The sequence below is a fragment of the Schistocerca serialis genome, chromosome 2 (genome assembly GCF_023864345.2).
Source record: "Schistocerca serialis cubense isolate TAMUIC-IGC-003099 chromosome 2, iqSchSeri2.2, whole genome shotgun sequence".
In the NCBI taxonomy this organism is placed as follows: domain Eukaryota; kingdom Metazoa; phylum Arthropoda; class Insecta; order Orthoptera; family Acrididae; genus Schistocerca; species Schistocerca serialis.
In genome coordinates, this window is record NC_064639.1 from 647,967,474 (window position 1) to 648,111,652 (window position 144,179).

The 144,179-nt window shown below is 42.1% G+C and overlaps 1 protein-coding gene across 1 annotated transcript; it reads right to left on the reverse strand.

Annotated features, from left to right (window-relative positions):
- Positions 1-13,748: 13,748 nt before the first annotated feature.
- Positions 13,749-93,402, reverse strand: LOC126455657 (juvenile hormone esterase-like). The gene is made up of 10 exons (XM_050091424.1): positions 93,245-93,402; positions 62,605-62,742; positions 56,215-56,374; positions 50,328-50,513; positions 49,451-49,647; positions 39,458-39,626; positions 30,820-30,992; positions 25,722-25,875; positions 17,237-17,372; positions 13,749-14,112 (listed from the first exon to the last, which is right to left on the reverse strand). The coding sequence occupies exons 1-10, from the start codon at positions 93,392-93,394 to the stop codon at positions 13,884-13,886; spliced, it is 1,692 nt and encodes a 563-aa protein (XP_049947381.1). The 5' UTR covers positions 93,395-93,402; the 3' UTR covers positions 13,749-13,883.
- Positions 93,403-144,179: the final 50,777 nt, after the last annotated feature.

Genomic DNA, 144,179 nt, shown 5'->3' on the forward strand with positions numbered 1-144,179 from the left:
GGCAGTTTATTCTGCCCGATAGATGAAACATCGATTCGCTGGGACGCAATTGCTGCAGTAACTGCAACTTGTAAAGTTTCATAAGAAGGCGTCCTTTCAAAACAAGCCACACGCGTCTTGTGGACTTCCGAGGGCTCTGGGTGAACTCATATCCGATAAACTTGACATTTTCATCAGACGTGCGTGGCCGACCAGTGCTCTTCCCTTTGCGTATGCAACTAACTTCCAAGGATTTTGTATGCCAGTCATCACTCTCTCTGTGCAGAGGCGGCTTCTTGCTGAATCGACGGTGGCATGAGCGTAGCACTTGGACAATCGATTGACTTTGCGCAAATTCCTACACACGAAATGATTTCTCTTGCTATATAGTTGCCATGTTGCTACAAACAAACAACAGTGCAGCTGTGCCAAAACTTTGAACCTTCCTCTGGCCAGAGACATTCGCAGTGTGTTTTTATCTTTTGTAGTTTGTAACAAACAATTTAAATCTGTTCTATCTTTTTGAATCAACTGGTGTATGAAGCCATGCTGTCTCCATACAGTACAGCACATAAGCGAGTAGGGCTCCTGGATATCAAATGGAAATCAGTACATCTAATTTAGCATATAACAATATTTTTCAGCCAAGATCACGTGTTGCGATATTTTTTTTATTTTATTTCCAAAATAACTGGTTTCGACAGTCTAACTGTTATCTTTCGATCTACTTTGTACCAGGAGGAAACATTGCTACAATCCGCATAGCTGTACAACCAGTAACCGTGGTAAGACAACATAATAACTAGGTATCACAATATTTTCTACATACCTCCGGGAAATAATATTACTGGGCATGAATCACACAAACATAACGAGAGCACACTCCACTTATAAAACAAAGGTGCCATATTGGCTTGTCAAATACATAAAATTGTGGAAATAAAAAGTCCATAGCACCAGCAGCGTGCCCTGGAGTGGGGGTGAGTCCGTCAGAATAGCCTTTGTGGCTACTGTACATGAGATCCGCAGACGGAGGCTATATTTTGTCGAAACCGATCACTAGGGAAAGAAAATGAAATACAAATATTGTAATACGCGAACTTCACTGCCAAATACTCTTATTTACCAAATATAAGGTCGCTCCCAGCAACATTTGAAATATAATTTAGTATAATGGGCGATCAAAAAATTTCCATTCGAAGACCACGTTCAGAACTGGTATGCCAATCAGACGAAGTCGCCGTGAGCATTGAGGCAATCATCCCAACGATTCAGCGGACTGAAGATACCCGTTTGGTAAAACAACGTGTCCTTCTACGTGAAGAAGTGCGTAACTGCCTTCTGCACGTCCTCATCAGAAAGGAATCGCCGAAGTTTCAGGGACTTTTTAAGGGACCAAAGGCGTGATAATTGTGTGGGGAGGGATCAGAACTCTAGAGTGGATGCTCGAGTGCACGTTTGGGTTGCCGTAACTATTGAATTACGACATTTGCGGTATGGGGACGTGAGTTATTATGAAGCGGCTATTATGAAGCAGTTATTATGAAGCTGCAGCACCCCTTGGCGCACACTCCACAACGGTGGTTTTAGACACCCATGGTGACCTGTAAACATTCTTCATTCCCCAACAAATTTCTTTCGGTGTTTGTGCTTTGACAGCCAAGAAAAAGAAAGAGCACGTTGCTCCTGTTTGAACGCACTTGATCGTAACGTCGCCATAGTTCGTTGCCGCTTTTACAGCACGCATGTCGAGAAGACACGAATTCCTCTCCTTAGTCGATGCTTATATACCCGGATAGGAGTCGGTCTACGTTGTATATACGCTGCAGCACGCCTTAAAACGAAATCTTTTTGATCACCCCTTATAATAAGGAACGTAAACCACTGAACCAGTAGTAATCGAACCAAGAACCTCTAGCTGAGCACTAAGTGACGTTTCGTTATAAGACATATGGCAGCTGTTTTTGAAGTTTCTAAATCACTAGGAAGTGACCCTAGATCTGTAATGATAAGTATTAAACATTGGACCGATAGGAATTGATCCAAGAACCTTCTCGTCAGTATAAAACGCCTTGCATCACTGGACCAACAGGAATCGAACATAGAACCAGCAAATCAGCAGTATATCGTAGGTCACTGGAGCAACACGGCGTACCAAATGACTGGAACAAGCGCAGCTTATCTCCTTTCTGAAGGAAGGTCGCAGGACAGAAGCGTATAACTAAAAGCCTATAGCAGTGACATCAGTCTGTTACAGGACTATGGAACACGTCCTACGTGACCTTTTTGGGGAATGAAAATCTTCTGCATGGGGAACAACGTGGATTGTACTAACAGAACTCTACTGAAACAGGTCACTCTATTCGTCTGTAAGATACAGAACGCCAATAGTAACGGCGCCCAGTTTCACACCATTTTGCTCATCTTCCGAAGATATTGAATTGTTACTTCATAATGCATACGTTCTCACTCACAGGATTTGTGGTAAAGGGTCAACAGCATTTATTCAAGAAAAATTGCTACAGTAGGTTTCGACTGGGATAGCAGAGCCTGAGAAAAACATGGGTAAGCTATAGGAAAAGAGGGGTACTATACAGAATGCACGACAATATGTACGAGAACCAAGAGGGAACAATAAGAGTGTAAAAACCAAGAACAAAGTGCTCGGATTAAAAAGAGTGTAAGAGAGCAAAGTAGTTATTCAGCCTTTCTGTTCAAGCTACACATCGAAGAAGCAGTGACGGAAATACAATAATGGTTCAAGAGAGGGATGAAAATTCAAGGTGAAAGGGTATCAGTGATAATATACGCTAATGACATTGCTGTCCTCGGAGAAAATGAAGAAGCATTACCTGATGTGCTGAATGGAACAACCAGTTTAATGAATACAGAATATGGACCGAGAGCAAATCGAAGAAAGACGAAAGTAATGAGAAGTAGAAGAAATGAAACAGCGAGGAACTTAACACGAGACGAAGTTAAGGAATTCGGTTTGCTGGGCAGCAAAATAACCGATGATGGACGCAGCAAGAAGGTATATCACGGCTAAAACGGCAAAAATAAAAATTTATCAAATTTTCCTCAACATTAAACGGTTGCGGTCCTACCGTTTCGAAGCAGCATGCCTATATAAAAGTGGCGTTCAAAAAGTGATGCAACACATTTTTCTTTTCAGCACCTTCGGTTCCAAAAATGAGGAACTGGATGTGGGACATCTTGGAAAATTCCCACTTCAGTTGATATGGTTTCATGAAGTTCCGATAGGGTTCGGCTCTGGTACGTAGGCTTAAAAATGGCGTCTGCAACGGAGATGCGTTCCTAACAGAGACCTTTCACTGAGTTTCTTTTGGCTAGAAAACAGAGCATCGCAAATATTCATAAGCGCTTGCAGAATGTCTAGGGAGACAATGACCAAAAGCACCCTGAGTCGTTGGGCGAGACCTCTGTCATCATCGCAGCAGGGTCGCGCAAACCCGTCAGATCTTCCGTGTGCCGGCCGGCCGCAGACAGTTGTGACAGACAGTTGTGACAGTTGTTCGTCGCCATAAAAAAGCGAACGAACTTCGTCTGCTCCATGACAACGAAAGGCCTTTCACAAGTGTTCGAGCCCGAGAGGAGTCCACAAATGTTCATTGCACTGTTCTTTTTCATCCCTCGTACAGCCCGGATCTCACACCATCCGACCTACATCGGTTTGTCCCAACGGAAATGCTCTCCGCGGGAAGCAGTGCGTGGATCATGGGGAGCTTATTCATGCAGTAAGACTTCGGCTCCGATTGACCATTGGAGAGGAACCATATGGGCATATGGGCCTTCCTAGTAAGGTGGCGTAAGGTCGACGCATTGAACGGAGATAATGTTGAAAAGTAGGGTTTTGTAAGCAGAAGAGTGGGGAATAATATAGTGTATTAGATTCCTGAATAAAACCAACCTGTTTTCAGGAAAAGAAAATGTGTTGCATGACTTATTGAAAGCCCTCGTATGAGAAAGATCGCCTCATTGGTGCACTGTAATGTTTTGGTACACACTCCACGTGCAAACACGCCTATTATTGCCGGCTTCCCTTTCCGTGTGAACTGTCACGGCCCGTGTGACGTCACTTCTGCAACTTACAAGGGAACCTCCCCATCGCACCCCCCTCAGATTTGGTTATAAGTTGGCACAGTGGATAGGCCTTGAAAAACTGAACACAGATCAGTCGAGAAAACAGGAAGAATTTGTGTGTAACTTTGAAAAAATAATCAAAATATACAAACTGAGTAGTCCATGTGCGAGATAAGCAACTTTTTGAATAATGCGAGCTCAGTAGCGCCGTGGTCCCGTGGTTAGCGTGAGCAACTGCGGATCGAGAGGTCTTTAGTTCAAGTCTTCCATCAACTGAAAATTTTTATTTTCAGGCAATTATCAGAGTTCAGGCACTCAAACATAATCAACTTCGCTCTCCAAAATTCCAGGACATGTTCAGATTTCCTTGGACATATACAGGTCTACACACGGAAAAATTTGAAAACGTTAAAAACATATGTTTTGAGAGAGCACAGAGGAAACTGTGCGACTGTGAAACTGTTGCATTCATTTGTTGCAGTTTATGTGACACACTCTTATGTTTTCATCACTTTTTTGGGAGTGATTATCACATCCACAAGAAAACCTAAATCGGGCAAGGTAGAAGAGTCTTTTTACCCATTCGCCAAGTGTGCAAGTTAGGTGGGTCCACAACGTATTTCTGTCATGTGACGCACATGCAGTCGCCAGTGTCGTATGGAATATATTAAGACGTGTTTTACTGGATCAAAAGTTTTCGGTCCCATTGCAGAGGCACGTCCATTCGTCTACTAATCGCACGGTTTTGCGGTGCAGTCGCAAAACACAGACACTAAACTTGTTACAGTGAACAGAGACGTCAATGAACGAACGGACAGATCATAACTTTGCAAAAATAAAGAAAGTAAAATTTTCGCTAGAGTGAAGACTTGAACCAAGGACCTCTCGCTCCACAGCTGCTCACGCTGACCACGGGACCACGGTAACCGTGCGCTTACATCCTCCTTTATATTGCCTATGTTGCCGATGGACTACTCAGTTTGTATATTTTGCTTATTTTTTCATAGTTCCACACAACTTCTTCCTGTTTTCTCGATTGATCTGTGTTCAGTTTTTCAAGGCTATCCACTGTGCCAAATTATAACTAAATCTGAGGGGGGTGCGATGGGGAGGTTCCCTTGTTAGTGTGGTTCACGGAACCATATGCGCTGAGCTGCTGCTGTTGCCACCTGTACACGCTCCTACCTACACTTCGAACCACGAACGTGGCGGTTTAAGCACGTCGAGGCGCAGACGAGGACTGCATTGCTGACGATTCCAAGGGATAGTTGTGGTACGCGCACGCGCGTGCTTTCCGCTTGAAGTAAGATTATATCCTGCAAGTTCTTTGCTTATGCGGAATGTATCATTTATCACCAACAGCGTTGAAAACTCGCAACAAATGGCACAGAACTTCACTAAACAATTCGCTACAATCACGTTTAATGCTCACATTAGCTACGGCATTCAGAGCAGAGCGCCCACAATACTACTAAATGCTGATTGGCTGTCGGAGGATGCGTGACGTACTGTATGTGCGCAGAAGCCTAAATTCGACCGCCATCGTTTGTGACGCCAACTATAGCAAAGTTTTTATTGCCTGGAACTAGGGGCAGCATACAACAGACTTCTAAATTTACGAATAAATGGAAGTGACGTTATGATCTTGTGACCATTAGTCCCCAACATCCTGGATCTTTGGAGTATATAAGGAGGCCTGTAAACAGGAACTGATCAGTAATCAGCAGTAGCGCAAAGTGTTAGTATGTCTTGCGCCAAACTACTAAACATCCATCTTCAATTAGGGAGGAACAAGAGACTAGCCAAAGAACATATGCGATTGCAGTCTTCTAGGGTTATCAGTCGAGTGGTGGCGTCGTCTTGTCGCAACGTTTCAATGAGTTTCGTACCCATCATCTTCTGGCGAAGTGTCAAGTGGTGTTGGAGAAACGTAATTTTTTTATCGATAAACCATTGTGTGTTCAGAGCTCGTCGGTCTTGTAAACTTGGTCACGATGATAATATTTGTGTCTTTGTGCGTGGTAAGGATGTTGATATGAAATGTAAAATTGTTGGCGGCATGACTGTATATAATAGTATGTAATAAAGTATTGTACCTACATTGGTCCTTTGGTATAGACCTGTATCCTTTATAAAAACTCTACACATTGATCTTGCCAAAAGCCGAGAAGCCATTCTTCTTAGTGTTTTAGCTCTCCGGGGCACCCTGGGATGCTCTCTGGAGCCCCCTGGGATGCTCTCAGTGTAGCATACCGTTAGTGGCTAAAAATAGAATGGCTGCACGGCAGATGTCGCACCCAAGTGGTGGCGCGCCTAGAGCTCCTGAGCGCGCCACCGAGATAAGCGCACTCCGCTCTGCTCGAAATTTTTGTAAGTCCGTGACCGTGGTTACACGTCGGCTATAAACAGCGTGTTTCTGGTAGCTGGCTCAGAAGATGATGGGTACGAAACTCATTGAAACGTTGCGACAAGACGACGTCACCACTCGGCTGATAACCGGAGAAGAATTCTTCAGTTAGCCAAAGAAAGTTTCATTGTAAGATTGTTACTGGAGTACCTGGTTACTCCTTTTAATGATACTGGTAACAAAAATTACATCGACAGTGGCATATTCCTTAGCAATCAGATTTTAGTTGTCTCTACACTTATTACGTAACTGTTTGTAGACAACATATTCTGTATAAAGTCTGTTATCAACGGAACTACCATGAACAGTAGGATAATGGATAATCTATAATGTTGAAGAAGGAAGTTTGCAGAGCATTTGACAATTATCTAAGTGGCAAATTCTTCAAGTTCGTCTCTGTAAGACACAATGTAGGGGCGAAACTGCCATTTCTCCTACACGGGGATGGCATTGTGTCAGCGAGAGAAATATTACAAAAAACTGGTCAGGAAGCACTGTAAACCATTTCGAGAAAATACAGAAATCCTGTGGCTGTACCATATAAAGTGTAATTGGCCGATGTGACAATAGATGCCCTAATCCATCAATTGCTTCGAACATTTTAAGAGCTTGGTGTAGACTACCATTAAATTTTGGACTTGGATATAACGCAATATTTTGCTGGGATTTCAGACAAAATGCGGATGTGTGACTGCGTAACATTGAACCACGACTTCTACCTCGAAGAAGACTACCATGAAAAAGATAACGTTATTGTAAACAACGATAAGACAACAGGAATAGACTTTTGAAAATGGACAAGATACAATTGGAGAATAAAGACATATAACAGATTTATGTGTCAAATTATAATCCAAAGAGTGAACAAAGATATTAGTAAACATATCAACTTCATAAAGTGCCATAATATGGGTCTTTGAGAAACTTTTACATCTCCCTTGGCTACAACTGGAAATTTGTTGTAAGATCCTACGGAACCTAACTGCTGAGGTCTTAAGCGTCTAAGCTCACGCACTTCTTAACCTAACTTAAACTAACTTACGCTAAGGACAACACACACACCCATGCCCGAGGGAGGACTCGAACCTCCAACGGGGGAAGCCGCGTGAACCTTTGGCTAAAGAACACGGTATTACCCGGCTGGAAGTTACTAGAGAATGGATGTGTATTCGAAGTTCTGCAAGGCTGTCGAAGTGTATTAAACGCCAGCCACAGTAATTATTGTGTGCTCCACTGCACTATCCGTGCATTGCTTCTATGAAGCGTTAAACAACATATAACTTACAGCACAGTTGCTTTGTGGTGTTTGGCAGAGCTATGCAGTTCGTCTACCGGGCGATAGGTTGACTGGTGTGCAAGTAAACCCTCCAGGCACTCAAGGCCGAGAAAGGTTTATGGACTATGTTTTGTCCGCCCATTGCTTTTATTACTTGTCTGTAACCTATGTGCAAATTATTAACGCAGACTCCAACGAAGACAGTATCAGTGCTATATTAAAACTAGAGAAACATGCTTTTCTCAGTCTAGGAAAGTGTTTACAACACAGTCACATATAGATATTGCTGAATTAAAATATTTTCTCGAAATAATATTATTCCACAGTTCTACAGAAAAAGAATCAACTTACTGAACACATTTAGACCATTTCCTGTTAAATAAAATTCTCCCGTAAGTTAGTATGTTATATGTTCAAAATAGAAAACAGGGGTGGAAGAGATCGAAGTCTAAAACGAAAACTGTAGTACATGACGAAAGCAACTGCCACATAGCAGGAATATACACAATCTTTCGGAAAAGTCGAAGCAAATGCAGATGTGTAAATGAGGTTTGCATGTTACTTTAACTCAAGTATATGGAAATACCGTACAACGAGCGGGGAATACAAAGTATTGGTATTTACTTTAAATAGCAATGGAAAGTGGTCCATGTCAGAGTAATCACAGAAATCAGTGGATCCATGGGCGTTTACTGTATTTATAGACCCCCATTTGCATTTAGACCCGCTTAAAAAGGATGGTGACATTGTACCTAAATGAGATGGAGTGGACAACGTGCACCTGTCAACAGAGCAGCCATTGGCGTAGTTTAAAAATGTTCGTAAAACAACATTTACCTGTAATTTGGTTGAAAAAATTGCAAAACTGAAGCTTAATGCAAAAATTCTACAAGAATGTGCAGCGCAAGAGTTGCCAACGTAATTCTAAGATGTTGTTTACTGTTAAAACATTGTAATGCAGAAAATAAAATGAAAATTAAAGTTCACAAATGCTCTAGGATAGAAGAATTGTAGGAAGGAACAGAGCTAATTGTTTAAGCCATGAAATAAATAATTTACAGTTAAAGAAATTAGAGATATATAAGATCCAAACTCTACCTTCTGCTTATCGATCACATTTCATATCTGTACAAGGCTACATTCAAGACAAGGGCCCGCATCTCGTGGTCGTGCGGTAGCGTTCTCGCTTCCCACGCCCGGGTTCCCGGGTTCGATTCCCGGCGGGGTCATGGATTTTCTCTGCCTCGTGATGGCTGGGTGTTGTGTGGTGTCCTTAGGTTAGTTAGGTTTAAGTAGTTCTAAGTTCTAGGGGACTTATGACCACAGCAGTTGAGTCCCATAGTGCTCAGAGCCATTTGAGCCATTTTTCAAGACAAGGAAATATTTATTAATATTTAAATTCATAATCGATATTTAAAAAAAAATTATCTCTTTGAGAAGCACATTTCTTGCTATTGCCACTCAGCATTTTATGTCCTCTATGCCTCAGTCGCCCAAATAGCCAAAGTCATAAACAACTTTTAGTTTTTGTAATCTAGTTCACTAAGCATCTCCTAATTTTACCCACTTACAACCCATTACCATTGTTTTACTTTTGGTGATATCCAACATGTAAACTCGTCTCAAGGTACTCCTTCTTCTTCGTGTACTTCTCTGGTACAGCGATCGGCTGAAATAAATGGGAAGCTACGACCATAATTTTTCCAGAGAGCAAGCAGCTCTGCTGTAAGGTTAAGTGGTGATGGTGTCCTCTTGTATTAAATATTCTGGAGATAAAATAGTCCCCATTCAGATCTCGGTGGAAGGGGGGGGGGGGTGTTCACTACTGAGGAGGATGTCGCCATCAAGGGAAACAAATGTTAGATCCCTTAATTGGTCTGGTAGATTAGAAAATTTAGAATGATAAATGGATAAGTTGAAGTTATATCTAGAGGGAATTAGTAAACTTCGGTGGCTAGAGGAACAGTAGTTCTGGTCAGATGAATACAGGCTTATAAATGCAAAGTCACATGGGAGTAATACAGGAGTGAGCTTAATAATAAATAAGAAAATAGGAATACGAGTAAGCTAATATGAACAGCATACTGAACGCTTTATCGTAGCCAAAATAAAGACGAAGGACCTACCTACCACAGTACTGAAAGATTGTATACCAACTAGCTCCGCAGGTAATGTAGAGATTGACGAAATGTACGATACGATAAAAGGAATTATTCCGATAGTAAACGTAGACGAAAACTTAATAGTGATGGGGATGGGGTGTGGGGGTGGGGGGACTTCGGGGACAGGAATTCAATAGTATGGAAAAGAGGTGAAGGAAATATAGTAGGTGAATACGGACTCGGTAAAAGGAATGAAAGAGGAAGCAGCCTGGTAGAATTTTGGACAGAGCATAATCTAATCATCGCTAAATCTTGGTATCATCGCTAAATCTTGGTTTGAGAACCACAAAAGATGAGACCTGGAGAGACCTAAAGGTTTCAGATTGATTTATAATGGTAAGGCAGAGATTTGGGAACCAGCTTTTAAGTTGTAAGACTTTTCAGGGTTACATGTGGATTCTGACCATAGTTCATTGGTTATGAACTGTAGATTAAAACTGAATAAATTGCAAAAAATGTAAGAAATTACGGCGATGGGACGTGGATAAGTTGAAAGAACCAGCAAATGAAGCTGGCTAAATGCAATACAAATGTTTGAAAAACGAGAACCATAAGAAATGGAAAATGGCTAAGTCGGAATGACTAGACGACAACTGTAAGGACATGTAATCATATCTTACTAGGTAAAAATAGATACCGTTGCTGCTGGTAAACCTGTAAGGGTATAAGGCCGTGGTCAAGCCGCAATGTCATCTGGCCGTGAAGGTTTTCATTCTGTCGAAAATAGATACCACCTATAGGAAAATGAAAGACACTTTTGGAGAAAAGAGAAGCAGGTGTAAGAATGTCAGGAGTCCAATTGGAAAACTAGTCCTAAGGAAAGAAGGGAAAGCTGAGAGGGGGGAAGGAGTATATATACGGTTCATACGAGGGAGATAAATTTGAAGGTATATAAATTTGAAGGTATATAAGTGGAAGAGAACTTAGATGAAGATTAAATGGGAGATATAATGCTGCGAGAAGAATTCGACAGAACACTGAAAGACTTAAGTCGAAACAAGGTCCCTGGTGTAGACGACATTCCATCACAACTACTGATAGTAAAGCCAGCCATGACAAAACTCTTGCCTCTGGTGTGCAAGATGTATGAATAAGGCAAAATACCATCAAACTTCAAGAAAAATGTAATATTCCAATTTAAAAGAAAGCATTTGCTGACAGCTGTGAAAATTACCGAACTACCTGTTTAATAAGTAATGGCTGCGGAATACTGACATGAATTTGTTGCAGAAGAGTGGAAAACTGTTAGAAGCCGTCCTCGGGGAAGATCAGTTTGGATTTCGGAGAAATGTAGGAACACGCGAGGTAATACTGACCCTACGGCTTATCTTAGAAGAGAGGTTAAGGAACGGGAAAGCTACGGTTATAGCAATTGTAGACTTCTGACAAACTTGACTGGAATACTCTCTTTGAAATTCTCAAGGGAGCAGTAATAAAATACAGGGAGTGAAATGCTATTTACAATTTATATAGAAATCGGACGATAGTCAGAATAGAGGGGCATAAAAGGGAAGCAGTAGTTGAGAAAGGAGTGAGAGAGGGTAGTAGCCTATCCCCGATGTTATTCAGTCTGTACACTGAGCAAGCTGTAAAGGAAAACGAAGAAAAATATGGAGAAGGAACTAAAGTTCAGGGAGAAGAAAGAAAAGGTTTGGGATTTACCAGTGACTTCGTAATTTTGTTAGAGACAGCAAGAGCCATAGAAGGAACTGAACGGAATGGACAATATGTCTTGAAAGAACAACAATCAACAATACCAACACACGGATGACGGAATGAGTCCAATTAAATTTGGTGATGCTGAGGAAGCTAGGTTAGGAAACGAGACACTTAAAGTTGCCGATGAGTATTCCTATCTTGGCAGAAAAATAGCTTGATGGCCGAGCTAGAGACTATACAAAATTTATAATGGCAATGGCAAGAAAAGCGTTTCTGAAGAGGAGAAATTTATTAACAACGAATATAAAGTTAATTAGTAGGAAGCCTTCTGAAGGTATTTCTCTGGAATGTAGCCGTATATTCAAGTGAAACATGGAAGATAAACCGTTTGGACATGAAATGAATAGGCACTTCCGAAATATGGCGTTACGGAAGAATGCTGAAGATTGGATGGCTAGATCAAGCAACTAATGAGGAGGTACTGAATATAATTGGGGAGATAAGAAATTTGTGGCTTAACTTGACTAGAAGAAGGCATCGTTTGAAAGGACGAATACTGATACATCAAGAAAGCACCAATTTAGTATTTCAAGGAAGTTCGGCGGGTGGGCGGGGGGGGGGGGGGGGGAGAGAGGGGGGGGGGCGGAACTTGTAGAGGAAGGAGGGAGACAGAAAGATGAAGCAGAAGAATGTAGGTTGCAGTAGTTATTCGTAAATGATGAGGCTGACACAGGACTGAGTAGCACGGAGAGCTGCATCAAGAAAGGTTTTGGACTGAATATTGCAGCAACAACAACAACAACCTCCACGTTCGGCAAATGTTTCTGCTAAACTCTGCTGTGCTGTAGACAGTCGACTGTGGATTGACCTGTCTAGTAATATCAAGTCAGTAAGGTGTATGTTGGAGATACTATATAATTTGGAAAGAGGCACAGATGTAGTGGCAGAACTGCGGCATTGAGGACGGTTCGTGAGACGTACCACGAGAGATTATTGGATTAAGAGTATTGTTCGCAAAGGGCAAGGTTTCGCGTTTCTGTATACAACACAAATATCAGTACAAAGATTCTGTCCTGTGGCTAAGACATTCTTTTCTTCCAAGAACGCTAATCCAGAATGGCATGCAGGAGACCTGGTGAGAAGCTGAAGATAGGTATATCAGTCATAATGGCAGCTGCCATGGGGGTCGTGAGTCGAACCTAAATAGTTCAATCTGTTAGCGGCACAATCCATGCAATGCTCTAAGACCGCGTCCCAGGCTAAGTTTCACGGCAGCATATAGTGAGATGAAGAGAGAAAGATTGATTTTGGGAGTAGATAAGTTACACTTTTATTCAGTTTTAATAAAAGAAGTAATGACTTATTTCTTGAAATAATGGTGGCGTTCATATTACTCTTAACTGACTTCTTAAGTACACAATAATGTGTACTTTCAACCTCGTTGTCCGAAGTCTTAGTTTCTTACCTTCTTTCCTCCTGTTTTTCCTTGTCCTTTTTTCTGTTTCTCTTCCTTCTTGTCTTCTTTGTAAGTTTTGCTATTTTTCCAGTTTTATAAAATAAATATTACCCTTTAGGTTGCAATTGCAGTGTAAACAGGTTACTCAGTCCCACATATTTTCTTTAATTGGCACATAAAATACCAAGCTTTGCATTGTAAGCCCCAAGGTGTAATTAGATGTAAGAGAATGTCTGAATATATTTGTTTCCAGCCCTAAGAAGTGGATAAGTAAAGAAATGGAATCCAGAAATTCAACGATAAATGCTGTCTCCATTTGTCCAGGATCTTCTGTAGTCTCATATGTATTATGCTAGTAGTTACTCACCAATGTACCCATAAAAGATTTCAGTAGCGTAAACTCCTTCCTAAAATTGTATATAAGTTCTTAAATTTCTCTGTTTACAGAGAAAATTCTTCCTTTTTCCACCATTCTGTGAGTGAATGAGAAACAGTGAGTGCTTGCCATACCTCTGCGACCCTTGCGGAAATCATACCAAGACACAAATCTTAATTTTAAATCACCTTCACAGTGTCTGAAGAGATGCAAATGTTATGTCACTTATGTATTGGATTAACGATATAAGGCACTTAGGATGGATTGGAGCTATTGAAACATCCGAAGATTGTGCTTTCCGTTCTATTTTCGTCCTTTCACCATTAGGACAAGTTATCATGAGAATGTGCACAGGAAAAAATGTTATGAGCCTATAAAGTTTGTGAACGTGAATAAACTTCGGCTACATGAAGAAAATACAGTACTACAATGGTGATACCCGCTCTAAACTATCAGGCCTACTCTTAAAATATTGTGGCGTTTTTAATTTTCGTGTACAACTCTTGGTGTAAGACTGGCGATGTGGTGACTGAGGATCCGTATATCTTATCCCAGAAAAGCATCCGGTCCTTCATTAGGTCCTTCTTCACTCTCAGGCCGTCATTGGCGATGTCCAAGTAGCTGCGGTCCTCACTGCTGAAGGGAGGCCACGTCACGGCGAAGAGCGGATCGTGATGGTCGGGTGTGGGACTCCTGCAGAAAAATTACACAATCAGTTTGGGACTTAAGCGTTTGTCATTACCATCCTCCAGTCTCGACGAATTTCTGGGTTACAAAGACAGTTTTCATCATTTGACGTTTCGATCCACCGTAGATTGCTAAATTATTTATTCAACACGACCTTTACTACATCATGTAATATAGTATATTACAGGTCAGTTTCGGACAGTGGGCAATGTACAGTGTAATTGTGTCGGTAAGGTGTGAATCGTGTTTAAAAATTTCAAGTGGCATCAGGCCGAAACTGGCTATAACTTAATGTATTGCATGATGCACTACACCTTGTGTGACGAATTTGACACCCAAGGTGATATTTAGAATTGTTTTATGATTTAGAAATTACATCGAGTCTCTGTACCCAACAATGATGCAACAAAATAACAACATAGCTGGCACAGAAACGTTTTTATCGAGATTTTGAAAAGAAAATATTGCTTCGTAGCAACTGTGATATTATAATCAGCATAGCTATCCATTAAAAGAACGTGATGCAATTCATTGCGAAGAAACCTCAATAATAAGCGCTGTATTTCGTACGGATGTGACCATTTAACAATAATAATTGAATGATGTTTCCGCCATTTGATTGTGCAAACTTTTTAATTTCATATAACTATCATGATTTCGGCCTTGAGCCATTAGAAAACTTAACTAAACTCTGTCCAAACAGGCCTTGGAAGGCCCAACCGTACCGACCGGCCACCGTGTCATCCTCAGCCCACACTGGATCCAGATATGGTGGTGGTGGTGGTGGTTAGTGTTTAACGTCCCGTCGACAACGAGGTCATTAGAGACGGAGCGCAAGCTCGGGTTAGGGAAGGATTGGGAAGGAAATCGACCGTGCCCTATCAAAGGAACCATCCCAGCATTTGCCTGAAACGATTTAGGGAAATCACGGAAAACCTAAATCAGGATGGCCGGAGACGGGATTGAACCGTCGTCCTCCCGAATCCAGATATGGAGGAGCATGTGGTCAGCATACCGCTAATCCGACCGTATGTCAGTTTACGAGACCGGAGCCGCTACTTCTCAGTCATGTAGCCTCTCAGTTTGCGCCACAAGGGCTGAGTGCACTACCTGCTTGCCAACAGCGCCCGGCAGACAGGATGGTCACCCATCCAAGTGCTAGCCCAGCCAGACAGCGATTAACTTGGGTGATCTGTGGGGAACCGGTTTCACCGCTGCGGCCAGGCCGTTGGCTCCCTTGAGCCAATATCAAGTACGAAAGCGTTGGGTATAATTCTTCAAGAAGTGAAGTCATCGTCTAGTTCTACTGAACTGCGTGCCCAGCTTGTAGATAAGTGCAAAATCACGCGGAGACACCCGGTTAAATAGAACTGAACGATGACTTCACGTATCACAGAATTATAGCCAGCATTGCTGTACCTGATAATGGTTCAATGCCGAAATCTTGATATTAATATAAAACAAAAACCTTTGTACAGTCAAATGGCGAAAATATCATTGAAACGTTACTACATTACTGTGGCTCAAAAATATTAAATGATTATTTAAGAATAAATTTTTGAAACTGTGAGTTGACGATTTAAATAAAGTCACGGTATGAAATTAATGCCTCTGACTGGGGAAATGTAATGTCAGACTGGATCTCCACTCCTCATATATACAGGCTTTATATGATTCACTTTTAACGATTAGACTTTCAGAGAATGCTCCAGACCTGAAAAAATTTGATTGCCAGTGATATTCTAGCTCATTACTTCGTAACAAACAAACGTAGGTTCTTCATTACGCATTAGGACCGCCAGAAGGAACAGATGTGATGTAGGGCCATAGAACATGCCAGCCAGTGGATATACATCAAACGAATTAAATCCACTAGTATCAATGAGGTTTAAATCAATTACGAGTAAATGCAATGACTTTCATTTCAGTGGTTGTAATTAAATTAACGCATATCCCTAAGGCAGAACAATGTGACATTCACCTTGTTATCCGTTCCTCTGGCTGTACTGTTGTTAGAACATAAGATTCGGAAGTAGTAGTAATAGGCGGAAATATCAGCGACAGTGAAAGTTTGAGTCATGTCTGGAGACGTGCTCAGACCGTGTAATGGTTAAAGGCGAAGCCACACGAAGGACAGAAAATCTACTTTTGTGTCATAGGCTGGCCTCAACTTTCATTACATTGTCGATTCAGCATTTCCGACCGGTTTTTTCTGATATTTCTTTTACTTCATCTGCGTCATTTACACGCTTCATTGAGTGTAACGCAACTGACTTTGCATGAAAGATACAGCAAAAATGAAAGAAAATTTCAATAGTATGGAAATAACGACCACTTGCTCAAGAATAGTAATGGGACAGTGATATTAAAGAAGGAAAACGCGGAATGGAAATTTGTGCTGTTCACATTGCAACATTCCGCAAGAGGAGGTACGGAAACACATACAGAAGAAGAATTCTGCAGATGAATCATTCTTTTTGGAGTCATAAATTGATTCGGAATTACATACAAAGTCACTTAGTAATACCGTTATTCATAGAAATAGGTAGTATTTAAATTATTACTACTGAAACGAAACAATTAGAAAGATTTTAAATATTTCATTACCACAGTACATTAAAAATTTAGATTACAGGCAAGCTTAATACAAGAAGAACCATATTTTAGAACATTTGTCGCAAGGGAGGAATCTGAAACACACACATTTGTTTCGTTGCCTCACTGTACACGGCCCTCATATCGCGTCGTGAGAGACGTCATTGGGTTCATAGCATTATCTGTGTTCATCCTTTTTCCGTTGTGCAATCAATTGCTGAGACACCTCGTTTAGTGCGCAAGTAGCTCTCAGCACTTAAGTACCAGTTTTGTTGCTACATTTCAACTGTTTATATTGTTTACAGGAATGTGAGATACAACTCTTTTGTTCGGAAGTGGATAGTACCTTATTACTTACTGCAGCACAGCATGATATTTGTAAATAATTACACATAAGGCTTGACATTTCTGAAGACACAAAAAAGATTCACAAAGAGTTGTATGAATCTATTAATGAAGTGGCATCTACTGATCTTCGCGCCATTTGTTCGCGCAAGCGTTTATTAACTTGTGGTGGATATGTCCGCGTACTTACCCTGTTTTAGCGAAGTTTGTCCATAATCGGGTCAGTCGTGCGATGGTCTTCGCCTCGACAGAATCTGATGTTATCTCGTCTTCCTTACCGGCCTCAGAAGTGAACAGGTACGGTAATTCATCTGCGTGGGCAACGCCTGCGTCAGACAGTGAACATGTTACCTCGATAAATTAGTGAATAGTACCAATAAGTAAAATTTTCCATTTCAGTGTTACAAAATAGCCATTCATGATTAAATGGAGACTGTAACTGAACACAAGCATCCTGCGTGCAACTGACCACTGTACAAAGCTGCCCCGATTATAAAATTGCATCTCGTTGTGTCTCCAGTGTTACAGAACATAATTGTCGGAAACCTACCGTAGAAATTTTTTGTTTGGTATGCTCAAATTACAAATTTCGAAACAGTTTGTTGGATTATGGTTCATTTATCATAAAATGGTCAATGTCGACTTTCAGCTTCTATGAGTAAATAATCTTATTTAAATTGGTTTTGCAAACATAAGGTACAGTATGTACTTACAAGGGAGTGTTGAAAAGTAATACTGCTGAATTTTTAATGTGAAAACTATTAAAACTCTTTAAATAAAAAAAAACAGTATTATCATTCCTGATCTTTATTCTCCATGCTTACATATATTTGGAACACTCTGCCGGCCGGTGTGGCCGAGCGGTTCTAGGCGCTTTAGCCTGGAACCGCACGACCGCTGTGGTCGCAGGTTCGAATCCTGCCTCGGTCATGGATGTGTGTGATGTCCTTAGGTTAATCAGGTTTAAGTAGTTCTACGTTCTAGGGGACTGATGACCTCAGATGTTAAGTCCGATAGTGCTCAGAGCCATTTTGAACCATTGGAGCACCTTGCCGCTAGAGAACTCCTAATGGTAGAGTGTAACAAGGAGCTGTGCCTCCGTGTGACAAACAGCGATCTGTGAGTTTTGAATTTGAAAAGGCCGTCCACACATGGAGCACCATCTCCTTCAGCGTTACAATGCCAGATTACACACGATCGCTGCGACATCTGCAACAATCCGACGCTATCAACCACACACGTGACTTGTCCCAATCAGATTATGAAACGTCCCCTTTGAACAATTATACACGACTGGGCTTAACCCGACACACAATATTTTTAGCGCAACGCTACGTGCTGTTCACATCCAGCTGCCCAATACTACAATTGCGAGTATTACAACAATGCAAAGCAGCCACAGACTGCACACAGCACAGCCAGTGATTCTCACACAGAGCGCTACGTGGCGTTACCAATAAGAAAACCTAAACAGCCTACTTACAAGATCTTCATCTGTTTCCGCAACTTAAAGTACACCATCGAGGACTTCACTTTGATAGTGATGAAACGGTGCGAGGAGAGGTGAGGTTGTGGCTCCATCAAGAAAGTAATACATTTTACAGTGACGCTATCAACAAACTGGTCTCTCGTTGAGAGATATGTGTTCGTCGGCAGGGTGACTATACTGAGAAATAAATATATAGACGTGAGGAATAAAGGTGCAGAAGGGAAATACTATTTCTTTTATTTAAAAAGATCTGAGAGTTTTCACAACATAAATTCAGAGGTATTACTTTTCAGAACGCCCTTCAGCGTGGTCTGTGTAAGACGTTAATTCAACCAAGAACTGCACCCGAGACCCTCCTTAAGCATAGTTTCTCAAGCTTCTCCAATTCCGTGCAACCTTTTCATTCAGTAGTGTAAACTTGAAACCCCATCAGGCAGCCTACATGCAGCATCGGATATGCACCTCTTGTAGTGTTTTACGCGCTTTTTAGTTTTCAGCCGTAGTTGTTCTTATTGACTCTGCATGCCTCTTAACGTCATTTCTCTACATCATTTAGCTCACCCCTGATTTTTTTTCTTTCTTGGAATACATCAGAGGACTCCTCTGATGGACCTAGCATCCAGTCAAATTGTTTAATGTCCAATTTAACGCCTTTTCATTATCATTACGACCTTAATTAACTCACTTAGTCTCATGTACTTCTTATCCTCTCCCCTAGTGATTCGTTTCAGTCTGGAACGGCGTGACCGCTACGGTCGCAAGCTCGAATCCTGCCTCGGGCATGGATGTGTGTGATGTTCTTAGGTTAGTTAGGTTTAAGTAGTTCTAAGTTCTAGGGGACTGATGACCTCACATGTTAAGTCCCATAGTGCTCAGAGCCATTTGAACCCTGGTGATTCTCAGCATACATACATCCGTTCCTCAGTCAGCAGACTCCACATTTGAATGGTCTCACATGACGTAACAAGTCAATGAAACGTCCCTTACTTGCTGACCTCTGATACTAGCTCACCACTGAAAATGTCAGTCAACCCCTTAAAAGAGCACACTGGTTGCCTGGACCGCTGTGGGTATTGTCGAACTGGTACGAGGCTCATGTGTGACCCACCACTGCTGACGGAAGTCATCTTAGTGAAGTGGCATCCAACGATCTTCCTACAAAAACATCACTACCTGAAGTTTTCTGCACTGTCCTAACTGCATTGCAAAGTTGCAAAGTGACTGCATCTGTCAGTATGGATACACCGTTTTGCGTCCATGCATCCACACTTCAGTACCTAACCTTCTACCCAACGGAAAGTAAACATTAATGGCTTGCTTGAGCTATATATACTTGGAGGTACTAACCAACCTAGAAACAGGCTACTCATAACAGCTGTAACTATTTTTCTGCTTATGAAGTAACTACTGACTTAATGTTGTTCAGTACGCTTTCCTCAGTCATCAACAGAAATGCCTCTGCTTGTACCCATAACACGTAGTGTGGGCCATTCCGTTAATGAAGACAGTCGACGTATACGAATCCCTAAATAACAAAAAGGAGCTATCGTGTTTGAATGTGCCCCTGACCACAGCGTCAACCATATTGCCTGATTCGTTGATATATAAACGCATACCATCCAACGAATTATAGAAATTAGTTTTCATTTACTGCCGTGTCACACAGCGTGAACTATGATACTGAAAAGTACCCTAACTGACAAAGACTGCGGAAGACTGCAACGCCTTTTCTATGACAGTCATTTTAAAATCGGACAGGAATTGGAGTTGTCGTTGAACGTAGGTCAGTTCAAGCAACTTCCGAGTGAACATTGCGAACTTAAATGTAGGCAATTGATATAAGGAGTCTGGTACATCGCGAAAGGGCCATTGATTGCAGCGGCATAAATAGTTCCACGAATTCAGCGGGCCAAAATACAAAACTACATAGCAACTGAATGGAGGAGTGTAATGTGGTCCGACGATTAGCGATTTAGCTTGTTATCAATCGATACATAAGCCAAGTGCACCAGTGGCCTAATGTGTCGCGTAACACGCAGTGTGTGCAAACTGTAGTTCGAGCCGGAGGTGACTCTGCGGTTCTAAGGGTTTATTTTTCATGCCATGATTTGGATCCACACAAATGGTTCAAATGGCTCTAAGCACTATGGGACTTAACATCTGAGGTCATCAGGCGCCTAGACTAAGAACTACTTTAACCTAACTAACTTAAGGGCATCACACACATCCATGCCCGAGGCAGGATTCGAACCTGCGACCGTAGCAGCAGCGTGGTTCCGGACTGAAGCTCCTAGAACCGCTCGGCCACCACGGCCGGTGTATCCATTCATTCAGGCTGTCCTGAACATGAATCGAGATGTACACTGATCAGCCAGGCGATAGCAGCATTACCTGAAGAGGAATGGCTGCTAGTCAGACACACACGGTGCTTGTGACATCAGTGAGCATGCTGCCCGTATGTAGATAGGGGAAGGCGTGCAATCTATCTGACTTTGACCATGGCAAATTGTGATGGCCTGGTGGCTCGTCACGAGCATTTCTGAAGCTGCACGACTTATCGGGATTTCGGTAAGTGCTGCGGTGAGTGCCTTAAACACGTGGCGGAACCAAGGTGAAACCACGTCCTGACATATTGAGATTCAATGGCTACTCCTGGCTACAGATGTCGGACGTTGAAGGCTGGTCAGGAGGGTAAAACAAGATCGGCAGCGAACTGTGGTGGAACTAATACCCGGCTTTAATGCTGGGCAGAACACAAGTGTGTCTGAACACACAGTGCACCGAAAACTCCTAACGATGGCCCTCTGCAGCCAAAGTTATGTGCATGTGCCATTGCTAATACCACGGTATCGGCAACTGCGACTGAAATGGCTACCTGACTATCAACATTGGACCTTGGCACTGTGGCAGACCGTTGCATGGTCTGATGAATTCCGATACCTTCTTCATCACGCCGACGGGAGGGCGCGAATTCGTCGTCTTCTAAGGGAGCTGCTTGAAAGCTGTACTACGGGACGGAGACAAGCTGGCGGCTTCTCCGTTACGCCCTGCAGAACCCTCAGTCAGATATCCATGGGTCCAGTGGAGCTCGTGCAAGATACCATGACGGCCTAGGAGTATCTTATACTGGTTGCAGACAACGTACACTCCTTCATGAAGATCATGTTTCCCGACAGCAGCCGGTCTTTCCAACAGGATAATGTGCCATGTTACAGGGCCAGGAGTGTGACGGAGCTCCGTTGATGTGCTGGCCCCGCAGCTCGCCAGTTTTGAACCCGATGGATCACTAAACGTCACTGAACGTTCCCCGGAATTTACGGGAATTAGGTGACTTGTGAGTGCGGATTTGGTTCCAGCTCCCTCCAGCGATCTACCAAGGTCTCATTGCTTCCATAATATGACCTATCGCCACCATTATCCCTGGTAAAGTTAGACTCAGTGGATTCCGAGAACATTTGTTTTGAATTTTTATGCGTATCTCCTACAACTATAACATTAGTAACATTTCAGCAAAGCAAGCCTATCGCAGCGGCAGCTTGCAGTATACGTACAAATTCTATCTATGCACTATTTCTGCAAACTAATCGTAAAGAAAATCATTAAATACTATATGTTACGCAGAGTTATTCTAATAATTATTTTCAGTGTAGTAATTTCATTAGGTGCGCGGGATTAGCCGTGCGCTCTGGAGCGCTACAGTCATGGACTGTGCGGCTGGTCCCGGCGGAGGTTCGAGTGCTCCCTCGGGCATGGGTATGTGTGTTTGTCCTTAGGCTAATTAGTTTAAGTAGTGTGTAAGCTTAGGGACTGATGATCTTAGCAGTTAAGTCCCATAAGATTTCACACACGTTTGTACATTTTGAGTAATTTCTTTAATAAATCAATCATTACCGATCACTTTCTTCAAATGCGTTTTCCTTTCCAAATATTTGTACAGCTCTAAGGAGTTCACAACGATGGACGAGATATTAGCAGCTGCGTGGGCGATTCCAGATATGGATGAAAGAACTGATACCTAATTTTGACTTCAGTTATGTAACTGATACCGATGAAACCGGCTGCCAGTAGCAACCGATGCACATTAGATCTCTTGCAGAACAAGGAGCGAAAACCGTCCCTGCGCAGAAAAAGGATTTCAACAAATTTAGCTATTCGCTCATAGCAGAGCTTACTGTAGCTGCATCAGGAATGACACTGCCTGACGTTCTTCCACTTAAGCTAGAACCATCCAAAAAATTTGTCTCATTGTTCAAACAGAGTTTCCGAGTTGACTCATAAATTGAAAGAATGTAACTGTCAGCTGCACGGATTCGGGGAACTTCACGAAAGTGCTGTACGAAGATTTTTTGAAGTCTATCATTCCACTGTACGTGAGAAAACAAAAATTTCCTCACTGTGGTGATTCGTGGAAGGACAGATAGATTAGGGTGACATCTTTGTACACGACAGAAAATCGTACACTCCCACTGTAAAAATTATCCTATCCAAATGTATTCCACATGGTCAAATATGCGAATTTTGTAGGCAATTTTAAATTTTCACGAGAAGTATTCAAAATTGCCAAAGACTAATAGAAAAATAGCTCCGGGGGAGGTGTCCATAAAAAATACATACTTTAATTCTGCATCAATTTTGTGTATCCGATTTCACAGGACTGATCAAATACGCGTGGTTCGTATCGAATTTGATCTAATATAGAGCAATCGTTTTCGAATTCAGGCGAACTATCTTACCGATATCGCTTCTGAAAAACCAGTGTGTCGGCAGGGCAGTAGCTCTCATTAATTGTGCTTGACGTTCTACGAATTTGTGTATCGGTTGTTTCAGCGAAAAACAGCATCGGGAATTATGTTCTAGCAGAGCAAGCTGTGCAAGAGATGACCAGCAAGACGATTCTTGAGTCTATTCTGTAACAAATGGAAAACATATTTGAATAAAGTTTGCAATAATGACTAATTTTTTAGGGAAATGACTTTTTTTGAATAATTAGGATGACGTATACAATTTAGTTATATTCCGTACGATGAAACTGAATAAAGGTTCACAGGCAGGATATGAATCCGTGCCGCCAGAATGGTAGCCGTGAATCTTAGCCTCTGCGCTACGATCGACTGGTCGAAACACGACTATCGTTACAGGTACAGGAGACACAAACATAAGGCTCGTGAAAGTTCACGACTGGCACTTCTTGTGCTTTCCTTGTCAGCCACCGTATGGCATCTTTACAAGACACACATATATATGAGGGTCATGAAAGCTCATGACAGGCATTTCTGGTGGGTCCCTTGTCAGCCACCTTATGGCATCTCGACTCGCACGCTACATCACCCAAAAGTAAATAACTCAGGAATTTTGTACATCTACGGGATTTAATAATAAATGAGTGGCTCTATTTGGATATAACATACTCGAAGAAACTTTTGGACTCTATGTCTCTGAGAAATGAGGCCAGAGGCGCCTTACCACGGGTCGCACGGGTCCCTCCGTCAGAGGTTCCAGTCCTCTCTCAGGTATGCGTGTGTGTGTTGTCTTTAGTTTAAGTTAGATTAAGTAGTGTGTAAGCCTAGGGAACGATGACCTCAGCAGTTTGGTCATATGGGAACTTACCACCACCACTGATAAAGCTAGAGGCAGTGTTAGACGGCACCAGTGCTATATCTTACGCATCAAATTTTTGTTCTATGCTTTTAATTATTTGAGTAACGTCCATCATAAATGGCACGAATTATATTATGACAACATTGCGTCCAGCTCTGACTGACCCCCATGTTGCGGTTACCCGAAGAGCGGTCATATCAGGTTGGCTGTAAAATGTTTTCGACATCTACGTATATACTGCGCCATTCGGTGCGTGTCTACGTAGTCTACTGAAGTAACTTTTCTCCATTCCTTTAGCAGAAGCCACGGGGGATGGAAGATGGCCGTCTTTGTGAGCCTAACTTACTCTAGTTTTAGCTCTGGGGTCACTGCGAGAGATGACAGTATAGCACTTCGTTCGTGAAACGGACACGCAAAAACATGTCCCGTCCTCTCTTTGAAAAATTATAGTTTCAATATCAAAAGTAATCGTTCAGTCAAATATATTAATTTCAAACTGCCAGAGCAGCTAGTCACCCAACAAAATCGTCCTCCACTTATACTATCGACATATGAAGAGCGACATTGATAGCACATCTATATGAGCAAACGGTAAAGTTACGGTAAGGGCGGTAGTTCTGCGGCGAAATCCGTAGACGTTTAAAAAAGGGCGAAACGCTCAGCTGGGATTATGCCGTTCTTGAAGTGAGTGACCAGCTGCGGTAAAGCAATGGGCCTTAACTAGGGTCTCTCTGGAATGTACGTGTGCGCTCCTTTGTATTGGTTCATTCAGATCTAGACCATCCATTCCCCACAGCTATATGGTAAAGTAAAAACAATGAATATGGTTCTCGTAGTCGACCGACGTATTCTTTCCTAAACTCCGTACCAAACTTTTGGTACTTGTGTTTCAATAACAAATTTACGTTACTAGTGTGTTCTGTAACGATGCTAGCGAGAAGTTGCCTTATTCCTTGCAAGATTTCTGCCAATAAATCGGTGTTTAGGTTCACACTACCGACAGTATTGTCTATGAGAGGGTTCCCCTTGAAGTTATTCGTAATTATATTTCCTGCATATTTAATTGAATTTACAGCCTTTAGATTTGTATGACTTATCGTGTAACAACAACAAGTAGTTGCCCATGGTAATCAATCTGGCGCCGCATCGACGTAGTCAGGTAGCACGTGAAAAGCAGGATGGCTGCGCGAGGCATAAAATAGTGGTGTGTCATGCGGCAGGCACGATATGTTCGTCCTCAAATTCAGTGATATCTTGCGTCTTGCTTACTCTGCGCTCTACAAATGCGGAAATGGCACTTAGGACGGACGGCCGGTACTGCAGTCACGTGACAGAAGGGACTGTTCCATAAACCACGGCGAAAGGTGTGTTCACTCTGTTTCTCCGAAAATACTGCTAGTTCAACTGCTCACGAGCGTACATCTTTCAGAAGTTTCAAAAATTTTCCGATTGTGATACTGCTGTTGTAGCTAATAACGACCACTGTTGAGTAACAAATTCTTAATGTCTTGGAAATAAAATGGCATTTATACTTATTCTGTATGTTAGTTAAGATCATTGCAAGTTTTAGGAGTGACACAGTACTTACCTGTGACGTTTTCCGCAACTACCATTTTTCTGGCTCGGTTGAGTGTTGTTACGACATCGAAGTGGTAGAAGTATACGGGCTGAGCGGCAGGTACAGACGAGTGAATTCTGGCTGCTGTCCATGCTGGGTATCCAAACATCAGATCTCCTCGAAGCTGTAGAAAATGAAATTTCTCGTGTAGGTGTTTTCTACTGTCGTATTCCATCAGTTCTCTAGAAACAAGTAAACTTAGCAATATTTGAAGGAAAGAAGATAGGCTAGAGTATAGTGTACCGTCGGCAGCAAGGGCATTATAAAAGAGGGACTAGCTTGGACAAAGACTGTTTGGAATACAGTCAGCACCTTGTGAAGTGGACAGTATTGGTATTCAATGGGAGAGATCAAAGTAAACCAGTAGAAACGTAAGCTGAAAGGACAAATTGTTAGTGAGCATATTTCCCGGTTTGGAACGCTGTAGATGGTGTGGAGACCGTACCATGTGCCCATGTGACAGCTTACGAACATCACGTTATTGATGTGGTGTGTAAGTGCTGTTTATTTGCATGGGGTAGAGGAGTGACAGAATGGCAGAAACGAGCTATCGTGTTCGGACGTGCCCATGGTAACACTTCTCAAAGTAATACTTTGTTGGTTCATCAGCATGGACTGTCTAACGTGTCTACCACTGGCAGCTAAGTAGGGGTGGCGTGACGACAGCTGGCGTAATGAGGTTCGTAACGGATCCGGTTTAGTGACGATTACCAATTCTGCTCACTGATAATGTCTTTCAGACTGACAGCAGCTGATGCTGCCAGTGATTGTAGGTCCAACTGAACCATTTTCTAACAAACATTATGAAAAGAACTCCATATATTGTACATGAATAGGGCGTCTCACAAAAGGCTTACAGAGGCACACGAAGCAGCGCGTCTTCAGTGGACCAAACAAAACAGAAATTAGGCAGTCCCCGACTGGTTTCAATTTGTGTGGTAGGACGAGTCTCGATCAGGCCTCTTCAATGGATTCAGAGCGTCAAGTGCACTGACTGATCCAAGAGGCTTTTCGCACGTCGATTCTAGAGGATAGTGCGAACATGAACCTCGATGTTTACTGCAACATTCCCGGTGAACAAATGTTGTTGCCTCTTCTACATCCTCATGATCAATGTGCAGTGGAGATTTTCGTCTTCTAAAATGACATCAGGCCGTGTTCACAGGGCTGCACGGAAACGTTCCTGGTATTACAAAAAAACCTAGGCGCCCTACCGCACTTTGATTGTGTAGGACGGCAAGATTTTGACACATGAATCATTTTGATACTTGCTATTTAATTTTCTTAGTATGGGATATCATTTTAGATGGGCTTACCGAAATATTAATCATTTATTAGTTGATACTTGGTAGCATAAGATCGTTGAGATATCATCTTACAAGCACCACCAGCAGTGCTTTTTAGCACTGAGGAATGCACGAGGAATGGGTGTCGCCTGCTGCAGAGACTGTCGCCAAGGTATACTCCCGGCACGAGACACAGCAACGCATCTGGTTGGCTGCATTGTAGATAGAGGAGGGGCCACACGTTGTTTTAGGAGATACTATCGAACTGAGTATGAGCTAAAGCCGGCTGACTGACAGCTTCGTGACTCACAGAGAGGGAGGTATTCGGTTTGTAATTGGCGTAGTGATTGGCCGCAAATAGATTTCAAATGGCTGAAATGGCTCTAAGCACTATGGGACTTAACATCTGAGGTCATCAGTCTCCTAGACTTAGAACTACTTAAACCTAACTAACCTAAGGACATCACACACATCCATGCTGGAGGCAGGATTCGAACCTGCTACCATAGCAGCTGCGCGGTTCTGGACTGAAGGGCCTAGAACCGCTCGTCCACAGCGGCTGGCTAAGGAGAGTTCACGCTAATGAGGTGATGTTTGCTGTAAAGTGGGCACTGATTCAGCGAAAAGACTCTGGCAGGTGTCGATAGGACATACCAGCTACACAGCGTTTTGGGAAACTGCTGGCAGGGCGTTAGTGTACTGACTCACGTTTTGATACGAAAGTGCTACTTTCACCACTAGGAACGTCATCATTCGTTGCTCCGTGGACAGAGAAACGAACCTTTACTTCTTTGTGAAGACAGTCATTACGAAGTGCTTCACTGCGACCGCACATTTGAATCAAATCTCTGCTCCTGGCTTATGTGCAAGCGTAATTCTTCACTCGTGTCTGGCATTCTACTTAACCTAGGAGCCTATGACGCATCCTCTGTGCAGTCAGAATTTTTGGCTACGCAACGCACTTCTTCTGCAAGACCGCGGGAAACACCGAGCAAATCGACTCCGCAGAATTGCTCTTCCCACTACTGAAATCGGTATACGCACCATCGCTCGACAGATAGGGAATATTTAACTGTAAATGTGTTAAGTTCCACTTCTTTGACCGCAAGGCTCTCTACTGTCAGTGTCAGTCGGGATGGAGGATTTCGTAACTTCGATTCTAACGACTATTGTGTTTTTGTCTTGAAAACGAGACCAAGACCTTGACTGAAGCCTTCGATGCTTTGCCCGTCTCACATTGAGGTTAACCCGTAGGAGCTAACGTTCTATGTCTATACTGGTTCAATCTGCATAATTTTCTTTCAGAGTTGTTTTTATACTAAATATCAACACCAAGTGGTTCCGCTTTCCATAGTATTTCACACTCCAACTACCGATCCTGATTAAGTTAGGGTGGAGTATTGTGACAACTTGGGGATCGAATCCTCATGTTGTTTCCGGTTGTAGACTATCAGTGGCAGGGCTAATTTAATAGAGTTTTTAGGCGAGACCACTCCTTTGGGAATACGACATTGTCAGCCATCACCCACACCATGCCATTGGGGGTAGCAATGGAACGGGACATAAAATAGGCCTGGGACTATTTGGAAGGTGGGGCGAAGCGTAGAAAGCAGCATCTCCAGAATTTATGTTATTGTGTGGGATCTAATCATCAACGAGTCGATTCAGCTTTCAATAGCAGACCTGAAGAAACTTGTGAATCTTCTTCCTCGCCGAATCAAGGCCGCTATCAAGGGGTGATAATGCACAGTATTAGCGTGGAGTCTCCTAGGGGTGACAACTGTTTTACCTCCTATGCTTCGTAAAGGGGCAGTTGCGTGTAAACTGATAGGGACAGCATAATTTTAATCCATTGTGCTTACTTGAAAACGGAATGAGGAAGAATTGATGCACAGATCTACTGCCTACGAGACTAGCGTCTTAAATACTGCGCTGCGTCACTCGATATGTTCGAGTTGGTTTGTTTCTTTACATAAAGAGATGCATATGCGGTGATTTCACTATATGAGAGTTGTCGAATAACACCGCAACAGCGGAAACCAACTACTGTTTTTAGCACACCACTTTTAGACCCACTTTTAATCGTACAACCAAACACTAGAGACTTTTGCGGAAAGCGTGTAGAAGGAGTAAAACAGCACATCACAGTTACATCATCGTAGTGTTTATGCGAAGTTACGCCTATTTCCTGAACTGGTCAGTGGAAAGCAGCCGAAGATATGGTCAAATGACGTGAAAGTGGTATGAATTATGACAATAATAGACAACACATTCATATTTAGAATGCCATGTTCGCGCAGTGCACCTTCACTTTGTCAGAGGAATATGTGCAGTCTGCCTTCTGGCCTTGGACTAAATATGTTTTGATTATTTATGAGCATTTTTTTACTGTTGCCTATCTAATACACAGTCTTCAATACGTATCAGAGATCTCCGTGAAATCCAGTGTACAGTAGAAGCGATATGTTTCTATCTGGCCGCCAGATTCACATCTTCCTCGATTTCCCTCTGTCACTTCAGGAGAGTTGTAGGCGGTTCCATTGTACATGGCCACGACTGATAGCCTTCTACAGCCTTCTGTAATTGAGCAAGTGCCCCAAATTGAAAAGAGTTTCACGTCCTTGACATGTATAACTGAAGCGAACCGTTCTACTTTGCCTGTTGAGTTCATATGTGACAGCTTGTGGTTGTTGGAACAACAGTTACAGTAAGTACCAGGTCGTCAATAGCTTTTGAGCTGAGTTGACAAACGTATCTAATCTGGTTTTGTGTAGACGATATCCACCATGTAGCTGCTATTGTGATTATATCTACATTCTATCATTTATCAACAGCAGCGATTGTGAAACATCACATAGGTTCAACAACATGCTTTCATTTTAAACCAAATGAACAGTGGTAGCAAAAGAAATTATTCCTGTTTACAGACGTTATTTATTTCTACTACGTTTAAAATATGAATGACTCTGGAACAAAATGAACGCAAACTTCATTTGTTTCAACCGTTGTAGAGGTCATTTCTTATCGAAGAATATCCAGGAGTATGTGAAAAGTATAAGTATCTCGCAGCTACTATAAAATATTTACCAATAAGAGACAAAACTGAAGTTACAGGCCACGTATTGGAAGATTCTGAATGATCTTAATAGCATCAAGTCATAAGTTCAGATATACCAGATTAATAGCTGCCAAGAACGAAGACTCCGCGGAAAAGAATTCAAAAGATTATGCACCAAATATGCTCTAGATAGTACGAGTAGTTCCAAATTATACTTTCATCATTCCACATACAGAGGAAACTTGGTTGTGCCACGGGTATCGTATATATACTGGGCTTTCTATTTGTATTGAGTCACTTACTCGATGAAAATTGTATAATGTCGAATACATTTTATGTGAAAACGCTACTCACAAGAATAATTACAAAAACTGAAAGAAAGAAAATAACAAAAAAGTCTGCTTAAATGGGTCCACACACATGTTCGGCTACCTTGCTCCTTGTAGCTGCCATGTGAACTGACCGCTAAAAATACAATTGCAGGTAAGCTGTCCACAAAGGTAACTGAAAGAAGAAAAAAATACGTCACCTAAGTGCGCAATACAAAGTGATGCACATGTCTTCATGTATTTGGTCTGAACTACGATGTTTCTACGGATTCCAATTTTCTTGTGCATTTTTATGACTTCGATTTTTAAGGACGCTATGCCTCACTAAGTAAGAAGTTCAGTGTCGGTTTTCGCTTGCACGAAACGGAGAGCGGTAACTCTGTATAAATACTTACGTCTCCGTAGAGCTCGATAGTAGATCCATCTAGGCGCTTGTCACCGAAATACAAGCGCCTGATTTCTCTAGCTGTTGTCACACGGTCGTCTTTCTTCACAGGCAGGTTGCAGGGGAGAGCTTTGTGGAAGTTTGTGTTGATTTCACGCATCGCAGATTCGTTGTTGCTGATTGCTGCGGACAAAAATGAACATTAAAATTATTTCCTTTCTCGAAAACGCAGACTCAGCTTGATATTTCTGTAGTATATATAAAATTCATTTTGATGCGGCAACTCCTTTCCTTGAGTGTTTTAAAGGAAAAGCTGACGTTGCCAGCTTCAGTTGGTAATACTAATTGTAAACGCTGTGCCCTCTCTAGGAATGTGTAACTATGAGAAAGTATTGGAGCAAAATTACGGCTCAGGCGGGAAGATGCTACACTATTTGTATCTGATATATACTGTTACATTAACGTGACCACGTTTAAAAGCCTGAAAAACTATCTTTTGCAGCCCAGACCACCGACAGACTCATAGGAAGAGAGTGAATGGAGATCTGGAAGATATCGATAGGAATCTGTAGCCATACCGTCCTCAGCACCGTGGGCAGCTGCGGTAGGTTTCTCGGTTGAGGATCCACCTCACGAACAGCCCAGTAGAGGTGGTCCCGTAGGTTCTCGATTGGATTTATACCCAGAGAGTTTGGTCTCCAGGGGAATACGATAAACTCATCCTGGTGTAAGCTATGTGACGCCGGTAGGCGACTTGCTGGCAGATGCCGTCGTGCCAAGGATGAATAAGCTACATTTAGTCGTGGACATGGTCCACAAGGATAGGTACATACTTGTGTTGGTCAGGTAGAAATTTTATACATCGACCACGGCCTCTCAGCCCGGAAGTTTCAACTGAAGAGAATACCGGCCGAGAAAGCCTATATTGTACGAGTGACATTAAAGTTCTGGCGTTTAGACTGAAAGAAAGAATAAAAAATAAAAACTTAAGAGCGCTACTACTAAGGAGAAAACGCTGTCTTCCTCCCGTCCAATAACGAACCAGGACATTACCTCGTTCTCCCAGATTTTCTCATTCCCATATATGCATTTCTTTCATGTTATCTACTAACTTCATACCCTATTATTTCTCGCAGTTCCTCAGAACATCTCATTTCCTTATTTATTACTCCTCCAGCATTTCTACCATCATCTCTGTTACTTAGACGTTACTCCACTTTGCAAGGGTGTTCTTTGACGGAAAATATATTCAGCAATTTTTAAGAAGGCTTGTCAATCCTGTTGATCATCATTATAAATATGATTATTTTACTATAAATATGAATACTGTTATCTACAGATCGTGGATAACGTATCAGGAATGTGTACAGTAAACAAACCCTGAAAGTATCTTGGAGAGCCCTATATGCAGAAATAAATGAGGAGCGCCGGAACAAAACCCGATAGATCCACTTCCAGAATAAAGAGATCATCCACGGAATGGCACCATAACATTCCTCAGACCATTGTTGCAGGGTATTTTCTATCAGACTTTGCACGCCATAACGCCAACGGCCTTGTTTCCGATGGCTCACAAAACCTGATTCACCTGAAAAGCGCACCACTCGTCACTCAGCGGAAGTCCAGTTATGGTATTTGCGTGCAAATTCCTGTCTTCGTCGGTGATTAACCGCAGTTAGTAAGGGTGCATGAACCACGTACCTGCTACATAGGCCCATACACAGTAACGTTCGCCGAACGTCGTTGAGCAGGTGCTGTTAATATTCCCTTGGTTCATCTATGGTTACTTCACGTTGACATCGAACGTGGGCAATGGTTACATAAATGTGAAAGAATCGTGTCCTACAGTCTTGTGAAACAAGGAGTCCACAACAGAAATTCGTTCTCCGAGCATGAGAAGAAAAACTGATTTATTTTCTTCTGAATTTCCGCTTTCAAAAATGTGATACTTAGTTTGGAGGAGGTAGAGGAGATAAAGGGTAATGAACTCAATGATAAAATGAAAGTGGCGTAAATGGTATCTCAAGTAAAACAAATTTCAAGAGATACGTAACGATATGAGTGAAACGTAACAAACGTGTGAATGACCTCTGTTATATAATTTACCTCTTGCACATTAACTGCATTCACTTTTGAAGCAATGGATTGTGTCTGTTTCCTATAATAGTATTATCCATGTTAAAATATAAACAGAATCTCACATTAATTATCGATAGCTGTTGTTACTTAATTTTTTTGACAGCATGTGAAGCACATGTGTATAAATTTCAGCCACAAGAAACTTGTGAAAATTCACTCAATTCAGTGATAGCTAACGCTGTGGATCTCACTGCTGGGATAGCCTTGTGCTGTATTTCACGAATGAAATTCTCGAAAAACCGCAAAATCTAAAAGGGGTTATGCTACCCTTACAAGTGTAACCAGGAAGAATTACGTTTGGATGAGAAGCGCAGCACCTCTGTTTGAATCTGAAATTAATTACAGCAGCAGGTCACCACAAGTTAATCCAGTATTTCTGTGTCGATGGGAAACCTGAATTTGATGTCAACAACAACAGCACCAAAAACTTACCACAATTCAAAATCCGTGTGGTGTAACAAGACCATAAGTACAGTACTTATGCTTTTTATTTCAACCACCGAAGTGTTTTCTGCATGTCATTGTTTCTTGAGTACTTATACGTTTATGAAATAATGTCTAACTCAGAAGTGACGAGAGAACATGAAACTGACAAATGTGAAGGGGGTAAACTTTGGGTCGGATTTTAATGGTAAGTCTTAAGGAGATGAAAGAAAAATTTTTGATTCAATTAGACTTTTAATAAATTCAGTAGATCAAACGAAGTAAAGTATTATAAAAGGAAATTCAGATATGATCTCAAGAGGGAGAATGTGGGCAAGAGAAATTAATTATAGAATGAATGATTCAGTTTAAATATCAAAGTGAATTACTTGTCACAAACAATACCTTACATACAAAAATTGTTGAGATCCGAAACAGATACTAAGAAGGTACAGTTTTTCAATGAAAAAGAGGAAAATGAGAAAAGGTTCAAAAATGTAAATGGAAAGATATTAGCAGGGGAAAGGGAATTAAAAAACCAATTACGTACTTGAATGAAGTGTTTCAAAAACAAATAACAGCACTCAGTAACAGTACAGAGACCCAGATAGATGCAGTGTCCAGTAAAGCACAGGGTGACTATGAATAAGGTTAAACTTTCTAATCACCGTAGAAATAACACCACTGGTCAGAATGACGTCAAATTGCAACGGAATGTTATCGGAGAAGGGGGAAAACTTATGGCTGAAGAAAAATAAATAGTTACGAAATGTAGCAACAGATGGCACTGTAAGCACCATCACTTAATAGTGGTCGACAACAAATGATAAACGAATCATACAACAATGCCTAAGATGCACATTTGACGTTAAACAAACTGTACTACTCAGTGTGCATGTATGTACAGGTATTATTCTGTTAGTTCCGTAATCCCATCAACCACGGTAAGGTCATATCACATCGGATGGGAAAAATCGGTTTTTAATTGTCCTGAAGCCAAAAACCGCTTAAAAAGCATCAGTCCAAATCAACCAAATCAAATCGGATTATTAATTTCCGAGTGACTGGCGCAAAACATGTTCAATATGCTGTCCATAGTTTTCTGCAACAAGTTGAAATCGAGAAATAGCATGCTCCACAAATGATCGAAGTTTTTCCGGGGTCATGTTCAGAACGTGTTGCGCAATTCGTGCCTTCAATGCAGCTACGTTTGCAATCGGAACACTGAACACAACATCTTTCAGATACCCCACAGTCAGAAGTCACACGGATTACGATCAGGTGACCAGGACGGCCAGGCTGTAGGGAAATGGCGACTGATGATTCTAGCATTTCCGAAATGGCGCTTCAGCAGCTTCTTAACTAGATTTGCAGTTTGCGGAGGTGCGCCAGTTTGCATAAAAATGATCCCATACACACATCCACGCTGTTGGAGACCTGGAATGACGTGGTTGCGCAAAAGACACACATAGCACATACCAGTGACGGGACAGGTAACAGGACCGGAAACACCTGTCTCTTCAAAAAATATCGCCCAATAATGATGCCATAAAGCCGCACTACACACTGACCTTTTCAGGATGAATTGGTAGTGGTTGATTTACAAGTGGATTTTCTAATGCCCATATTCGACAATTCTGTGTATTGACATATCCTGTCAGATGGAAGTGGGCTTCGTCTGTCCACAAATTCTTCTCCGGCCAATCATTGTCCATTTCCATGCGAGCAAGAAATTCTAAAGCAAAGGTCTCTCTTGCTGGCAGGTCAACAGGAAGCGACTCATGCACATGGGTAATTTTGAATGGAAAACAAAGAAGCATGTTTAGTAGGATTTTACGCTCCGTACTACCGGGTATGTCCAATGTTCGGGCAATTCTCCGTGCACTACACGTTTACACACAGCCACTCGTCTCCTCCTGCATTGCTGTGGCCACTGCTTCCACTGACGTCGAATCAATTAGTTTCCTCCCTCTACCAGGTTTCACACCACTAGAACCCGTCTTTTCTGATTTCCGACTCTTTTCCTCAAACCCACTGCAGTCACTGGACAAACGCCTTTTCTTCAAATCCTTTAGTGTCCGAAACTTCGCAGAGCGACGCGTGCAGTCATCGTTCTCGCAATACAGCTTTACAAGCAGAGCGTGAACCTGCATTGAGACAGTCACGGCGAATGTCGCAGACACGAATGGAGGAAAAGCCTTGTAACCGGAGTGTTTCTACCAACTTAGTGGGTTGTGTGCATGACAGGTGTTTTGATTTACGTATTCTGACATATACAGAGTCATCTGTTGATCAATTTTCACACTATTTTTTTTCTTCTGCCACACGTGTTCGCCCTTCTGTGATAATATTTCGTTGCAACTAGGTGTCATTTGACCAGTGTTGTTGTTTCTACAGCGTTTTCAAAGTTTAACTTGAATTATAACCACCCTGTAGGTAAGATTAACAAAACTGTTACTCATAGCAATGTCTTGCCAACTGAAGAACTTGCTGATGTTACAAAATAATTGAATATTCTACATTAACCTGTTGGGCCATATTACTTAAGTAGTTGTGGTAATAATAGCTTGTGGGCAAACATACTCGTACCTGTAAAATGTTGTTCAGGAGAGGGAAAAATACCATCGTGCAGATTTCATTCAGCACTTTAGACATAACCTTTCTCCTGGCGTATCAGATGACCAGAAAATCTAGTTCTGCAAAAGACTGATATACGTTGAATCTCTTGAACTGGGCAACCAAATTCGTTTGATGGAAATTACTCATGTTAAATCTGAAAAGCGTTTTCTTAACAAGTTATGGTCTGAGGGCTAAGTAACCAAGAATTCGAAATGAATTCTTGGATGATCCTTGCTATAGAGGAAACAAGAGAATCGTGAAGAAATTGTGTAACAGTCTGCTGAGAAAACTGGCTCATTTAGAATGACCTTTAGTTTTCTTAATCGTGTTTCTCTGCAAAGTGTTTTATGCCATTTCTTATTAGGAAGACAGTTGATATTTGCATAAAGAAATGTATAGTTGTTTGAAAGAAATTATTACTACTAAGTGAGAGAATATTACACCTAACTTTAACACGTGGGTAAAATTCTGGGGGTACTGACGTATAATCTAAGTAACTTTTTATCGATTATCGAAGCCAAGTCGATCACAGCACGTTGGAAAGAACTCTCTGATCCTAAACTAACATGATATTTCGTAAATTCAATTTTTGTTGTATGTAATACATGTTTTAACAACACATTATTGCTGATGTTTCTAACAACAACACGAAGTTGCAGTTTGGTTGCTGATTCTGTATATTCCAAGCAAAAATTCAGAAATTTTATTTTGAGGTCTCTAATGGTAATCCATATTTCGAATGTTGAAACCTGATAATTCCATTACCTCATATTATGCTACCATACATTGAGGATCTATAACAAGTAAAGATCACAAACAGATAATATTTTTTGCAGGGGAACCATTTTTTTGCAAATTAAATTGTATCAGATGGGGACAAAGAAGTGTGCTACGTTACATCAGAAGTCCAATTAAAATGTGTTTTCAAATATATAGGGCATTCAATTAATGTTATGGGATGTAAGATAATGTTTTCAACTATAAATGAATCCCAACTACATCATGTGAATCAATACTAACAAAATATTTTGACATATTTGTCTCAATATTAAATTATCCATAACATTGGAAATGTGGCAGTCACGCAAAGTATTAAACCAGTTTTGGATCAACACACCAAATGATTTAAAATAACGCACTGGAAACCACATTTGACAGCGGTTTAAATTTCGTAAATATTAATTAGTTTCATTTTGCTAAGATGGCAGAACTATTTGTGGAAGGAATAAGTTACTCACATATTATTGCCACCACATTTTGATACATTTCGACTCATTTTATATGCAAAAGAGCAGTCTTTTCTGTATTAGAAGTATAATAACTTAAGATATTGCTTGCCATGAGGCAGCCTAGTTCTATTACAAGGTAAATTGCAGATTTTTAGGAGATCCTACGGGCACTTCAAGGTGAGATGACCTTAGGGCAGGAGGAGGAAGATGAGTTTAGAGTTTAATGTCCAATCGACACTGGGTCGCCAGAGACGGAGCACTCGGACTAGGGGAGAATGGAAAAGGAAAGCAGTCTCGCCCTTTCGAAGGAACCATCTCAGCATTTGCCTTAAACGATTTAGGGATATCACGGAAAACCTAAATCAGGATGGCTTGATGTGGATTTGAACCGTCATCTTCCCGAACGCGACACCAGCGTGGTAACCACTGCACTATCCCGATCGAGAACATTGGGGCAGGTTGTGTGATCAACAGCTAGCGTATTTTTTGTGACTGTCTGCCAAAATTAAGTTGACAACACTGAAATAACATGGCTGATATTTGTTATTGTGGCTCCTGTGATTGTGATTTCTGTTAACTGTTTCTGGGAATAAACCACGTATTCTGAACTAAAGTGTCTACTTGTTTATTAATACATCTAACATAGGACATTTATCAAAGGAACTGCAATCACCTGGAATGTTCTACAGTAAAAATAACTCATCCGTTATATGGATTTCTGATAATTTAATTCATGGTGACTCAGATTTTAACTGATGTCAGACCTACGATTGCAGGTAATGTTACAAGCAGTATAATCTATCACGGAACAGAGACATCAAGAATTTTAGTGGCCATCCATAAGCTAAAAGTCTTAGGGAATAAAAACATGTACCTCTACAACTGTAACAATTTGTTCGTTAACATTTATCTGTAAATGACAGCTGATTCTCCCTTTGCCATACGATTGCTCCGCCGCCATCTGGTATAACAGTTACTGATCACTCCATCGTTTCCTTGGACATCTCTGACCTTTCTTATCGTGGTCACTTTTAAGAACACTTTTTTTATCCTCCACTGGGGCGAATGGGTGTTTCCATTAGTCTCCAGACATTGAGAACTTCTCATTTATTAAAAATATATTTAATTTCCGCCGATAGGTCTTCATTCTGGACACCCATAAAGTATTTTTCAGAAATCACATCTGGGATTCGATGCTGGACTAATCGTTTGCTGAGAAAGTCCAGGTCTCAATTCCGCTTCATGCAGCAGGCAATGACATTTCCTTGTAAAGTTTAATGCTAGTCTCTTAGAGTGCTTTTTTCAGATAATTATGAGTTGTGCTGGACATATTAAATTTGAGCCTTAATGCATTTTCACGTTGATAACTGATATCACATTCGTTATATTTACGAAGAAGGATGTGGTCATTTCTTCTGTTTTTATGTGTAACTAGTTCTTTCCCATTGACAGTCAAGATTTGCTTCTGTATTCTGTGAGTACGTATTTGCTTTACAATTCATGTAATATATACATCACTTAGTCAGTCCAGTTTTATAGTTGTGGATGATCATCTTTCAGTGAAGAATAATGGGTTATAATACGTCTTTACTTGACGGCAGTTGTTGGAGCATCTTCTCGATCGTTTTATCAGTAGACAGGAAAAGAAGTTCATCTGAGTATATGTTTACTCTCATAACTGTGGTGCTGTTCGGAGTATGTTCTGCTCTGATGAGATCATGAGATTAACTGACAAACTTCAAAGCATTCGGTAGGAATTGGTGTTAACAGTTCTAATTTCTTCTTTAATCTAGAAAGGTCTTTTTACTGAAATCTCTGTGTCCCTTTCTCATTTTCTCAAGATTAACGATATGGTAAGCTACAGTGTCCTTTCCCGTCATTTCCTATAAGCGCTTGTATCTCCAGAGACGTTTCTTTTCTCTTGGAATCGCTTTCTTACCTTGCTGTATTTCTTATAATTTGAATCAAGTATATTAACACAGTGGTAATTTCTAGAATGATTTCTTTTTTCCTTCCTTCTGTGTTAGTTGTTGAGCCATCTGTCCAATTTTTACAGTAGATGCATGTGTGTTTGCTCCCCAGGGAGACCATCACAATTTGTTGCAGAGAAAAAAACTTAAGGACAAGCAAAGAAATGATTTATGCTCTCGCTATTTGTTATTCTTCTAATGGGACTTATATTTCGTTATTAACTTTGGCACTACAGTTTACAGACCAGTAGCGGTTTCCTATACATACCTAGCAGGAACAAGATTCCCTCGCGTGAATTGATACCAAAAATTATCGGTATTCTGTGGAACTTCCCGCTCTTGAGGAGCTCCAGTGGATCCTCAGTAAGGACAGCGCCTGGTGTACTCTCCGGCTCGATGGTGGGCAAGAACGCGAAGAGGTCCAGTTTCAGCTTGTCCTGTGATTTTAAGGAATCAGATTAATACAGCTAGCATTTACAAAAAAATTCTACAAGCCATTTCACTGATTAGTTTTCTGCGAAAACTAAGTTTCTGCTGCGAATAATGTACAAAGCATTTAAAAGAAAATCTCTATGTTAGAAAAACTGACTTCGTCCTTCTTTCACTTTCATCACATAGTTTTGTCCACCTTTCCAAATTCGCTTTTATTCTAATTTTATATAACTACTTCAGATTTAAAAAATCGCTAGGGATGCCTGATGGGAAGAACTGTCACATCCAATATATAGAGTTTCAGCTACACTAGCCGATGTATGAAAAAAATAACTTTATAAATTTGGAGCCAAATGTTGGCACAAATGGTTTAATACCTTGTTCAGAAAGAATAAAATAGGTTGTTATTCATAAGTTTTTCAGAGAATTTGATGTAGAAGGATAGGTAGCACTTTTTTCTTAAAATTTTATTGTCATCTTTCCAGCGATTTTTCTTCGGGTGTGGCTAGATTCTTTACAGTGTGTATGACATAATGGTAACAAAAGGTATGATGCTCCAGAAATGTAGCTGACTGTGCAGAAAGTCATAATGTATAAAAAATATTAATATTGTCTGTTCTTGCGCTACCGCTTATACTACTTAATTTAATATAAAAATCTAACAATCACATAAAGAGTAAAAAGTAATTCACTTCCATGTCGGCTGCACAGGTGGGCGCCGCGGTTGCCGGTCCAACGCTCCGATGCGTTTGTTTGAGGCCTGTGTGACCCCGGAAGGCTAACTGGACTGACTGCCACAGCTCTATGCTTCAAAATGGTTCAAATGGCTCTGAGCGCTATGGGACTTAACATCTGTGGTCATCAGTCCCCTAGAACTTAGAACTACTTAAACCTAACTAACCTCACACACATCCATGCCCGAGGCCGAATTCGAACCTGCGACCGTAGAAGTCGCGCGGTTCCGGACTGAGCGCCTGACTTTACGCCTCCATAATTATTTGATGGCAACTGAAGATGAAGCTGTAGGCTTCGAAACTTGTCGTGTCTTAAAAAAGAAACTTTTGGCAAGTGAAGAGAATGTTTAGTCTATTAATATGTTTCTCAGTTCTCCTGGTCACTTATTTGGTAGATAGCTGTAGATGGAATATTGTTTTAATTTATTGACTTCCGGAAGGTGCCCATATAGCTGTCTCAACACTGGAAACGTTATAATTCGCTGGAGCCCGTTTCCTCCAATCAGAGCGCTCATCGTCACGCCCGAACGTTTCACCATTGCCAAACTGCCAACACCATTGGTGTTCCCCATGTCTCGCCCTCTTTCTTGTTGTGTTTGGATCTCGACTCCTGAATCCGGCATTTTAATTTCGTATTTCATCGGCGCATGATAACCACTAAACACACACACACACACACACACACACACACACACACACACACACACACACACACACACACGATGCTAACGATATACACGCGTTTCTTCCGCAGCACTAATCAGTCACTGCTCCGTCCTTCCGCACTAGACGCGAATCAGCGTCACATGCACATCTATTGTAATCAGAGAGGTCGGATTACATTAGAAAAGTTTCGCGCGACATTACGTGAAGTCAAATTTTTGAAAGCTGCAATTCTTCTTTGCTACTTGGAATACCTGAGTCATAGTCATAAGAACCGTATGTATTGCAGTGGCGTAGCGCATTAACCTCTCGTGTAGAAGATTGCAGTTTCGAAACTCGTGATGGAGAGCACAGTACTTTTAATTTTTAAATCTTATCAAAAGACTTTCGTTATTATTGTCATTGAGTTTCAATTAACTGATAATTTTTTTTAAATTTTTTTAATTCTTTACCATGTCATTTTCACTATTGTATTGACTTTTTTATTTGCCCATTATTTTTCTTCCTATCATTCTTTTTTTTCGTTTTGAATCTGTCAGTATGGCCTATAATCTACAACCAGGTACCAACCGGGACTACTCAGCGGTTGACAAAGCGGCAGGTCTGTGTAGCCATTGTGAGGACAGTTTCTGGTAACCAATGATAGCTCTTAGAGGTCACCTTTAATCGCTGTGAACAAAGCGATCGTGATTGAGGGGACAGTGGTTAGGTTATGGCATGAGTTTAAATTTAGGGCTACAACTAAGTCATTTTTCACTTAAAAACAGCTGTGAACAGAGCATCTCGCATACTTCTCGGCGTCCGCTCACAACACTGCTTTGCGTAGCACATTAACAGCATTTATGAAGTGACACGCCGTGTGACCTGTAACCGAGCGGTAACCTGCGTCCGATGTGGCAACACTCTAGGGGCAAGTGACAGACGTCAACTAGCAAGTAATTTTCATAGGACTGCAGGTTACAGATTACAGATTCCACTTTGTGACGTCTATAGATTGTAGACATTGGTTTAACTATTATGGTGGTCGAAGTTACGTACGCATAACAACGGACTGATGCTGAAATAAAACAAGTTCTATAATCACAGTATATTGAAACGAGTAGATAAGACAAAACAATAACACAGGATACAAACAGGTAGTATGCTACACAATGTAAAATTACCAAAGCTAGAAAACTGTCTCTGTTAATAATGAGAGGAGTACGGGAATTAAAAGAAAAACGAATTACAAGATATTACAGAAATACACAAAACTACACTAACTTAACAGACTTCATGAAGAGTAAAATGACTTAAAGGATCGGAAGGAAATTATTTTTCGGCCGTCTTACTGAGATAGAGAGAATACTGTTTCTTATACAGCTATTTCAGTTATTTTTAAATGAACACACCGCCATTTGAGTTTATTTTTGTTCATTTAATCCATACTTCGCATCGTACGCTTCCAGCTTCGCTCTGCGTTACCCGTTAACAGCATTTGTGAAGTGATCCACCGTGTGACCCATAAGCGAAGGGTAAATAACACAGAGGTAAATAAACAAAGGGAGGTGTGTTCATTCAAAAATTACTCTATGACTATTGCTCAGCAACATCAAAAATTGTTTCAGTTATTATTCTACTATAAAAAACATAAGCCGCAAAGACAACGTACAATAACTACGTGTGCGGTACTACGAAGCATTCATATATCCTGTATCTCTCTAACAAAAAAGAATTGAACAAGGTATGTGTCTTCACTTTTGTCCTGATACACACAAATTTTCCCTATCGACGAACGCTCATACAGGGTGAAAAGTATTTAAACCGAAAAACTCTGGGAGGTTGGGGACATGAAAACAAATATTTTTCCCTAATGTCATTTTTCCCTATGAGGAGTATTTAAACCGGTAGAGGAAGATTTCTCTTGCGGCAAATTAATTAAACCAACAAACACTTTTCCATTTTTTTATGACCAAGACACATCACATTAACATAACCCAATTTCAGTTACAGTAGATTCTCAAAAATGCCTTCATTGACACGTAAACAAAGGTTACACCGTCGGATCATGTTCTGTCTGACACGGGCAGAAACCCCAGGAGTATCCTGAATTGTTCCTGCTGCTGCTACTATTCGGGAAACCAGATCCTCTTCTGATGCAACAAGAGTTGTGTAAACAAGGTTGCGCATCTCTCCCCACACAAAAAAGTCCAGAGGGAACATATCTGAGGATCGAGCAGGCCATGGTACAGTACCACTTCTGCCAGTCCACGTTTCTGGCAACCGTCGGTCCAGAAATCGACGCACACGACGACTGAAATGTGCCGGCGCCCCGTCATATTGGGAAAACATGTGTTGTCTTCTAGGGAGCGGCACGTCTTCCAGCAATACTGGAAATGCTCTGGCGAGAAATTTGTAATAGCGCCTACCATTTAATGGCCTAGGTAGCAGATACGGCCCAATTAAACAGTCCCCAACAACACCGTCCCACACATTAACGAAGAACCGCACTTGATGGGCGCTACTAACTGTGGCATGTGGGTTATCCTCACTCCAAACATACGAATTGTGCATGTTGAAGACTCCATCACGCCCGAACGTTGCGTCATCGGTAAAAAACACAGAGGATGGAAATGTAGGATGCATTTCACACTGTTCCAGGTACCACTGCGAAAATTGTGATGGCGGGCCGCGGTGGCCGAGCGGTTCTAGAATCTTCAGTCCGGAACCACGCGACTGCTGCGGTCGCAGGTTCGAATCCTTCCTCGGGCATGGATGTGTGTGATGTCCTTAGGTTAGTTAGTTTTAAGTAGTTCTAAGCCTAGGGGACTGATGACAAGAGATGTTAACTCCCTTAGTGCTTAGGGCCATTTGAACCGAAACTGTGATCAGAGTGGATAATCAACTGGTTCCAGGTTGCGGACAAGCTGTAAGTGAAATGGACGTAACAACTGCTCTCGAAGGACTGTTCTTAAATTCATCTGATTCATCCCCATGTCACATGCAATTGCACGAGTGCTGATTGAAGGATCCTCCTCCACATGCTGCAAGACAGCTTCCTCAAATTGCACCGTTCTTACCGTGTCCTTGTCCAGGTAATCTGCTAAATGACTCGGTCTCACGCAGACATTGGTACACAGCACAGCAGCAAAGGTCGTAAGATGCGGGATTCGGCAATTAGGATATTGTTCTTGATAAACTCGCTGTGCAGCTCGACCGTTGTGGTGCGCTACGTAGTACGCACCAACCATATCAGTGTACTCACTCCAGATGTATCGCTACATTAGTAAACAGAGGCAATGCACTACTACACTGGTGGACAGCAGTTGCCTACAATTGAAGAGCGTAATACGGCCTCCGGGTATCAATAATCCTCATTGGAAAAAACAACCTCCCAGAGTTTGTCGGTTTAAATACTTTTCATCCTGTATAAATGGTTTACATCTTCATGAGTAAAGTCTCTTTATAACAGGTATCTAATCCTACTGGACAAAAACTACCCTTGCGAGTATAACTGTAATACCGTGTAACGCCGCTTCTGACCTTTGTAACAGCGTCAGATCGTTGAGGATCCCCGACGCCATATGCCCCTCACTTCACTCATATTGATTGTCATATTTCAGTCGCTGTTCTAGCTAGTGCCAACCTCTTGCTACGTTATTAACATGGGATGTTCGAGGAGCGATAGAGTGTTCGAGTGTTCAACAATCCGGGAGTCCCGTGAACGAGGCAGTTACGGTACTATGTTTATTACATAGAAAGGCAACACTTGAGTACAAAAATGATGGAATTACCGCCCTGGTTCATGTAACTGCAATGAATGGAACCAAGTCATGGGTCAGAAAACATCACTGAACCACCTGCAGTCTCAACTACACCTTCAACAAAATGCAGGGTGAGCACTTCATTGGATCTTCAGTGCTCACGGCGCCTTGGACCATTTGGAAAGTGACATATTCACAAATAGGCGGACTGAACTATAGCTTTATGTGCCACTGTGAGAAGTTGCCTTTTTGCGAGATAATACCCAGTTTTAGATGTCGATCCACGTAGTCTTCTTTGAAATATTTGCTCAGAAACTGGTTTTGACTGCCAGCAACAGTGCCTGTTAAGTTTGAAACCGATTACCACTGACAATCGTGACATTCGGTTCAGAATGCCGGCTCGTTAGATCTTTTTAACTCTACTGTTCTTACGCCCTGTTACATGGCTGCGTGTGGTACTCCATTCTTGCTAGACACATTACATACTGCACTGATGCACTGATATGCCTTAAAAAGTGAACAAATTCGTTTACGGTGTACTCGTAGGTGCGTCCTACAGAATAGCTACATCTACATCTACATCTATGTACATAATCCGCACGCCAACGTACGGTGCATGATGTTGGCTCTTATTTGCTCCACTCGGAAACGGAGCGGAAGAAAAACGACTATCTATATGCCTCAGGATGAGTCCTAATTTCTCGAACCTTTTCTTCGTGGTTCTTTGGCAAAATGTGTGTTTGCGGCTGTAGAATAGCCAGTTCTCTAAATTTTCCTTATAGTGATCGTCGTAAAGAACGTCGCCTTCCCTCCAGGGGTCCCCATTTCCGTTCCGTGATAAGTCAAGTAAAGTGACTAGCCGACACACAACCAGTCCCAGCAGTAGACACTTCAAGGCTCTAAGATAGCAAATACTGTGATCTACAAGTGCGTCAGACCGATTGTCGACAGGCCATGAGGGAATAACTTCATGCACGGGCAAGCAGGTAATGAACTGGCGGTAACCAACTTTTTTTTATTTGAGTCGTCAGTCTTCTGACTGGTTTGATGCGGCCCACCAAAAATTCCTCTACCCTGCCAACCTATTCATCTCAGTTTGCTGGGTGTATCTGTCTCTGTCTTCCTCTACAGTTTTTCCCTTTAAAGCTCCCTTTAGTATGTCCTTTTAACCACTAAACAAATTTTATTGAAGATATAATTGCAAACGTCAACAAAAACACTTTCCGAAGGTAGGATTTCATTCGATCGAAAATCAGATATCTCCGATGTAGTTTCACATGTAAGTGTTGTACAATATACGGAAAGACTACAAAAGAGAAAAACATGATACATACAGATACAAACTGTTCCAAAACTGACCAATAATAATTTATTTTATCCGCTCCTTGGGAGAGAAATATTGAAATTAAATAAGAGTAGATAACTGTTGAAAGTCATACACCTACATCAACTTACATTGTATTCCTTTTAGAAAGTTGCAGTGTGACCCGCTAGGGTAGCCGCGAGCGCTAGTGCGCTGCTCCCTGGACTCGGGTAGGCGCGCCGGCACTGGTTCGAATCCGCTCGGCGGATTAACGACGAAGGGCCGGTAAGCCGGCCAGCTTGGATGTGGTTTTTAGGCGGTTTACCACATCCCGCTAGGTGAATACCGTCCCCGCGTTCTGCCTCAGTTACACAACTCGCAGACATTTGAAAACGTTCGCACTATTCCATAGCTTACACTACACGTAGACAGCTGGAGTACACTAATTCCGTCCCAGGGGGTTCGAGGTGTTGGCAGGAAGGGCATCCAGCCACCCTCTGCTGCTAACACTGCCAAATCCATAGTAACACGGCCGACCCCGCGTTGAAGCGGGACCCAGGCCCCAAGAAAGAACGAAAGAAAGTTACAGTGTGGAATTATGAAATCGCAACTGGTCCATTCATGATCATGATGATGGTAACACCTAATTTCGAAAAATACGGCTGAAAACTGTATTAATTAACCTATACAAGTCCAGTAAGACGGCTATTACGTTATAAGAATCCGATTAAAAGGTCTCGGGCTGGCAGCTATAAAACTTTAACTTCAGTAAATTTGATTTTATATACAGTAACGTACAAAACGAGCCCATTTGGAGTGCGGAAGTTTTATGTATCTACCATTCTCAAAATGTTTTATTTGGTTCGTTCGTATTTAGACAGTGCCATCAAAAAGAATCTTTGTTATGCTTCATCAGCACTACAAATTCGTAAAAAAGGTAGCGAACGTTTATAAGGCACCTGCTCTTCTATATTCTATCTTTAAGAAATGAGACGCTAATTGCAAATCTGGATGCATTTTTTCTTGAAGGTCATCCACAAGAAGACAGCACAAAACTGCAACTTAAGACGGCAAAACTGAGAACATTTTAGACGACCGTTAATTAAAAATGTATGAAATATCTTAAGCTTAAGAAGATCATGACGAATATTGAAGATAACTTAGTATTTCTCAGCTGGATTTTTTTTCTGCCGAAGTGACAAACGGCGATTTATGGATAAAACAATTCACTATTGTTTCAATTCCGGCAGTAGAGGAATGTAGCTTATGGTGTGGAATCCGTGAAATAAAAAACCATGAGGCTAGTCAAAAAACAGGAAGCCAATACAAAATTATTAACGCCGCAGTAATTTTGGCGAGGGGGGAAAGAGAGTTAAAACAGAAATGTCGGACTTTTCAGCACGGTTAACGTGCAATAACCACTCGCAAATGGCAGGTGGCAGCACTAGCAGTGGAGGATATAGAAAGTTTGTCGGAGGAGGCTGGAAACAGTGTGGTCGCTGTCGTAATGCGGAAACGGAGACGTCTAAAAAGGCATTATCATGGGGTTTCGGGCCAAGGGTTGGATCATTTCCGAATAGGCAAAGTTTGTAAAATGTTCACAAGCAGCCATGGTTGAAGTATACAAGGCAAAATGACGCTATACAAAACCGGCGCCGAGGCAGTTGTGGTGCATCGTGTGCCATGGATGACAGGGTTGGACGACGGCTGCGTAGATGAGTACGTACGAGTGGACGTGCAACTGCTGACCAACTGATCGCCCGGATGAATCAAGGTGCTACCAACAGTATCTCTGCAACGACCGTTCAGTGAACTTTGCTGCGTATGGGCCTCTACAGAAGGCACCAGGTTCTTGCGTCCACACTGAGTGCTGTGCATGGCTACCGGAGGCTGCAATTTGCACGCCAGTACGGCCACTGGACGTCCACTGAGCGGCGACAGGTGGCGTTGTCATACGAATCACGTTTTACGCTCGGTGGCGTGAAACGTGCAAACACTGTGCAACAATCGTGGCAAGTGCATGTAAATTGAAGAAGGGTCACTGCTGTCCATTGCAGCGGGACATTAAGCGGGATTAGCGTCTACGAGCGAAAATGTATACCGGGCTGGGATTCGAACCCGAGATCTTCTGCTCACTAGCAAGTGTGGTAACCGCTGCGTCATTCGCGACAAAACGTTATCGCAGTTGCACGGACTATTTCGGTACGCCTCACGGCGGATCCACACTCCGATCGACCGCCACCTATCCGCAGTCACTGTCAGTTATACTCCAGTTCGCTACTTCGAGATTCCCACAGGAGGTCGAACGTATTTGTGTATTTGCACCTTCTGGTTAAGTTCCAGGCCGGAATGGGAGGGGGGGGGGGGGGCGGGTAATGTTGTGGCCTGTGGAATGTTTTCGTGCCATTCCCTGTGAGACTTGCCTGGCTCGTGTTCGTGCCATCTCTTATTTAACATTCTCTTTTTACCGTACTGTCACCTCGTTATGCCAACTTCGACTACTGGTGTCACTCAGTTGCCGCCTTGCCTGTCCGTGAGCGGCAGCAGCAGCGCTCATCGATATAGGCCCTCCCGTATCATCTTTGATGCACTGCTGTTACTTCCCGGTCGTGCAATGAGTTGGAACGTGCCAGAAGTGGAGTTCGGACCTGGCAGTCGGACAGTTGCAACGTGGAAGAAGTTCGGTCGCGTTGGAGCGGCGGTGAGGTTCGGACAGCTGTGACTCGCCCCACCATTGCCGGTACATATGGCTTGAGTGGGGAAGGTTTTGGTTGATCGTTGGTGCTCGTCTTTCCGGACGACGTGTATTTGCTTGCCGATCGTTTATGGGTTGGGGGTGTATGTCTCAACTCGTGGTTCGTCCTGGTGATTGCAGGTCACTGCTCTTAGCATTGGTCGTGTTCTTCGTCCAAGTGTTTGTGAAATTGTGCTGAATTTTTGTAACAGCCGTCAGAAATGAAAACGGGCTTTTGAAAATTAAGTACCATTTAGCTGCGAGGAAAGGTATTTCAATGCAGCAGTATCACTTTGAATGTTACACTTTATCCTCATGTGCTGCTGTGTGGTTATTTGTGATAGGAGCTATTGGGAGCGCCGAAGAATACCTGGACACAGACTTAAAATCCCATTCCTAAAGGATACGGAAATACAGATGTTTTCAATGAGAAACATGACAATAGCCCCAACTTTCCAACGGACGGTTCGGAGACGGTTTATTTTTCGTGTATTCGTGGACTTGCAATGATCAACCTTTTGTTCATACTGTTAGACGAGAGTAGCATCAGAATGTCACAGAAATACTTTCCTCCTTTACATTAACACGCAGTATACTGCTTCTACATTCCCATACCTCTGTCTGATTCGTCACGTTTCCTCCTTCTCCTCACCTCTTGTGTAAAAGCCTCCTCCATGTTCTCTACAAGCTTCCTGGGTGGCTGATCCCTCATGAATGCTAGGAGATCCTCAGAACTGTCTCCAGTAAAGCCAAGGAACTTGGCGAGCCGAAAGGTCCTGTCTCTCAGCGACGAACACACAGACTCTCGAGACGTAGCTCCGCTCTGTAGGATGGCCCTGTGGAACAGACCTGTGGAAAGGAATCCGTCATTAGTGTCGCAACTGTCACCCAAAACTGACCACACTAAAACCTAACACTATGCTTACAGGCCCGAAGAGACACGTGTCATGAACTGTTGAAACATTTCTCATACAATATTCGTTAAAAACCAACTCAAGGGTTCGTGACATGCTCTAATTAGTACCAAATCTCAGGGAACACCTCAATCAGAATCTTATAATTCTTCGGTCCATTGACAGTTTCATTAGTTTTCGGGCGTGCAGGTGGGTCCTCGTTAATTCTGATTCCTATTGCTTGTAATATCACCCTTCTCGAGCGAAATTTTGTCTCTTCACTGTCTGGGATTCCGACTCCCATAAATCATTAGTGGAAGCTGAGATATAGCAGAGAAATAGCTTAACCAAAGCTTGAGGGTCATTTTTTTCATTATGAATCTTCGACCCTGCAGTGCAGCATGCGCTTTTATGCAACTTTCTGGCACGTGAAAGTGGGCACCGGACTCTAATTCTTACCTGTACCTTTCCCATTCGCTGATAATTAAGAGATTTTGTGCAACCAATGTGCGACTCAAGGCCCATATACACAACTGCGCTGAGCTGTGTATTTCACAATCACTTGAAAAGGCGGGGTCATCTTTCGTATGGTCGTAAAGCATTTAGGTGAGTTGATATAGGTAAACAGTTTCCTACCTTTGGTTGCTGGAGACAAGATGAGCAGGTGGCAAGAAAAAGCACCGGCACTCTCACCAAATATGGTCACATTCTCAGGATCGCCTCCGAAGTGGGATATGTTGCTCCTGACCCACCTAAGCGCCATCACTTGGTCCTTAAGGCCTGCGTTTCCGGGAATCACCTCGTCTCCAGTCGACAAGAAACCTGTGGCACAATTTATTCGTAAACATACTTATTTCAGTAAATTCTCCTCATACACGTCTAGTGTCTAGAGTTATTTGTAAGAAATGAAAAAAACAGCTTGCTCCAAATTTCCTCTATACTTAGATTGTTAAGGGACAAGCAGAACGATGTATGTAAACCATCATTTTCCTATGAGTGTAAAGAATATTCATAACGCTGTTCACAGATTCTATTGCATATGTAGGATCTTTTAATTTTGGTCTGTTCACGGCACGGGGGAACCTCCCAAAAATCTTCATTCCTAAATTCTATAGGTGTTACGTCCTTCGACACGTTCTGTCACCAGGTGCATTATTGAAATATTTTATTCCAGTTGATGAATAAAATAAATCAGAAATACTTGCAAGCCACTGAACAATTCATGGGGGAAAATTCCATTCAAGTATGGCCCTCTAACGGCCCCGTGACTCTCACCTAGAGAGACATTTTACGAATAACTGTCCGTCAACTTGCTATGTCTGGTTTTTTCATGCTTTTATTTCGGAGTGAAAGCTTTATGGTCAGTGTTTCCAAAGTTCACTAGAGGCTTTCCATTTTAAGCATGGTGATGCAGCCACACCTGATGAATTGCAGAACTGCCACCAACATCAAATGATAACAATTCGAGAGCGACTTTTAACGAACGTATTGCGGCATTTCGTCTCCAACAACGAAATAAACCAGCAGTAGCTGCTCATTTCTTCGAAACTGTACACACTTTCTACAGTTTTGAAAATGACTTAAAGACACCAAAAGCTAAGCTGAAAAATGTATGTCCTAGAATATTTAGAAATTTTCATTCTCAGTATTACGCAACAAAATTACGCACGTAGCGTAACCGAAGGATAACGAGTACACCGGAGATCTCAATATTTTGAAAAAACTTCGCCTTAAAGTATCGCACTCATTGTAAGCTCTTGTTTCATACAATCTTCATGTCTTCCTTCAAGACTCAACTCGTCACAAAAAGTTTGTACAACTAGTCCGTACTTTTTATATTCTGGCTTATTTCTCGTAGCAGTAAGAAAGTTATAGTCCTTAACAACAGTCTAGTTTTTTCCCAATGTATCCTATCTATAAAGTGGAACCACCTTAAGCGAATGTACTCATATTTGCCCATACATAATTTTTATTTTCAGCGATTTCGTAATAATGCTATTTGGCGGCAAATGTAATGAAAACAAAAATAACTTAAAGGAATTTCGTCATGGACAAAAAGTGAAACATAATCTCGAAATATGAAGGTATGTTATAGCACTGTAATTTGCTTCTATTAACGATCATAATTTTTACGTTTATATAACAATGTCCCCTCAGGTACGATTGCTACACTAGTTAATGACGGAAAGCCTGATCGGAATCTTGGAAACACTGACGACAGAGCTTTCCCTAGAAAATATGGGTCGGAAATCAAAACCAGAAAATCAGAAGCTAGTCTCTCTTATCTTATTTTTAGGTTTTCAGCGCGAGACTTACGGTGGAGGTAGTAGATTTGTTGATGAATGTATCTCTCGAACGTCGAGTGTTCAAATTGTTACAGCAGTGTTTCGCAGGATAAAATAGTCTTTCTTCCATGTTTGTTTAAGTTGCTAGTGCAACTCGGACAAATCTCTGTGTACGGAGTAGTGCCCTCGTACCACCATAACAGCTCGTTTAATCATTCGGTATTCCCATCAGGTTCATTAGACCTGTTATTATCCCTCAAGCAGTCTGACAACCTGTTTGTTTACGTAAAGAACCTACTCCGTCTCATTTGGATCCACACGACTGTAACGCCGTTTCCCTTTAACATTTACTCTGCAATACGGCTTACAGCGTTCTATGAATAAAAAATTATTCTAATGTATTAGGTATTTAAACTACATTTTGTAGTTTTGACCGGCCGCGGTGGTCGTGCGGTTCTAGGCACTGCAGTCCGGAACCGCGGGACTGCTACGGTCGCCGGTTCGAATCCTGCCTCGGGCATGGATGTGTGTGATGTCCTTAGGTTAGTTAGGTTTAATTAGTTCTACGTTCTAGGGGACTGTTGACCTAAGATGTTAAGTCCCATAGTGCTCACAACCATTTGAACCATTTTTGTAGTTTTGTAGCTCGTTTGCAATCCCGTAGCATGGTAAATTGTTAAATGCCTTTCGCCGGCCGCGGTGGTCCAGCGGTTCTAGGCGCGCAGTACGGAACCGCGCGACTGCTACGGTCGCAGGTTCGAATCCTGCCTCGGACATGGATGTGTGTGATGTCCTGAGGTTAGTTAGGTTTAAGTAGTTCTAAGTTCTAGGGGACTGATGACCACAGATGTTAAGTCCCATAGTGCTCAGAGCCATTTGAACCATTTTCGTTAAATGCCTTTCAAATATCTAGGAAGAGGTATGGACCAAATCACTTCCACATCCAAGCTGGAACTTATAATTGGTAGCCTTCTATGAAAAAGCAAGCTGTGTTTCACATGGGTAGCGTTTTTTGAAACTGTTGGATCTATGAGACACTCTTAAGATCTTCAAAGAATGTCATAATGAAAGACCTTGGGGTACGCGGTACGATCCTTGAAGAAAATGTCTGAAATTCATTTTGGAACTGTATGCAGCCATCTATTACCATTTCTATTATCGAGAGTAATTGGCATTCTTTTCCAGTTATAGATGACTATTAAAAAGGTTCTCGGTAAATATTTATCACAGAATGTACTAGTTCTTCAGTATTATAAATAGACATAGGTAATGGCAATCCCACCGTTGGTTTCGACCTATCTCATTGGGTGTTACCTACCAAAGTAGACGTGAAATATTTCATTTAAAATTTCAAGATTGTGATTACATAATCGAATATTATATAGTAATCAGACACTTTTGTATATTTCCAAAGCATGGTGAGCTTTTGTTTTGCCAAATTTCTTTGTGACGTCCATGACTCACTGCTTCTTCAAAATACACACAGCGTAAGTTGTAGAACGTGAAGCCCCTCCACAGTTTGTACTGACAGCAGTACTCCCTGAACGAGATGACGAATCAATAGACTTTGCTGTTATCCGTTGTATTTACCCGAACACACATTTGTGATGAAGTTATAGTCCACATAACCAACAAAATTTCTTTTGAGGTCTAAAACATGGGTAATAATTATGAATGACAAAGAAAATGAAATTATGTGCAGAAAATGGTCTTAAAATACTGTATGTTAGTAATATAGAAAAAAAATAAAAAGTATTATCTAGAGACCTTATACAAACTTTCTTCTACTGTTAAAACAAAGTATAAAATATAAATTATGGTTCATATTGTCGATTCTCCAGATGCGAGGAGCTCGGTAGAAAAATCGAGCCTGTATTACCTGAAGTAGCACACAAAATTCTGCGTTCTTGTACTACTAAAGGAAATACACTGATCAGCCAGAGCATTATGACCACCAACCTAAGAGCCTTTCGCAGGTATAAAAGCGGTGACGCGTCCTAGCATGGAATCAATGAGGCCTTGGTAGGTCGTTGGAGGTTTGTCAACACATAAGCACGCAGAAGTCACGTCATTCCCGTAGATTCCATGGAGTGTTGGTAGGGGGGAGGGAGGGGAGGGGGAAAGGGGGGACTATGAGCTCCGTCGCCGCTTTCAGTCACATCCCAGTGTGTTCGATCGGTTCAGATCTGGCTGGTTGGGTGGCCACCACATCAGTTGGATCTCACCACTGTGTTCCTCGAACCACTCCATCACACTGATCGCTCATTATCTTGTTGAAAAATGCCACTACCGTCGGGAGGACGAAGGTTCAATCCTGCGTCCAGCCATCCTGATTTAGATTTTCCGTGATTTCCCTAAATCGCTCCAGGCAAATGCCGGGATGGTTCCTTTGAAAGGGGATGGCCGACTTCCTTCCCCGTCGTCTCCTAATCCGATGATACCGATGACCTCGCTGTCTGGTCTTCTCCCCCAAACGACCCCAACCCACTACCGTCGGGAAACATCATCGTCATGATACGGTGTATGTGGTCTGCAACCAGTGTACGATTCTCCTTGGCCGTCGCGGACACTTGCACGAGCTCCGCTGGACTCATGGATACGTACGAGAATGTTCTCCGGAGCAAAATGGAGCCAGCTTGTCCCCGTCCCGCAATAGAGGTGTCAAGGAGCTGTTCCCCTGGAAGAAGATGGATTGGCGCCCTCCCACTGGCATGATGAAGAAGGTATCGGGATTCATTACACCATGCAACGCTCTGTCAGTGAGCCAACGTACAGTGATGATTGTCACGTACCCATTTCAGTCGTAGTTGCCAATGTCGTGGTGATAATATTGGCACACGCAAAGCTCGTCGGCTGCGTAGGCACATAGCTAGACGTGCTCCACCTAACGTGTGTCCAGACACGCTTATAGTCTGCCCATCATTACAGTCTGATCTTCTTAGTTCCGTTAAAGTTCGCCACCTGCCCTGTTTTACCAGTCTCCGACTGCTGTGTCCAAGGCAGCCGCCCAACCCCATGACGTCTGGACGTGGTTTCACCACATGTTCAAAACGCTCACCACAGCACTCGTCGAACACCCGACAAATGGTGCAGTTTACGAAACGCTCTTGCCGAGCCTCGGTGAAACTCAGATCTCACGCATTCCTCGTTCTACATGCGGACAGCAATCTCACTGCACCGTGCGTGTGTCTGGCTAGCAGTCATTCTTCGCCAGATGACGCTGCTATCGCCTGGACGGGCTTATAGCGATAGTAGGTCGGTGGTCATAATATTCCGGCTGAACAGCATACATCATGAGTGAGTCTGTGTGTTTTTAATTCTACTGTCTATGAAATTGTACTAATTATTACATCTTGTACGAACTTACGTAGGGAAAATCCCTTGCACTATTTGTGTTGCTATATCTTGACACAGTTGTATGTGATGTATGTGTATTGTAACTTTGTATGTTTCGGTGAATAACGTTTTCTGTAACCAGTACCTTAGGCAGGTGGGGAGCCTCAGAACTTAAAACTTCGAGGCTCATCTCCCTATATCGTGTATTCGTTAAATATAAGAACTGGCTCGTTGCTCATACTAGTCATTCTCCCTTATATTGTTTAGTCATCATATTTAAAGTGCAGTCTAGATACACAAGCCAATCTCCTGCTACGTCTGATTTTCTTATAATTGCCTCATTTGTCCGTTTTAGGTGCCATACTCCTTATGTTATTTGCCTGATGTATTATAATCACTAAGATGTGTCATTGTAAATGTCACGGAAGTGGAAACGTAAGTTAAATGTGACCGAAGTAAAGAAAGATAAATTTAAAAAATTGTCAGCCAGAATTGCGATTTCCTTGGTTTCTTATATAATTGCAAGCTAATGATATAACTTTTCCAAACTACCAACCATGGGCAACACTTTACCATTATCGACATTTGTAAAATTCGTGTGCACTATTCTTGTCATTGTTAATACTGCTTGGGAGCTACATATCATTCTAACATGTAATTGTTCCACGTTTCGTTATTGTGTGTCGCTTTCGTTCGGTAAGACCTATGTTTTGTGACTTACTGAGTGTCAGTGCAACACCAACAGAAATATTTAGTTGAGAAATAAATAAAATAGATTTTATCAAACAACCTCCATGTTATCGTCAATGTTACTGTAAATAAATATTCCGCTAAAGTAATTTTCAGCTGAACGCATGAATCGAATGGTACGTTGTACATGTCCTCGGCACTGTACCACTTACCTAGGACACCAAGGCGGTAATTGAATGTGACAATTACGACATCATTCTCAAGCAGGTGCTCAGGTCCGTGGAGATCAGAGTTTCCACTGCCCACAGAATATCCTCCCCCGTGAATCCACACCATGACAGGAACCAGTTGTTTATCGACATTTGTAGGAATCTGAAAGAAAGCGCCAGAATATAGTACCTTTTTTATATCAGACACAAGAATACTGAAACTGCGAAATATTCCCAAAGAATACGACCTATAAACGTTTCTTGTTCTAGCGGACGCTATGTATTCCAAAATTATTCCCGTGAATAATACATTAATTTAAATTTTAATGAGTGAAATTCGCTGCAAATACAATTTCCTGAAAACAAGAAGATAGTTTACCACATAGGCATATAAAAAAGAATATATATACTGGCTTCTCCTCGTAGCCTCATACCGAGCATCATGGCACCGTGTTAAGTCAATGGGCCCTCAATCGGAATGACAGCTGTTTGCCAAAATGATTTACGTTTTCTGAATTTTCCTAATCGCTTAGGGGGAACTGTGTCCTTCCTCCCGAATTAGCGTGTGTGCTCTTACTCTGAGGACATCGTTAATCTGTAACAGTCCTTTTTTCACAACTTCAGTCCTCTGTGATATCTTAGACTGTTTGAAATTTTACGAAAGGGAAGGAAAAATCTCGGCAGCTATACCCTCGTGACTTTAATAAAAATTTATGTGATATTATAATTAACTTCGAGTAATAATTTCCGAGCGCTACAGTAAGTATTCGAACGTTTATTTTTGCCAAACGACACTCCGTGTTGTTAATAGTATTTTGAACATTTGGAGCCATTCTTCCCCAGTTACTAGATCACTGCACTTATCTTGCGAATACGAATAGGTGTTACTTTTCTCTTGCAATATAATTTTAGTTTGTTCCTTAACGAAAAATATTCCATTTTATAGTTTTAGTTATCTCTAATGATCTATCAAGAAATATGGGTTAGTCTGCCAGATAAACTGCCATAATAATATACATACCACTGAAGAGAGAGAGAGAGAGAGAGAGAGAGAGGGGGAGAGAGAGAGAGAGAGAGAGAGAGAGAGAGAAAGAGAAAGAAGCTCTTCAGACTTTTAAAACAACAGTCAGTGGATGTCTCAGAACTGTTAAGATAAACAGAAACCACCAAGCAACAGCTACATGATTAAAATGACATTAAGCAATTAAAGGACAACATAGCCCCAGGTGAAGATGATCTCATAGCAGAAATGTAGAAGCCAGTGGAGATAATTAAAGTGGTATTTCATTACTACATTTAGAATTCAAAATCTCATGGAAAACTGTTCTGTCATAAAATTAATTCTAAATTAGATAAACAAATTGAAGTGCATAATCCTGGATTTAGTAGTGTCAGATTCTCTTCGGAGTAAATCCTACACCTTAATTATCAAATACAAGACAGTGCTAAACATCTGTTGATTTTTAAAAAGGTTTGCGAATCGATAGACCGTCTCCATTTTTAAAGCTACGAAAGATCTTTTACAGAAACAGTAGCTAAATTTCTTGGGGCAACTTCTAGTCCCTTTCAGATTGTGTCAGGCGTTAGACGAGAAGACGGTCTCCGAAACCTTTTTTCAATTGAATGTCTTAAGAGAATGGAAAACATGAAGAAAAATGAAAAATTAATACCAACATAAAACTGGATGGATCGCAAGAAGTAAAAAATGCTTTTGACTTCGCAACCGATCTCTTAATAATAGATGGAAACTTACAGAGTGCAAACAAAAGGCTAGAACTTTTGAAGAAGGGAGCTGAAACGGCAGGTATACAAATATCTTTTGAAAAGTCTGGCCATCTGACCAATGAAAGTAACACCAGGAATTTTAAAAACGTTGTATGGTAACAACAATGAAGTATAAAACTTTAAGTATCTAGGTATAAACATAAGTAAAAAATGAAAAAACCACTGTTAAAACCAGAAGTGAAAAAATGAAAAGAGCATACACGAACGTGAGAAATCGTTACAATGAAAATGTTTTTCTAAATTTGTTAAATGTAACCACTGTAACATAATTGCAAAATCTGAAGTCGTCTATGAGTCGGAAGCACTACTACCATCTAGATGCAAATGGCGTTACGAGATACTAAAAAGAAAATGAACCGTGAATAAAGGTTAGGTCCAATCAAGAACGTAGAGGGCATTTGGGTTTTGACACCAAATATTGAAATGTACACCTTCTGCTCCTGCTAAACTGCTGAGATCAAGAAGTGGCTGTGTTATATTCTTTGAACATCTATGGAGAAGGAAGGACGACAAATTAACAAAGAACACTTACATATGAAACTTCGTGGCAAATTAAACCTTTGTGGTGGGCGAGGAACAGTACTGTGGACGTTTGCCTTTTGCTGGCAAGTAGGCAGCCGACAGAACTAGATGGAGGTAAAGCTGTGATGAAGGGGCATGGGTCGTGCTTGAGTAGCTCACTTGGCAAAGCGTTTGCCTGCGAAAGGCCAGGATCACAGGTTCGATTCCTGACCTGCACACGGGTTTGATCTGCCACCGTTTTAATCAACGAACACCCCGCGGCAGAGTGAAAATTCGTTCTAGAAAGAGACCTTTAGACTGTGGTTTACTCATGTCTCCACAATACCCGTTCTCCAGCAGTGCCAGTCCCGTAAGACATCTACGAAGTTTATAATTTAGGAGTTGATGTACGGGAAGAACTAAAAAGGCTTGAATGGATCGTAAGTCGAACTTGGGTGGTTCAATTGGAACAACTGTCCGCGAATGGTGAAGGTCCATTTTCGATTGCTGGCCTGGCACACAGATTTAAACTGCCACGAAATTTTTTATCAACTCACACTCCCAAGCAGGACAGCAGACAAAAAAGGACAAAAGAAGACTTAGAAGAAATGAAGATTGGACAGGAAAACGTACTCAATAGAGGCATATTCAGACTGCGAGTCAAGAAATGTAAGGGTTTTGGGGAAGATAAAACTAACACAAAAACTGGCAGAGTCAAATGATCGGGAGAGAGTAAGCTAGTTGTGAGAAAATGTAAGATTTTAGGAGGAGGCTGAAAGAAAAGGGAAATAAATAGCTACCTTGATATGGTTCGTAGTTAGCCTGAAGCAAAATAAGGATCTGGTTGATCAAAGTCAAAGAGAGAAATTAGATGAATAAACTTACTGATTTGCAGTTTCCACGGGTGAGTCACCAGTTGATAAAAACATCCAAATAATCATGTCGTCCTTGCATCTTTTCGGATGTTCGTAAATAGAAAGGACGTTATTATTTCTTTCAGCTTGACACTTGTTTGTTTTGTGCAAATCTGCCGTTTTGAAAGTTTTCTGCCTTGAGGGACTGAATCAATAGCAGCATATAATCAGAATTTTTTATAGTTATTAACTCCGTCTATTTTCATAATTGTATACAATATCACATGGCTAAACGACATCACGAGCGGAGTACTCTCCAGTTCAGTATCAGCATTACGGTTGTTGTGTTGGTCGAAGATGTTACATTAACTCTATGTCATAAAAAAAGAGAAATCGTCGAACTGAACAAAGTCTGCTACTACAGGATAAGTACGTTATCTTTGCCTCCTCAGGTTCCGAAAATCTAATCGTTAGTAGCGAACAAAGGAGTTTTCAGTTCGGACACTTCTGAAGGACCCGCGGCCTTGAATGTTCGCGCTGTCACTATTCCGCAGTAACTAGATGATATTCGCTAAATTCGCTAAATCTGCGCGACAGAGGTGAATTAACTTCTCACTACTTTTACCATTACAGACCTCTTCTCAGAAAAGTTATTTAAATCACGTTATGTTAACCGATTCATAAAATTAATAACTAGAGTCTTTTCTTAGGTGGTTCGAGTTCTCAGCCATGTAGCCATCAGCTATCTAGTTAATTATTTTGTTACCTTTCTTATTCATTATATAAATGCTTTGCACTGCATTATTTCATTACTGGTGATTTCGTCACATTTAGTGAACTAGCGTTTCAACCAAACGACTGGACCTACTTACATTGTTGTCTTAATGTGATTTCCAGTGCCATCAGTTGGCCGTAACACGACCATATACCTCGCAAATGATTAAAAGATTGTATCACTGATATATTTGATGTACTCGAACATTTTTTAGAGTAATTTATCACTGTAAATCTGATGTTTTACGTGCCGTGTGGCACATAGTAATCACTAAGTAGTCCGTTTCACCGAGTTGTAGTTAATGAGGTCTAGTTTTTAGGGAAAAGGTTGCTCTTTCATAATGCATACGAACTTCTAATTCCTTGAGGGAGTTTCATATGATTTCAGTTGATTAACGCTAAGAAAGTGAAATCTTTTCTCACTTGCTTAATAGAAACGGTTCTCTGATTAAATCGTTACTTGAATTTTACGTCAGTTAAATAATTTTTTAATGTATATACTTCATGAAACGAAAATAGACTTTATGAGTTTTGTTTCGTAAGAAATGACCTTTTTTCACAAATGATTTTACGCTGATGTGCAGTACATACGATGTGTGATAAAAACGTGTCCACTGATCTAAGCGGAATTTGATTTTAGCCTGGACTGTAAAAACAAAACCGTCGTTGTTACGTTTCTCTGATCTAGTAATCACTACTAAATTCAATATGTCAAGCAGTTGTTTATCACATGCTGTACCAGTGCGGGCATACTGCTTCAAAATTAAGTCACTATTTCCACAGGAAAATCCGAAATTGTATTTAGATGCTCGCGCTGGAAGTTCATAATACAGGGAATCTGCGGGCTGAATCTTTGAATCCGAAATTGTATTTAGATGCTCGCGCTGGAAGTTCATAATACAGAGAATCTGCGGGCTGAATCTTTGAATCCACGGGGCTAGGTTCAAGCTAATCCATCTCACGATCACTTGTTTCAGGCTACATCACAGCATTTGTATTCCTTCAGCCTAGGAGCAAGATTAATGGTAACCAGCAAATTGCCCTCTTATTACCCGTACTGCTTATAGAACTTTCAATTGAAGCTAGATCCAAAATATTGGGAGTGATTGTATGTGTTGTTTCTATGCAGACAGAATCATTTATAGGGTTTACGCTTTTGATTAAGGAATAGTAAGGTATTTCGGTAGCGATTCATGTTATTGATATTTGTGCATTTTAGGGTGCCTTATTGATATATATTTTGATGGCTACATTTTTTCCGTCGCTTTGAAACATTTCATTCTTAGTTACAATATTCAGTCTGAGATACAATATTCAGTCTTAGTCAGATGCAGTAGAAGATATTAGACAGATACGCTTGAAGAAGTTTACATTTTTGTGGCATTATAAACGAAAAACACAACGGTCCACTCATCGGCATTCTACTCAGTGTCACATAACTGACATAGAGAGCAAAGAGAGAGCTTTCCAGTTCGCATATAGATGTATTAGTTTCACGCGCACATTATGGCTGTCGTGTTGCTCAAAGTTTTCAAGTTAATTGTGTGCCAGTAAGACAAGAGATAGTCGAACTTAGAAAATTCTGTTACCCCAGGAACCAGTGCGTCCTTTGAATGGACAAACATTTTAACTGGAATGTGAGTGACATGAGAAAGAGTGTTCCAATACATTAAGACTTCAGCTGATACAAAATGATAGTTTTTTTCGAGTGCGATGCAGATCGACAGAACCACTCGAGTGTGACGCAGGTCTACCTAACCACGGACCTCAGGTATCATCAAAACCGGTACTAGATCCCTGTATCAATGGGACTTTTCCGATGTATTTGCGAAGCAAAGTTCTAAACCTCCAGTGGAACTGAAGTAGCTGTTCAGAAGTAACTGCTACATTCAGAATATAGTCAAGCAGTTAGCTTCCATCTAACAGCACATGATTGATGAAAATTCCATGATAGCAATGCTCCACTACTGGAGGAAGAGGGAAAAGATGGAAAACGGTTGGCGTCCTACTTACGACGCGGTCGCTACAGACGGAGTACAATTTCGAACTGCGGGAAAATGGGGAAGGGAATCGGCCTTGCTTTTACAAGAACATTTTAGCGATGTCCGTAAAAAGCGGAAACCTGAAATCTACATTGCCGAACGGGGATGTAAGCTTTGAAGAAAAGTTCTACGAGTGACATATGGCGTTAGTTGTCTCCACCTGAAACTGAGTTAACATCTTACGAGTACGATCAGAGAATCCGAGACGACATATCAGAATACACCTGCTGGCGACTTATTCTCGGCAATAACGTCCTGATCACTTCCAGTTTCTCTATTCACTATAGTGATTTGGATGCATCTATGTCCCAAATGTACTTTTAATCAATTAGATTCTCTCATTTAAGGGAAAAGAAATTGGTAACATCACACAACGTACAGCTCTGCCTAGCATAGTCTAATTTAGAACATTGGCGTGTGAGAAACACAAGACTTACCTTTGGGGTGTATACATTTACATATAAACAATCTTCATCTCCCGCATACTGCTTCGTGATGAAGTCACGTTGCGGAGCTATGTGACCTTCTTTCATTGCATTAAGAATGCCAGACCATTGCTCTGCTGGTTCTGGAGCCTGAAAAAAAAAGGACAGGCTCAATACCAATGAAAAAAATAGTACAATTGAAAAGCTGATGACTGGGTGACACACAACTCTAAGTTTCGTAGCTCCATTTTGATAAGTATGTCAGGTGAGTAGTTCCTAAACAATTCTCCGTTTGGCAGCTCCGTTTTGCAGTAAAGAGACTAGAGAAAGATACGACTGTTATTAGCACCAACAGCCTCACAACATAACATAGGGCACTCAAAAAGATGAGTTCTTGTGCCCGTATGAAAGAAAAAAATTGCTATGGAATAATGTGCATTAACGGCTGTAAGCAGTTCCAGCGATTGAAATACAGAGGAAATGGACACATAGCAGCGGAAACCGAATAACACAAAAATGTAATTATACACCGAAATACGTACTCCACGAGACACTGAGCAGTGAAGGTCGGCGAGTACTTCGTACCATTTGTGTCTTTTCCTGTTCCACTAAGAAATGCAATAAAGATATATCAATTGAATGTATACTTTTGTATGAGCCTTAATTTTTCTTATTTTACCGTTACTGTCCATGTGCGAGATGAATGTAGGTGACAGTCGGCTTGTTTTGCAGTCTGTCGCAAAGACTGTTTCTCCATTCTTCCTCAACAGCGTTTCGCAAAAAGACTGTCTTTTGAACTCCACAGTTTTCTATCTGAAGTCATGGAGCGGTTTCCTTACGTTCTCGCTCCGAAATACGATAACATGCCTCTGAATGGCTTGGATGCCTTCTTAACCGCCGGGCGCGATGGTCTCGCGGTTCTAGGCGCGCAGTCCGGAACCGTGCGACTGCTACGGTCGCAGATTTGAATCCTACCTCGGGCATGGATGTGTGTGATGTCCTTAGGTTAGTTAGGTTTAAGTAGTTCTAAGTTCTAGGTGACTGATGACCACAGCTGCTAAGTCCCATAGTGCTCAGAGCCATTTGAACCTTCTTATCCCATTCAAGCCCGACTCTGCGAATTATGGTACCAGCAATACGCTAACGCATAACGTATTACCTATAATCCAGGCGCAACTAACAGCTGCGAATACGGTTTTGCTTCGCGGAGGACGGCAGTCATATAGAATGTTTTGAAAGAAATTACCACCATTTGACTGAAAAAAGATCGTTTGTTTTACACTATCACGATTTTGGCTTTATAACCAGTGTCAAGTACATTTTTAAATGATATAATGTATCTGACATGTCTGTAACAATTCACTGCCGGAGAAAAGAAGACCAGAAAGGAGTCAAACTTATTTCAAACAGATATATTTTAAACATAAAAAAACTGTGAATACTATTTTGAATGACCTTTCAACAAGAGATCTTTCTGAACAAATTGGTCTCACATATTCGTGATCAATGTAATGTATAATTATTTTATAAATACTGTCCTTATTTTAAGAGAATGGAATTTAAAAATAGAAGGGAAATACACTAAAAGAGTAGCTCAGAGCGTTTCACTACGACCGCTATCCCACCTCGAAAAGCAGGAAAGTAAACATGAAAGTAAACATGAATACGCTCGTCGCCCCACAGCGAGAGACAAAGTTTTCGGCGCAGGCGTGTACGTGTTAAATCCAATCGCTGGGAGGGGCGATAGATGTGAGAAAATCCCAGACACTCCACACGGCCGTATTCAACAATCTCAAGTAGTAAAGGGTACAATATTCAGTCGCAAATAGTATTTATTAGATATCTTGATTTGGGTCACTGTGTAGCCATCTTCAATGTAGTAAATGTACGTTAAAACATTAAAACCATATATATCCACATGTGGCTACTAGCATCAAATGTTGAACTCAGACGGAAAACTTTGGAACTAAGAAGGCAGTCTTTTTACGAAACACTTTTGAAGAAGTTTGGAGGAACAGCGTTTGCAACAGAGTGTAAATTCAGCATTCCACAGGAACAGCCCAGTTGGGTCTATGTGCGTGTATGTGGGTTTAATGTTTCTACTTACGGGTACTGCATTGAAGACGGCTACACAGTCACCGAAATTTAGGTATGCAGTGAACATTATCTGATACTGAAAGCTCTATTCTTTACTACTTGAAATAAATACAGTTGCTGGGCACAGCTACTTCCCACTGGAATCAAACTTGATTCAATAAACAGTTACACCATCGTTTTGTTCGCTGTCTGCTCCAAAACTCAGCTGTATCTTTCCAGAAATCTCTTAGTAACCCGAGATCGGGCAGTGTCCTTGATTAAAACAGACCTTATGCGCTCATTTCATTTTATGTTGTATCGCATTGTTGCACCCAGCGTTTTAGTGGACGTGATTGAGTCAAGCTCCATACTATCAATTCTGTATTCGAACTTCACGGAAATTTCTCTCCTGCCAAACGATATTAATACACATTTAAACTAATGTCAAGTACTAGACAAGACGGTCATTGATGAATGTTGACCCAGACGCAGACTGACTCTCTTTCTGTATTCTTTTTATGTTATACAGAATGAAATGAATAAGCTATAGAGTTGGAACGCTAGGACTGACAATTCTCGTTATACATTTCAGCTGACAGCGTGTTGGCTGCAAATGGAACCCAGAAATCAATTCACAACTTCCTGTATTATGGTTATTCAACGTTTATTATAGTACAAATTGTTTTCCTGTACGATGCTCACTGAGTAATCAATACATTTTTTCCCCAAGTCATTCCATCTTACTAGCCACAAATAGTATCAAATTTAATATTATAGCAGTAACTTCTTTAAAACAATTGAGGTGAAAATTATACACAGACTGAAACTTGAGTTTCTTCCGGTGGTGTATAAGACGTACAAATAACTTACGGGAATGCAGGCGATATTTCGACTGGTGGACACACTGTAATTCTCGACTCATAAATGCAACAACAGAGTGCGGTGCAATGGAACTTCAAACCTCGATATGCAATGCACAGGCTGAAAGACAATGCACACACACAGTAAACACTAGGACCATCACAGAAAAAATAAACGATCAACGTCAGCGTCATCGGCAATGAGAGCTGACTGTCAACAGGTGAGGTAGCATTGGTCTGTCTTTCTGTTGTATAGTGAGGGAGAGCAGGATACCAAGCAGAATTTTACAAAAAAGAACCATTTCTATCTGCAGGTTCACTGGACAATTTAATCTCAATCGCGCCGTTAATAATACTAATCCAACAGCAGGATGTGGATCTCCATTATCGTGATATCTGATCCGGCGTACAGTGCTCACCCGACGCAAAGTATTGAGTGGAATATTTTCAGTCTTCTGATGAAAAGCTCCTCGTCACAATACACAATCAGTAGCCTTCATTCTTATTGTAAACGTAGATTATATGGCCGCTCGAAGGTCCACAAAGAGGGAGTACCACTTGGGGTCACTATCTGTAACATTAGTGCTCCCACATACTGTGTAGCCAAACACCTCGCTACTCTGTAGAGCACAGTGATAAAGCTGTGTGTGGAGCACATTCACAACTTAGTGGATTTCTTACGTCGATAGAGGGATTACTTTTGAATAGTTGATATTTTAATAAGTTTTGAAGTGGCCTCTGTCTTGACTGGCCTTTCTTTGTCTGATTCCTTACGGTTAATTAATGTTGGTGCTGAATTAACGTATCTGCATCAGCATGTGTTCACTGCCACTTGAGCTTTACTGAATGACCAGTTTTATGAACAGACATATGTAGTTGCCCTGGTGTCGGCTGCATTAAAACCTGCTCGTTTTCTCATAGTTATTTCAGCTATTCGGCCTCACAATTCTCAGCGTTTCTCCCTTGGAAATTACTGGATTTGCGACGCTCGAAATACAGGCGGTTAGATTCCTGTAAGTTGTTAGAATGTACACACATCAAAATAAGTTCTGTATCACCTCGGTTCCAAGAGTTTAGGAACCTGTACGGAAAATTGAAATAAAGAATAACATAAACATCATTTCCACCCTTTTTTATTTGTCATGGATACAACACATTGCATATAGTACTACCATACAGCGAGACCTTCAGAGGGGGTGGTCTAGATTGCTGTATACACCGGTACCTTCTAATACCAAGCAGCACGTCCTCTTGCATAGATGCATGCCTGTATTCATCGTGGCATATTATCCACGAGTTGATCAAAGCACAGGTGGTCCAGATTTACCACTTCTCAACGGCAAATGGGTGTAGACCCCTCAGAGTGGTTGGCGGGCCACGTCGTCAACAAACAGCCCTTTTCAATCTGCCCCAGGCATGTTCGATAGGTTTCATGTTTGGAGAACATGCTGGTCACTCTAGTCGAGCGATGTCGTTACCCTGAAGGAGGTCATTAACAAGATGTTCACGATGGGGACGCGAACTGTGGTCCATGAAGACGAATGCCTCGCCAACATGCTGCCGATATGGTTGCACTATCTGTTGGAGGATGGCATTCACGTATTTTACAGCCGTTACGGCGCCTTCCATTACTACCAGCGGCGAACGTCGGCCCCACATAACGCCACCCCAAAACAGCAGGGAACCTCCACCTTAATGCATCCGCTGGACAGTGTGTCTAAGGTATTCAACCTGACCGGGTTCCTCCAAACACGTCTCCGACGATTGTCTGGTTGAAGGCATATGCGACACTTATCGGTGAAGAGAACGTGATGCCAGTCCTGAGCGGTCCTTTTGGCACGTTGATGGGCCCATCTGTACCGCGCTGCATGGCGTCGTGGCGGCAAAGATGGGCCTCGCCGTGGACGTCGGGAATTAAGTTGCGCATCATGCAGCCAACTGAGCACAGTCTGAGTCGTAACACGACGTGTTGTGGCTGCACAAAGAGCATTATTCAACATGGTAGGTTTGCTGTCAGGGTTGCTCCTAGCCGTGATCCGTAGGTAGGGTCATCCACTGCAGTAGTACACCTTGGGCGGCCTGAGCGAGGCTTGTCATCGACAATTCCTGTCTCTCTTTGTCTCCTCCATGTACGAACAACATCGCTTTGGTTCACTCCGAGACGTCTGGACACTTCCCTTGTTGAAAGCCCTTCCTGGCACAAAGTAACAATGCGGTCGCGATCGAACAGCGGTATTGACCGTCTAGGCATGACTGAACTACAGACAACACGAGCCGTGTACCTCCTTCGTGGTGGAATGACTGGAATTGATCGGCTGTCAGACCCCCTACGTCTAATAGGCGCTGCTCATGCATGGTTGTTTACATCTTTGGGTGGGTTTAGTGACATTTCTGAACAGTCAAAGGGGCTGTGTCTGTGATACAATGTCCACAGTCAACGTCTATCATCGGAGTTCTGGGAAACGGGGTGATGCAAAATGTTTTTTGATGTGTGTATGTAAATTTATTATAGCTTCAATTTTTTTTTATTTAAACAAGAACAGCGTCAATCAAAATGCTGTAGCCGCGTTTTGGCACAGTTTCACTCCCTTCCATCTAGTTTCCTATAGTATACATTAAAGTACCTCATAAGGGAACAGCACAGTTACCGAAATGTATTTTCCAGAACGACGCTGACTAAAATTTTGGTGGGAAACCTCAAGACTTGACAGACATTTGCTACATTACAACGATGATTGTATGCAGAGAGAACGACGATGACTAAAATTTTGGTGGGAAACTTCAAGACTTGACAGACACTTGCTACACTACACCGATGATTGTGTGCAGAGCTTTTCATCGAAATGGTTGTAGACAATTTATTGTAAATAGCATAAATTTGACATTTCATTGAATTCTTACTTTATTTTCTAAATCTAAGATAAATTACTTACCGTCACAGTTATTATAGATATGCTCTTAATGTCGCTTGATGAAGACAATCCTTAACCTGACTATATACTGCTCAGAGCGCTACATCCCTGAGACATTTACTACTATTTTTTTTCTTTTTCTTTTTTTTTCTTTTTTCTTTTTTTTTTTTGAGGTGTCAATCTTGGGACTGGCTTGATGCAACCCTCCACGAATTCCTCTCTAGTGACAACCTCTTCTTGTCAGAGTAGCACTTGCAACCGACGTCCCCAATTACTTGCTGGATGTATTCCAGACTCTGTCGTCCACTACAGTTTTTGCCCTTACAGCTCCCTCTAGTTTCGTAGAAGTCATTCCCCGATGTTTTAACAGCTGTCTGTTAATTCTATCCCTTCTCCTTGTCACTGTTTTCCACATATTCCCTTCCTCTCCGATTCTGCGCAGAACCTCCTCATTCCTTATCAGTCCAACTAATTTTCAACATTAATCTGCTTCGATTCTCTTCTGTTCCGTTTTTCCCACAGTCCATGTTTCGCTGCCATACAATGCTGTGCTCCATACTTACATTCCCAGAAATTACTTTCTCAAATTAAGCCCTATGTTTGATAACTGTAGACTTCTCTTCACCGGGATCGCCCTTTTGGCCAGTGTTAGCCTGCTTTTGATGATCCGTCATTGGTTACTTTGGTGCCTACGTTGCAGAATTCCTGAACTGTATCTACTTCTTGACCAACATTAAATTTCTCGTTGTTTTCATTTCTGCTATTTCTCATTACTTTCGTCTTTCTTAGATTTACTCTCAGTCCATATTTTGTACTCATTAGACTGTTCATTCCATTCAGCAGATCGCGTTATTCTTCTTCACATTCACTGAGGATAGCAATGTCATCACCGAGTCGTATCATTGACATCCTTTCACCTTCAATTTTGTTCCACTCCTGAATCTTTCTTTTATTTCAGTTATGTACTTCTTCGATGTACAGATTGAACAGTGGGGGCGAAACACATCCTTGTCTTACACCTTTTGTAATCGGAGCACTTTGTTGTTGGTCGTCCACTCTTATTATTCCCTCTTGGCTCTAGTACACATTGTATAGTATCCGTCTCTTCCTATAACTTACTCCTATTTTTCTCAGTGTTTCGAACATCTCGCACCATTTCACATTGCCGACGCTTTTTCCAGGTCGACAAATCCTATGAACGAGTCTTGATTTTTTTTAGTCTTCCTGATATTATCACCGCAACGTCAGAATTGCTTCTCTGGTGCCTTTACCTTTCCTAAAGCTAAATTGATAGTCATCTAACACGTCCTCAGTTCTCATTTTCATTCTTCAGTATATTATTCTTGTCAGCAAATTGGATGCATGAGCTGTTAAGCTGATTGTACGATAATTCTCGCGCTTGTCAGTTCTTTCATTCTTCGGATTTGTGTGGATGATATTCTTCTAAAAGTCAGAAGGTATGTCGCCCGACTGATACATTCTGCACACCATAGTGAATACTCGATTTGTTGCCACTCCCCCCAACGATTTTAGAAATTCTGATGGTATGGTATCTACCTCTTCTGCCTTATTTGATCTTAAGTCTTCCAAAGCTCTTTTAAATTCAGTTTCTAGTACTGATCCCCTATTTCTTCTAAATCGATTCCTGCTCTCCTTTTGTTCTACTCTTTCCCTTACATCTGAATTCTAGTTTTCCCATGCCTATTAGACTTTCATCTCCCTTTATGCACCGTATTACCCTTTCAATATCCTCATATATTTCCTCTGTCTCTTCATCTTTAGCTTGTGGTGTTGGTATGTATTCCTGAGCTATCGCTGTTGGTGTTGGTTTGCCGTTCACAGTAAGACACTCTTTTCCCTACTTTCCTATTCGTAACGAATCCTACTCTCCTTATATCATTTTCTGCTGCTGTTGAAGTTACCCTAATCTGAGCAGAGATATTGTCCTTTTTCCGTTTCACTTCAGTGACACCTACTATATCTAGGTTGAATCTTTACCTTTTCCTTCTCAGATTTTCTAGCTTCTCTACCACTATTCCGGCAATTTTTGCCAGTAGAGAGATAATCATGACACTTTTTTTAATTATAGGCCTTATGTCCTGTTGATACACATTACTTGTCTTTAATGCATCGGTTTCCATTGCCTTCTGCATCCTCATGCCGTTGATCATTGCTGATTCTTCCACTTTTAGGTGTAATCTCCCACCCTACGGACAAGAGAGTGCCCTGAACCTCTGCCCGCTCTTCCGCCCTCTTCTACAAGGCGGTTTCGCCGGAAGCTTCCGGCCGCCAATGCTGATTATTAATCAAAATTTAAACGGTCTCGGGTTTTGAACCCAGGACTGAGGACATATTTATTACTTGTCGAAGACTTTCCCCTTTTCTTTTTTCCTTTTGGTTGATCTCATTTTCCTCGTTATTGTTCGTTGCATTTGTTCGGACGGACGACCTATGAAATTTACTCGAGTTAATGGTCGATTCATTCACTCAGTTTTTTATTACAGAGGGCAGATAACTCTGTGACCGAACACGCTGAGCTACCATGTCGGCGCCGCTAGACCACGAGTACTGCCGTAGATTAACATTTCATCTGGTATAGAAGTACTTGGTCATAAACTGCTGTTAAGCTTGGATTGTCTCACAGGAGTTGATGTAGAGCCATAAATAAACACCACACAAGTGATCTACACTGATCAACAAGAACATTATGATCACCGACCTACTATCGATATTAACCCGTCTAGGCGATAGTGCGCCATCTGGCGAGGAATGACTGCTAGTCAACGCATGTACGATGCCTGTAGTATCAGTGAGCGTGCTGTCCGTGTGTGGAATGGGGAAAGCACGCGATTTATCTGAACTTGACCGAGGGTAGATTGTGATGGTCCAGATACTCGACGCGAGCATTTCGGAAACTGCACATCTTGTTTGGGTTTCGAGGAGTGCTGTGGTGGTTGTCTTCAACACGTGGTGCAACCAATGTGGCATTCACTCCCAGACGTCGTAGTGTCGGGCGGCCACTCTTCATTGCAGATATCGGTTGTCGTAGGATGGCCAGACGTTTAAAAGAGGACAGGTGGCGAGTAGTGGCGTAACTAACGTCAGATTTTAGAGCTGGGTAGAGCGCAAGTGTGTCTGAGCACACAGTGCGCCGAACATTCTTAATGATGGGACTCCGCAGCCGACGAACCTCGCATGTGCCAATGTTAACACCACTACATCGGCAACTACGACTGCAATGGGCACGGGGCCATAGGCACTGCACGTTGGTGCAGTGGCAAAGGGTTGGAAGGTCTGAAGAATCGGGATACTTCTGCATCATGCCGATGGGAGGAAGCGAATCCGTCGTCTTCCAGGGGAACAGTTTCTTGACACTTTCACTGCGGGACGGAGAGCAGCTGTCGGCAGCTCCATTATGCTCTGGGGAACATGCGGTGGGCATCTATGGGTCCAGTGGAGCTCGTGCAAGGCGATACTGCAACCAGTATCGTACACTGGTTACCGATCATGTACACCCCTTCATGTCTATCAAGTTTTCCGACGGCAATGGTATTTTTTAACAACATTATGGGCCATGTCGCAAGGCCAGAAGAGTGATGGAATGATTAGAGGTTCACAGTGGTATTGGCACCCCAGCTCACCAGATCTGAACTCTATCGAAGACATGTAGAATGTGGCTGTACGTGACGCTAGAGCTCATCGCCATGTGCCCTGGAATTTGCAGCAATTAGGTGACCTGTGTGTGCATTTGTGGTGCTAACTCTCTACAGCAACCTACCAAGTCGTCATTGCTGTTATCCATGCCAAAGCTGGACGCACCGGCAATTAGGTAGGTGGTCATAATGTTGTAGCTGATCAGTGTATATACATGAACGTAGTTGCTGAACAGACGTTTAGAACAGGACAGGTGGCGAGTTGTGGCGTAACTAACGTCAGATTTTAGTGCTGGGCAGAGTGCAAGTGTGTCTGAGCACACAGTGCGCCACACACTCTTAATGATGGGACTCCGCAGCCGACGAACCTCGCATGTGCCAATGTTAACACCACGGAATTCACATAAAGTTATAAAAAGCTAAAGGCGCGTCTACGGGCCCTGTTGCTCCATTCAGTATCGAGCGGTCGCCGTTTTATCCTCAGCCGATGGCGTCATTAACCCTTTACGTGGGCATGACGGTTATGTCCGCCCACGCTTTGCTAATTCACAGTGGGCTCGACAGATATATCCGTCCACCGCGTTCTGTGGCTAGTAGCTAGTGGGAATGACGAGTTATCGGCCTGCCGTTGACACTGTGGTATTAGCTCAGCTTCCTCCACTAGATAGCAGCTCTCGTGAGGTAACACAGCGTGTTCTAGGATAGTTATAACACTGCACTCGAGCGCGCGTTGACAGTATGCGCCCAGTGAAGCTGCCGCAAAAGCGCGCCATTGTCGTCTGTGTTTACCGCCGCGTTAGTGAGTGATCTTTTGCAATTGCGAAAAGAAGTTGTTTATCAGATTTTAAAAGTGACAATAATTTCAGTGACAGTTCGGAAAGTTTTCACGATATGTATGCTGAGGCTAGTGAAAGTGACTTCGATTCAGAAACATCTGACGACGAGACACTACTGCAGCAGATGGTATCTAGTGCATTTGTGCGTGCTAGTTCAGTTCGTAATCAATATTTGTTCAGTGGTCGTAGTGGTACAGTTGTGCCTCTAAAACAATGTGATGTGATGAGTTGTTTCATGCGTTTTGTGGATGATGCTTTGTGAATAATAATAGCTAAACAGACGAACTTATATGCAGAACAGTTAATAGGTTCTTATCCCAGTTTAGCATCACGCTCCAGTGTTCACAATTGGCAGGATACTACACGTGACGAGGTAAAAACACTTATTGGAATGCTAATACTTCAAGGAATTCTTCGCAAACCAGAACACAAGGTACAAAGAGAGAATCAGTTGGCACACCTTTCTTCAAGAAACTGATGAGTGAAAAGCGGTTTCATCATGAATTGAAATTCGTTCACTTTGCTGACACTTCGTTTGACCAACTAGGCGCTATCAGCAGAAAACTATTCAAAATCACCCCGTTATGGAGCGTCTGCGGCGTAAATTCAGATCGGTATACGTGCCAGAAAGGAACATCACCGTTGACGATCGTTGTTGCTCCGGAAAGGACGGCTTGAATGGAGGCAATATATTCCATCAAAGCGTAGCAGATTTTGTATCAAATTGTACGAACTCTGTCAAAGCAGCTCCGGGTATGTATGGGAGTTTACTGCTTATCCTGTAAAGAACACTAACAATGGTAGTCACTATCCAGGCGAAAACATAACCTCTCCAGTTGTTTTGGAGCTTGCACGCGATATACTCGGGAAAGACCACTGCATTTATCTTGACAACTGGTACAACAGTCCATATTTGGTGGACAAACTAACCATTAATAGCCGGCCGGAGTGGCCGAGCGGTTCTAGGTGCTTCAGTCCGGAACCGCGTGACTTCTAAGGTCGCAGGTTCGAATCCTGCCTCGGGCATGGATGTGTGTGATGTCCTTAGGTTATTAGGGGGATTGATGACCTCAGAAGTTAAGTCCCATAGCGCTCAGAGCCATTTGAACCATTTTTAACCATTAATACCACCGACGTTGTCGGCACGATGAGGCAAGACAGGAAGGGGTTCACTGACTTCATGAAAAAGGAAAAACTGTAGAAAGGGAAGTAAATAACATGGCACATAGGCAAGCAGATGGTAATGAAATAGAAGCACAAAAGAGACGTTGTTATGGTCAGCACCTTCCATGACGATACATTTTTAAATGTAAACTCGAAGAAGGGAATCTTTCAAAAGCTACATGTTGCCGTTGACTACAACAATCATATGTGGGGCGTGAATAGGAGCGAATCTCAGTTACAAAGCTACCAGATGGCCAGAGGCAGGCTGAAAAAGTATTATCAGAAGCGTTTCCGCCACTTGTAGGATATTGAATGTTTCAATGCCTACGTTCTGTACAAGAAGCATGGTGGCGAACAAAGTAGAATGGGCTTCATGATTAGTCTTGGCGAACAGTTGGCCATATCTTCATCACAAAAAGGGACATCAGTAGGACGCCCACCTCGATCACCGAAAGCAACTCGTCTTGCAGCCAGGCATTTTCCAGACATTCTGCCGCCCACAACGACGAAAAGGCCTACAAGGATTTGTGTGGTGTGCACGAGAAAAGGCCTTCGCAAAGAGACTTCATACTGGTGCGCAGAGTGCGAAGTTTCCTTGTTTATAGCACCTTGGTTTAAAATGTTTCACACTGAAAACGACTTGTAATATCGTGAAAATACAGTTTTGTACATCTCTGCCGCTGTGCCAACTGCTGCCCAAACTCTACCGCCACAAGCGGCCCGTCGCTCACCCAGTAGCTCACAGCTCTCCCGGCAGTTTTCAGTTTCTCAAAACTCGGAGATGCAAATTTTCAGTCGTGTAGCAACTCATTTGGCGTCACGAGGCAGAACGGACCCAATTCCAGTTTGATCTCCCCCCACACCCCCCCCTCCCCCCTCCCCTAAGGAAAATACCTGTCACTACTGGGAATCGAGCGCTCGTTCTCCTATAGAAGTCAGACCTTCTGATCACTTACAAATCGTGCAATATTGTATGACTGTACAAAGAGAGTGACGAAAAAGGCTCACCCAAAAGTGGAAATTAGTGAGACGGGCCATAGAATCTGTGGTGTCCGTTCGTAGATGTTGTGCTGACCAGTGGAAGTCAATGACGTCACTGCCACCCACTAGTGAGCTTTGTAGCATTCATGGTGGCCGACAGGCCGTATGGATTGTAATAACAGTTCCATTACTTTTTGATAAACTTTGGGCAAAGCATTTCGTACGTACTTATGGTTACATGCTTTAATTTGCTGTAACTCCATTTTGTAAATTTTCTAAAGTAAAGATACTTCTATACTTCATAAATCACCATTACTGTTAAACTGGTGGTCAGTCATAAAATTTTGCTAACAGAGATAAAAAAGTGGGCGGTAGATGAAGAAAGGTTGGTTACCCCTGGTGTAGACCATTGTTTAGATATCTCCGAAGTCCAGCTCTGCCATCCCTGTACATACACTATGTGATCAAAAGTATCTGGACACCCCAAAAAGATAGGTTTTTCATATTAGGTGCATTGTGTTGCCACCTACTGCCAGGTACTACATATCAGCAACATCCTGACAGAGCAGAATAGTGCGTTCCTTTGAACCCACGGACATCGAACGTATTCAGGTGAGTGCATGTCACTTGTGTCATACCTCTGTACGTGAGATTTCCACACTCCGAAACATCCCTTAGGTCTGCTATTTCCGAAGTGATGGTGAAGTGGAAACGTGAAGAAGGGACACGTACAGCACAAAAGCGTACAGGCCGATCTCGTCTGTTGACTGACAGAGACCGCCGAAAAGTGAAGAGAGTCTATCCAGACCATCACACAGGTATTCCAGACTGCATCAGGATCCACTGCAGTTACTATGACAGTTAGGGGAGGTGACAAAACTTGGATTTCATGGTCGAGCAGCTTCTCATAAGCCACAGATCACGCCTGTTAATGCCAAACGACGCCTCGTTTGGTGTAAGGAGCGTAAACATTAGACGTTTGAAAAGTGGAAAAACGTTGTGTGGAGTGACGAATCACGGAACACAATGTGGCGGTACGATGGTATGGTGTGGGTATGGCGAATTCCCGGTGAACGTCGTCTGCCAGCGTGTGTAGTGCCAACAGCAAAATTCGGAGGTGGTTTTGTTATGGTGTGGTCGTGTTTTTCATGGAAGGAGCTTACACCCCTTTTTGTTTTACGTGGCACTATCACAGCACAGGTCTACATTGATGTTTTAAGCGCCTTCTTGCTTAACGCTATTGAAGAGCAATCCGGGCATGGAGATTCCATCTTTCAACACGATCGAGCACCAATTCATAAAGCACGGCATGTAGCAGAGTGGTTACACGACAGTAACATCCCTGTAATGGACTGCACAGAGTCCTGACCTGAATCTTATAGAACACCTCTGTGATGTTTTGGAACGCTGATTTCGTGACAGGTCTCACCGACCGACATCGATACCTCTCCTCAATGTAGCAATCCGTGAAGAATGGGCTGCCATTCCCCAAGAAACCTTCCAGCACCTGATTGTACGAATGCCTGCGAGAGTTGAAGCTGTCATGAACGCTAAGGGTGGGCCAACACCATATTGAATTCCAGCATTAATGATGGAGGGCGCCATGAACTTGTAAATCATTTTTAGCCAGGTGTCCGGATACTTGATCACATGGTATATGCTCGATCACGGGATTTGTTCTTGACATTAGCGATTCAGTCAGAAGAAACTGCAACATTCATCTGGTGAAAAGTAGATAATTTGCACTTGGGTTACGCTCCCTTACGCATCGTACAGGATATTCACCGGGTTTCACTTTTAATTTTGATCCAGCAGGACAGAAAATAAAAATAATAGAGTGATAAACCACAACTCTTCAAATCTAGGTTGAAAGGTTTCCTTGAAGCACATTATTCTTGGGTACAAGGATGGTGCAGGAAATGGCCAGAAATGAAAGTGACAGAAGTAGGAGTTCCAGATGGCCGAATGTTTAGAAAAAAAGGCATTTAGACGTGAGTCGGGTGAGCGAGGGGGCCGTTTGTTGCGGTACAGTTTGGCAGCGGTTATCGCAGCGGAAGGCATAGAGGACGGCTATCCGAGGGCCAATGCGGTCCAGTCCCTACGAGGAAAATCTTTTTATTTTCAACTCTAATTTTATTTATACTGCAAATAAATCGAAATAATGCTCAACATATTGTGTTTATTAATATTTTCGTATCAGGCATGGAAAGGAAAATATGGGATTGCAAATACCTTTCCAGGAAGGGTTTGTAAGGCGTACGCGAGAACTTCGTGTATCAAATTACTTACTTTTATTATTTCAGAGTTGATTATTTTCACTTTCTGGGTAACATTCACCGTAAAAACAGGGGGAGCAGTAATTTCCTTGCCGGCTGGTGTGGCCGAGCGGTTCTAGGCGCTACAGTCTGGAACCGCGCGACCGCTACGGTCGCAGGTTCGAATCCTGCCTCGGGCATGGATGTGTGTGATGTCGTTAGGTTAGTTAGGTTTAAGTAGTTCTAAGTTCTAGGGGACTGATGACCTTAGAAGTTAAGTCCCATAGTGCTCAGAGCCATTTGAACCATTTTTGAGTAATTTCCTTCCCATCTTCACCGGCAACCAATTGTTCTCAAGTAGCTGCCAAAGATGATACGACTGTCAAAATTAAACTAACGTAATACGCTTCAGTTAGAATCTCTTCTTCGGAAGTTATCCCTCGTGGGCGCTGGAAATTTTTCTAGGTAATTTATTTGCAATCCCTAATTTCCCTTCGCTTTTTCTTTCAATGCCTTCAATTATTAAACAATTAGTAAGTGTATCATTTTGAACATTACTTAGTTTATGTGATGTGTAAGTAACGTAAAAGTAGAAAATAAAGAAAGAGTAACTTGACCCCACGACCTTTGAATCACTTTCTGTAGTGCTATCGGTGCACTAACCGCTGCCTGAAAATTCTGCTAACATAAATGGCTCATACTCTGCGCGGCCAGCCGACTGAAAATATAATTTTTCTAAACGCTTGCCCACCTAGAGCTCCCACTCCTTTCACTTTGATTTCTGCCAAGGCCTGCGTATACCATCAATTTGGAAGAAATGTGTGGTGACTAGTAAGTGCGGTTCCCTTGTTAGCACTTAATAACTTTCCTCTCTAATGTGCTATTCATTCCTACACTCTTTCATTTCCTTTAAATGCTTTCTTAATCTTTTAGCTTCTTTTGTATATTAACTTTTTAATCAACATTTCGTAAACTGTGTACTGACCCGTTGCATCACCAAGTACCTCTGGCTCGCATTGTCCCACGGACCCGATAAATGAGTTAAATAAAATAAAATAAATTAATGTTGGCCGGCCGAAGTGGCCGTGCGGTTAAAGGCGCTGCAGCCTGGAACCGCAAGACCGCTACGGTCGCAGGTTCGAATCCTGCCTCGGGCGTGGATGTTTGTGATGTCCTTAGGTTAGTTAGGTTTTACTAGTTCTAAGTTCTAGGGGACTAATGACCTCAGCAGTTGAGTCCCATAGTGCTCAGAGCCATTTGAACCAAATTAATGTTACAAAAATGGAAAGTGATAGGTAGTCTCAAAGTTGACAGATGAACAGCACAGAAACATTTTACTATAGACGCGTGTTAACTGAGATGTAGAATATCACTTTTTAAACCATATTTAGGAGCGTGGTTCAAACTCAGTTCCCGGGATCCAGATCTTCAGATTTAAAATTGTCATGGTTTCCCTAAATCTGTAACGCCGAAAGCCAGAACGCTTCCTATTATAAGAACATAGCTCAATTATTTTCCCATCTTCATTCAGTGAGAGACTGCGCTCCGTATCAGCCTCGTTTACGAGACGTTCAACAGTAATCTTCCTCAAATTAGAAGGAAAATGAAGCATTGGTGGAGATGCACGTTTTAGAACTTACTATTAGAGGAATAGCGCTGCATCCGTTATCTCATTGACAAATTGTATTATAATATTAATAAGAGCTAATCATTCATTTTTGACGTTAACGACGTTATTAACTTGCGGATGAAGGTACTGTTCGTAGCAGTTATGTCATCATCAAGCTATCAATCTACATTAGAGGATTATGAAGACAGCTAGCAGATAATTCCTATTAGACAGGCATATTAAGATTCTATCAATCTACGTTAGAGGATTATGAAAACAGGTAACAGGTAATGCCTATTAGACAGGCACATTAAGAGAGCTCTGTATGATGAGTGCGTTAACAACTTTACTATACTTGGCTGATACTATTCAGTATACGAGGTGTGGCTAGAAAAAAACCGGACTAGTACTGGTGAAACAATAAAACGAATGCAATAAGGCTGAAAGTCGCGTGGCCTGTCACGTGACTCTCGCTCCGCCTACTGCTCGAGATTCATCTGCCTCCTGCACTCAGCCTGCCCGTGACGTCTGTTTTAAGTAGTTGACGTTTTGTCTGTGCGTCGGAAAATGTTGAGTGTACAGAAAGAACAGCGTGTTAACATCAAATTTTGTTTCAAACTAGGAAAATCTGCAAGTGAAACGTTTGTAATGTTACAACAAGTGTACGGCGATGATTGTTTATCGCGAACACAAGTGTTCGAGTGGCTTAAACGATTTAAAGATGGCCGCGAAGACACCAGTGATGACACTCGCGCTGGCAGACCATTGTCAGCAAAAACTTATGCAAACATTGAAAAAATCGGTAAACTTGTTCGACAAGATCGCCGTTTAACAATCAGAGCAGTGTCTGAGTTGACAGGAGTTGACAAGGAAAGTGTTAGGCAGATTCTTCATGAAAGTGTCAACATGAAGGAAGTGTGTTCAAAAATGGTTCCAAAGTGTCTCACAATTGAACAGAAGGAACGCCGAAGAATGATTTGTTCTGACATCCTGGAAAACACTGAAAGTGATCCCACCTTCTTACAAAATGTTATTACTTGCGATGAATCGTGGTTTTTTACTTACGATCACGAAACTAAACGCCAATCGATGCATTGGAAAACTCCTGGTCCTCCACGACAAAAAAAGCACGAATGTCAAAATCGAAATTCAAGGCAATGATGATTTTTTTTTGACATCAAAGGGATTGTGCACATTGATTGGGTACCAGAGGGACAAACAGTGAATCAGTATTACTACATTAGCGTCCTGGCTACCCTACGTGAGCGAGTACGGAGAAAACGGAACGATTTGTGGAGAAAAAAGTCATGGATCCTTCACCAAGACAATGCCCCAGCTCACAGTGCGTTGTCAGTGAAGACGTTTTTGGCAAATCACAACATTCCCATCTTAGATCATCCACCCTACTCACCTGATTTGGCCCCCTGTGACTTTTTTCTTTTCCCTAAAGTCAAGTCAGCTTTGAAAGGAACTAGATTTGAGACTGTTGAAGCAGTAAAAGAAAAAGCGACGGAAGTAATGTATGGACTTACCGAAAATGATCTGCAGCATTGCCATGAACAGTGGAAAATTCGTATGGAGCGGTGTAGAGACCGAGGAGGAGAGTACATTGAAGGAGATAACATGAAATTGTAAATTATTGTAAATAAATGTTTTTTCCAGCATCAGTCCGGTTTTTTTCTAGCCGCACCTCGTATATAAATTCTTCCCAGTTCAGCCTGTGTTTTTGGTCCGCTGTTGGTTGTGTACTCAATTAATGAATGGTGACTCCAGTTGTTATTATGTTCTGCATTTAAGTATACATCCACCCCATTTCCAGAAACACTTGAAAACGGCAGAATATTATAGCAACTGGAGTGGCTACTCGTTATCATTCAATATTTGTCTCTTAAGCACTAGCAACGAACAGAAAATTTCATTACCGATGGCAACGAGCTGCGATTATACAGACCTGAGCAACCTGCCTACGTCAAAATGCTACTGTTCACTATGTACATTCGTTCCTGATATTTCGTTAACAAATGACATAGGCTCAAATTAGTTCACGCACCCTAGACACATGTCTGCACTGCATATTCGGTCCTCCATACTTTGCATAGGGATCGTGACACTTTGCCGTTCCAGTGTAGGCTAAAGTAGCACCATTCCATGGACAGATAAATTTGTAGCGTTACATAGCGAAAATCATTACTAAGCTGCAGTACCTTCAGAAAATATACAGGAATTAATATGAAAAGTTCATTATTTCTAGAGCTGTGTTACAAAAAAGAATCAATGCGCTCTATTTGTGGCACGTATACACGTCAAGTAAATACCGCAGAACTCCATAACTTTGTACAATTTTTCAGGTTTTTTCAAACGAACTGCCTTAGTATTTCATGCGGAAATTGAGGATTTTACTAGACATAGCAACACAACTGACTTCTCGATTCCGTCTTTTTAAAAAATCTGTCTCTTACAGGAGGGAATGGGGAATTTCCTTTGTGTGACACATTGTTGGGGGCGCAAATTGCCCAGTTAAGTGATACTCCTCATTTTACATAGAAAACTCATCCATAGTGGACTTATTTTATTGTTGTAGTAACTTTATTGGCAACCACACATTATACTTGCTACAAATTGTCAGTTTTAACCCTCAACATTTCAAAATAAATTTTTGGATCTAAAACGTATAAACAAATCAGACTCTTTTTGTAAAGATAGAACCCCCCCCCACCCTGACACACACATAGAAGGGGAACTGAACATGGAAACTCACTGCTTTAGGTAGGCAACAAATACACCTGGTGTGACTATGGAGGACTGGACCACGTCCAGAATTTCCTTGCTTTGTTGTGGCTGACACAGGTACCTCCCCCTGTCCCGTCGGGAGCGCAAAGCATGAGCCCATGGCAAAATTTTCCGCAGTATGTCAGAACTACTTAGAGGCAATTCTCTTGCGTGGCATCAGATATTTCACACCCGCCATTGTTTGTAGTAGCTGGTTCAGATGCAATGATTGGTGGATGGGATAAACAACGCAAGAAAATCTGTTATCTTCAACATTTATGTCATTGATATCATCATACAAGTGACGAACCCCGAAAGGCTGGTTGCTGTGCTTACGTTGAGCGCATGTGATGTCACCTTCAATCAAATAGTTTTCACTGTCAGGCGACTCATTCTCCCGCCTCATTTGCCTCCCCTTTCTTTGGCGGTTGGCTACTCGTTTTGGGCATTTTTCTGGAACGTTTTGTTTTGCTTCGGCGATACACGTAGCCTCCTAGTACTAAATGATGGCACTTCATCTAAATGTCGTAGAATAAAAAGAGACTACTGGAACATGGCTGGGCACCTAACTTCTAATTTTTCATAAAAACGGCCTGTAATCCCAAATGAAAAACCAACTGAAATTGCCAAAAGTGACATTTTGTAGCTGATATTGTTGAGATGAACTACCAGCTTGCCTGATTTCTCAGAACACTGAATATAGTGAAGTTAGATGAGACTATATCAACCACATTAACACACGAAACCTTCAGTCTGAATTTTGTAAACGTGCAGGCACCTGTAGTTCAGGCAGAAACAATGTGGAACTTGTTCCACTTCTTCCAGACACATGTCACAACCTCCCGGATATCCGAAACTTTAGCTCGACAGCCACAGCCGCGTAGGAGCTCTGCATGTCAAAAACATTGAGTTTCACATTGCGTCAAATTAATCGACTTTCTGAGATGCTTCGTTTACTGGGTGGAGTACGGGAAGGGCTGTTGCTAAGACAACGGGTGGCTGAAACATGGGTAGAGGTGGTAGAGTGCAGAGATGTTAACCTCTCTGCCCCTACAGAATGTAGCTACAACTTTTAACACTTCTTTGCCTTCAGAAGGTGCAGTACAAGACAGACAAGGTGAGACGGCCCTTCCTTCCGTTTCTCGGAGCTTCCATGGCGTCGCGCTCGTCGCCTGAATCCATGCACCCTGGTTAACGCGCCACATGCATGAGCAATTAAGTGACGCACTGCGCCACAGATTTAATCAGAAACTTTTATTAGCGGACTTGGAATACTTCTCTGCACTTCCAACTATCTGAAATGAATTTAACTAATCACCAATCTGGCTTTGACCCGCGAGATAGAATTAAACTTTTCACATCAGTGTCAATTACCAAAAGACCTTTCTGTAAATATTACGGGGTAAGGCGACAGGACTGGAACGTTTTTATCGCTTGCAGGTCATACAGTGCCTCCAGGTGCCTCCTGATACCTCCAGTCAATGATCTCCACACAACAAAATAATAATACAATTCAGTGTCCATAAATTATCCCTGGTGAAGAACTGAACCGGTACTTCACATTACCTACAACAACAACTAAACCACAAACGAAACAGAGATTCACTGATTATTTCATGGAGGTAAACGATTGTAGCCAAGAAAAATTGAACTGTCAAAAAAGCCATCATGCGTATCAGATCAGCATCTACTGGACACGATCGCATGATAGACAAAATGGTGACTCTTGTTATTCACCCTGTGCTGCCCACTATTACAGATACCTCCAACAACTCCTTAATCGCAGGTGCTTTCCCTGAGACCTAGAGATAGGGGCTACCCAATCCACTACCACTAAAGGACGTTGCCACAGCGTCCTTTGGTAACCGACCTATTTACACTAACACTACCAGCCAACAAATTACCTAGCCACAAACAACCTACTAGATGAATACCAATCAGGTTTCCATAAGTATCGCAGCACAATTGCCTTATGAAAGGTAACAGATGACTTAAACTTTGGCATGGACGCACAACAGGCGAGTACCATGCGCTTCTTAGACTTCAGAGAAGCTTCTGAAACTGTCTACTTTAATATTTTACTTGCCAAACTTAGCAGCCAAATTTTCTCGCTAAGTTCAGTGCACTGGTTTCGCTCATTCCTGGCGTCTCGCCAGCAACATAATGCCACAATGAAGGCAAGTAGTATCAAGCGTCTCCCAGGGTTCGATATTAGGTCCTGTACTGTTTTCACTATACGTCAATCATGCGTTATCAGTTTTGTCCCACTGCAAATACCAGTAGTACGCTGATTACGTAAAGTTGTATTAAGTGCAAAATCAATAACCGTGAAGACAGCAATCGGGAATCTCAGTTCCGATCTGTGTGCACTACTAAAATGGGAGCAAGATATAACATCAAAGGTAAACCCATACAAAACCAAAGCGATTCTGGTTGATCATTCTAGCCTCATTAATGGTAATTATTGGAAATCCTAACCATAGGGTAGTAGAAAAATATCCGCTACCACTCACAATAAAAGTTATTTATATAAATGGTTCAAATGGCTCTGAGCACTATGGGACTTAACATCTATGGTCGTCAGTCCCCTAGAACTTAGAAATACTTAAACCTAACTAACCTAAGGACATCACACACATCCAAGCCCGAGGCAGGATTCGAACTTGCCACCGTAGCGGTCACGCGGTTCCAGACTGAAGCGCCTAGAACCGCACGGCCACATCAGCCGGCTATTTATATAAATAACCTTTATTGTGACTGGTAGCGGATAATTTTCTACACCCTATAAAGGAACAGTCACGGAGTTCGACAGCATCCACTATGGATAAAATTTATTTAATCCGAACCATCTTTAAACCTAAATGGGACAAATATCAACTTTTGCCACCGTAGCGGTCACGCTGCCCATGCCCCTGCCCTGCTAAAATAGTAAAACTCTCCGCATTTTACCTAAAACAGAAACTTGTACAAATGCTTATACTTCCAATTATTAATCACAGCGATGTTATTCTGCAAGGCCTTTCTCAGGAAAGCTCATGGAGCGTGGAACTGGTTAAGAATGCGTGTGTTCATTATATGTGTGACGTTCGACATTTTTTAATCATATTTGACCATCATATGCAGAGGTACCTTGGCTGCGTGCAGACAATCGCAGACATTTCCATGCCTTCTGGCTTCCCTACTGTCTCATCAACGAACAGTACCCTGACATTTCTCCTCTACCTTAACGTTTTTATCTGAACAATATGGCAGACACATCCGTTCCCATCAGAGCAAGATCCTTTCTGTTCCACTCCACCCTTCAGCCACTTCCTGGAAGTCATTCTTAGTAGCGGAAACCCGACTGTGGAATAATCTCCCTCATTATGTTACAGAACTGAATAACATCCCCAGCTTCAGATAACAGTTAATGATATATCTAGCAAATCAGTAGTAATAATTACCACTTCCCTGTACGCTCTCGTTATCCTTGAACACCCTTCTTTCCAGCACGATCTTCCTCATTTCCCAGTATTCTTAGCTTGTGCAGTCACCTTTACTTTCCTTAGAACTCACTATAACATAAAACAACCGTTTTTACACCATAGATTCTTTTTATATCTGCGCTGTCATTACTGTTATTTTGTTATTATTATTATTATTATTATTATTGCCATTATTACTACTATTACTACTATCAATATTAATGATAGCTGCAGCAGCAGTAGGAGAAGTACTTCCAATTTTGTATACTTATATTGTTACTACAGAGACTCAAACAATTTTAATACTATTTGCAAATTATAACTGTTATTCATTAGGTAACTGTGAAGTAAAAGTGGTACTGTTTCTTTGAAACCCTTGTCCGATGTAAGAGAGGGGCCGATAGCCATAATGACATCAGGTGAAATAAATAAAATGAAAGACAGGGACTCACAAAACCAGAACACTCAAGTTTCCAAGGAAACGAATGGAAATTGTATGTTTTTATTAAACCTCGCCATGTCCTTCTCCTTAATTAAAACACCATCTCTAGCCAGCTAATGGATCCGTCCTCTACTCTCCAGTCTCGCCCTTTGACGAGCTATTCCACGTTCAGTAGTCCAGAAAACTGGTCGCGAAAAACAGGAATGTGCCTGAGTGGAATTCCATGTCCGAGCCCGGGAAGGTACTTGGAATTATCTCGCTCTTTCGCACTTACAATCTTGCTTGAGTTCTCCCAACCACCGTCTTCGTCCCAGAGGGCTCGAGAATACTAAGGCCCACGAGGGCAGGAAGGACCATCGATTTTGCGAGCTACAAACCGCACAACAAAATTCCTTAATCTATAGGGCTTTCAGCCATTAAGGTTGACCGGTGCCTGACGATAACCAACGGTTGGGCCTTGTATGCATAATGACCCAAACTGAAAACGTAATAATTCACGGAATACTGTAGGAAGAGAAATGACATTGAGTTTTATTGAAACAAAAAATGAGTACGAAAACCGACTGACAGATGGCGCTGGACAGCAACATGTCAGTAACGCCGCATGAGCATCATTTATAAAATGAGCTGTAGTGAGAAAGGGAATCAGATGCGCCAGCAATCGCGTCTTGTCAACTTTGTCATTGTTAGTGAATCTTCGCTATCAGAATGGAGAATCCGTCACGGTACCTATACGGTCCTATCGCCATAAGAAAAGAATTAAAACGAGTGAAGGTCTTATGAAAAATTTGTTGTGAAGAAAATGATCAGGAAGTTCTATAACACCCGCTGGAAGGTACGATTTTTATACAGGATGGCACTCCACCCCATATTGCTGCACGTGTGAAAGATCTCCTTTCGGTGATGATCGCATACTGAGCCACCGCTTCCGTCATGCTTGGCTTCCCAGGTTCACACTGTTACTCTTGAAATACTTGAAATGTGAAACACTGAAGATGGCACTAGACCTTGCATTTGATAATAATGTAGTGTCGTAGAAAGGGCTGCGATAAATGTGCAACAGTAAAACAACTATTGCAACAAAATAGGTAAACAAAAACCAAAGGATTTACGGTGAGACTAGATAATAGAATGTAGTCTGGTGTCCAGTAGTGTTTCAAATTCCAAAACTTTTCGATCAAGTACTGCACTGCTAAATCTGTCATCTCAGACTTCTACACTACACAGAAACCGGACTTCACTGATGTAGTTCACCCATGAATATTCGTTTTCAAATTATCACTTTCAAGTGGTTAGGTAGAGTGGGTAAGGTAGAAGTCAACACAGACTGATTTCATGATGGCTTAGAACAGTCCCTAAACCGTTTTATAACGAGTAACATATATTATAAGGGGTCCGGAAACGCACTCCGTGAACTAAGCTTCGTCGCATATGAGAATGCGTTGGATGACGCAGATAGGATCACAGTCACCGCTCACATGTATGTTGTGTCAAGGTAGTACGAAATGGATTCGCATATCGCTATTCCAGACGGGCGTGAGCTATTTATGACACATGAAAATTTGTGCCAGACCGGAAGTAAAACTCGAATTTCTCACTTGTCGCGAGCGGTTGTTAGCCGCTTTGGCCGCCAGAACAGATCCAAACGTCGATATGTCACGGAGTCCACAACCAGTGGCACGCACATTTCGTGACTCCTGCACAGGCAGAGACGGATATTTTATCGCCATTTTAGCCCATCGAGGCGTGGTTACATCCTGGAAGGACACTGTAACGTGAAGGTACAGACACAGTATAACCCCACACATTTTATCCATTCATTTGTTAGAAGAAAGGCTTAAAGGTTTAGGATTAAAGCATACAAGTGAGATAAACCCGTCGCAATTTTTCCAAAGAGCATTTCATAAATTTTCCCTAAGGGATGTAGCGACCCATAGAATAACTAAATGTGTGTGGCCGGACGGGGATTTGAAACCCGGCCCTTTCGTGTGCTAGTCCAATGTCTTAACCAACTCGCCATCTCACGCTGTGTGCCTTCAGAGCTGTTTGAACAAAACGGATGTATCATTACGTAACTTATTTCGACTATCAATCATCTGTCAAAGATTTGCGAATCGTTCCCCGTCCTTCACGCAGGTGTTACGAGAAGTCGTTATTGAACCATTCGATCAAAGCTAATGAAGAGGCTAAATTGTAGACAGGTGTCACTGTGGTATTATTGCCAAAAACGCTCCAGCACTTTTAATTTCGTTTCTTTAATGGAGGCTGTTACGTATGTGGAGTCAAAGTGGGAAAGAACAGCTTATTGGTTAACTTACTCATAAATCGATCGAGGATGTCTGAGTGGTAAACTGACAACTGAGTTGAGTTCTAACAATGCTGTGAAGCGAGAATTCTAATTGCGTCACTTGCCGACGATTTCGTTTAAATGGTTTAAATGGCTCTGAGCACCATGGGACTTAACATCTGAGGTCCAAAGTCCCCTAGACTTAGAATTACGTAAACCTAACAGCCTAAGGACATCACACACATCCACGCCCGAGAAAGGATTCGAACCTGCGACCGTAGGAGCAGCGAGGTTCCAGACTGAAGCGCCTAGAACCGCTCGGTCACAGAGGGCGGTGACGATTTCGTGGCTAGTTCTGAAGAGAGATCGAATATTTGTTACTAACAACTCCAGGCCAACTTTTTCTATCGTACTTTCGTTGCGCTTCATCTCACTTCCTTACTCTTAACAAAGAATTTGTAGAAACATATTAAATAAAGTAGTATAATCTGATTACTAATAAGTAGTTGTACATGAGTATTTCTATATAGTCTGAAGAGTTTGTGATATATGAAAAATATATAAATTATTTGCAAAATGTTTTTCACTATTAAAATCACTTACGCAATGATTGTTATTTAAAAACATGGGCGCTTTAGGTGGAAACAATACATATGTTTAGAGAGGAAGAACAATGACTTTGAAACAACCTTTTTAATGAAATTATTCTATAAATAGCATCTTCTGACTGTTACGATTGTGGAAAAGAAGACAGGAAATTGGTTTTGAATGAGGTACAGTACGAACAATATTCAAAAATAAGTGCGCACGAATGAGTAAAATAAGCATCTTTGTTAAATTTTTACCAGTTTAGTTCTTCGCTATTAATGTAGAAGAATTATTTTAAAAACACTCCTGGAAATGGAAAAAAAAACATTGACACCGGTGTGTCAGACCCACCATACTTGCTCCGGACACTGCGAGAGGGCTGTACAAGCAATGATCACACGCACGGCACAGCAGACACACCAGGAACCGCGGTGTTGGCCGTCGAATGGCGCTGGCTGCGCAGCATTTGTGCACCGCCGCCGTCAGTGTCAGCCAGTTTGCCGTGGCATACGGAGCTCCAACGCGGTCTTTAACACTGGTAGCATGCCGCGACAGCGTGGACGTGAACCGTATGTGCAGTTGACGGACTTTGAGCGAGGGCGTATAGTGGGCATGCGGGAGGCCGGGTGGACGTACCGCCGAATTGCTCAACATGTGGGGCGTGAGGTCTCCACAGTACATCGATGTTGTCGCCAGTGGTCGGCGGAAGGTGCACGTGCCCGTCGACCTGGGACTGGACCGCAGCGACGCACGGATGCACGCCAAGACCGTAGGATCCTACGCAGTGCCGTAGGGGACCGCACCGCCACTTCCCAGCAAATTAGGGACACTGTTGCTCCTGGGGTATCGGCGAGGACCATTCGCAACCGTCTCCATGAAGCTGGGCTACGGTCCCGCACACCGTCAGGCCGTCTTCCGCTCACGCCCCAACATCGTGCAGCCCGCCTCCAGTGGTGTCGCGACGGGCGTGAATGGAGGGACGAATGGAGACGTGTCGTCTTCAGCGATGAGAGTCGCTTCTGCCTTGGTGCCAATGATGGTCGTATGCGTGTTTGGCGCCGTGCAGGTGAGCGCCACAATCAGGACTGCATACGACCGAGGCACACAGGGCCAACACCCGGCATCATGGTGTGGGGAGCTATCTCCTACACTGGCCGTACACCACTGGTGATCGTCGAGGGGACACTGAATAGTGCACGGTACATCCAAACCGTCATCGAACCCATCGTTCTACCATTCCTAGACCGGCGAGGGAACTTGCTGTTCCAACAGGACAATGCACGTCCGCATGTATCCCTTGCCACCCAACGTGCTCTAGAAGGTGTAAGTCAACTACCCTGGCCAGCAAGATCTCCGGATCTGTCCCCCATTGAGCATGTTTGGGACTGGATGAAGCGTCGTCTCACGCGGTCTGCACGTCCAGCACGAACGCTGGTCCAACTGAGGCGCCAGGTGGAAATGGCATGGCAAGCCGTTCCACAGGACTACATCCAGCATCTCTACGATCGTCTCCATGGGAGAATAGCAGCCTGCATTGCTGCGAAAGGTGGATACACGCTGTACTAGTGCCGACATTGTGCATGCTCTGTTGCCTGTGTCTATGTGCCTGCGGTTCTGTCAGTGTGATCATGTGATGTATCTGACCCCAGGAATGTGTCAATAAAGTTTCCCCTTCCTGGGACAATGAATTCACGGTGTTCTTATTTCAATTTCCAGGAGTGTATGTTGAAATTTCTGGTAAATGACATTTAAGTCTGAAAACGTCGCGAAACTACTTTCCTTAGTCTCTGTTTAAACTCCTACTCTCGGTAAGTAATTTATCTTCTCGAATATCTTATGTAGCACTCCCAACTGTAATATTATTTCCAGCTGTTCTTTTGCTTCACACAAAATTTCAGGCTTCGTTAATATGCGCTTAGTGCGCTTCTGTATTGCATGTATCACGGAGAAGAAATTTTAAAATACTGTGTTAGTACACGACCTTAAGCTGTGGGGCCTAAACATTATGCAAGCTAGAGGTCAAATAATTGCGTGCAAATATATCTATCGCACACTATCATTTAGCCTGGAGGTATTCTTAGTTAAAATTTGGAATCAACGTCTCTTCTGTTTAATCCGTAGGTCGTTTGAATCACCATAGTCGACCTTCTTGTTTGGTTTTTCAAACATCTCCATCGTGTACTGTGGTATCTTTTAAAACTGAATTTCCTATATAGGATACACATTATTGGTGACGAGTTGCTGACTTTGGGATCTACTGTGTCCAAAACACGCTGCCATGTTTTTGCAGAGGAAGTATATCGTTTTATTCCCTGTAACCCGAGCCTAATGGTCTATTAAACGGAGTGCCTTGAAAAAACAAAGTCGCGAAATAGAATTCCGATCGCATCCCAGAATTTTCTGCCTGTATTTAACTTAACCTTCACGTCTGAGTTATGAACATGTGGTTCGAATTTTACGTTGTGGAGCAGCGCTCCTTTCAGCGGGTACGGTGCAAAGGACGGGCTAGTGCCTCGCAAGACTCCGAGGCGTCGTTCAACTAAAAGACTTGCAGCAGGCCGTTGAACCACACCGAATTATTATTATTCTTTTTATTAGTGTGGAAATCGTTGCCTAATGGTTCATTTATGACGAACGCTGGCGGTGTAATTACTACGACTACACTTCGTCTACTTCTATTCGAATTCCGCTCCCGTGGGTAACGTCCCCATCATTCCGAAGCTTGACCGCCACCCAACCTTTGTTTAATTTACTTTTTTAGTACTCTTTGCTGGACTGTCAGTTTTTCCGTATAACTCTATTGTTTTTGAGCGTTGACCAATTTTACGTCGTTATTAAGAATCCGTTACATCTCTACAAAAATACATTTTACGCGATCACTTTTCATAACCACATTGCGAGATAGTAATGAGACATTGAAAATATGTTCCCGCTATAAGCGACGCATTGTTGAGTAATGTAAGCCTTAATGCTGACACTTTAGCTGAGGACTACGATAAATTGAATTCTTAGCACAGTCAATTTAAACTGTTGTTCAGTTGCGAAAAGCTTTCTACACGGGCAGTAACTAAATTCCCTTTATAGACTGTATGGGCAGTTTCCTCATATCAGAACAAGAAAAGAAATCCCTTTCAACGTGGACTATAAAGGGCATACCTTAAGAGCTATTAGCGATTGTCCATCTCCATTGCTGAGATGCACATCTGTTCTACTGCAAATTACTAGCTTTCCATGTTTTGGGAGGTGCTCGGTAGACCAAAACAAGAAAAACTGTCAAACGAACATACGTTCTATAAGAGCTCTGCTCATCATCACTGCTGTGATACACATCTCTGCTACATGCACTCCCATATTTCTTAAGATGTGCATTTTAGAATTCATGCTTACTGGCCACTATTTCTTGTTTTGGTCACCTCCAAAAATATGGAAAGCAAAGAGCTTGCCGTTGAAGAGATGTAGTTGACTGTGTCGAAGATGAACTGACGTTTATGGCTCTTACGGGATGCTTTTTAGAGCCCATGTTGACTGGAAACCTTTTCTCCTTTTGATGTAAGAAACCCATCTTCGAAGTCCGTAACGGTAATTTAGTGGCACCCTGTACATAACGGAGCCGTTATCATCGAGTAAAACAGAAGTGGTATCCGGCGTCTCCCAGGGAAGTGTTATAAGCCCTCTGCTGTGCCTAATCTACGCAATCGGATTACGAGACAATGTCAGCAGCCTTCTTAGATTGTTTAAAGATGAGGGTGATCGAATTCAAATGGCTCCAAACACTATGGGACTTAACATCTGAAGTCATCAGTCCCTTAGACTTAGAACTACTTGAACCTAACTAACCTAAAGACATCACACACATCCATGACCGAGGCAGGATTCGAACCTGCGACCTTAGCAGCATGGCGGTTCCGGACTGAAGCACCTAGAACCACTCGGCCACGGCGGGTAAGGGTGTCACTAACAGCCTAACAGAGTCATCCGAACGTCGGAACCAATTGCAAAATGATTTGGACATGGTATCTGGATGGTGCGAAAAGTGGCAATAGTTCCTCAGTAAGGAAAAGTGTGAGGTCATCCACACGAGTACCAAAAGATATCCGTTAAATTTCAATTACACAATAAATCATACCAATTTAATGGCTGTCAGTTCAACTAAACACCTGAGAATTGCAATTAAAACGTAGGTTGGAACGGTCACATTGATGGTGTGGAAGGCAAACCTAAGACCACATTCTATTGGCAGAATACTTAGAAGATGCCACGTTATTACTACAGAGATTTCCTACACTACGCTTGTTCGTCCTCTGCTTGAGTACGGATTTTCTGTTTGGGTCTCTTAATAGATAGGCTTGACGGAGGACATCGAAAAAGTTCAAAGGAGGGCGGCTCGTTTTGTATTACTGCTACATAGGGAGAAGACTACCGCACATACGATACACGAGTCGGGGTGGCAATCGTTAGAACCAAGGCGCTCTTCGTTGGTGTAAGGTTTTTTTCACGAAATTTCAGTGTCCAACTTTCTACTCCGAATGCGAAAGTATTTTGCTGCCGCCCGCCTACAGAAGGAGAAAGATCATCATGACAAAATAAGAGAAATCAAAGCTTGTGTACAAAGATTTAAGTGTTCACTCTTCCCATGAACTGTTAGGGAGAGGAACGGTGGAGGAATAGTCTGAATGTGTGTCGAAGATGGCACTGCCAGGCAGTTAAGTGTGAACTGCACAGTAGTCATGCAGATATAAATGTAGTTTCACCTTACCATAAACCTCAGAGGGCCAACAGGTGGCTTGGCGTAGGGAATGCCCTGGAAGCTGCAGTAGGGGCGGCCGGAAGGTGTCCTCAGCTTGCGCCCCCTCAGCGCCCCCTGAGGGAAGCTGATGGTGATGGCTCCGTTTGCTGGTGTCGCCATGTCGCTCCGTGTCGCGCAGGAGACTGGCAGAGCTAGCGGCGTCGCGCCGAGCGGCTGATAGTGGCCACCTGCTGGCGGGTTGTACGAGACTGCTGATAAAAAACCGAACTGGATATGGAATACTCGTTGCCCTTGTGTGTCGCCTTTGCGCACATCGGCCCTATGCAGCATGTACGTCACTGAAGTTGAAGTACACTTGAATAAAGGGTTTAGAACATCGCAGCTACTAGTTAACATCAAGGTAAACTGTGATCACGATCAGAAAGGTGCACGTTAATGTTCAAGTTCCATGAAATAATAGGTGGAGATATAATCCAGATCCGCTCTTCGGTTGTTACAAGTGATGTTTCGAGTTACTAGAATAAATTACGGGTGATGTGACTGTCAGATTACTGCGCCAATGAAATCAGGACATTCCTCCCTTTCCTGGTGACGATGGTTCATAGGGAGCATCTTAGAAGATTCTTCTGCGGTGATGTCACGATATTTGACATATGTCATTGCTGGATTCCAGTTCTGTCGTGAGTGATGGACTGTCCCTTGTAGTTGTGCTGTGTGATTTTACTTTATTTTTATAGTCTAGTAATCATCAAACACCTAACATGACATACGACATTTCTGGAGACATCTACTGTAATTACAAGATAATGTGCTCGGAGTCGGGGTATGAAATATCCGAGGATTGAACGACATATCGTTTCCTACATGAGCATGGTAAAAGTATGTTATAATCAGACTGTCCTGTTTGAATGCTATAATTAGGTTTGCATTATCCCTCACCAGCTGGTTAGGGAGTGTAGAATAGTCTGACTCAGGTAAATTACATCAACAACCATATGGCTACCAAAACAGAAATATCGTCGAATTTGATCTTGGTTTTCCACAGCAACGTCGTCAAATATGAACACATTGTTTGGCATTACTTTTCTGGTGGAGGGATATCACTGCTCTCACTGAATGTCGTGTATGTCAAAACATATAATCCTGAAACGTGTGCTGTAACAGCTGCTATTTGGGCTGAAAGAGTGTTTTGAAAATACACATACAGTATGTGATCAAAAGTATCCGGACACCTCCAAAAAAAATACGTATTTCATATTAGGTGAATTGTGCTGACATCTACTGCCAGGTACTCCATACCAGCGCCCTCAGTAGTCGTGTTTCATGGAGGGGGCTTGCACTCCTTGTTGTTTTGCGTGGCACTATCACAGCACGGGCCTACACTGATGCTTTAATCACATTCTTGGTTCCCACCGTTGAAGATCAATCCGGGGATGGCGACTCCATCTTTCAACACGATCGAACAGCAGTTCCTAATACAAGGCCTGTGGCGGAGTAGTTAGACGACTATAATATTCCTGTAATGAACTGGCCTGCACAGAGTCCTTGACCTGAATCCTATAGAACACCTCTGGGATATTTTGTAACGACGACTTCGTGCCAGGACACACCGACCGACATCGATAGCTCTCCTCACTGCAGCACTCCGTGAAGAATGGGCTGCCATTCCCATAGAAACCTTCCAGCACCTAACTGAACGTATGCCTGAGAGAGTGGAAACTGTCATCAAGGCAAAGGGTGGGCCAACACCATATTGAATTCCAGCATTACCGATGGAGGCGCCACGAACTTGTAAGTCATTTTCAGTCTGGTGTCAGGATACTTTTGATCATGTGGTGTATATGCTCAAAGCGGACTCCATCTGGATGTGTTAGAAGTGACCTGAGATCATTTTCCTTGCTGCAGTTGGATAGATCTACAATTATTACACGTATGTTGTCGTGAAGGATCATGTCACTGTCCTTCCAGTCTTCTTGCATGGTGTCACAGCTCCAGTCACTTAAGACAAAGACTAGAGGCTTTATCCACCTTGACATGATACCTACTACGTCAGGTATTGGCGTGCAATGGGGTTTTAAAGAATGTAGTGAAAAATATCCCCCTGCCATGATACTATGTCAGGTACTGGCGTGCAGCCAGCCGGTGTGGCCGTGCGGTTCTAGGCGCTTCAGTCTGGAACCGCGTGACCGCTACGGTCGGAGGTTCGAATCCTGCCTTGGGCATGGATGTGTGTGATGTCCTTAGGTTAGTTAGGTTTAAGTAGTTCTAAGTTCTAGGGGACGACCACAGATGTTAAGTCCCAGAGTGCTCAGAGCCATTTGGATCATTTTGAACTGGCTTGCAATGGGGCATCTACAGATCATTTAGGTAAACGACTTAATTTTCTGCTGTTGTATGGTTCCAGGGAAAATACTGGTAACAGTAGATTTAGGACATGCAATATAATGAAAGGTATGAAATAAAACACATTCTGGTTTACTTTTATTCAGTAATCATACAAAGGATGCACATGACAGGTTTTTTCTTCATGTTAAACCAGTACAAAATATAGAAAATAAAGCCTTCCTGTAAGCATAGAATTCAGCATGTATTTCTCTCAAACTTATTGACAGTAGATTAGTTTCCGTTGTCACCATACTGATCCATAGTTCGGAATCGTCTACGTGTACATTTTTCTTATGGAGATACCCTGCAATGTCCCTATAGACAGCTGTAACACAAGGCCGCCATCTGTTCAGTCTGTCCAACACAGTGGATAGCGCCATCTGTACAGCGAACAAGTTTATAATGGTGGAATGCTGTAGATGAATGGATGTGTCACCAGATTTCACACAGAGAGCAGAATCATCGTTAGAGCTAGGATTTTTGCATAATAACATGATAATGCATATAAATGAATATTTAAGGGGTGATTGCATTTATAAATAACTTTTGCAAATTTATCGATATATTTTACTTTTGCAGCAATGATTCTTGAAATACGAGTATTTCACCACAATAGTTTAAGAAGAAGAGTAAGACCTTATGAAATTTCTCTTTTATTGCTCTGTTTGTGTAGAAATTACTTCTCGGTCTTATTTACAAATCCATAAAAGGGCGCCTAAAAATGAGGCGAATATAGCAATCAGCAATGAGCGGTTCGTGTACTATAAAAATATTTCTCTCGGCAGCTTAAGAAAAACTAAATAGCGATCAACAATCATGCGGCAAACCTATAAAGTTAGGTCGACCATCACGTCATAAAAGTCTGTGCGGTTTGCATTGTGTAACAAACGAAGCCGCTGGCGGCAACAATGACATTTTCAAGAATGAAAAAGTTCCATTGTCAGCTACCTATAATTCAGTAACTAGTGTACAGTTCTTCGTGATTTCTGATGTGTGCGCAGGAGAAGACCATATTACCACAGTGCAGAAGGAGAAGAACAGTAAAGCTTATTTACTTCGACAGTGGATTGATGGAAATCCTACTCTAAGAACAGAGGAAAATGTATTGTACCATGTGTGTGAGAAGCACGTAAGTTCTATTTTTGCTTTCTGAAAGTTAAAAATCAGTATGATTTTGGAGTTAGTTTTTTACTTAACCCTTAACTACTATCGACCGTCTCTCAGACCGCTACTAATTTTTGTGTCGAGATATTTCTCACACCCCTGCAAAGCCAAATGGACTCTTCGATTTACCTTCCTATTGGGTGTCAAGCTATACGTGCCAGCATTCTTGCATTGTTGCTGCTCTTTGTTTCGTAACTATTAGCCTTAAGAGGTCTCACAGACGTACCATAGTGTTTGCGTGCCGCGTTTTTACTGCATGCTACTGTTTCTCCGTGGCGGGGAAAGATGGGCCTTCTGTGCAACGTGTGTTACGTGAGACAGATGTCTTCACTTGCGAGATGAGCCTCAGACACCGAAAGAACAATTCGAAAATCGAAAAACGTGCACCTTTTGCCCTCCTCGTCTGAAGAGGAAAACAAGTATCCATGTCAACTGCGTGGTGTTCCGATTTGTTTGGAGTGTTCCAGGAAAGTCTGCGTGAAGTGTTTGCAGGTGGAAATTGACTAAAGTATGATTCAATGGCACATGAGAACAAGTATTTAGTTTTTACTTGTAATTTTAGAAGTAAAATGGTGGCAAAGTTTCTCCATTTATAGACTTACAGACTGAAATATTCGCTCTACACTGCACAGTGAGTCGTAAACTGAAAGCTGACCTCGCACACAATTCATCGTAAGTCATGTCGGATTTTTCCACCTAGTTATATTGCCAATTTGTAATATAATCCCTCTGATGAAAATCTGTGTGTGAGTAGAGAGCTAACTATTCGCTGTTATTTTCGTAACTCATAAAATTGGATGTTTTCAGCCGACAATAAGAGCTCACTGTCCTGCTCCAATAAGCTGACCAGGAGCGCGTCTGGATGCCAGGGCGCTGCCGCTGCTGCGAGTCCTGATGTGTTGGGTCACGTCGCTGCAGTACACCTTGACAGGTTGGAGGACGTCACATCCATTGAAGAACAACAAGCGATAATACCTGCACAAAGATGGCATTTGACTCACACGACAATAAGCAGAGACAATGAGCGGTGGATACTTACTCTCCAAATGCGCCTGTCGTCTAGGGGCTGTAATAAAAGAAAAGAAACACACTTAAAGGATCAACGACGTGTCTTGCGAACGTCCATACCAGAGCATATGCAACGAACAAAAGCGAGCCAAATGAGATTAAGAAAACTGATTAATAATCAAAAGCTCTCGGTCACGGATTCGAAACCCGCCACCGTATAAATTTTGACTAATAATCATCATTGGCGGCCGAAGACTTCCGGCATAAGAAGTCAGCCTCAATCTTTGCCAAGAATGCAGAAGGCAAAGGAAACCACTACATTAAAGACGCATAACTTGTATCCATAGGACATGTGACCTGTAATTGAAGAAATGTTATAATGATCTCTCCATTGGCGAAAGATTCTGGAATAACTTCCATTCTGACTCCGAGAAGAGACTGACAAAGGGAAGATGACTATGTGAAAAACCCTGGATAGAAGCACCAGCGCGGCAATTCGGACTTTGCGGTTATTGATGAAGGCAAAACTCAAGAAAAATCAAGACACACTCATAGATTTTGTCAACCTCGAAAAAGCGTTCGACAATATAAAATGTTGCAAGACGTTCTAAATCCTGACAAAAATTGGGGTAAGCTGTAGGAAGAGACGGGTAATGTGCAATATGTCCATGTGCCAAGAGGGAATAATCTTAGTGGTCGACCAATAACGGAGTGCTCAGATCAGAAAGGGTGTAAGGCAGAGGTATAGTCTTTCGCTCCTACTGTTCTATCTGTACATCGACGAAGCACTGGTAGAAATAAAGGAAAGTTTCAGCAATGGAATGAAAATACAAGGTGAAAGTATATCAATGATACGATTTGTTGATGCCATTGCTATCCTGAGTGAAAGTTAAGGAGAATTACGTGATCTACTGAATAGGATGCAAAGTCTAATGAGTATAGAATATGAATTGAGAGAAAATCTAAGAAAGACAGAAGTAATGAGAAGTAGAGAAATGAGAACAGTGAGAAACTTATCGACGGGATTGATGATCACAAAGTAGAAGAATTTAAGGAATTCTTCTACTTAGGCAACAAAATAACCCGTGACGGATGAAGAAATTAGGACGTGAAAAGCAGAATAGCAGTGGCAAACACGGCATTGCTGCCAAAGAGAATGCTGCTAGTATCAAACATAGGCCTTAATAAGAGGAAGAGATTTATGAAAATGTAAGTATGGAGCACATCACTGTACGGCAGTGAAACACCGACTGTGGAAAAACCGGGACAGAAGGGAATCGAAGCATTTGAGACGTGCTATAACGAAATTTGAAAATTAGGTGCACTGATAAGGTAAGAACTGAAAAATTTCTGCATAGAATCGGAGTGGAAACGAGTGTGTGAAAAATTCTGAGAAGGAGAAGGGGCAGAATGATAGGACATCTTTTAAGACATCTGGGAATGACTTACATGCTTCTAGAGGAAGGCGTAGAGGGTAAAATCTGTACAGGAAAAAAAAAAATGACCAAGTTCTTGGACTGCAGATGTGCTGAGTTGCTATCAGGTCTTCGAATGAAGCACTAGTGAAACGGTTGAAATCACAACATCGAGATATATATGGCTCTATGAGACACTGTCGTTTATTTGGAGAGATGCATATGGGTCATGATGATGGCACTGTGGAATGCCGAAACTATTAGACGCCAAAATAAAGTAAAATATCATCTCAGTTACACGGCTGTTAGAATTTCATTGATATTGACAATTACATAACCAGCCGATGTCCCCAGTCCATGACGGATCAACATATTAGAGGCCACGGCTGCGCTTCGTAGAAATAGGACTGTAATGCTTGCGCAGATAATCATACAAACAGGTAGCTGTGTAAGCCAACTGTCTCCAGAATGAATGGTTCTAACAACGATTGGCAAGCAGCACTGATGCCAGAGCACAAGCAGTCTTAACAAATTCCCTGCATCACAAATAAATTCCAATACGTGAAAGCTCTAGTCACAGACAAGATTATAATAATAATAATGATAACGCTTCCAAAATGCAATTTCATACTAAGGCGGAATGAGGCTTGCTGTGTCAAGACCAGCTATAGAACCAAGCACCGTCGCTTATTTTAATGGAAACCAGTAAGAATGCATGAACGGCGATCAACAAGTTGGAGCAAGTCTGGGGATGAATACTGGACCACAGACACATTGTAGGTCTTTGTCCTGCAGGCAGGAACTTGCTGTCGTTCCCCTTTGTCTTTGACAGACAGAGTCCCGCCGACTTCTAATAGGTGACGTTTTGTGAGCATACGTCTTCTTCGACATAAATTGTTGTGTTTCACAGCCAGTTACCACACAGATTGTCACTGCAGACTTTTAGACTCTTCATAGAAGGAGTCTGACAACGAGGTAGACAAGTGTTCCAGGTGTGCCTTTCTCGGCATACTGCACCCGGCCAGGGAGAGTCTGTTGCCATCTACATCAAAGCCACAGGCTGTTTTGATGCATGAGTTCTAGGAAAGCGTTCTTCGCTCCTTCCAGGAGACTCTTTGGTTGTCTACAAGGAAGCAGCCAGCATTGCAATTTTTCTCCGATTCATGAATGTCTTTGAAGAATGCAACACTTTATGGAATCATCATTCTTTGTCAATGACACCAGTTGTCCTGCATCATTTTATAGGAAGATATCTGAAACCGCCGCCATAAGGTAGAGCGTTTTTTACTTGCATCTCCCCACATCTCATCTTATCTGCAAGGATGTCACTGAAACAGTTCTGAACGATGAGGTAGATCCACTGGTTAGCTTCTTTGTCTGTCTTCGCATATCTTTCTAGAATTTCGCCGTCGCCTTAGAATGAGGTGGTTCTGAAGGCCAACACCGCAGAGTATTCAGGTATTCTGTTAGAATCATTTATAGTTTTGGTATTGTACAACCATCAAAGGAAACCCCTTCGTTAGCCCATAAAGCACGCTACCACCGAAGGAACAGTAGTGACCTCCTAGCCTAGAGAATACAGCTACCGGATAAACACAACCGACGCAGTCACTACTTCATGTCACCACTAGGTTCTCCTCGTCCCCAGGTTAGGCATACCATATGTAAAGGATATGAGAAGAAAGATCATCAGCTGATCGCATTCTGCATTGTCAGACGGACCCACCATCTAGTACAATGATGTGGGGTGACATTGGGTATACAACAGGATCCATCTAGTACCTACGGCCAGTAATTAGGAAAGCAGCAGTTACATTTTTGACTGTGCCCTATAATCCAAGTCTCCAAGATACTACCTTTCAATAATATTGTGTCAGAATGTGCCCTTGCTGTACTGACGCGTCTCAATACAGGGGACATTCAATAGTTGACCTGATCAGCATGTTCTCCGTTCTTCTCATTCACTGTTTGTACCTCGTCCTGCATTGCCAAGAGAGAGATACGCCACGAGTAGCAAGACTACGGCTTAGAGTTGAAGCACAATGGAATGACGACCTCCGAATTGAGTTTCTCTAGTTGTTCAGTCGAGAAAAAGCCACTGTTACTGCCAGAGGTGATACCGCTTTGTACTATATTTCGGAACCTTCATATCCTCATATTATCTACAAACAATCACATTTACTTTCTGTTATTCTGTATAAGCACAACGATAAAGATACCGTTAACTGCATCCCTTCCTACTGTCAGTTTCATAGGTCATCATTGTACTAATAGGTGCTTCTGTCAACAAGAGTTAGAGGGGAATTCCCATTCTTCGCATGGGCAGTTTCTGGTTGCCTGCCTCAAGGAAGACTTCCACCGTGTTCATCCACTAATCTGACACCATAACCCGAGATGGTGGAATTAATGTACACGTGCTATGTTGAAAAATGTATCACATGTTTATTGTTTAATTGATATACAATGCTGAATGTTTAAATAGCTACCTCGTCACTCGGTCCTATCATTTGTGCGTGACTTGAACCTGTTTAACGATTATGATGTTCAAACAATTACCGCTGTCTTGTTATTAGTAGGCTACATGGAGGGAGGGACTCTTTATTTAAGAAACTGACGCTGACTGAAGGTCATAGTACCCCATGCACCATGCCTTTGGCATGCAGACCACAGGAGCCAACGCGAGTTGGATCACGTACCGCTCCTGGTTCATCGTTAATGTTTTAAATAATAGAATCTTGTGTGTGAGCTGGAGCATAAGGGAAGCATTCAAACTTTTTGTTTAGAGAATCGGAGACAGCAACAGCACACATTGTGGCTCACGTCACATTGCTGCCACCACATTTTTTTCAGGTGGACCACCAAGTACAGCTGACTTGAGTATCTTGCGAGAAGTGACAGTAGCTGCCCCACGATGAATAGGTGTGACATCAGGGAGAATAACGCTGTATCACTCCTGTGGGCGCACAGCGGTCATGCTGATGTTTGACAACTAACATCTGCAAGTCATAGCTTTCACAAATGAGTCAGGCATTAGAGATGTGAGAGTCCAGAGACTGCTGTCTCTACAACGAAGTGACCTACACAAAGCTCAGCATCACTTTCTCTGTAAGAGGGTTCAAATGGCTCTGAGCACTGTGGGACTTACGGTGTGGCCGAGCGGTTGTAGGCGCTTCAGTCTAGAACCGCACGACCTCTACAGTCGCAGGTTCGAATCCTGCCTCGGGCATGGATGTGTGTGATGTCCTTCGGTTAGTTAGGTTTAAGTAGTTCGAAGTTTTAGGGAACTGATGACCTCAGATGTTAAGTCCCATAGTGGCTCAAATGGCTCTGAGCACCATGGGACCGCAGCAGTCACGTGGTACCAGACTGTAGCGCCTAGAACCGCTCGGTCACTCCGGCTGGCGCGGCAGGGTATGTAAAAGTTATGCCGACGGGCACTGGGGGACGGTACGTTAGTTGCCGTAAGCAGAATGCAGGTTTCCAGCGCAGTTGCTTGTTATCTAAAGCCTATCCTGGACAGAGCGGTTACGGCTCGCACGGTGTGTGTGAGAGAGATAGTGGCTTGCAACACGCAGCCTTCACGTAACTTGTTTCTGGAGGACAGACGCGTGTAGTAAAATGTAGCTGTTGTGTTGATGGAATAATTGCTGTAGGTACTGTCTTTCGACAATATTACTGTCGTTCGACGTTATTTTTGAGAGAGAACATTATTGCTAAGTGCTATTGTGTAATGCCGGCCATGTAGCCGAGCGGTTCTAGGCGCTTCAGTCGGGAACCGCGCTGCTGCTACGGTCGCAGGTTCGAATCCTGCCTCGGGCATGGATGTGTGTAATGTCCTTAGGTTAGTTAGGTTTAAGTAGCTCTAAGTCTAGGTGCCTGATGACCTCAGATATTAAGTCCCATAGTGCTCAGAGCCAGAGCCTATTGTGTAATGAGGATCGTACGATATAAGCAAGTAGTTCTGATCCATTTCTTGAAAGAGTTATTAATACGCTTGTCTTAGACCACGGCAGTGGATAGAATGAATGAAGTTGCAACAATAACTGTGGTTGTCGGATGAAGGAGACTCTTTGTGCAAATGTCTAATACTGAGCAGCTTAGGGCGGAAGAACCAATATCCTAACGTATTTCTGTGGGCTTACATAGACTGACGCAAATTCCAGTGGACTTGGTAACGATGAAGCAGAGACCAGGACACCACCAGCTGTTTATAAAAAAAAAAGGAAGTTACGTTTGTACAGTTTGTTCCATTCAATTACGAAGTCTGGCACACCAAGCGTATGAAGAATATTTGAATTAAAATCTTAGTTGCAACTTGTTCTTTTATTAACAACACGTTTCCCATTCGCGGGGAATTTTCAGGTTATCTCAAAACTTCCTTTCTCCAACATTTAACAAAACTATAAAACGGGTCTATGCTAGCTTGAAGTGCGTATCAAATCAGATGAGCCAAAAGGTTGAATACAGCACGAGCCATATTTGATTTTTTAAGTGTTAGATAAGGGAAACGTCTCGGGAAGTCCATCTGATTTGACGTGTACTTCAGTCTGGAACTCATTCGTTTTATTGTTTTTTAGCAGTTTGTAAACGGAAATTTTTAAGATATCCTGAAGATGCCACAGAAAGGCGAAATGCGATGTTAATAAATAAAAGAACAAGTTGCAATCAAGACTGTTTAATTAAAAAAGAAGCTATGTTCTATCTCAGATTATGTATTCCTGAATGGTCATTAAAATTTAGTGCTATTGATTCTTTTCTAAAGTGTGAAACTGTCCATTGATTACAGACTTGTGTTGGTATCACCTGCTATGTTTTGTGGTCTCCGTAAGTTAATGTGACGCAGGTAGTCTTTTACGGTGTGCTTAAAGCAAAAATCGTTGAAACTTACTGTAGGATAAAGTTTAAGTTGCTTTATTAAATTGTAGAGTTTCGATTGGAAAGGTTATTGGTTCCTTTCAAATGTTTTATTTCAAAACTAAAGTTTCGTTTTCTAATATTCACTTTTGAAAGTAATTGTTTAAAGTTTTAATGTGTAACACAGTTACAATAACTGTGTGCCAGTCTAAAAGGACATAAAGTGCGATCATCAGCGACCGAAGTTTTATGCACATTTGGTCCACAATAACATGTTTTAAGAAAGTTAATGTAATTCAGAGTCAGCCAATCACTCAACCCCTACCAACGCTCGGGATTTAAAGCGGAAGCGGAATATTGCAGGCAACGGTCACAGATATTAATGCTTGAATATTGTTTGTGCAGTTTAAGTTACTGAAGTTGAATGATGTCTCACTTTAAGGAAATGTAACTTGGAACCGACGTAACGTTACTAAATGCAGATGAAGACGAGCTTTTTTTTTCTTTTTCTCTTTTTAAAGGGACGAGTATTTGGTGTCAGATAATACGGAATAAGCTGTAAATGTTTTGCAGTATGCCAAAGGAAACAGAGAATGAGCAGCATAGAGCGACAGAGTAAACTGATGTGAAGAAATGATAGTACGTCATGCTTGTGCTACATTCTGAACTGAGACACGCTGAAGGTCAGAATAGCATTGTGTTTTTGGATGGTCGTACTGGTAGGGTTATTGGTAGGAAGCAAAGACTGAGCATCCAAGAGCTCCGAAAAAGGTGGAGAATTGCTTGTACGTACTAATAGAAGTCTGGAGACAAAATAAAAGATGTGTCTCAGACCATGAAGTTATAATATTCAGTCAGTCATGACGGGACAGTGCAGAAATTTGAGGAAATACGTCGATGAGGCTATATATGGTGCCAGTGACGGACCTACAGTCGGTAAAAGGAACCAGGGTGTGGGCAAAGCAATTTGAGGCCAAAATTCTGAGGTTTGTGAACTTAGCCCACAATTGAGAAACACAGATACAGAGGAGGGACTGGAGTGGATAACGACAGTAAGGGGAGGGGAGGTGATATCATCACAGTGAGGCAACACGCAGCGGAACCTTTCCCTGTCAGTTGATGCTTGCTGGACCTCGAAACGGAGAACCACAGTCACTCCCCATATGTCTTTCCAGTCATACTGTTGACACTAGCGAGTGAGACCGTGTGTTGAAGTAGGGATAGAACGATTTTTTTTTGAGTCATTTGTCTTCAGACTATTTTGATGCTGCCCGCCATGAATTTGTCTTCTTTGTTAGCCTTTTCATCTCAGAGTAGAAATTGCAACTTACGTCGTTATTCGTTGGATGTATTCCAATGTCTGTCGTCCTCTACAGTTTTTACCCTCTACAGCTCCCTGTAAAACAACGGCAGTCATTCTCTGATGCCGTAACATATGTCCTATCATTCTGTCCCGTCTTCTAGCCAGTGTTTTCCACATATTCCATTCCTTGTGATCCTCCACAGATCCTCCTCATTCCTTACCTTATCAGTCCACCTAATTATCAACATTCGTCTGTAGCACTACATCTCAAATGCATCGATTCTCTTCTGTTCTGGTTTCCAACAGTCCATGTCTCACTACCGTACAATGCTGTGCTCCAAACGTACATTCTCAAAAATTTCTTAGATTAAGGCCTACTTTTGAAGCTAGTAGATCTGACTTGGCCAGAAATGCCCTTTGCCGCTACTAGCCTGCTTGTACGTTATGTTACCTTAATACTTGATGCATAGATCATGAATACGACATTTCATAATAATGTGAAACGTTTCAGTTTAACATAAGTTTTCTATACACAAAATAATTATTTTTTACAGTTATTTCTTCGTATTTATTCTTCATATCTAAAAATTCATCTATTGACTAGAAGAACCTGTCATTCAGAAATTCTTTTAATGTGTTTTTAAATGTTGGTTGGCTATCTGCCAGACTTTTTATGCTATTTGACAAATGACCAAAGATTTTTGTGGCAGCGTAATTCACTGCTTTCTGTGACAGACCCAGGTTTAACTCAGAATAGTGGAGGTCATCCTTTCTTCTAGTCTTGCAGCAATGGACATCGCTATCATTTTTTAATTTGGATGGGTTATTAGTAACAAATTTCATAACTGAATATATGTACTGCGATGGTAATGCGAATATCCCGAGTTCCTTAAATAAATGTCTGCAAGGTGGTTTTGTGTGGGCTCTAGGTATTATTCTGATTACACGCTTTTGTGCGATGAATACTTTTTCTCTTAATGATGAAATACCCCAAAATATTACACCATATGGAAGCAGTGAATCAAAATAGGCCAAGTAGGCTAATTTACTGAGATGTTTATCACCAAAATTCGCAATAACCCTAATAGCATAAGTAGCTGAACCTAACCATTTCAACAGATCATCAATGCGGCTCTTCCAATTCAGTTTCACATCAGTGCTCACATGCAGAAATTTTGAATATTCTGCCTCTACAACACAATTTTGTTCTAAGTGTATTTTATCAATGGTGTTACGCCATTTGCTGTACAGAATTATATATACTGTGTTTTCTCAAACATTAGTGAGAGTCCATTAGCAGAGAACCACTTAATAATTTTCTGAAAGACATTATTTACAATTATTTCAGCTGATTCTTGTTTGTTTTGTGTTATTACTATACTCATCGGCAAGAAGAACTAGATTTGCATCTTCATGAATATAGAGTGGCAAGTCATTAGTATATATTAAGAACAATAATGGACCCAAGACTGAAACCTGTGGGACATCATTCTTGATACTTCCCCAGTTGGAGGACTCTGCTGATTTTTGCAGAGAATTATACTGTTAAATTCAACCTTCTGCATTCGTCTAGTTAAATATGAATTAGTTCTTTAGTACATTGTCCCACTCATACCACAGTACTTAAGCTTATCTAAAACAATTTCATGATTCACACAGTAAAAAGCGTTTGAGAGATCACAAAATATCCCAGTGGGTGATTTTCGGTTATTAAAAGCATTTAATATTTGATAAGTTAAAGCATATATAGGATTTACTGCTTAAAAGCGTTTTTGAAAACCAAACTGACATTTTGTTAGTACTTCATTTTTACAAATACGTGACGCTACTCTTGAATACATTATTTTATCAAGAATTTTGGATGAAGTTATCAGAAGTGAGATTGGACAGTAATTGTTATCATCAGAGCTATCCCTTTTTTTATGCAATGGTTTAACAACAGTATATTTAAATATATGTGGAAGAAAGCCCTTTTTCAGTGAGCTATAACATATGTGACTGAGAATCCTACTTATCTGTTAGGAACAAGCTTTTAGTACTCTGCTGTAAATGCCATAAATTCCTTGTGGGCTTTTACTTTTGTATGATTTTTTTCTTATTTCAGTAGGACAAGTGGATTGAATTGCAGTTTTATTAAATTGTATAGGTGTTGCTTCTTCCATAGACTACCTTGCTTTTCTAATGAATAGCTGGATCCTATTTTATCTACAACACTTAAAAAAATCTTTATTAATTTTTTTTTGCTTCTGACTTTTTGTTAACAGATTTTTCATTGGATGTGATAGAAATACATTCTCCACGTGCTCCCGGTTGCCCTGTTCCTCTTTTAACAATATTCCTAATTGTTTTAATTTTGTTATCGGATGTGCTAATCTCAGACACAATGCACATACTTACAAACTTTCAGTAACATAACTTCACTATTTTAGAGGACTGTTTTGCATTACTGTATGGAGCAATGCCATATACTGTAACCAGCTGTGCATCGTTATCAGACAGACCATTCTTAACATGAAAAGGTTTTATTTGATTAAATTTATCTTGGTCTATAAAAGCATTATCTAACAATGTGCTGCTCTCCGAGTAGGAAAATCAGTAACTGACGTCAAATTGAAAGAACCAAGTAATATTTCAATATCAAACTTCCTATCGAACTCTTTCAGAAAATCTACATTGAAATCCTCAGAAACAATAATTTGATTCCTCTGTCTGACAGATAGCACAACAAAGAATCGAAGTTTTTCAAAACAGCTGAATATTTCTCAATTGGGATCTGTAAATAGATACAATTATAAAAGTACCATTATTTAGTTTTTAGCTCTCACGTACATGTGTCTATACGTTGCTCTACACAAAATATTTTAGTTTATAAATTTTTTTCACTGTAAAATATTTTGACATGTGTAGCAACTCCTTCTCTCTCCATAGCGTGTCTACTTACATGCGCTGATATTTTATATCTGCCTACATTTACATTATCCATATCTGTGACTATATGATGTTCAGAGTGACGTAGTACATCTATTCCACCTTCAATTTCTGAATTTTGTAAACAAACAAGAAACTCAATTACTTTATTTTTTAATCCCCTAATACTCTAATGCAGTACACCAACATTATTTTTCAGTGTGCTTTTATGAGAATCTTGTAACATACTAACATTGGTTTTCACTGTACTTTCATGAGAATCTCTATTACCTGCTGCTCTAAGCTTCCTTGCTCCGTCCATCATTGGTTCTTTTGCTGCCAAGATAGTAGACTACCTTAAGTTCATCCACTTTGTGATCATCAATCATGACGTTAAGTTTCTGTATGTCCATCCTTTTGACTGGAGGTCTTGGGGACCACGGCCGTTCACTATTGCCAGAAAATGAAACGCTTATAGCCGCCCTTATGAACTTCGTTATCGTGTAGCTACCAGTTTCGATACTTCAATGCGCCATCTTCGGGCCGTGGTTGTTGCTGAAGGGGTTGCATCACTGTTACAGCTAACCTGCGTAATCCAGTTATGTTGGCTACTGATGTTGCATTTATATGGATGGTGACAGGCTCTTCAGCATCAACTACGGCCTAAAGCTGGCGCGTTAAAGCATCGAAACTGGTAGCTCATTTCAATTATGATCCTAATACTGGATACCCTATCCCGTCCGAATCGAATCCTGTTTCTTCTTCTATCACATCAGACAAATCTTCCCCTGCTTGGAGGTCTGTACTCTTTCCACCTATCCGCTCTCTCCTTTCTGATTAACAGCAAATTCCCGTTGCACTCTCAATGTTACCACCCTTGCTTTTCATTTCGCCAAAGGTTATTTTGATTTTCCTCTATGCTGCATCAATTCTTCTGATAAACATTTCTTTTTTTCGATTTCTTCATATTTTTATTGCACCCATTCGTCTTAGCTTCCCTGCATTTCCTGTTTATATTATTCCTCAGTGACTTGCATTTCTGTATTCCTGAATTTCCCTGACCAGAAGTCTTTCTTCTATTATCTATGGTTTTTTCGCAGTTTCCTTCTTTGTACCTTCGTTTTTCTTTCCAACTTCTGTGATTTCCCTTCTTAGAGATGTTCATTTTTCTTCAGCTGTACTTGCTACTGAGCTATTCCTCATTGCTGTATCTACAGCCTTAGAGAACTTCAAGCGTATCTTGCCATTCCTTCGTACTTCCGTATCCCACTTCTTTGAATATTGATTCTACCTGAGATATCTCTTATATTCAGCCTACTCTTCACCAGTACTACATTGTGATCTGAGTCTGTATCTGCTACTGGGTACGCCTTACAATCCAGTATTTGACTTCGGAAGCTCTGTCTTGCCATGGTGTAATCTAACTGAAATATACCCGTATCACCCGGCCTCATCCAAGTATACCTCCTCCGCTTGTGATTTTTGAACAGAGTATTCGCTGTTACTAGCTGAAATTTGTTACCGAATGTAATTAATCTTTCTCCTCTCTCATTCTTTGTCCAAGGCTCACACTCACTTGTAACTATTTCTTTTACTCCTTTCCCCAAACAGCATTCCAGTCCGCCCGTGACTATCAAATTTTCGTTTCCTTTTACAGTCTGTGTTACCCTTTCAGCATCCTCATATACTGTCTCTTTCTCTTCATCTTCAGCTTGCGACGTAAGCATGCATACCTTAACTACTGCTGTTGTTGGTTTGCTGTGGATTCTGATATGAACAACCCTACCACTGAACTGTGCACAGTAACACACTCTCCGCCCTACTTTCCTATTCATAATGAATCCTACTTCTGTTATAATATTTTCTGCTGCTTTTGATATGACTCTACACTCATCTGACCAGAAATCATTGTCTTCTTTCTATTTCACTTCACTGACCCCTGCTGTAGCCATGTTGCATTTCCCTTTTCAGATTTTCTAGCTTCCCTCCAAGTTCAAGCTTCTGTCATTCCACGCCTCGACTCGCAGAACATTATCCTTCCGATGGTTATTCAATCTTTTTTTCATGGTCACCTCCACCTTACCAGTCCCTCGCCGGAGATCCGGATGGGGGACTATTCCTGAATCTTTCGCCAATGGAGAGATCGACTTGACACTTTCTTAGTTACAGGCCACATGTCCTGTGGATACACGTTATGCGTCTTTTATGTAGTGGTTTACATTGCATTCTGTGTCTTTGCGTTGATCGCTGCTGATTCTGCCGCCTTTGGGGTCAGTATACCACACCAAGGACAAGAGAGTGCACTGAACCTCTGTCTCTTCCTCCGCCCTCTTCGACAAGTCCTTTGGAAAAATACGGGTGTCTTCTTATTCCGGAAGTCTTCGGTCGTCAGTGCTGATTATTAATCGAAATTTAAGTGGTAGCGTTTTGAACCAAGGACGGAGGACGTTTTGATTACTGATCAAAGACGTTACCACTGCCAAAAATAGCAGTGAAAAATGCAAATACATTGCCTAAAGGCGGTTTCTCACTACAGTTTCCTGTGCTACAATTACGTTTGAGTTTACGCCTGCTTATAAAGGTGGTAATTGAAACTTATGATTATACGTTAATGTTTGGCTTGTTGATATAACTTAGAAGAAATTGGTAAGATGTATAAATGTAGTGACCTACACAGAATCAATGAAGTACAGAAAATTTTTGTATTAAATGAATGTGGGTGGAAGTAAAGAACACCTTCATTTTTAAGTAGTGTAATTTGTGATATTGTTATTAAAGCTACTTGAAGTTTTAAAAGCAATAGGGGCAGAGTGAGACGTGACAGTGATATATCATATAGGTGACTGATATTTATGAGGCAATAGCTTGCCTTCTTAACTATTCCAGCCAGAAATGCAACGTTCTGGTAGTATAGACACAATACAAAAACTATATTTTCAATAAGTTACTCGCTCATTTCATGATTGAATGTCATAACGTTTCCGTGAAACCAACCTCCACTCATTATAATTGTTTAATTGTCTATCTAAAGGATGCAGTAATTTCAAGACATTATTTTCTGGTAACGGGTAAGTTTGGAATATCGTGAAGGGAATAGTAAATACTCACCTAGCAGATGTTTCTATGAACCACTTAGAACAAACATTTTCTCTAACAAAAACCGTAAACTTCGATTTCATATCTACAGAAAACCAGTAGCCAAAAATGCCTCCATCTACAGCTTACTCTTGCCGTTAAGTCCAGCGCAAGGTGGCATATTTCAGGTCCACGCGGAATCACTAACATAAAATTCTACTTGAATTAGTTGAACAACGAAAAATATCAATATTTTTGGAATCCTAGCTTCAAAGAACGATAGATATACTATGACAAAAAGTCAGAACATCAGAGAATAAATCTTCGTACCTGATATCCATGCAGCTAACTCCAAAGGAAGTGGAAAGCAGAGGAAAAAAAAGTTGCATCTCTCTTTTTAGAGAGCATTTCCTGCAAAATAAGCAGTCAGTTTTACAAAACCAGCTCAAAAGTGATCCTCCTCACTGATGACTTACTTCAGCAGCTAGGTATTCATAACTTACGGAAAAATAACCTCGTCTTACTAAAGGTCAGGCATATATACAATGTGAGATACCTCAGTAGCCCTCCGACTGTTGGGGTCAAGCTGAGAGAACGAAGATGGGAGAGGAGGTACTGGCGAAATTGAAGATGCGAGGACTGATCGTGATTCGCGCTTGGGTAGTTCTACTGGTAGAGCACCATCCTGCGAAAGGCAAATGTTCTGAGTTCGAATTTCGGTCGAGCACACAGTTTAAATCTGCCAGGAAGTTTCGAACTCGAAGAAGTTTCGACAACCAGTTCCAAGAGCACGTAGCTGCCATAAGCTTGAACAACGTATCAAAATCCACATTACAAAAGCACATAACTGTTTACAGACTTGGCGTAAAAAAGCATCGAAAGTCATATCCAGATATTAGACGATGCCGAGAATGATAGTCACATTAAACGAAGTGATAGTACGGCATAGTTAGCCGGGAGGCCCCGTCCGGGGAAGTTTGGCCGCCATGTTGCAAATCTTATTTCATGTGACAGCACATTGGGCGAAGCTGCGTGTCTATGAGGATAAGGACAACACAACACCCAGTCCACGAGCGGAGAAAATCCCCAACTCGGCGGGGAATCGAACCCGGGCCCGGTGCTTGGTAGGCAACCACATTACCGCTCAGCTAAGCAGGCGGACCTGAATCTACTCGAAGAGACAGACACATACATGGTGTACAGACATGTCCAACAGAACAGACAGTGTCACATATAATAATGTATGTGCGTCTTGACAGTAATGAAAGCTTCAGTGAAGATGCAAACTGCATCCGAATTCCTGTGGGAATCAGGTAATGTTGCGAGCAATGAGGATAATTCACAGTGAACATCACGTGTGCAGTGTGTCGCTGCCTCAAAAATGGTGTCTGTTCTGACACAACAGGCACCACAAATTTAATAATATATTTGCGCGTTGAAAGTAATGATAACTTCAGTGCGGATGGACACTATGTCCGAACTCTTGTGTAAATTAGATACGGCTGCGGGCAGTGGGGATAATGGACGGTACACGTTAGTGACAAGGTGAGAATTTGTTTCGGAAGGAAAGCAAGTCCGGATAGCCGATGTGATGAAAGCAACCGCTTGCTTAAAGTGGGGAAGCCCGGTACGATTCCCAATCTGGTTCAAATCTTCACTTATGGCCACTGAATTTAATACAATGACCAATTGAGGGTGAGATCTGTATTTCTGTTAAATCGTGTAATCTGATAGTGTGACAGTTCTGCCTTAGATATTTGTTTACATTGTTTTCATTTGTTATTAGGTACAGATCAGGCAAATAGCCCATTTCTCACATTGTTTATTGCTACAGGGCATCATCATCCCAAGGAACTTTAGCTGCAAGTGGGGATAAACAGTCGACAACTGAGGTAAACAACAACAAATCTGATCCAAACGTAAACGGCCGTTTGAGGATGACCTTGTCGTTTCGAAACCAGGAAGAACGACATTTTTGTCATAAAATAGCATCATTAATAATGGCTGGTTGCTGTTTTCTTCTTTGAAATAAATTACGGTCTTAGTGGAACCCTGCCCTTAGGAATGTTTTATTGCTTAAAGTATGGTTTACAAATGTCACTTTAACGGTACATAGTGCTTATGAAACATTCCATCATCTCCAACTCCCATTTACAAATATGAATTAAAAATTTTCAAGTAGGAGGTTGTACCTTGTGATGTTAAAATGCATTTAATCTCAAGCAAATTTTAACTGACGTGGTTAAAACGGGAATGAAGCATTTAGCTGCATAACTCTGAGGCAATTGGATCTTAGTTGAGATGTGGGGATGTGTAGCGAGGGTGAGTGGATGACAGGAGACAAGGGGTTTGGAGCAGCTGTCACTAGGTTGGTCATGGAGGGAAGAAAATGATAGGAAGGTAACGAATCAGGAATTCCCTATGTGTTAAATGATAGAGAGAAATGGATTAAATCTCATAATAAGAATTAATTGTAAGGATAGGTATCATTCTCCTGGAGGTAGGGGTTGCTGAAGTTGCGTTATGAGAGGATTTTTTAAGCTGTATTTGAATCGGGTTAGTGAGATATATTGGTAATAGGACAGCAGCAAAACTGCATTTGTAACTGAATGTGAAGTAGAAATGATGTAGTCTCTCGTCGCTGTCGCGTCCATTCAGATAAAAGAGTTTTAAAAATATAGGGATAGATTTAAAACATTTAGAGAAAAACATGAGTCTTACGATGGTTGATTCCTACGAAATATATTTCAAAAATGGCAGTCAGCCGGCTATCACAATATCCCAGTCACGACTCTTCGACCATGTTTCAAGAAAAATCGTATCACTGTCGTTATTGCGAAATCTAATCATTCGATTAAACGTTATCTTACTTGTAACTCTGGCAAGTAGTTCGAGGCTGTCACGAAAGATGGCGCAACTGTAATCGATAACATGTACTCCATCTGACGACTTAGCTTGGAATCACCTTCACTCAAATGATACTTCTGTTTACGGAGCTACAGTTTTAATTTACGTGCGTTAACGCAGCACAATGCAACGGATCGAATGTTAGCTCAGACGGCGTAAGAAATCTTAAATGCGTTAGGTAATGTAGAGGACTAATTGGTAAGACATTCAACGCTCAATGCTTCTCTGTTCGACGCAATAAGTGTGACCACCATTCTCCCTCATCATGCTATCGAAAAACTCTTCGCCTCCACTCGTGTAGATCCTTAAAACTATAGTTGTAATCAGGACTCTTTCATACGAAAAGAAACCTCTCTACCAACGTGCACATTAATATCTGTAGATGCGGAGACTTGCACATTTCTTGTACTGATCAGAATACGAATAAATTTCAAACATTACTGGAAATCATTCCAACGATTTTCAGGTTCAAGCCCCTCCAACATGTATCAACCCGTACACTGCTACCAGCTACGCCATAACATTTATTTTAATTTATTTACTAGAAGATTTTTACCATTGCTCTTAGTACTAAATTTCGATTTGCCTACTGCAAGGATCATATGCCCATAAACGTACGAATGTAAGCACCCACCGCTACCAACTTTCTATTACGAATTTGCATCTTACTAAATCGGGTAAGCACACTAACAACATTTAAAAGAGATCGCACGAATACCTGCGTGATAGAAAACTCTCAGCTTGATCCCTATTCCATGACACACCATCATTTTAACGAATCCGAAAATTTCCTCAGAATACAACACTACCTTATTCGCCGACCATTGTATACATATCTGATCAAGAATATCCGACAACTCCATGTGATGCGGAAACGTCCACTAGACCTCACGAGAGGCTGACCCGACAGAATACAAAGGAGGCCGGGAGTACTATGTTGTCAGTAGAGAAGCAGTAACAGCGGAAAGAGTCCGTCAGGTGAGCTGAGTGGATTCAAAGTAGAGTAGTCATTGGATGGCGCCTGAGTAGCAGATGCGTCGTGGGCATTCTCACCCTTCCAAGGCTGCCGAAGTGGACTGCTGGTGATGAGATTGTGAAATGGAAACGCGAAGGGCCAACGGCAGCCAGAACAAGACAGCGCAGAACACACGTACTGACGGAGAGGCACGGTTGAGCATTGCGGAGGGTTGTTTAAAATTCCGCATGAAATCAGCGGAAGGTTTCACTTGAGTACCAAAGTGCTACAAGCAATCGATGTAGCACAATGACCGCGCGTACGGAATTACAAATAATGGTGTACAATGGTCGACCAGCTCATCATAAAGCACATATTTCTGCAGTCAGTGATAAGCCATGCTTAGAGTGGTGTAGAGATCGACACGAGTGGACAGTAGACCCCTGAAAACGAGTGACTCGAGTAGAGAAATACACTGTGCCATGTGGCAATCCAGTTGAATGGTTTGTGTTTGTCGAATGCATGGGGAAAGATACCTGCCACCACATGTAGTGCCAACAGTGAAGTACCGAGGAGGTGGTGTTTCGGTATGGGGATGCACTCCCCTTACTGTGGAAGTATACGAGTACTTTATAAAGCATTATGTAGTCAGTACAGTAGATTCACAGTTCATCAACGAAGATCGTATCAATTTGACAATGCACTCCGTCGTAAAGCAACATCTGTGAGGTATTGATTTGTGTACATTACCGTTAACGAACTTGACTGACCTTTACATAGTCCCGACCTGAACGCAATCGAAAACCTTCAGGATGAGTTAGAGCTTCGACTTCACTCCAGAGCCTTGTGTCCTACTTCCCTGGTTTGTAAGGGTTGCCATTCCTTCACAGACATTTAGACACCTTACTGAAAATGTCCCCAGCCGAGTTAAAGTCCGATGTGTCTGGATACATTTGATCAGATGATCTATAAATAAATAAAAATCCACTAAGTCCTTCTCACTGCAACCTCTCTTCCCCTATACTTTGCAGCAATCAGACATAAGGTACGAGAGATTAACAGACAGTTTACACTTAGTTGCCCAATAAGAAAACATATCTATCCGCTTTCCAAAGTATTCAGAATGTAAGAGACAAAAATGTTGTTTCGACAGAATAATAGTACAGATGATTTTACTTCGTTTATTGATTTTTTGATCGTAACATTCACTCGAACAATGTCTACGCCAAACAATGCTAGCATTAACAATTTCATTCATTGTACTTTCACGTTGAAGTTTGCCAGTGCTGTTTTCCTTTGTCAAATTAATCTTTCACTTTATATTTGTCCACGGTAGTTCTTCTTTAAAACTGTTGAAATAACATATTCTGCCATTGGAACCTTAGGACGAATATTGGCAACACAGATTCGTCCGGTGATTTCATATGTAATTAGGCTGACCTTCTGCGAATTAACCGAACCATTACTACCCTAAAAACTGACGTAATACTTTCAGACTCATAAGTTATCACACAACATACGTACTGCATAACTACGTGCGATCTTCTCTCGCGAAACCCTAAACAACGACTCACCAGTCGCACACTGCTGGGTGAACGCTAACGCTTGGGCATTGTTGGATGGAGAACATGAAGAAAATGCCCCTCACGAACTAAAGGCGCACTCCTTTCAAAGTTGTAGAGAACAAGTGCTGCTTACTTGATATCATTTTATACCCATAAATCGTTCTAATGCTCGATAAACTTTGTTCTCTGTTGCACGCAACTAACGAATGTCACTTCCACAAAGCCTTTGAAAGCACACTAATCGAATGAAACCAACAAAACAAAGAAACATATTTCCCCATTCTCAACTTTGGTTCTAGAATACCATAAAAAAATTTTTTTTCAGTCGTCAGTCGTCTGACTGGTTTGATGCGTTCTGCCATGAATTACTCTCCTATGTCAACCTCTTCATCTCAACGTAGCACTGTGCGGCTGGTCCCGGTGGAGATTCGAGTCCTCCCTCAGGCGTGGGTGGGTGTGTTTGTCCTTCGGATAATTTAAGTTAAGTAATGTGTAAGGACAGGGACTGATGACCTTAGCGGTTAAGTCCCATAAGATTTCACACACATTTGATTTTTTTTTTCAACGTAGCATTTACATCCTATGTTCTCAATTATTTATTTGATATATCTTAATCTCTTTCTTCACCAACATTTCATACCATCGTTTGACAAAGCCAACCAGTAATACCTCCCCTGCGTTAACATCTTCATCTCAAAGTAGTACATACACCCTACATCCTCAACTATTTGTTGGTTGTATCCAAATCTCAGCCTTCAACTACAGTTATTACCCTCTACAGTTTCCTCTAGTACCATGCGCCTACATATCCCATCATCCTGTCCCTTCTTCTTGTCAGTGTTTTCCACATGTTCCTCCGTTCGCCGATTCTGCTTAGAACCTGCTCATTCTTTACCTTATCAATCCACCTGATTTTCAATAGTCTTTTGTAACACCACATCTCAAACGTTTCGACTCTCGTCTGTACCGGTTTTCCCACGGTCCATATTTCACTATGTGTCCTCCAAACGTACATTTTCAGAAATTTAATCCTCGAATTAAGGCCTGTGTGCGATACCAGTAAACGTCTCTGGGCCTGAAATGCCCGCTTTGCCTGTGCTTACCTGTTTTTCATGTCCTTCCTATTCCGACATGGATGATTTTGTTTCCAAGGTATCAGAATTCCTTAACTTCGTCTACTACCTGATCAGCAGTTTTGATGTTCTTGCTATTCTCATTTATGCTAAATCTCATTACTTTTGTCATTTTTTCCAGTATACTCTCAGGCTATATACTGCATTCATTAGACTGTTTATTCCATTCGACAAATAATATAATTCCTCTTCAGTTTCACTGCAGACAGCAATGTTATCAGCATATCTCACCACTGATATTCTTTATCCCTCAACTGTAATCCTACTCTTCAATCGTTCTTTTATTCCATCATTACTTCTTCGACGTAGATATTGAACAATAGGATCGAAATACTCGATCTCTGTCTTACAACTTCTATACTCTGGTGCTATTGTTCCCTCTTGGTTCCTGTACATATTATACATCGTGTTTTAACTTGAAACAACTAAGTATCTCGAAAACGATGCATCGTACGAAGAAAATGTTTTAGGTGAAAAGTTTATAGTAGCAAAGAGGACAGTGTCTGTGCTACAACTAGCCATCGCCAAAGCACCGTTGCTGCGTGGGTGAGGACAAGCCGCTCGCCTGCCCCAATTTTTATTCCATATTCCAATCTAAGCCAAAAAATACGTAAAATTTACTCAAACAATTGTTCTTCTTTTGTGGTATATTGCCTGTAATCGACAAATATCAAGTGCACCGATTTTCGCCATTAAGACTCGACGCATTTGATTTTACATTTCATTTACGATCAAAATACTTGTGCTCGAAATTTACTTTAGTGTTACAAGTATGACTGTCCAGTACAATATGTTGAGCCGTTTCAATGTCTGGTTTGAAACTACATTTATCGTGATCAACGAACAACGATGTGGATGTAATAGATTTCTGTTCCCTTCGGGATGCTTGATTTCGGTGCGTCCCCTTGGCCTCTCACCATTGGGGAGCTTGATTTCGCTCAGTATCCACGGCAGGTGCACCTGTTACTATTACTTAATCGACATGTTTGTGGTTTGTATTCCGCCGGTAGCCGCGCTGCACTCTGCCCGGGAGTTTCGGCGGTTGGTACGGAAACACACACCGAATTGAGTCACCCTGACGGCGGCGGTCGAGGACCACCACCGATGGTGTGCAGACTCACTACAATCAGTCCCTAAGAAACAGAGAACTACATTACCATACAAGTAGCTTATTTTCTAGAAATGTCAATACTCATCCGTATTATTCGTACTGTACATTCATGCCTACAAAACTCAAGTAATGTTGAACATCAGTATCAACCGTTATACCACAATAGCTTACATTTAGCTCGCAAGTGAATTGTAGAATCATGTGCGTCGGTTCTTAATTGCACAGATAGGTGCACTTGATATTTGGCGTGTGCAGCGCCCACTACCACGAATGGAAAACTATAGTCTCAATAAACTAAATGTATTTTTTGCGTAGAATCCGAGTGTGCAATAAAAGGCGGGGTTCTCATTTGAAAATAATATGAATCTGACCCCCACCCCCAAGCAGGTGGGGTTGTCAGGAGGCGGTTAGTTGTAGCACAGATAGATGTCCCCTTTGCTGATTTTAACTTTTAACCTCGAACTTTCCTTCCGTACAGTGCACCATTTTGGAGATATTTACTTGCTTCAACTTGAAACAAACACCCCTTCTTTCCCTGTAGCTTACTCCCATTTTTCTCAGAAATAGTAACATCTTGCATGATTTTACATTCCGACAAATTCCATGAACAAGTTTTTATTTTTCTTCTCTCTTCCATCAGTTATCAGATGCAACGTCAGAACAGTTTCAGAGCTTGTTTGAATCAGCTATTAAGCTCATTGTGCGACTGTACTCGTACTTATTGGCCTATACTGTCTTTGGAACTGAGTAGACGGTATTTTTCCAAAGGTCGTATTGTGTGCCTCTAGCCTCGTAGATTCTACAAATCAACACGTATATTCGTTTGGTTGTGTTACGTGGCAGCTTTTCTCCAAAACCGTCATGCAACGTATTTCGTGGTATTGTATGCTCATCCCGTCTCTGTATGTAGTCGCTCTCTTAAGCGGTACCATAACTGCAGACAGTATTCCGTACTATCTATAGCTGCCCAGCTAATTACTTCTTCTTTTCACTTCTTTTATTATAGTGAGGGATTTGACGTTTTTATAGTGTTGAAACCTTCCATTCTGGACAGGTCGACATACAAGCTTACTTAAAGAACCAGGAGAAGTCACAAAGGTGTTCATAGTTCAGCGCAGGCAGTCGAAGATGGAATTCGCTTCGCCCAATTCAGCATTCCGGGCAGTACGGGAGGCCAGTTTCGTGCCAAAAAAGACAGACATGGAGACGAATACTACTAGAAAAGATAAAAATATAAGCCATGTGCAGACTTAAAGAGATAGTAGAACATGAGAAACAGTTTGCCTTGTAGCCACGCCATGGAAGAACTTTGGTTCAGCCCTTCTCATTGGTTCGTTGTTTCTCTAGACCGTCAATTTCTCGTGGTGTCTGCCTGCAAGCCTTCTACATTTCACTCTCAGAAGCGTACCGTGGTGTGGCAGGGGTTTTATGACTTCCTCCGCATGCCACACCACTACTGGTCAATCATAGCAAAATCCACTGGAGTTTATCTGCTACTCTTAGCTGGCTAGATTCCTACTCTGGCAGAAACAGCCAAGTTTGAAGGCATTAACACACAGAACAGTTGCTGCTAGGAGACCGATCCGACGAGCCAAGTGTAAACACTTGCTGCCAGATGAGAGATGGTGTCGAATAGAAGGTTGTCTCCGTTTCAGTACTGAGTACAGAGGCCGAACTGGACTCAGATGCTCCAGGAGTCACTGCTGCCCACTTCCTCCATGACGTGGATAGGAATGGCCCAGTGCAGCAAACATCGATTCGGTAGGGAAGCAATGTAAGTTACTTATTGGCAGATTAAACCTGTGTGCCCGACCGAGACTCGAACTCGGGACCTTTGCCTTTCGCGGGCAAGTGCTCTACCAACTGAGCTACCGAAGCACGACTCACGCCCGGTACTCACAGCTTTACTTCTGCCAGTATCTCGTCTCCTACCTTCCAAACTTTACAGAAGCTCTTCTGCGCATCTTGCAGAACTAGCACTCCTGAAAGAAAGGATACTGCGGAGACATGGCTTAGCCAGAGCCTGGGGGATGTTTCCAGAATAAGATTTTCACTCTGCAGCGGTAGCTCATTTGGTAGAGCACTTGCCCGCGAAAGGCAAAGGTCCTGAGTTCGAGTCTCGGTCGGGCACACAGTTTTAATCTGCCAGGAAATTTCATATCAGCGCACGAGATAATGGCGGAAGTTAAGCTGTGAGTACCGGGCGTGAGTCGGGCTTCGGTAGCTCAGTTGGTAGAGCACTTGCCCGCGAAAGGCAAAGGTCCCGAGTTCGAGTCTCGGTCGGGCACATAGTTTTAATCCGCCAGGAAATTTCATATCAGCGCACACAACGCTTCAGAGTGAAAATCTCATTCTGGAAACATCCCCCAGGCTGTGGCTAAGCCATGTCTCCGCAGTATCCTTTCTTTCAGGAGTGCTAGTTCTGCAAGATTCGCAGAAGAGCTTCTGTAAAGTTTGGAAGGTGGGAGACGAGATACTGGCAGAAGTAAAGCAGTGAGTACCGGGCGTGAGTCGTGCTTCGGTAGCTCAGTTGGTAGAGCACTTGCCCGTGAAAGGCAAAGGTCCCGAGCTCGAGTCTCGGTCGGGCACACAGTTTTAATCTGCCAGGAAGTTTCATATCAGCGCACTCTCCGCTGCAGAGTGGAAATCTCATTCTGGAATGTAAGTTAACTCCGTTCAGGAGCTAACTGAACCGTTTTAACGTTTCACCACCTGCTAGTTGGTTCTCTTGTGCACTCTGGCAATATCGCTGGTATTCATATTTCTCTGTATTCTTTAATCCACTAACCACTCTTGCAGTATAAGCCATATCCGCGAATTATTCTGATTATTATGTTTTTACCGCGCTAACTCTTCCATAACAGTTCCAATTTCTTCGTCTACTACTTCATCAGATAGCTCCTCGCCTCATAGAGGCCTTCAATTTGCCTTTTCCACCTATCGGCTCTCTCCTCTGCGATTACCATTGGAATTCTCACGACTACCATTGGAATTCTCATTGCTTATAGTGTCACCGACCATTGTTTTGATTTTTCTATACGCTGAATCAGGCCTCCCGACGTCTGTGATTACTATTTTTAGAGATGTTCTTTCCTTTTGAACTGAAATGTATACTTCGCATTCCTTATAGAAGTAACCACATCCTTAGGGCACTTCAACCGCGTCTCATCATTCCTCAATACTTTAGTGTCCCACTTAATCCTACCACTATTCACAATGGTTCACGCTCTGCGCATTTTTCTTGTTCATAACGAATCCTACTCCAGTTAAACTATTTTTTGTTGCTGTTAATATTACCCTACATTCGTCTCACCAGGAATCCTCATCTCTCATCTTCGTTCCATTTCACTTCAATGACGCACGTTGCATTTATATTGAGCCTTTGAATTTTCTAGCTTTTCTACTACGTTAAACTTCTGATATTCCAATCTCCTACTCTTACAATGTTATCCCGTCACTGATTATTCGATGTTTCTCTGTCACCTTCCTCCCCATTGGCAAGCCCCATCCGAAAATTCGAAAGGAGGACTACTACAGAATCTTTTACCAAGCAGGGATCGTCATGACACTTTCTGAATTACAGGTAACGTGTCCTGTGGATACGCATTAAGTCCCTTCTGAATCCTCATGTCGTTGTTCAGTGCTGATTATTCCAGATTTAGGGGCAGTTTCCCTACCCAAGGAAGAGAGTGGCCTGAATCTCTGTCTGCTCCTTCGCAGCTCTTATGAAGACCGTTGCCAGAACGAAGGTGATATCGTAAGCCAGAAGCGTTCGGCTGCCATTGCTAGTGATATCCATTTAAAATTGAAGCAGTGTGTCCCGGATCCTATTCCAGGAATTCCTTAAATTTTGAATAAAAATCATCAGGAGTGACTTTCGCCATAAGAAGTTACCATAAGTCTTCCAATACACTCGTCAGAAACGGTGGAGAAGCGGACAGAGGTTCACGGCACTCTCCTACTCTTCCAGAGGGGAACTGGGCCTAAAAGGTGTAAAAATCAGCAATCATCAACGGCATGATGACGTGGAAGGCAACAGCAGCCACTAAATTTTTTCCTTTTTTCTCTCATCTGGTTACTGGTTGAATGCATCCAGCCATGAATTAGTCTCCGGTGCCAACCTCTTCGTCTCAGAGAAGCACTTGTAATCTACACCATTAACTATTTGTTGAATATATTTCAGTCTCTGTCTTCCTCTACAGTTTTTGCCCTCTACAGCTCCCTCTAGTACAATGGAAGTTATTCCCTGATGACTTAACTGATGTCGTCGCATCCTGTCCCCTCTCCTTGTCAGTGTTTTCCACATTTTCTTTTCCTCTCCAGTTCTGCACAGAACCACCTCATTCCTTACCCTATCAATCGACCTAATTTTCAACACTCGTCTGTAGCACCACACCTCAAGTGCTTCGATTCCCTTCTGTTACGGTTTTCCCACGGTCCATGTTTTACTACCATACAATCCTGTGCTCCAAACGTACATTCTCCTTCCTCAAATTAAGGCCTACATTTGGTACTAGTTGATTCTTTCAACCAGTAAGGCCCTTTTTGAAAGTGCTAGACTGCTTTTTGTGCCCTCTTTGATCCGGTCGTCATGGGTAATTTCGCTGTCTAGGTAGTAATATTCCTCAACTTCTACTTCGTGTCAGTCAATCCTGACGTTACGGTTCTCGCTGTTCTCATTTCTGCTACTTCTTATTACTTTCGTCTTTCTTCGATCTACTCAAATCCATATTCCATATTAGATAGTTCTTGAATTCAAAGGATCATGTGATTCATCTTCACTTTCATTCAAGATAGCAATGTCATCAGCGAATCGTATCAATGATATCCTTTCACCTTGAATTTTAATTCCACTCTTAAAACTTTCTTTTATTTCGATTACTGCTTCTTCGATATACAGATTGAGCAGTAGGTTTGAAAGACTACATCAGCGTCTTCAACACTTTTTAAACTGAGCACTTCGATCTTCGTCGCCCACTCTTATTATACCTACTAGGCTCATGCACTTACACGTATTGTATATTACCCGCCCCCTCTCTCTCTCTATAGCGTGCACCTATTTTTCTCAGAATTTCGAACATCTTTTACCATGTTACATTTTCAACCACTTTCTCCAGGTCGACAAATCCTATGAACATTATTTTAAATCTTTTTTCTATTATCAACCGCAACGTCAGAATTGCCTCTCTCATGCTTTTACCTTTCCTAAAATCGAACTCATTTTCATCTAACTAATCCTCAATTTTCTTTTCCATTTTTATATATACTGGTCGTGTCAGCACCATGGATGCATGAGCTGTTAAGCTAATTGTGCGATAAGTCTCGCACTTGTGAGCTCTTGCAGTCTTAGAATTGTATGGATGATATTTTTACGAAAATCGGATGGTATGTCGCCAGACATATACATTCTCCACATCAACGTGACTAATCATTCTGTTGCCACTTCCCCCAGTGACTTCTGAAAATCTGATGGAATGTTATGTATCCCTTCTGCCTTATTTCATCTTAAGTCCTACAAATTTCTCTTACATTCTGATTCTAATACTGGATCCCATATTTCTTCTAAATCACTCTTGTTTCTTGTTCTATCACATCAGACAGATCTTCCCCCTCATAGAGTCTTCATTGTACTCTTTCCAAATATCTTCTCTCTCCGCTCCATTTAACAATGGAGCTCCCATTGCACTCTTAATGTTACCATTACCGACGGTTAATTTGTCTTTCCTATATGCTGAGTCAGCCCTTCCGACTATCATTGCTTTTCCGGTTGCTTCACATTATTCATGTAACCATTTCGTCTTAGCTTCCCAGCACTTCCTCTTTGTTTCATCCCTCAGGCACTTGTGTTTCTATAGTTCTGAACTTCTTTGAATGATTTTTTACTTCCTTCTTTCATCGACAAACTGGTGTATTTCTTCTGTTACCCATGGTTTCTTTGCAGTTACCTTATTTGTACCTATGTTTGTGTTTCCAGCTTCTGTGATTGCCCTTCTTCGAGATGTCCTTTCCTCTTCAACCATACTGCCTAGTGGACTATTCTTTGTCGATCTACAGCTCTAGAGAACTTCAAGCGTGTCTCGTCATTCCTTACTGCTTCCGTATCCCACTTCTTTGCATACTGATCCTTCCTGACAATCCCTTAAACTTCAGTCTACTCTTCATCACTACTATATTGTGACCTAAGTCTATATCTGCTCCTGGGTACGCCTTACAATCCAGTACCTGATTTCGGAATCTTACTGAAAATGTGGTGTCTGGCGGTGACACCACATTCCTCCCCCGCAAATCGGCGTACGGTTGTGTTATAAGGCTTCCGCCCGCCGTGGGGAGGACCCCATGTTGACGTATGCGACGAGGTGGGGAGCCTAACAACAGGCGAGGCTGTGCCACCCGAACCCTGCCATTCGCACCGAGGGGAGCTAGGAAACGCCAGGAAACTTGCACCAGGGTGCACGCCAACATGCGGTGTATGCGCCCGTAGCGAGACAGGAGGGGCCGAAGGGTCGACCTCCATCGGGCCGGGGCACCCGACGGGCGAAGACGACATATGGTCCGGAGCGGGCAAGAGTTCCGTGACGGAGGACAACTGGTCACGGGAAGCGATCGGCGGAGCGTGACCCAAGGAGGCGCCCGGCGGTTGCAGCGACGCGTCCACGGCGGGCGTCGCCGGCGGGAGAACAGGCGGCGGCGGCGGCGCGTCGCCATGGGGCAAAATGGAAGGCAGCGTCGGTAACACCTGGGGCAGAGGCGAGCCAGTAGATGGGTCCCCAGGGCGCTGACCGGACGGTACCATCGCTGAAAGCAGACGGGGAACGGCAGATCCCGTGCTACGACAGAGGCGCAGCTGATTGAGATGCCGACGCACCTCCCCAGAGGCCCCCAAAACCAGAGACATAGCGCGGCCGAGGCAGCGAAGAATGCGCCCTTCGAGCCAACGCCGTGAACCTCGATAGTTGCGATAGTAGACAACGTCGCCTGGAGCAAAAGCAGGTGTCTGCCGCTGCACAGGAACCTGATGCGGCGGATGTAGCAAAGACATCAAGGTTCGATGAGGGCGACCGTGGAGCAACTCAGCCGGCGAGCGACCATCTCTGGGCTGAGAGCGATACGAGGACAAAAAGAGGAATAATGCGTCCTCCCGAGAATGCGACTCATTCAACTTCAACATCTGTGACTTGAAAGTCCTGACCAATCGTTCAGCGGCACCGTTTGACTGTGGCAAAAACGGCGCGGACGTCAGATGTAGAATACCATTGGCCTTGCTGAATGACTGAAATTCTGCGGACATGAATTGTGGGCCATTGTCGGAAACAATAGTCTGTGGAAGACCTTCAATGCAAAAGATAGCGGATAACGCTTGGATGGTGGCAGATGACGTCGTGGAAGACATCTGGACAACAAAAGGAAAATTACTGAATGAATCTACCACAACGAACAATCGAGCATTCCAGAATGGACCGGCAAAATCGATGCTTAAGTGTTGCCAAGGGGAAGTGGCTTTTGGCCGTGCAAAGAATTTCCGCGGTGGTGCTGATTGTTGTTCGGCACACACCATGCAATCGCGGCATCGATTCCGAACCAAGTACAGTGCTGACGAGCCAGTTGTTTCGTTCTCACTATACCCCAATGTCCTTGGTGGAGAAGCTGTAAGACAGAGGACTGTAACGAACGTGGGACCACGACCCTGGTCTGACCATTATCAGAACGCAACAGCAAAACACCACATCGTACAAAAAGTCTCTCTTTGTGAGCAAAAAATCGGCGAACCAACGGATCCCCGATCCGTGACTTTGACAAGGGCCATTGCGTAGCAACAAAACGCAGAACGGTAGCAAGGACAGGATCGGCAGCTGTGGCTGTAGCTACACGACGAAAATCAATCGGAAACGATTCGACCACGTCATCGGTTTCCGCATCAATGAACATGCAAGCAAGTTTGGAAGAATCGAATGCTCTGTCCTCAACAACAGGCAAACGGGACAACGCATCGGCGTTGCTGTGCTTAGCAGTGGACCGATACAAGATATCGTAGCGGTACTGCGAGAGGAAAATAGACCAGCGAATGAATTTCTGCACTGTACGTGGAGGTACAGGCTTGTTCGGATGAAAAAGTGATGTCAAAGGTTTGTGGTCTGTGATGATGGTAAAGTGACGACCATAAAAGAAATCATGAAACTTTGTAACACCAAATACAAGAGCCAGTGCTTCTTTCTCGATCTGTGAATAATGTCTTTGCTCAGATGAGAGCAATTTGGACGCAAAAGCAGTGCGCAAGCACAGCACCGATCCCGAAATCCGATGCATCCACCATCAACAAAAGGGGCTTCCGGGGATCGAATGGCGTAAGGCAAGTATTGGAAAGCAACGCCGATTTCAACTGGCGAAAGGCGCGTTCGCATTCCGTCGTCCAGACGAACGGAACACCTTTACGGCGTAAGCGATGAAGTGGAGCTGAAACGGAAGAGGCATGCGGCACATATTTGTTATAATAATTAATTTTCCCCAGCACACTCTGTAGCTGCTTCAAATTCTGCGGCGAAGGCAAGTCTTGTATGGCACGGAGGTGCTCGGGACTAGGATGTATGCCTTGGGCATTGAGTACATGTCCCAGGTAGGGTAAGTCACGAGCAAAAAACACACATTTGTCCTTCCGCAAGCGAAGACCATTTTGTCGCAAGACCTGAAATAATGTTCCGAGATTGGCTAAATGTTCTTCTTCCCTCTTTCCTGAGATCACAATATCGTCCAGATAGTTTGCTGCAGTAGGGACCGACGCACAAACATTTTGTAGATATTGCTGAAACAATGCAGGGGTGGATGCACACCGAAATGGCAGTCGTTTGAATCGATACAAACCAAGATGCGTGTTAACCACCAAAACGCGCTGGGATTCTTCGTCCACCGGTATTTGCAAGTACGCATCTGCTAGGTCCAACTTCGAAAAATATTTACCCGGGCACAGTTTGTCCAAAAGATCTTCCGGGCGGGGTAAAGGAAAAGTTGCAGTCAGTAGTTGTGGATTCACTGTTGCCTTGAAGTCCACGCAAAGTCTCAATTTTCTGGATGGTTTTTGCAAAATTGCTAAGGGTGATGCACAGAGAGAAGCCTGCACACAATTACACCTTGTGATTCCAAATCGTGTAATGTTTTTGCGACCTCATCACGCAATGCGTGGGGAACATTGCGCGCTCTGAAAAATTTCGGTTGCGCGTTTACTTTCAGTCCCAAATGTGCTTTATAGTTCTTAGCGCAACCAAGGCCTGGTGCTAAAATGTCTGCAAACTCTTCACATAGACGAGAAACACTGTCTGAAGGCACAGTCTGCAGAAGAAGAACGAAGGATGTACAATGACACAAGTATTGTTTGTCCCTTGTATGTTGCAAGAAGTCTGCACTGTCCTAACACAGGGATCGCTTGTCCTGAATAACTACTTAACATTTGTGGCACGCAACAGAGGTGTGCCCAGCTGTTTGTACGTGTCTTGATTGATCAGTGAAACTGCAGCTCCGGTATTGAGCTGGAATGGTATCATTTAGCCGTTAATGTCCAAGTCTACAAAAAGTTTATTGTCCTGCTGACGACAAGAGCGACTGTCTCATGCAACGTTAACTGACACTGGTACAAAATCACTTGTGACATGACGGGATTTCCGTCGATGTCGATGCACACTATTTGTGGGACGAACACAGTCACTGTTAAAGAGAGTGGCACTGGGCGGAGTGGTTTGAACTACATGAATTTCCATGGGCGAAGTTTCACGAGCCGGAGTATCCTTGGTTCGATTCCGATTCTGGCGCGAATCAAAGGGCCTGGAATGGTTGTGAGTGTCCGATCTGAGCTTTTTCTGGCAAACACTCTGAACATGTCCTTTTTTATTACAGAAAAAGCAAATAGCCTGGCGTGATGGGCAATTCTCACGCGAATGTCTAGTAGCACACTGCGGGCATGATTTTAGCACTGCATTTGCTTGCCTGCACAGCACACATGGCTGAGAGCCTGGTGGCAGCTGCGCAGATGGGCGCGAGGGCTGTTTACTGTTCCGTGCAGCGGCAGCGCGCCCGGCGGGCCGGTTAATGTGACACACGGCTGGTGAAGATTCAAATGAATCCTGAGCAAAGTCAAGTGTGTCCTGTCGATCCAAAATGTCCATCACTTGTTGAAGGGAGGGATTGACTAGTTTCAAAATCTGTTCCCTTATACGAACATCAGAAACGTTCTGCGCAATTGCATCACATACCATAGTATCTGAATAAGGGAATCCACATTGACACTCAAAAGCACAATCCCTAGTAAGGCCTTGCAAGGTTGCAAACCCACTCCCGATTACTTTGACCGGCCGTACATTTTGTACGAAAGTAGGTATATCTTTTTACAACTACATTGACTGATTCTTTGAAAAATGCATCTAATGCAGACAAAATTTCGTCGTAGGACAGAGTTGCTACATCGCGTCGGGGAAATAATTTCACTATCTCACGGTACGTTTGGACGCCTATGGAGGCCAGGAGAAAAAGCTGTCGCTCATTACCTTGAATTCTGTAAGCGGCGAGATGGAATCCAAATTGGCGTGACCACTCCGTCCAGTTTTCCAGTGCAGCATCAAAAGGACGAAAAGTTGGTGCAACTGCATGTGGTGGCTGCGTGAGCGGTGGAGCGGCGGCCGCCGCATCGTTTTGCATTGCACGTTGACCCTGGACGAGCTGTCCAAGGGCATCCTGCAAGGCCTGGGTCTGCTGGTTCTGTAAGCGATAAAATTCGGACAGTACATCTGGAGATTGTGGCGAAGCCATTACACAAGTAAATCAGGGCAGTATAGTTACGAACGCGAATTGGCCTCGTCGCCAAATGTTGTGGATTAGCAAGAGAGCCAACCCACTATGAGAGAAAGCCGAAAGGCACGCGTTTTAGCTCACACAGGCTGGGGTGAGGTCTGGAACAGGACAAGGAAGTGACACTAGCAAAAAAAGGACGTAGCTGTGGAATAGTTAACTTTAATCCATAATTGGTGAACATCGCTCTTGACGGTACATGTTTTAAAGCATCAATAGTAACTGGTAATGGCGCCTTGCTAGGTCGTAGCAAATGACGTAGCTGAAGGCTATGCTAACTATCGTCTCGGCAAATGATAGCGTATTTTGTCAGTGAACCAACGCTAGCAAAGTCGGCTGTACAACTGGGGCAAGTGCTAGGAAGTCTCTCTAGACCTGCCGTGTGGCGGCGCTCGGTCTGCAATCACTGATAGTGGCGACACGCAGGTCCGACGTATACTAACGGACCGCGCCCGATTTAAAGGCTACCTCCTAGCAAGTGTGGTGTCTGGCGGTGACACCACGGAAAATTTCCCGTATCATCCAGCCTTTTCCAAGTATACCTTCTCCTCTTGTGATTATTGAACAGCATATTCGTTCTTGAACAGAATATTCGCTATTACTAGCTGAAATTTATTACAGGACTTTATTAATCTTTTTCCACTCTTATTCCTTGCCCCAAGCCCATACTCGCCTGTAACTTTTTCTTCTACCCCTTCCCCTACAACTGCATTCCTGTTCCCCATGACTACTAGATTATCATATTCCTTTCCGTAGTGTGTTACACTTCCCATATCCTCATATACTTTCTTTCTGTCTTCATCTCCTGCTTGCGACGTCACATTGTAACGCCGGAAATGCATTTCCTCCTATCTCCATCTGCTGTACTATAGATTTTTCATTTTTTGTTACCTGAAGATATGACATTTCTGTGTCTTTATATATTGTAATTGTTTTACTGTTTGTATATATTTATTTATGCATTTATGTTGGTTTGTTTTGAGAATATTATTTGTATTTGTACGCTGGGTCTGGCCTAGGGAAAACTATGCTATAGAACGAATACGTCGATAGGTCGTGTGGAGAACCAAAGTGTTTAGGACCTTTGGTACTGTTAACTCGGTCGCGTGGAGCGCGGGCAGAGGGAGAGTCGGCCATGAGTAGCGAGTGGAGTAGGTTTGTTGTGTGACGCTCCCGCGAGTTGCCGCGCTTTCGGGGTTTGGCAACGTGTAATTGCGCTCGACTTGCTATGATAGTTTCTGACGGTGTCGCGGACGGGAAGCATTAGCTGGCGCACATCAAGAGCCCGTTTCGCCTGGTGACCGTGTCGAGAAGGAGGCGCGCCAACATCCAGCTTCTGCAACAGCGACGGCCGACAATGAGTGACTGTCGCCACCTCCTCGATCGACGGCTTCAAACCTTCAATCAATCAACAAGGAAGACTGGAAGCACGTAAAGTCTTAGAACTGTATGGCAGACCTCAGCTTTTAAAACTGTTCAAATCACAAAATTACAGCCACGTAGCATGAACCTTTGTTGCTCATTGTCCCAATTGCATTACCAAGCAGGGTCCCTTCCTTTTCCGGAATGAACCAGAGTGTCGTTGAAATTCAAACGCCGGCATTAAAGCAACATCATTCGATTTCACTGCTTTAATTTCAAAGTTCAGTTAAGGTATGCATAGCTGGCTACAATATTTAGATTACACAAGCACAAATTAAGAGTGCGAGTTTTGTTACCGTATTTTAGCTTACCTGTGACTGCAGCTCAGCTTGGTACGTACTACATTTTACTATTGTTAATTGTGCAGAATCATTTAATTCAAGTTCAAAGTTAAATCTCTTATTTCTAAATTGCGTAGATTCAAGTAGCTTTTGAAATGATTGTTGAGGTAGCCCAAGACTAACCGTATCTTACTGAATTTCGATGTGCTTCAGAAAGAAAGCTCACTATTGACTTTAGTCACTAAATTAACTTTCGATTTTCCGGTTTTATTAATTCTTTTGCTAAATTCAGTCAGAGTGTAGCGAAATTTATTACTTGTGACAAACTTTCAGTTTTCACACTACACGTGTCACCCTTCAGTTGCCACGCTTCTAGTGCTAATTATATGTGTAATAACTTTTCTTTTTCAGTTACTATAGTAATCGTCCTTAGGATTGGTGACCGTAATTTTCCCCAAATCTCAAATATCTAATTAGCGCCAATTAATTGTTAATGTGACGGCCGCACATTTACTTTCTTTATTAACTTTACCCCTTTTCAAAATTATTTTCCACCAGTTTCTTTTGCATTTTTCCTTTCATTTAGATGTAACCCTTTCCTCCCTCTTTATCGACAAATTAACTTCGGTGACGATTGCTTTTCCCAAATTTCCATTAGGTACATGCGGTTTAATTTTTCACTGTCATTAAGGTCGATAAGTGAGGGGGAGGTTACAACATGTATACCTGAAATATCGATGTCGGTGTTGGTATTTTGTCGATTGTCGTAATAACAACCCTGTCTCTGAACTGTTCGCTGTAATAAACTCTCTGTTCTACCTTCCCATACATAACGAATCCTACTTCCCTTATATCTTTTTATGATGCTGTTCATATTACCCATCTGACCAGAAATCCTTGTCTTCTTTCCACTTCACTTCTCTGACACCTATTGTATCTAGATTGATCCTTTGCATTTCCATTTTCGGATTTTTTAGGTTCATTACCACGTTCAAGCTTCTGACATGCCACGTCCCGTCTCGTTGGTTATTCAAACATTTCGTTGGTTATTCAATCTTTTTCTTATGATAACGTCCCCTTTTGTAATCTCCTCCCGGAGATCCGAATGGGGAACTATTCGAGAAGCTTTTGCAAATGGAGAGATGTCACGTTTTTTCAATTACAGGGTGCAGGTCTTGTTGGTACACGTTACGTATCTTTATTGCAGTGGATTCTGTTCCCTTCTGCAGGCTCACGCCATTTATCACTGAGGATTCTTCCGCCTTTAGGGGCAGTTTCCTACCTGAGGGACCAGAGAGTGCCCTGAACCTCTGACCGCTCCTCCGCCATCTTTGACAAGGCAGTTGGCGGAAGTCTTCGGCCGCCAGTTCTGATCATTAATCAAAATTATCAGCGGCGGCGGATTCCGATCCCGAGACCGAGAACATTTTTGATTACTAATCGAAGACACCACCCCTAGAAAACGGATGCAATACACATACGTAATGTGTATCTGAGGGAGATGTGGCCTGTAATTGAAAGCAGAGTCGCAACGATCTCTCCAATGGCAAAAGATTCAGGAATATTCCCCGATTCAGATGACCAGGAAGGACTTCCGAGGGGTAGATGACCTTGAGAAAGAGACTGAATAACTAACGAAAGATTACGTTTTACGAGTTGGAACGTGGAATGTCAGAAGTATGGACGTAGTAGGGAAGCTAGGAAATCTGAAACGGGAAATGCTAAGGCTCAATATACATATGGGGGGTCAGGTTTGTGAAATGGAAAGAAGACTAGGATTTCTGGTCACATGAGTATACAGGGTGTTACAAAAAGGTACGGCCAAACTTTCTGGAAACATTCCTCACACACAAATAAAGAAAATATGTTATGTGGACATGTGTCCGGAAACGCTTACTTTCCATGTTAGAGCTCATTTTAGTTTCGTCAGTTTGTTCTTCCACCTACGCTCAATGCAGCACGTTATCATGATTTCATACGGGATATTCTACCTGTGCTGCTAGAACATGTGCCTTTACATGTACGACACAACATGTGGTTCATGCACGATGGAGCTCCTGCACATTTCAGTCGAAGTGTTCGTACGCTTCTCAACAACAGATTCGGTGACCAATGGATTGGTAGAGGCGGACCCATTCCATGGTCTCCACGCTCTCCTGACCTCAACCCTCTTGACTTTCATTTATGGGGGCATTTGAAAGCTCTTGTCTACGCAACCGCGGTACCAAATGTAGAGACTCTTCGTGCCCGTATTGTGGACGGCTGTGATGCAATACGCTATTCTCCAGGGCTGTATCAGCGCATCAGGGATTCCATGCGATGGAGGGTGGATGCATGTATCCTCGCTAACGGAGGACATTTTGAACATTTCCTGTAACAAAGTGTTTGAAGTCACGCTGGTACGTTCTGTTGCTGTGTGTTTCCGTTCCATGATTAATGTGATTTGAAGAAAAGTAATAAAATGAGCTCTAACATGGAAAGTAAGCGTTTCCGGACACATGTCCACATAACATATTTTCTTTCTTTGTGAGTGAGGAATGTTTCCTGAAAGTTTGGCCGTACCTTTTTGTAACACCCTGTATAATAATATCAACAGCAGCAGAAAATGGTATAACGGGAATAGGATTCGTTATGAATGGGAAGGTAGGGTAACGAGTGAGCTTCTGCGAACAAACAGTGGTAGGGTCGTATTGGTCAGAATCGACAGCAAACTAACAACGATAGTATACATGGCGACGTCATGAGTAGAAGATGAAGAGATAGAGGAAGTACTGTATATGACAATGGGTACAATTTGCATGAAAATGCTGTGAGACGAAGCAGCCGCTTGAATGCACTTTAATAGGTTTTCTTATGTCTTGGGGTGGTCAAGACATATGAAAATTTATTAAAATGTATGGGGATAATGAACGGGTAATTCGGCACGTAAAGGCAGACGAACATTTAATAGTCACCAGGGATTGGTATGTGAATGTAGAGGAAGGGGCAGAAGAAAGGCTTAAGGCTGAATATGGGCTTGTTACTAGGAATGGGAGATAAGAATGACTAATTTATCTCTGCAACAGATTTCACCTAGTTATAGCGAATACTCCGTTCAAGAATCGAAAGAAGAGGAGCGATACTTAGAGAAAGCCGGGAGATATGGGAAAATTTCAGTTAGATTACATCATGGTTAGTCAGAGATTCCGAAATCAGATATTGGATTGTAAGGCGTACTCAGGGGCAGATTTAGATTCAGATGATAATTTAGTAGTGATGAAGGCCGGATTCCAAGATTCTAGACAGGAACAATCAATGCGCAAAGATGTGGGATACGTAAGTATTAAGAAATGAAGAGATGGGCTTGACGTTCCCTAACGCTGTACATATTGCAATAAGGAGTAACCCAGTAGGCAGTTAGTTGAAAATTAATGTAAATCTCTAAAAAGGGAAATCATAGAAGCTGGAAAGAAAAGCATGTGTAAAAAGAAGGTAACTGTGAAATAAGCTAGTACATAAACGTTCAGAGAATTTCAAGTTACTCAGGAATCAAAGAAATAGGAAGTGCAGGAAAGCTAAATGCAATTGGTTGCATGAAAAAAGTGAAGATCGAAAGAGAAGTGATTGTCTGAAGGACTGTCTCAGCATGTAGAAAAGTCAAAACAACATTTGGGAAATTAAAAGCGAAGGTGGTAACATTATGATTGCAAGGGGTATTCCACTGGTAAATACAGAGGAGAGAGCGGACAGGCGAAAGAGAGCACTGAAAACCACTATGAGCAGAAAACTTGTCTGATGACATGATGGAAGTAGAAATAGGAGACAATATAGATGAGACAGGGGTCCAGTATTACAATCAGAATGTAAAACAGCTTTGTAAGATTTAAGATGCTATAAGACAGAAGGGATAGATAACATTCTGTTACGATTTCTAAAACCATCCGGGGAAATAGCAAGAAAACGACTGTTCGCGTTGGTGTATGAGTATATGAGCCTAGCGATGTACCACCTGATTTTGGGACAAACATTAGCCACGCAATGCCGAAAATTGCAAGAGCTGACAAATGCGAGAATTATCCCACAATCAGGTTAAGAGCACATGCATCCAAGTTGCTGGCAAGAATAATATACAAAAGGATGGAAAAGATAACTGCCGATTAGTTTGGTTTCAAGAACTGTAAGGGCATCAAAGTGGCAATTTTGGCGTTGCGGTTGACAATGGAAAATTAAGACTTTTTCGTAACAGTTGTCGACAATATAAAATGGTTCGAGATCTTGGAAATTATGAGAAAAATAAGGATAAGCTACAGGGAAAGATGGGTGAGATACAGTACGTGCAAAAACCAAGAGGGTACAGTAAAATGAAGAGCAAGATCGAAGTGCTCGGAATCAAGAGAGTGTAAGACAGGAATGTAGTCTCTCACCCTTACTCTTCAAGTGACACATCAAAGAAGCAATGACGGAAAAGAAAAAGATCTCAACATTGCAACTAAAATTCAAGGTGAAAGGATATCAAAGATACATTTCGCTGATGACACTGCTGCTCTCAGTGAAAGTGAAGAAGAATTAGGATCTGCTGAATAGAGCGAACAATCTAATGAACACAGAATATGGATTGTGAGTAAATCGTAGAAAGATGAAAGTAATGAGCACTAGGAGAACTGAGAACAGAGAGAATTTAAGATCGTGACTGATGATCACAAAGTACATGAAGTTAAGGTATACTGCTACCTAGGCAGCAAAGTAACCCATGACAGACGGAGCAAGTAGGACATAAAAATCAGCCTAGGATTAGCAGAATGACATTCCTGGCCAAGAGAGTCTACTAGTATGACCAAAGATAGGCGTTAATTTGAGGCAGAAATTTCTGAGTATGTTACTTTGTCAGCAGAGCGTTGTAAAGTAGTGAATGATACACTGTGTGAAAACCGGAAAAGAAGAGAATTGAAGCATTTGAGATCTGGTGCTACAGAAGAATGTTGAAAATTAGATGGATTGATAGGATAAGAAATGAGATTTTCCGCAAAATCGTTGAGGAAAGGAAAACATGTGAAACACTGACAAGAAGAAGGAACAGGATGATCAGACATCTGCTGCAAAATTTGGGAGTAACTTTCATGAATCTAGAAGGAGCTCTAGAGGGTAAGAACTGTAGAGAAAAACAGTAATTGCAATATTTCCAGCAAATACCTGAGACGAGGACATAGGTTACAGGTGCTACCCTGAGATGAAGAGGGTTAGCAGTGTGTGGCGCGCCACATCAAGCTATTCGGAAGCCTGATGAGTAAAACTAAGGAAAGAGAAAGTAGAAAATATGAAAGGTAATAATGAAGAGCTCAATCTAGTGAAGTGAAATGGAAAGAAAATAAAGATTTCTGGTAAGACGAATGTAGCGTAATATCAGCAACAGGAATAAAATGTTATAATGGGGTGGCATTCGTTATGAATAAGAAAGTAGGACAGAGAATGAACTACTGGACACTGTTCAGTGATAAGGTTGTTCCACAACAAATCAACGCCGACAACGAAAGTTTAGGTATGCCAGCGTCTCAGACACAAGATAAAGAGGTAGAATAATTATGTGGAAATATTGAAGGGGAATTCAGTATGGAAATGGGTATGAAAATGTAATGGGAGATTGGAATGCGTTTGTAGAGGAAGGAATAGAAGAAAGAGTTACGGGAGAATAAGGGCTTAGCAGTACGAATGAGAGAAGAAAGACTAATGGACATCCGCAATAAAATTCAGATGGTAATAGAGAATACACTGTCCTAGAATCAGAAGAGGAGGAGGTACACTTGGAAAAGACCGAGACACACAGGAAAGTTCCAGTTGGAACACATCATGGTCAGAGAGAGATTCAGAAATCAGATTTGGATTCTAAGACGTACCCAGGTGCAGATGTAGACACAGTTCATAATTTAGTTATCTGAAGGCCAGACCGAAGTTTAAGAGAATCATCCGAATGAATCAGTGTGGAAGGACATGAATAATGAAGCACTGAGGAATGACGAGACGCGTTTTAAGTTCGCTAAGGATGCGGATATTGCGATAAGGATCACCAGAGTTTGGAGCTCAGGTGAAGAGCAGCGGACATCTCAGAGAAGCTCAGTCACAGATAAACATATGTACGACGAAGATAACTGCGAAGAAACTTTTGGTAACTAAGGAAATATAGTCATGTTCAGAAAAAAACAGAAGACCTTGAACGATTGTCCGTGCGGCTCTAGGCGCTTCAGTCTGGAACCGCGTGACCGCTACGGTCGCAGGTTCGAATCCTGCCTTGGGCATGGATGTGTGTGATGTCCTTAGGTAAGTTAGGTTTAAGTAGTTCTACGTTCTAGGGGACTGATGACCACGGATGTTAAGTCCCATAGGGCTCAGAACCATTTGAACCATTTTTGGACTTGAACGATTGTAGATAGGACGTTCAAGTTCACACGACCTGTACATGAGTATGTTCTCTAGAAGTGATTGGCATTTCAGTCACCTCGATTCAGCATGTCTCCTGTTGCCTCTTAGGCACGGTGTCCGCACTGGGACATAACTTGTACCATACGTGATGGCATCGACGCACATAAGACGCGAATAGCATCCTGTGATATAGCCGTCCGTGTCGCGGTCACCAGGTTACAATTTTCATCTGTGGTGGTTGACATGGGGTCACAGCACTGCAGCCATCGTCTCATCATGTCCCATACATTTTCGATTGGCGGCAAATCTGGTGATCTGGTGAGCCAGGGCCAAAGACCGACATTCTGTGTGGCCAAGAAGACACGTGTTCGTCCAGCAACATGTGGTCGTGCACTGTCTTGCTGGAAACTGGCGTCTAAGGTGTTGTGCACAACGGGTATGGCTACGGGTCGCAGGATATCATTCACGTAGGTCGTATTGGTCACAGTGCCCTGGACACGCACCAACTGTGATTTGTGGTTTTACCTGATAGCACCCCGAACCATAATGTCTTGAGTTAGGACTGTATGTCATGTGTGAATACAGTCACTGTGATGTCGCTCCTCCTGTATGAGGCGAACCGAAATGTGGCCAATATTTTCAAACAAAACAGAACCTGGATTCTTCGTAAAACACTATCTGGTGCCATTCCTGTCCCCAGTGACGTCTTTCCATACGCCATTGGTTTCTAGCATGTTTCAGCACAGGCCGAGTTTTGGGTGACGTCCATGTAATAAGTGGAGACGGACTGTCACCCCTGATAGCGTACAATGTGTTTCACCCTTTCACTGCTGCGCTAGAGCCGAGCAGGACGGAAATCTGTTGTGCAACGCCATTCGAATGAGGTGTCGATCGTCTCGAGGGTGGTCTGGTTGGCGGGACTTGTCCATCTCGTTGTGTTGTACGGCCTCCCATGAACCATTCTGCACACATCCATTGCACTGTCGAAACACTTCGTCTCATACGAGCAGCAGTTTCCCAGATGGATGCATCATGTCCTCTCATGCCAAAGATGCGCCCTCTTTCACACTCTTTGATTTCACGGTACGGTTCGCGCATATGTCTGCGAGGCATCCTGCACGTCTTTTCAAATCACGCTGTTCCACTACAGCGCCAGAGCCAAGGGGCACGCAGATCTGCGCTGGAATGCCATTCGGATGAGCTGTCGTTCTTCTCGGGGAATGGTGTGGGTGGTGCGGCCTGACCCATCTGTCTGCTCGTGTCACATTAATCCATTACCTTCGGTTTATGGCGACAACGAGAGCCGCAGCCACATTTTACCGGTAGGTGGCGTTGCGCTGCGATATCGATGTTGTCCTTGAAGCCGGTGGCCGACATGGTTCAGATGCTAATCATTTCTGTAGAACATACTAATATATATGACCTGTGAATACGAACGTGCTAGCTCTAGCCGTTCAAGATGTTTCGTTTTTCTCAATATGAGTGTACTTGAATTGATCGAAAAAATAAGAAGGTATAAAGATTTTCAGGGTACAATAGGAAATCAGCAATACAAACCGATGAGTAAGGAAGTAAATAGCAAATGCAGGGCAGACAAGGCTAAATAACTGCAGGAAAGGTATAAATAAATAGACAAAGAAATGACCGTTTTGAGGAGTAACTAGCATACAGGAAAGTCAGACAACCTTCGGATGGAAACATTAAGACTGCAACGAGAATTTAACTGTTCAACGCAGATCAGCTACGTGGGAAGAGTACATTGAGAGCCTTTAAGAGGGTGAGGACTTGATTTGACAGATGAAGAAATTAAAGGCGATAGGAGTGACAAAAGAGTATCCAGTATTAGATACATATTTTTAAAAATCTCTGCAAGACTTGAGTACCAATAATGCAGAGCACATAGATAACATTTCATCTGAATTTCTAAAATCTTTGGAAGAATGGGAAGCCATACTGCTGTTCAAGGTGGTGTGTAGAGTCTATGAGACTGGCGACTTAAAATCAGACTTTCGGAAATTAATATCCATTCAATCCCGAAGATAACAAGTTTCAATACGTGCGAAAACTACCGCACAATCTGCTTAACAGTTCATGCATCCAATCTACTGACAAGAATTATACACACAATAATGGAAAAGAAAATGAGGACTAGTTGGATGAAGGTTAGTTAGTTCTGACGTTGCACTTATAATGGGAACAAGACTAAAGAAAAATGAAGATACGCTCACAGGAATGGTCGACGTAGGAAAAGAGATTGATGATTTGACGTTGTACAAGATGTTCGAAATTCGGAGAAAAGTAGGATTAAGCCACAGGGAGGGACGGGTAATATACAATACGAACAATGAACAAGAGGGGGCAAATACATTAGAAGAGCAAGAACGAAATGGTCGGATTAAAAAGGAACAAGACAGGGTTCAGTTTTTCGCCGCTACTGTGCAATCTGTAAATCGAAGAAGTAATAAGGAAAATATTAGGAAGAATCTAGAGCGGGATTTAAATTCAGAATGAAAGGATAGCGACGATAAGGTTCGCTGATGATATTGTTTTGCTCATTGAAAGTGAAGAAGAATGACAGGATCTGTTGAATGGAGTGAAGTGTCTAATGAGTACTGATTATGGATGGAGAATAGACCGAAAGAAAGCAGAGGTAATGACACTGGCAATTTGAGAAATGTGAGGAACTTAACATCAAAGTCGTTGGTCACGAAGTAGACGAAGTTAAGGAATTCTGATTCCTTGGAAGCAAACATACGCATGACGGGCGAAGGAAGGAGGACATATGATTAGTAGAGGCAAAAAGGGCATTCATGACCAACTGAAATCTACTGATATCAAAGATTGACCTATATTTGAGCAAAAAATTGCTGAATATTTACGTTTAGAACACAGCATTGTATGGCAGTGAGTGAATCGTGGACAATTGAGAAAAAGAAACAGAAGAGGATCGAAGCTTTTGAGACGTAAAGATACAGAAAAATATTGAAAATCAGGCGGACTGATAAGATAGGAATGAGGAGGTCCCCGCAGAATCGTGAAGGAAGGAGCATATGGAAAACACTGACGAGAAGAAGACACAGGACATATGAAGGCATAAGGCAATAGTTTCCGTTGTACTAGAGGAACTGTAGAGGGTAGAAACTTTGGGATGAGACGGAGACCTGAATAAATCCATCAAACAATTGAGGATGTCGGGTGCACTGCTACTCTGAGACGAAGAGGTTGACGAAAGAGAGGAATTCGTGGCGGGCCTCATTAAACAAGTCAGAAGACTGATGAACCTGCAGCATCATCAGGCAAGAAATAAAAAGGAATGAAAATTACTATTTTTCGTCCAGAAATCTCTTTGAGAAAGAACGACATACTTGTATGTTCGTTGAGTATCATAATTTGAGCCTCACCACTAATTATGCCAATGCTATAGCGTTCTTACTCTATCTAAATCCCACGTTTATCTAATAAACTGTACGAAGCCCATGATATTCTATATTCTGTCACACTGCTGATGTGCTTCAGGGGTCTTTCCTGCTCCTATTCAAGACGTCATATTTCTAGCAGTTCTGTCTGTGCCTACAGCACCTATCACCTACATTAAAAATGCTTATTGAACACATATCAGCGTGTCCATTGTCTTAAAATGTTAGATAATATGTGGAAACTATTTATAATTTCCATATTAACCTGACCTCCTTAGGAGATTTTAGTAATAGAAAAGCAAAGAGATGCACTTGCTTGCTGCTCAGCTGTCTTTCAAAAAGTAGCTGGTAGACTACTGCTACAAAAGCATAAAGGCCGGGCTCAGCGACCATTCGACCTACTTTCCTTCTTTCCCTCATTACATCAAACATCTACAAATATTTCTTTTGCCTCTTACTGCTGCGGTAATTGTCCGTGTCGGCACCAATACAACCAACCTAGTCGACGTCTCCAGATCTTCCAAAACTCTTCTAAAACAGTTTTATAAGAATACCAGAATAATAATACGAAATCAGTTGTAACATCTATCCTGTCAATCACAACTCGTTGCGTAATATGCTCGTCTACACTTCAACACACCTACTTTTTTATTTATGTACACTCTGAAAAGTCATTCATTTCAACGTTACTTCCTCTAGACTTCAGTGAATGGTATAACCACTTGGTCTTCGTAATTCATGTATGAAATTTGAGGTCCTAATTTATATATTAGCAGAAAATATAGAGCCCATAACCTTCACAGCCTATCTACGACCCGTATTATTATTATATTATGGTTGTCGACGGACTGACTGAGATTATGAGCTACATGAGACTATGACTTATATAAACTCATGACATATATGTGGATCTACGGTTTCTCATACATGCAGAATCTCTGGGATATTAAGCTTGTCTCGAGGAAGCTGTTATGGTGTAACATCACGTCCACTACTGGTTTTATACACCAGCTCTGAGGTGTTGACCAGCGTTTGGACATTGACTGAGATTGTATAAATCGTAACTTTTCTCGGAAATAAGTATTACACGTCACTTTCTTTCTGTTTTTGTCTAGCTATTTATATTCAGAGTGAAATACTCGTACTTTAATGGCGCGCTATAAACGATTATTAATTAATAAATTGAATAAAATACGTATGGTAGGCAGTTTAAGTCCCTTCTGTAGAATCAGAATTACATTAATGAGACACATTTTCTTGTATTGGAAGTCTTTCTTTGTAAACACTCAAGTACCGCCTAGAGCAGAGAATAACATCCGCCAACATAAGACATCCACGTCACTTATGGTAACGGATGTTCAACAACAATGTTTGGCCGCCTTCATAAGGAAGCAAACATACGCATGACGGGCGAAGGTAGGAGGACATATGATTAGTAGAGGCAAAAAGGGCATTCATGACCAACTGAAATCTACTGATATCAAAGATTGACCTATATTTGAGCAAAAAATTGCTGAATATTTACGTTTAGAACACAGCATTGTATGGCAGTGAGTGAATCGTGGACAATTGAGAAAAAGAAACAGAAGAGGTTCGAAGGTGCACTTCTTTCTGTGGTAACCTTAACGTAATTCTGTGAACATGTGTGTTCTGTATTTCAAGGTCCTGCGAGACAATAATGATATTTTTTTACATGGTTTCGCAATGTGTGGGGAATGCATGTGAAAAATATGCCTCATTGAAGACTGAGCAAGAGCTGAAGTTTTGTACGTGATGGCTACATGACATTAGATTTATAAGAACTGAAAATGTGATATGAGAATGTAAATGTTGATATAGCAAAGATGTATATCAGAACTGAAACTGTGTTTTGTAAATGTAACGTACGGTTTCTGTTAGTTGCAAAAGAGATGTGTAGTTGCTGAAATAATGAGCTAGAGCTACATACCTCAATGTTTTGAAGAAGACGAGATTACAAATAAAACATGGACGGCCAATGGGCCAATGGAGGGAGGGAGAGCGAGAGAGAGAGAGAGAGAGAGAGAGAGAGAGAGAGAGAGAGAGAGAGCGAGAGAAGGACGTGAAATATTTTCCGTATTTGAAACCGTATAGCAAACAACTAATTAACCTACGTGTAAGTGTTTCTTCATGATAAGTCAGCGAAAATGTGATGCCCTTATTTCAAATAACTGAAGAAGACTTCACAAGCCAAGATCGCTAAAATAATTTTACTGGATGACAGGCTTCGACATAGTTGTAGTGTCAATATTGGAACTTATGATATAAAATTTTTGTGTATTGTCCGCCCGAGTGTTGCAAGTCGCTTCACACTTCATATGGACTTCCCACTTCCATGAAGATAACTACATATTTGCAGGTCGAATATAAAAGTATTAAGTAAAACATGAGCAATATAGTTATGTTTATGATTGTATATAATATTTTTATATTTGACGTGCCGTCATGTTCATAGTAGTGGGAAGTGCATATGTAATACGAAGCGAATTGCAACACTAATAGACAATCTGTTGTAAAAATTTTAAAGCATATGATTCGATGACGACAGCATTCCTCTGTCGAAACTGGTCGTCCAATTAAACGCGTTTTTAGTGATCTTGGCTTGTGAAGTTCTCTTCATTTATCACATGACGCAGATCGTCCCTAGACTGACAATGCCAGTAATACGTAATGCTTATTTCATATGTGTGTAAAAGAGAAAAGATTGTGCAACGCAACCGAATGTGAAATTTGCGCCCTATATTCAGTGAGACTGCTGATGATTGACTTCTAAAAACTGAGGTGCCCAATAAGTTCCTGTTT

Coding starts and splice junctions, on each gene's coding strand:
- LOC126455657 (XM_050091424.1), bottom strand. CDS start 93,394: ATGGCGACACCAGCAAACGGAGCCATCACCATCAGCTTCCCTCAGGGG. Junction 50,514..56,214: donor TTACCGCCTTGGTGTCCTAG/GTAAGTGGTACA, acceptor ATTGTGCCACAG/GTTTCTTGTCGACTGGAGAC. Junction 39,627..49,450: donor AGGAGGCTTTTACACAAGAG/GTGAGGAGAAGG, acceptor TTAAAATCACAG/GACAAGCTGAAACTGGACCT.